The sequence below is a fragment of the Corvus cornix genome, chromosome 1 (genome assembly GCF_000738735.6).
Source record: "Corvus cornix cornix isolate S_Up_H32 chromosome 1, ASM73873v5, whole genome shotgun sequence".
Classification (NCBI taxonomy): domain Eukaryota; kingdom Metazoa; phylum Chordata; class Aves; order Passeriformes; family Corvidae; genus Corvus; species Corvus cornix.
Genome location: NC_046332.1, coordinates 1,673,058 through 1,817,236, shown reverse-complemented (window position 1 = coordinate 1,817,236; position 144,179 = coordinate 1,673,058). Strand labels below are relative to the sequence as shown.

Genomic DNA, 144,179 nt, shown 5'->3' with positions numbered 1-144,179 from the left:
GAGATAAAAAGGCAAATAAGCTTGGCTGTATAGAAGCAGGAGTGCAAAAGCAAGGGATTTAAATACAAATAAACGTCATGAAAGATTAGGGCAGTTGCAGGTTTTAGACTTCTTGTCCTTCATAAGGCTTAAAAATATAATAAAAAAAAAACAACAAGAAAAACACCACCACAAAATCTCCAACCTCTTTACTGATTAATAAGTGATCCAAATGCCCCCCAGCAGTTCAGTTGTGGAGGCTTCTGGGTTCTTAATAATCAAATAATCTTTCTAAATTGTAAACTAGACTGTAGAACATATCCAAATTTCCTTTTGGTTATAAGGGCTTTGTCAGAAAGTGTATTCTGCAGGAGGCAGAACAAAGAATTTTCATCAAATTACCTCCAAAATTTTACTTTGGACACTTATGGCTTTTTAAAGACAGGTTTTTAAAAACAACATAAATATTAAGAGCAGGAAGGCCAAAAAATGTGACCTTTGATACAAAAAAAATTTAACTCGCTTCATGTGAACTTCACAGTGTGTTCAGCCCATGACTGTTGGGGGAGTTACAGCTTGTCCTGCAGAAATTTATCTTGATCCCAACACTCCAAGTAACACAAAATGAAGTATGTCTTTAGTGAAACTGTTCTAAGGGATTCATTGCCCTCAGGATTAAAAACCAGCAGACTCTTGGGGATCTCTGAGTTTGGTTGTTTTCTGTCTATTACTTCAGTAATGTTATTTCTTATTCCTGCCTGCTCTACAGAGACTTTTCCCCCCTCATATTTTTATTTGAAGGTATTCAGTAGGAATCCTATTTAGCTTATAATTACAAACAGTAAGTACAAGCATTCAGGCCCATGCTATACAAATATTTGTTAACGAGCCTTTAATTTTGTAACATATAATGAGAAAAAGAGGGGGAAACATCAAGTAACTCATGTTGGTGTGTTTAAACTGATTTCTTTGGCCAATCTTGAAGAACACAAGGTTTCCTACAGCTCTAAAGGCCTCGTAATTTAGGTCTGGCCTGCAGTTGCAAACTAACTTACATGTAGCTCATGTTAAAGAATATTTGAATTGCTTCACATAGAGCTCAGTAGAGAAACATTCTCTGCTTTCAAAACAAATAGTGGCTGTGAGTATCCACCTGTGATTCATGGCAAAGACATCTGAGGCAAAAGAGCAACTATTTTCCAAGAGGTGAACTGCAGTTAACTGGGTTCAAGTTGGAAACGCTCGGAGGAACTCCAAATATTGCTTAGATGGTGTGCACTTAGTTAGAGGGCTTGTTAAAGATGGATTCTGCTGGACTCCAGGAAAGGGAAAAAAAATTTTTTTCCTCAGAGGCAGTGCTATTCTTTGAACATTCAGTTGGGATAATTTATTTATATTTTGGAAATGCCCAAATGCTCCTTTTCTCTTTCACTTGCAATGCTGAATTTACTGCATAGGATTGAAAATAGGGTTCATTGTAATTTGAAGTTGATGCCACAGCTAAAACTTTTTTGAGTGATGGGTAGCTATGGATGATACACCCCTATCTTATTGTAATTAACCAATTAACCAGGTTTTTGTATAGAATCACTGCTTGGAAGCGCATGCAACAGGGCTTGTCTGTCATCTTTAACAATCAACTGCTGCTTTATATAACTTGCTGCTGTACTAAATCTCTTTGGGAGTTAATTATGTTAAAACTGATTAGAATCAGAGGAGGGTGTGCAGAAAGTCTGAGGGAGGAATATCTTATTGTGTACTGTGACATGAAATAGGTGACTATAGTTAATCAGAACTACAAAGAACTTGGACAAACACATAGAAAGTGCCTCCAGAAAGGAAGATGAGAGTAAAATGCTCCCATTGTAGGAAGGCAAGAGGCAGTTTCCTAGATCTGCAAAGAAATTTTATTGAAGCAAATCTGATTCTATAGCTTTTATGTAGCAACCACTGGACAGCAATATATGCCTGGAGTCTACATTAGAAAGAATTTATATTGAAATCTTATTGTTTTCTCTTTGTCGCCACGTGGTGAAGTTTATTGTCATTACCAATTTCTTACATTTCCTATTAGATGTGTAGACCATAACTTTCTATAGAAAGGATGAACTGACTCTGATATTTGAAATTTAGCCCACAGTATCAGTTAGCTGATATTTCCTTACTAATCTTCACTTCTTTAATGAATGGTCAGAGAAGTTTTCATAATATTTAAATTTAAATAGGGATATTTAGATGGGATATTAAGTTTAGGTGGGATATTTAGGTGGGATAATCCTTCCCTGTGAGGGTGGGGAGGCCCTGGCACAGGGTGCCCAGGGAAGCTGTGGCTGGCCCTGGATCCCTGGAAGTGTCCAAGGCTGGGCTGGACGGGGCTTGGAGCAGCCTGGGCCAGTGGAAGGTGTTCCTGCCCATGGCAGGGGGTGGGACTGAATTATTTTTAAGTCACTTCAAACCCAAACCATTCCATGATTCCATTAATATTTACTCTAAAAGCTATGATGAAAACCTGAAAAACTGTTTGGAAATAAAAAATAGCATACAACAGCAATTTGAAGGTATTTTCATTTTAGTGAAACACTACTGTTAAGAAGTAAAATAAAAGGTTTATTGCCTAGTTAAATATTTCTGAAGCTTCAGTCATAGCTGGAGGTCAGCCTAAAACATTCCTGGACACAAGAACTGGTGAAGAAGACACGAGGTTTTGTTGTGAAAATAGTATAACGTAAGTTCTAGAGTAGCAGTCAGTCCCTGGAGAGCTGCAATTTGTAATTCCTAAAGAACTAAAGTGAGAAATAAAATAGAGAGATAAATTATTTAACTGCATAAACATTGTTTTACTAAGGTGTACAGTCACCTTTCCAGTAGATAGAAAAAGTAGCTATGCTCGGCATCCCATCATTTGCTAGAAGGGGGTTTGTGTCAGATTAGTTGTCCCAGATCCTAGAAAAGGGTGTCCTTTTCACAAAAGCAGCATATTGCACAAATAATGCTTTTGTGCACCTCTGCCTTCTTGCTCTAGCAGGTTTTGGTAATTTATCAGCTAATACATCAGGCGTGAAGCTGAAAAAACTTTTAAATCTTCCTGAAATAGCTGGTCTTTTACCTCCTATTTTTCTTCAGATCAGCTATCACTCTTGTGAATGGACAAATAATTGCCAGACTCATTAAAAGCTCATAAAAAGGAAAATAGTGAGTGCAGCTATTGAAAAGGGACAATCTCTTTGACTTGAGGTAGCAAAAAACTTCACAGAGAGCAGAGATTTAGGGAGATATGGTGGAAATTATTATGTAGTTCAGATGGTGAATGTGCTTATAGGTACAGTAAAATTGCTTAAATCTGCTCTTTCTTCACTGTTCAGGAAGCATTTAATATTATTTTACTTCATTTCATTCCGTGAGGAGGCAGGAACGGAAGGTATCCGGGCATTTCTGAGGCAGAGGATGTAGTTTCGGTCTGCTTGCAAGTGGCTGAGATGGTGAATAAAGGAGCACTTTGTGGCATATCATCGTTTGCTGTCACATGATCTGTTCATACAGAACTTCTTTAACTGAAGTTCTGAGGATCTCAAAAAAGAAAGGGGAGCTTGGGGGCGGGGGGAGGAAGGAAGAAAGAGTTACCAGCTCTTTATTACACCTCCAGAGCTTGATTCATGTCTACCTCTTGACAAATAGGAAAGGCTGGGAGAGGGTGGTTAATTCATGGCAAACAAGGAGCTCATTGTAGGTGTCCTGCTCCTTTTGAAAGCAGCATTAAAACCTACAAACACTGGAGACTCATCACAATGCTTGGCCCCTCCATCACAGACCATGCTTTGTTCCAAAAGTGTTATCAGCTGTGCTCCTGTGCTCTCCAGCTGATGGTCGTTAGGAAATCCTAGATAATATTCCACAGTATTTTGGGAAAGAGAGCATATACCTGTTAATGCAAACTCATAGGAAGTCTGTATAGAGCAGTTTTATCTATGAATATCTGTATCTGCTATTTTGCAATATTGTTTATAGCTTTCCTTTCTATATATGACATATAAAATTATGTGTATCATTACTGCACGTTTTACAGGCTGGATTATTATTTAAACCTGCCTTCTGTAATTCTGATTAAGTCATGGTCTTTATTTCTGCAAGTCATCAGCGTTTCCCATCTTGCAATCCAGATTTCCATTTATTGGCATTTACAGTGCTTTGCTGGCACATCTATACCATGTGTAACAGCTGAAATATAGCTGGGTTTAATCATATCAAGCCAATTCTAACAAAACTCAGTTAGAAGATGTACCTCTGATTTGTACCCTCCATCAAGACTGAAGACTTCCCTTCATGTTACAGCTGCACACAAAATTCTGAATTTCACTTTCCCGTTTTCTCTCTTTCATGTTTATGTCTTATTTGTGTTCTTTACATATCTGGAAACTCTTTTTTTTTTTTTTTTTTTTAATAGTTTCGTGTTCTGATTGGTACCCATGGGTGGATCCAATCCACAATAATTCTCAGCTACAAAACGGGACAAAGCATTTTCTATACTGGGAAGTAGTTTCTGCCATTTCCCGATGGGGCAAATCTGAAACTAATTAATATTCCCAGCACCTCATGAAGAGACCAGCAATAGTACTCCCATTAATAGTATTTCCATTTTGCTGATGGGATAGCTAAGATACAAACAAACTAATTTATTTGTAGAAAGTCACTCCAGAATCGATGGTAAATAGCAGAATAAATAACAGAATTTTTTTACCCCAAAAAGCAATGTTCAAACCACAAAGACGCTCTCTTTTTCCTCAATAATAAAGTTAAATATGTGAAGTAAAATAATGAAGTTGTTCTACAGATTAAGTTCACAGCAATAACAGATGTTCAACAGTTTTTAATTTCTCTTTTTGAGTAATGTGGTCTGTGTACTGCCTGCAGCAGGATTTAATTTGTCTCGTTGCCGTTATCAGACAACTAAGCTGCTGTCAAAACAGGCAGATCAGGAATTAATGAAAACATTTCTCTGTACAGTTCTGTGATTACAATACAGGCAGCTGTATTTTAATTTCCCAGCATTTAAGTTTCACATGCAAAGATCTCAGTCGTAAACTCAAATCAGGTAAGAATTCGGGCTAAAGCTCACCTCACATCTGAAAATCTGATCTCATTAGGAGGGAATCTACAGAGACACCCTATAAATGCTCGTGAATAATCACATTTCCCAAAACCCCTTTCACAATTGGCTTTAAGGGAAACCTTTCTTCAGTGACTCTTCCCAACAGCCAGCACAGGGATACACAGCAGATTTTGCAACCCACGCAGGAATACTTCAAAAACATGTTTAAGCCAGAAAGGATTAGAAAACTGCCTAAACTTTACTACTCTTGCAAGGATCTGTATGACCTTGACTGGGTTATCTTCTTCTTATCTCTCATGGTAGGCCTATGTCCCTCAGTCTTGAGCAGTGTTTAAATCACTGAACTGTTCTTGGGGGTAAAAAAAGGATGATAAATGTTCCTCAGGGCATTTTGTTCTCATCATGACTTTGTAGTCTGGTTTGGCTTGAACCTCATGTGTAATTTAGAACCAGTCTTAAAGCGTGGTGAATTCTGTGAGTAGCTATGGAATGTAACTTGTTTAATTTGTACCTTTCAATAAGCAGCTACAAGCAGACATTTAAGCCTCAGGTCCTTAAAACCAGCCTTTGGGAGGTGCCTCTCCCTGTATTCTCTACAGCAAGAAGCAGAAGCATTTTGGTTCTGCTGTTATAAAGAAGAGAGCTTTGGTTTATTCCTCAGAAGCATCTGATTGTAATAGAGTCAAGCTCCACAGAGATGTGCACTCAGCCATACTCAGATTAGATTTAGCTTGAAGTTTGGGGTTTGTTGGGTTTTAATTGTAGCACTGCTCCTTCTCTAGTCCAAATTAGAAGTATTGGTGCTGGATTCTGTAAAGCCTGTACTGACCTGATTGGTTTTGTGGTTCCTGGAGTTCTGTGTAAGCAATCTCCCTCTTTTCTAGCCACGTATTCCTTCCTACATGATCCCTTTGATTATTCTGTGGCAAATACTTCTACTTGCACACAGGGAGATGGAATGGGAGACTAATCTGACTGAAATAAAGTCCAATCTACCCCCTCCTTGCCTCCTGCTCAAAAAAAAATTAAATTATTTTGCTGGCACAACAGAGATGGCAGAAGTTAGAGAGATACCAACTGTATACGTGCATCCGATCACCAAAAACCTTGTCCAATAACTCCCTCAGCCTGGGTCAAGGCCCATCCCAAGCTGCCCTTATTGTGGATCAGGTGTTCAGGTATTTATTCAGTGTAAGAAATGTGCAGTGAGCTCTAGTCTTCTTCAATTTCTCACTGTTTTCTGATAGCTTGATAATTTTCAGTGCTTCAGTCACCTTTAAAGCTGTCAGGATACGAATAATGGGAAGCTACACACTGATGCAAGCAATACTTCCCAAACATATTACTTGCAAGGAAGACAACAACAAACCAAGAATTCCATATACCTTAATTAATGAGATATCCACCTAATGCAGTTAAATTAGTACACTGTATTTTGAGAGACAAAGGACTATGGATGGCAATTTTGTCTTTTATTGCAATAAAAAAAGAGACTGAAAAAAGCAGAAAGGTTATAATATATGTAAGAATCAATGATTTGTTTCACAGTGGGGTTGTTTTTTGATGTATTATAAAACACTGATTAGACATTTTGTGTGAAAGTTCTCCAGCATTGTTAAGTGTTCTCCCAGGAAGGAAATTAATTAGTAACCTGATACATTTAATTGTCCTGAAGGTAGGATTTAATATTATCTTTCAGAAACTTTCTTTTTCTTCCCCATGTACACACAAAAGAAGAATATTTTAATTGTTTATTTATACCACACCTATACTGGAAGAAACAGCATTCAAGTCTTCTCTTTTTTTTATCTTAAGACATCTTGAGTCCACGTGTTCATCGAGTCCCAGACAGCTGTTTAGAAATTTAACTGTCTGGCTGCCAACCAAAATAAATGGAATGCCCTTTGTGTAACATCCTTGTAAAATCTGTAGTCGTGCACCAAAATCGATAAATCTTGAAGAGAAATGAAGAACTGAGCTTCAGGGTTGCAAGACATCTTAAAAAACATGTCCTCTGTTTTTCACCCTTCCTCCAGCCTTAGAATTTAATATATGTGTTGGCTCCAAGTAGCTGGAATATTCTCTTTGAATCCAAAGGTCACAGCACTGCGGCTTGATAAAATACCATTCTTGATTGCTGCTTGAACAAAACAAGAAATGCTGTTTGGCATAGTCAGAGGTAGAAAACCAAAATTACAGGCCACAATAAAGCCTGCCTGTAATAATCTGCAGTCTTTAAGAAGAGAGAAAACATATGCTGTGATTGCAGTGTTCTCAGCTTGGCTGGGGCACACCAAAGAGCGTTTCCCTTCTTTTGCTTTTCAGTGCAGTCACTTTATTAATATTTCATTATAAACCTGCAGATATAAAACCTGGAAGTTGCTCTTCAGCCTCTGCAGCTCCTCCTGTGCATCTTCAGGAGGACTTTTCCCCACCCACCCACCCAGGGAGTGGATGGGATAATAAGGAGGACCAAACTGTTCAGTCCTCCTGCGATGCAAATCTGTGTGAAAATCCCCAGGAGCACCTTTAGCAAAGAAATCCAGTCAAATGGACTGCAACTATTCCAAAAGAAGAGGATAACAGGACAAGGAAACAAAGAGAACAGGAAAATGGAGGGAACTAAGGAAGACTTCACCATTTCGTGAGCAAGGTACAGCTGTTCTGAGGTAAAACTGGTTGCAAAAAGTTTCAGCCTAATCTCAAACGGTTCTCTCGGAGATCCTGAGGCACACACAGTGTGACTGACAGATATCCCATCTCTTCCTGTCAAGATAGGGAAGTTGTTACAGCAAAAAACTAATCAGTGATGGAAACGGAGAGCATTCCTTTTCCTTGTACAGCAGCTGTGGAGTGGGGGATGCTGCAGCCACTGAACTCTTCCATGCAGGAAGCTGAAGTAACCAGGAAACAATGCTTAGACATTTAAATCCCTCCCTGTCTACCACTAAATGAGGTACCCTGAGATATTTGGGTTCTGGATGCTCCATCACATCTTCTCACTAAACTGTTGTTTACTTTCACTGCAGCCCATATGAAGCATGGAATATTTCCAGAAATTAAGTAGGAATTCCTGGTGAGGCTGGGTGAGGTGCAAGGTTGTGTGCAGTTGCAGCAGCTTCTGGTGGAAAGTAGTGATTTACTCCTGTTAATTAACTCCTGGTGGTATTAAGGAAATTTTTTCTCCTCCCTGCAGTCAATAAAATAATGAGGATCTGGTTAAACAAGTCCTTTACAGCTGGAGCTTAACAGATCAAGGAGATTGCATTCCAGCACTCCAAATCCTTTCTCCATGCCCATCTGATAATCTTTAAATACTAAGCAAAAGCTCGTGCATATCTTTGAGCACCACCGAAGGGGCTCTGGGTTATGGAAGGTGATTTACCCAGAGTGTCCACACGAGCTGTGGTGGTTGTGTGAAACTTAAGCCAGGCTTTGGGATGACCAGTGCAGTCATTTCCAGTCCTCCCTGTAAAGCCAGATCTACGCATGAACAGCTTGTGCTTCCACTTCCAGGCACCTCCACTGGATTAGGACAGGCCACACCACTTTGTGATATTTTAGACGCTATAGCTTTGATTCTGACACCCGTTTCAAGATCCAACATGTAATTTGTTATGGAGTGAGAGAAGGAATTATTTTTGTGGCTGCCCCATCCCTCGAAGTGTTCCAGGCCAGGTTGGACGGGGCTTGGAGCAACCTGGGATAGTGGAAGGTGTCCCTGCCCCTGGCAGGGGGTGGAACTGGATGATTTAAGATCCCTTCCAACCCAAACCATTCTGGGATTCTATGAAATTATCCTGATGAACATCCCCTACAAGAAAATGGGTTTGTGTATCGTTTTAACTTCTGAGCCAGGGGCCTGCTACCCACCTTCAAAAGACTTCCAGAAAGTGGACAGAAATAAGTATTAGGTACTTCCTCTGCTACCTATCTCCATGCTGCAAATTCTGTGTTTTCAATGTTCTCCAAATCCAGATTAAGATCAGTAAACCCAGATTTTTTAAATTAATTCTGAACTGACGCATGAACATATTTTGTGGACAGCTTTTCTATGCAGGCAAACCCAAAAAGTTTTGAAGAGAACATTGAAATTGCTCTCCTGCCAACCTGTTCAGCCCTGTCCTCATATGCAAAGCCTGGAGCAGAGGACCCCTCCCTCCCCTCTGAGACGACAGCAGGGATGGGAAGGGATCCATCACCCCTGGAAGCTCCCAGCCATCCCAGGCTGTCCTAAAGGGAAGAGAAACATCAAGTCTGGTCCAGCAACCTGTCCTGGCCCCAGGGCAAAGGAGAATTTCCCTTTCCAGTGCTTGGCAGAGCAGAGTCCAACTTACAGGCAGGGAAAGCTTTGCTTAATAACTTTTAGACTTCCCTGGAAAAATGCCTTTTTCTAAGCTGGGGAGTGTTTTGGGGGTTTTTAAGCCATTTGTGTTTTTATAGGGCCATAAGGTACAGAGATGAACTCATCCACCTCACTGGCCCTGTGGCTTGGGACATGTTCACTGAAGTCAGCACTCGGGAAAACAATCCACAAACACCAACTGAGAAACACACTTTGCACTCTTTCCTTCTTTATGGACAATGTCAGACCATGAATAAAGAATAAATAGTTTTAATAGCATTTTTTTAATTGCAGTGGTAGAGGTAGGAAGGAAAACATCTTATTCTGCAAGAGACTGAACACAAATGTGTAAAGCACTGGCCTGCCAAAGTGTGTTTCTACTGTTGGGACGAGACAGTGGATTTTCTCCAAAATATAACTCGGTTCTGAGCAATTTATTACAGTTCCTTTCTGTGCTGTCTGATTTATAGCTCAGCTACTTATGATAAATAGGTGGTGTTAATCTTTATAAGGAGATTGCATCTGCTGATAGGACAGAACCTGACAAATTCCACCAGGCTGTTTGCATATTGGCAGGACTTGTAATTATTAACATTAATTCTCCAAGGGGCTGAATTCTTTATCACTGATGCTCTTCCTTTATGAGTCCCTCCCCTCCAAAAATTTAAGCTTTCAGCTTTCCAGCAACAAGCTCTGCCTTCATTGGGATTGCTCAAGCCGTGTCTTGGAAGCTCCTTCTTCATTTTTCCTTCAATAATTTGCTAAAAGTACTACCATGTGTAACCCTAATGTAGCAAAATATTTTAGTGTATACTTAAAATTAATCCTGCAAACCTAAGAAAGAAAAATGAGAATTTGCTAAATCAGCTCTTTCAAATGGAAGGGGGAGAAGAGAAAGTACCATATCCATAGCTGAAAAAAAAAAAAATCATTAATGTGATTTATTTGAAATGAGAAAGCAAGGATCTGGGTTAGGTCTTTTAGCTCTATTTGACCTTTTTGAAATCAGGGAAAATAACTGTTCCAATCTGATATTTTACCTCTCTGTTTCTCTGTTAAAGGATTGTAAAGGAACCAGATAAAATATAGTACACACAGTACTTTTCTTTCTTGTGGTGATTTAGTATTTTCATAATATAATTTTTTTTTTTTTGCTTTCCTATCGACTTTTTTTCCTTTAACATTGATTCATTTTAACACTTTGTTGGGAGAAATATCAGGCGTTTCTTTTCACTGGGCAGATATCAACAGTAACAACCTTTTCACTTAGGAGATTGTATTTCTTATATAACATTCACTATAATCTAAGTGAGATTTCTTCCTGCTCTGTTCCCTTGATTGCTGCATAATTTTAGCCTTCATTGAAGCAACATTTCTGATGTGTGCTTTAATTTTAGGCCCAGCCATCACTCTCACATCAGTGGTGTTTCTTGAACAAGAAACTAATGTACAAAACAAGAAAAAAAATTTTCATATGTATATCCTTGAAAGAGTGACACCTGGAAATATGGATCTCCAGCCATATCCCTGGTCTTGTTGTTTCCCTTTAGGTGTTTTTACCTGTGCTGAGACAGCTGTGTGCCAGAATGGAAACTTTGTGCTGACACACAGCAGCCCAATTGGTGCAGTTGACTTGTTAATGATGCACTTTTTTCATGAGGTAAAAAGAGAGCTCTTGTCCTTTTTAAGCTAAACTAGTATGGTATTCCCAGGTCAAAATACATGCTGAGCAACACTTCTTGTACTTTCTTACTTAAGCAGCTTTCTCTTGGTAAATGTCTTTTCCGCCACAGCTACAGGTTACTTTTTATTAGGGGAATATGACCACTGGCTCCCCAAAAGTGAAAGGCTCGTTTCCATATTGCTTTCCAGACCACTCCCTTCGCTGGGAATTAAGTGGCCTGCTTGCAACAGTAAAATAGCTCTGAGCTCATGTGAAAAAGCCATTTGAATCCTGGATGGATTTCACAAAACTTTGGTTCATTGGGTAACAACCAGATTAAACAGGCCATGACATAATAGATTCCATATTTTATAATCATCATCTGCACCTTGCCTAATTAGACAAGATATAGAAAGGCTGAAAGGCATCAATATGTTGATTTAATAATTGCATGGGAGTTGCTGCCATTTTATTGACCAGATCCTGTACTGGACAACAGAGTTGTTCCTCTAGATCAGTTGCTTTGAAATCACACATTCAAAACACTTACTGTGTTTCAATCACTGCAGGCACCTGTATCTTTGATACCATCAAGTTATGTTGTTCTTAGTAACTATTATACACTCTTAAATCACACAAAAAATTTTATGTAGAACTAATCAAAATATTTCCATTTTTTTCTAAGTATTGTTCTATTATTTTATGGCATTTCTACAACTAAATAATATGTATTCAGTTGGACCCATACAATTTTTTTTCTTCTTTTCTTCCTCCTGGTTTCTTCCTCCTTTCTTCCAGTGAAAAGAATCCAGGAGAAAATTGCAAGGATTCCTACTAAAAATGAAAGACGAGGCTTTTCTTGTCAATCAAACCTATAATATTTTCTCAGAGAAAACTTTGTGTTTTGGGTCTAACAAAAATCCAGAAGGTAGGAATGGATGCACAGCACCCTCTCAAGGATCCCTGCTGAGAGCAAGAAGGAGAGTCATAGAACATGTTGAGTTGGAAGGGCCCCACAGGGATCATCCAGTCCAGCCCCTGGCCCTGCACAGACACCCCAACAACCCCACCCTGGGCATCCCTGGCAGCGCTGTCCAAACGCTCCTGGAGCTCCGGCAGCCTCGGGGCCGTGCTCATTCCCTGGGGAGCCTGGGCAGTGCCCAGCACCCTCTGGGGGAAGAACCTTTCCCTGATACCCAACCTAAACCTGTCCTGGCACAGCTCCAGATATTCCCTCGGGTCCTGTCCCAGAGAGCAGAGATCAGAGCCTGCCCCTCCTCTTCTCCTCACAAGGATGATGAAGACTTCAATGAGGTCTCCTCAGTCTCCTCCAGGCTGAACAGGTCAATGCCCTCAGCCGCTCCTCACAAGGCTTCCCCTCCAGGCCCTGCACCACCCTCACAGCACTTCTGTGGACTCTTTCTAACACCTTTATGTCTTTCTTATATTATGGCTCCCAAAATTGCCCCCAGAACTCGAGGTGGGGCCGCCCCACATTCCCTCAGTGGATTTCCTGTTCGGCCAGAGGAGAATCCCCAGCTGAGCCACCAGCAAAGGGCTGGAACAAGGGGTCAGCACGAGGCCAAGTCACAGCACCAAAACGCTTTGGTCTCTCCCTGCCCTGGGGAGCTTGCAGACCAAAGCAAGGATTGCTGTTTCCATGCCCTGCCTCACTCTGTGGTCTGACTGATTGGGGTCCAAGGAATTTGAGGATATAAAAGCTCGTTCCAAGAAAAGGTGGGCGAGATGTCGGGTGAGAATTGGCAGGGATCTGGGTGTGCAAAGTTCCTGGTTAGGGCTAGACCACAGTTCCTACCTTCTTTACCTCCCTAGCAGGGGAATGCCAGAGTATACCAGGCACAAAAATACATTTAAAGTCTCCAAATAAAAATAGGAGTGTAAATGTTTTATTGGCATAAATGTTTTAATATGGGCAGTTGCTAAGCAGTAGCCAAGTCCTTCCCCATAGTGACAGCCTCTGAAATACGGTTGATTCATTTTTTAAATCCTGTTTATCCTAACACCCAGTGGCTTTTCTGGTTTTTAGTGTAAACTGAAGTGTTGTGCATTATCTTTTAATTGTTCTTCTAGAAAAACAACCCAAAAAACCGCATTTTTTGACAGAGTTAGTGTTCTTCTCCTGTAACTGAAACGCTGGAGAAAATTACAATTGCCTAAGTATTTTCCTCAAAGTGGCTGTGATTCTTCAGATTAGGTTACTGGCTATCCATTGTGGTGTCTTACCCCCTTTTAGGTCACTCTTCCAAACCCATCAGGCTTTGAATCACACATGTTTTGTGCTGCCATTTCATGATCCCTCACCTTGGAGAGGAAGAACTGGTACACACCAATTCCCATTAGATGTTTACACCACAGAAAACACCAGCTTTACTTGTACTGGCTGTGGCCACCTAATTTTTTTCAGGCTTATTAAAGAGTACTGGAGACCAACTGGGATTAGCCACACGCCTTTGAGGAAGTCTTGGGAGTTGGTGTTGAAGCTCTTTTTGCAGGAGAAAAAATCCCCTGCATTCCTCTGCCTTGTGGTGTATTTGATCTGTGGGCAAAACAAGGAGTCTAATTTAATTTTACAGTGTGCTGTGATATTTTTATGAAGGGTGTGATGCGTGCACTATTTGAGGTTATTTCCCTGCTCCTTGGACCATCAGCCTAACACCTTTCACAGGCATTAAATCCTCGTTTAAAATGGGGAAAGCCAAGGTTTAAAGGATAAGATCCAGATATCAAACTCCTCTCAGATGAGAACTGAGAGGAGGCTGGGCTGATCAGCTCTTTTACCAACATTACTGTGTCCCTGTCCCTCACCTTGTATTATACAAGACTTTAAAGAAAGAACAAGTTTGGGATTTTTTTTTTCCTGAGAATCTCATTTTTCAGGTAAGTTCCAACATAAAAAAGGTGAAATACTGCCCAAAGACTGCTTATATTTCTTTTTTTCTGACTGAATTCTGTTCTCCTTAGCCACCATGAACCACATTAGAGTAGGAGGAGAGTGATGAAAAGCCTTCTACAGAAAAAGCAAGTTGACAGCAGCAATCAAAATCCATTTCTCTTGGAACTCTCTACCTGGAATTTTTACCTCCTTTCCTCTTCTCTCTTCACTGGATCAGAGAGGGTGTGACTTGCCCAAGTGTCCTGGGATTTGACTTTTAGTGGTCAGTACCATCATTTCTTCCTAAAATCGCGTTCTTCTGTTTCAATCCTGGAGAAACAAAAAGAAAAGAAAAAATAGCACATTCTGTTTCACAGACTCCAAAACTTTTGACACTCTTCTTTCTTTAAAACACTTCAAGTGATAGAAAAATGGACCAAGTCCTCCAACACTTACCCCACTTGCAGGCTTGAAGAAAGAGGAATTACACATCCTTGAATAAGATAAAGCAGTTGTATGTACTCCTCACTGACTGCTTTTAAAAACTGGATGTCAAAATCAGCAGGAAAACTTAATGAGATACATATTTTTAGGAGAATTTCATTAAAACCAGCCCACCATGTAGGGAAAACGTCTGAGCACAGGCCATTTGTATCATTGTTGATGCCTTTGCACTCACAGAAAAGAGGTTTAGTACACAGACTCGTAACATCCCCAGAAATAGTTCCACCACTAAATTAGTGGGTTAGGAATTGAGCCTTCTCAGAGCAGGAATGTTTTACCAGCTCCATTTATGACACAGTATCTGCAAAGATTCTGCTTGGAAAAAAAAGCAAAACGAAAGAGACAAAAGGCTATTTGTGAACAACAGACAAAGAAAACAAATCAAAAAAGAATAAATAGAAATAGTCAGGGAATATTCGATAGTTAATCAAAACATAAATCAAAAAACTTAAGAGAAAAAAATGCTCAAAGACGTGGTAGCAGACAGATAGAAATGCTCTTCTTTAGTGCTGAATACCTTAGAATAAATATATTACTATTGAAGTTGTAACTGTGAAAATTGTTACTCTTTAGCAGGTAGAAATTATAATCTCTTCATATTCTGTTCTATATCTATATAAAAATAACTAAAGGCCTACTTAATATTAGAAAATTTCAGATTTGTTCTCTTTCTATGTATTCCTAAACATTTCAGGACAAAGTGCTAAAACGTGAAGTTGGAACAAAATCCACAGTGCTTGCTTACATTGCAAAAGGTGATTATTTCATTGTTTTCACACTCTGAAAAATGAAAATATATTATCCTGCAAATGTGCCCTATACTCCTGTTCAGAACAATTTATACACATTGGCACGGGCACACATTCTCCTATTAACACATGGGCTGGATTTACCACTTCACAAATATTTTTGTTCAGAATTTTCTTGGTCTTTCCTATTGAAATAAGATTTTACTTAATAAGGGTGGAAATTCCTTGATTTTTCCTGAAAAAAAAAAGGAGGTTTGGCAAGAGTCAGAGGAGCCCTGACTGCTGTTAGGCAGAAGGACCTAAAAGATGGAGAGGGATGGAAACAGGTCCTTTCTCATCCTCCCCTGGCCTCTCCTGCCTTCCCAGGTGCCCTTATGGAATTGGAATGAGGCTATGGAACTCGAAGGAGCAAGATAAAGATGTGATTTGATGCTTATCAAAAAGATTGCAGCTATGGTTGCTTCATGTGATTATAAGGACAAAAGGAAAAAAAAACCCCAAAACCAACAGGCCATGCACCTAACAAATGTGTATACTGATTTTTTTCCTTGGAATGATACTTCAGGACAGGTTGTTGGAGTACAAACAGCACCTTAATGCAGAGATTGCTTGAATTCACATCAAGTACCCGTTCCCTTCCTCCTAAAGATCAGGTCACATCCTTCAGGGTGACCTCCAACAGAACTGTAGTGCTGGGGGGGATTTTCATGTATTTCATGTCTTTTTCAGGCCCAACTCCAGCCATCCATTTTTGCAGTTGGAAACAAGGAAGAAGCCTCACATTTCAACAGCAACCTCTCAAAAGCCTTTCACCAAGGAGTTTGGGAACACGTAGCTATCTATAGGCCACAGCTCAGGAACTGTTTCTTCACCTTTAAAATACTCCAAATCTACCTGGGTTTTTTGTCACCTATATCTTAGATTTGAGGTGCAAAAAAGAGCTGTCATCAGAATTTCAGAGAGCTCCTTAAAGCACTCTTTGAACATCCTGGACAATATCAGCTGCTGCTTTGAACTCGCCCTCATGGGCTATATTTTCTCTTCCTTCCTCAAATCAGTGTATAAAAATATATAAAGGCCTACTTAATATCTGGAATCTCTTGTTCTGCTCCTGCTCCCCCTCCTCTTCCCACAGCTCCTGTTTGAGCAGGATATATAAAGATACCTTTGTTACCCTTTCTGGAAAAGGAACAGCTTCTTCAGTCTTCCAGTTCTTTGAGAATTTATCTGCTTTTGACTTTTATTTGGCCCTTGCAAAGGAGGCCATGGCCTTGGCAGAAGAACTAGAGAACACTGACAAAGGTATTTAAAGCTTCCTGATTCAGGCCAGTGGGTCAGAGCTCACAGGTCTCTCCTTCTCAAGAAAAAAAAAAAAAGATTAAAAATCAGGTTCTATAATTAGGAGAACACTAATGTGTGTCTAGGAAACAAATGTCGTTGAAATTACTTTGTTGCTTCTGCAGCTGATAGTGGCTGAAGTGTCTCAGCTGTGATTCCTGATAGGACCATAGGTGTGTACCTGGAGATTCCAGTTCCCTGTTAGAGCCTTTGAACCACTGCAACACCAGTGCCTCCGACACCTGTGCAGCCTCTCCTCTTATTGCTGCAGACTGGTGGCTAAAATGCCAGAGTTCAATTAATTAAGCAACTCCCCTCATGAAACACTTGAGGAAGCTCTCAAATTTCTAAACACTGATTTTCCCAATCAGCAGTAAAGCCTGACCCTTGCATACTTTCAAGACATTTACTATTATAATTGTGGCCAGCTTGAACATAAACAAAAATCATCCTGGAGGGGGCCTTTCCAGAGGCCAAAGATGGGTTATTTGAAAGGGTGAGGCCTCTGTGTGTTGTATCAGAAAGCAATCTGAGTAATTCCAGTGTTTTACTCCTACAGCTCCTACCATGCCTGCTTTTCCATTCCACTGGCAAATGGATTTCATATTTCATTTCACACGCACCCCATCTGCACAACTGTAGGTTTTGGGTTGGCCGGACGTAGATGGAGACGAGAGATCTCTATAGTCTGATCTTGGGACACGTGGGGTTTATTGTAAAAGGCGTGGGTATAGGGGCACTGCTCAGAGCTGCCAGACTCAGCTCTGAGCAGGCCCAAGAGAGCAAGAGAGTAAACGGGTGAGAGAGAGAGAGAGAGAGAGTGTAAGAGCAAGAGTGGAAGTAAGAGCAGGAGTGGAAGAAGTAGTAAGGAATGTCTGAAGTCCTGGTTACAATACAATAAATCATCTTCTGTACTGAATATTCTAATTGTCACTAACCAATCTAATACAAGATACAAATCCTAGAGCATTTACATACAGCCTATAAGAGTTCTTATATTACCATAGAGTGTTACATCTTAACTTCTAAAAACTACTCTTTGGACCCCTTCTGCTGAGCTAGTAGGGTCTGCTCTGACCCTTGGACCTGCTTGCAAGCAGAGGGTATTGTTCCATCAAGAGGGGATTACCTTCAGTCGGCCATACCATTGTTTTCCAGTTGTTCAGTAACTAAGACTTGGTATTTCAAAAGTGGCTTTCATTTCGATGTTGCCTGTAGTTTTCATATTCCCAAAATCTTTTGTCAGGCAATCATATTTATAAGGCTTTCCTGTTTCATCTTCCCCAACACACAACAATAACTTGTGTACCTTTCAGCTGCCTTTATGGAGTGAACTGGTTTAACTTTTCCTCAGGAAAAGGCATCATAAAACGAGGTGTTGGTATGCTGTGTCCAAGTGTTTTTCCTCAGAGCGAGCTAGAGCTGTTCCTGCTGGCACCAGGGGCTGATAAGAGCAGAGTTAAGAGAAGTTTGGTTTCTTCCACAGAATTTGTCGTGCTCAGCATGGAGCACTGGGAGGCTTTTTCAGCACTTTACACACAAAATAATCCAGTGGGGCTGTTCGCTCAATTATCTAATACACCAGAAAAAAATGTTCCAATCTTCTGTAAAAGTGCCACATTCTTTCTTTTCTTGATTGCTGCTATTGAATACTTAGGCTTTTCTAAATTCTGTGCTTGTCTTATAACAAATATTGACTGCAAAATTTGATATTTCTGATTAGCAGAGAAGCCTTTGCAATTAGTGGAAATACAGACTAACAAAAGCCTGGCTTTCCAAGCAAGAGATGTTCACACTGTTAGACTTTTCTCTTTCTTGTAAAAATGCTGGGTCTGGTGGTTTTGGTCTTGTTGAAATTTAGAATAGTTGAAAATAATTTGCAGATTCACGATTCAGAAGAACAAATATCTTCTGTGAACAAGGTGATGTTTTATTTTCTTTAAAACTAACATTTTTAAAAAGAGGACTCAAATTTTCTTCCATTTCCTTCATTGCTTTTTTTCTGTCCATCAGATATATTTCCATAGCATGATGTAGAATCTGAATATCAGGGATTCTTTCCAGCCCTAGATAATAAACATTTTGCGAAATATTCTGAGGATTGGCTGGTTCTCTGAGCACTTCATACCTCCAAGTGTGAAATGAGTAGTCTCCCATTACCCTTACCCAGATCTTTGATTAAAAAACCCAACCAACTGTAAATGGATTAAAGGCAGCACAGGGATATCCTTGTTTGTTAAGTCAATAAAAGCCTAAATTGAAAGGATTGTAAATCCATGAAATATTTACTGACATGTTAATGTTATCCCCGCTATTTCCAAGCACACTTGCAGCATTTTCTGTCAGGTTCATTAAATGTTTCTCATTCTATTTCTGCCACTTAGGCCAGGTGGCTGCTAAATCAATCAAAACGTGAGGCTGGGAGGGGGAAGCTCACTACAGCTCACAGGTACAGAGGGGATTGTCTTGAGAAGAGACATTGATTCATCTCTGGAATAAATAGTCAGGGACCCATTACCTTTAAGGAGCTCTCCCACTTTATTGAGACTCTTGCCCCATTGGTCTTCAAATAGGAACCTTTTTTGAGAATGATTTCTAACTCTGGTTTAAATTTGAACCTATTTTTATTGCCATTACCTAAAATCCTTCTTTTTTTTTTTTTTTTTTTTTTTAGCAGTAGTTAGTTTTGTTTTGTTGTCCTTAAAAAGAAAAGTAGTTTTCTTCTCTCCTCTATTGCATTTTATTTGAAAATGTGGTTTCCAGGGCCAGCAGCCAACTCAGCAGTTGCCTCTTAGAATAGAGATTTGACTGGAATTTATGGAAGAAATGTAGGTGTGAGGCCTGTGAGCAAGGGCTGGCTGGGACTGGGTTTATGACAGCCCCCTTTGTCCTGCCTGCCATGGAAGTCAGGCACACGAACACATGAGATTGCTGAGATGGGAGAGAAACTGGATGTATTTAAGGATGGAGAAAACCAGAAATTTTAAAAAAGGACCTTTGGATATAACTTTAAATGTGCAGACAGAGCAGCTTTATTAAGGCCTCTGAATCTTTTAATGCCTCTGTTTTGGAGCTGACTGGGCAGGAGCCCCTCTTTGTACCAGGGATTGTGGGAATTGCACCTTGCTCTGGAGACAGAAGGGCCCAGATACCCTTTTTGCGTTAGGGATGAAAAAATCTTCCCATACGGTGGAAGAAATTGGGTGATATTTTTAATTCACCTTTCTGGTACTCGTGCCTGCATTGGAGAGGCATAAAGGCTGTTCCAGCTGTACTAAACACTTGACCCTAAAATCTCTTACAATGCAGTTGCTCTTTACTTTGGTTGCACTTAAAAATGTCCTGAAGACATGGCAGCACAAGGATACGGGCACAATCCACCTCCTGTGTTTTGAAAGATGGCAAAGCTTGACAGCACTTTCAGAAAGATCTTGACAGATCTCTGAGACTGCCATGGAGTTTGATGCCTGTCTGCCTCAGAGCCAGGACCACAGCAGCTGTAGGATGAGACAGTTGACATTTCCTCCCTCTCCCTTCCCACCTTTTTGGCTTGAATAGAGCTCAAAACGGGAGAATTCGCAGACCTGGCACATCCTGGTTTCGTGACTGCACTGTGTCCTTCAAATACACACAAAGCCTGTAAAATTCACTGATACTGGAGTTCACAGGGAGGGATGACAGACTGCCCTGCCTGGTGACAAATGCACTCCTGAATGACCAAACCTGACTGCTGGTCATTCTTCCTGAGCAAATTCTTCTAAGGCTTGTCCACAGTTCTTTTTTATCTATACTTTGATATTTTTTTTATTATTTTCCAAAAGAATTGTGTATTCTCACATATTAAAGAGAGAAAACCTGCTTTAAAATTCAGCTCAACCCAGGCTATGGCTGTTCATCTTCATATATTTAATGGAGGTTAATGTGAATCCCATTAATTTGGCCTCTTCTCTGTACTCAGTGCCTTCAAGCCTTGTCAAAGCCAAGGCTCTCAGTCTTCTTCACATCAACACTGGAGCATGACTTAACTTATAAATTCATTAAGTCAGGAATACAGCTCCTGACAAGTGCTAAATGCATCTCACATCTAACAGCATTTGTCAAAAGTCTTTTCTCATTAAGCTCAATTTGGGTTTTACAAGAAGTTCCCTTGGAGATGCTGGCTGTTTTCATCTTGCAGCAGCAGTAAAGAGTATAATAGTCTCTTAATTGATCCCTGAGGAACTGCAAATGGGCAGAATTGCTACTTTGTCGACTGGGTTCTCCCAGGGACAGGCTCTTGGGTAAGTTTAAGGCTGTGTGATGAACATACTGTTTGTTTCTGAGCTTCTGTTCGATTTGGCTCTTAATGAAGAGAGCTGGGAGTTTTGCTCGGTGCTTGTACAAGGAACCCGAGAATCACAGAGGTGTTCAGGTTCAAAGGGATTAAAGATTATGCAGTTCCAACCCTCGTGCCATGGGCAGGGATACTTCTCCCTAAACCAGGTTGCTTAAAGTGCATCCAACCTGGCCTTGGACACTTCCAGGGATCCAGGGGCAGCCACAGCTTCTCTGGGCACCCTGTGCCAGGGCCTCACCACCCTCACAGGGAAGAATTCCTTCCCAATATCCCATGTAACCCTGCCGTCTGGCAGTGGGAAGCTCTTTCCCCTTGTTCTGTCACTCCAGACCCTCAACAAAGAGTCTCTCCCCATCTTTCTTGAAGGTTCTCTTCACGTACTGAAGGGCTGCAATGAGGTCACCCCAAAGCTTCTCTTCTGAGAACAGAACAGGCTGAACAATCCCAGTTGTCTCAGCCTTTCTCTCTAACCAACTTGGTGGACTCATTTTCCTCCAGAAGATCCCACAAGGACACTGCAGGATGAGGCAGAAGGAGCAGGAAGAAGAGGGAAAACAACCTGTGGCACAGGCCCTGTATTTCTACTTTCCTCCTTGAATGAAACAAGTTTTTCCCTGGCCCAGGCTCTCCTTTTTGTTTGAGCAGATACTACTTGTTATCTGCTCTACTGCCTACAGTGGATGCTCTGCAGTGCTCAAAGCATGTTTATTTAAGAATTGTTTGATAGTCCCTCTTTGGAAGCCCATTAGGAACTGTTCACACCATGTTAAAACTCGGGAGACCTTAAATTTCACGTAATGCTTCCTGAAAAGCTCTGGCACATGGCCTGCGTTTCAGGAAAGAGTTAACCAGGCAATACACATGGCAAAAGAGCGTACATAAAGCTGTCCCCACCTTTCCCTTTGCAATAACAAAACACAGACTTCTTTAAGGGGAAGCTCCAAAAAGTCATTCAAAAACAGCTCCTTCATAACTTATCAGTGCCTTACATATTATATTGTACAGGTGTCACTGCGTAATCCCCCACTCTCTCAACAACTTTTATACCAAAATGAGGATGTAAAAGGTCCATCTGGATTTCCTCTGGCTTTTCCTCCCAACATTATTCAGTCTTTGTTTCTTCCATCTTTGCTAAGCTGGTGGAGTATGCCCTAAAATGTCATTTATGGCACTTTCATATTCTACATTGAAAAAAATTAATGGAATAGAGTTTGCAATTCAAATCCTGCCACTGACAGACATTTGCTGAGGCAAAGTCAGGAGGTTCAATTTAGGAGCTGTAAACTGTTACAGGGCTATAAATTCCTATTCCATTAATGTTGTGCCACACTTACATAGGGGAAGAAAAACCCAGCCCTCAGCTTTTTGGAGTATATTTAATCAGGGGTGATCATGGTGCTTCTACAGCTGCTTCTTCTACCTATGCCACTTAAAACTCCTGGTGAAAATTCAGCTCCGTGGCCTTTTAATTGAACTGTATTTTTATTTTCACGTTAGTACCCCCTCTGAAAACTGGGAAAACTGTAATTCAATAGAGATTTATTAATAATGATTTACAGATCATTTTACTTACTGAATTATATTCTCTCTTTGAGACATCAGGATTTTTCTTTCCTAAGATACAGCAAAGCCAAGCACGAGCAGAGCAGAAAAGAGAAGAGCAGAGAGGCAACTAAAAACCACAATTCACCAGTCCAAGATAAAATTCAGCCCAATAGGCACCAGGTACTGTAGGTTTTGTATTAGCAGCAGTCTCCAAAAATCCTGCTTTTGCTGCTTGACTCCCATCCCTCTTTATTGCTCTACACAGTTAATACTGAGTTTGAAACCAGGGTGAGTTATTAAGAGCCTTGAAGGTTCTCCTTCCATTTTTCATTTCTTTCCCTCTCACCACCACCATCACCATCATCACAACCAACACCTTTTTGCATCCAAAAAAAAAAGGAGAGTGCAGGGAATAAAATGCTACAGGTGTTTCCACAATGTAGTCTTGATACATTTCTTAAATTTCATATAAGTCCTTGAACTCTAGTTTATTTTGTGTCTTGTCATGTTTAGCCCTGCTGAAGCACCTTCCAGAGCAAATTCTGAGTGTATTAATTAGAACATGTGCTCTGGTTTTCTTTCCATCACAAATTCTTGTGATTAGAAAATAGGATCAGACAATATAATCCGATTAGTTCCCTGCTCCTGCTGATTAACTGTGGTGCTTCCATGGACATCTGAGTGTCTGAGCAGGCTCCTTGCTCCTGGAGAGGACAGACTGTCACGAGAGAGATTGTTTTACCACTCACTGAAATTTAACCTGCATTAATAATGGCCTCCCATGAGAAACCATGAAAATCAGTCTGCACAGTGGGATAATGCCAAAACCAGGTTTGAGTTTCAAAGTCACCAGTGAATCAAGAAGGGTGAGAAATTATGACTGAGGAACCATTTCCTTCAAGCCTTGTTCTTGCACAGCAATGAGGCTTCCTGCAATATATCTGTAATTTTTTTTTCCCTTCATAAAATTAATCAAGAATTTTTCACAGAAGCATTTCTCATGCATTTAAAGGTTTGGGCTTTGGGGGGTTCTTTTCACTGCAACTTTTAGTGTGAAGGAAAAACAGGGAGAATATATTTTCCTCAAAACTTTTCACATCATTACATTTATTAAAATTTTGGTGTTTTTTAACTAAAGTCAAAGAATATTTTGCAGAAACAGCTGTGGTCATGGATTCAGCTCCAAACCAACAGAAAGGAAAGTGCTTTAACACATTTCCTGAGCATCTCTTGCTTTGCACACTGTTCAGAAACCCGCATTGGCTCAAATTAAGCACTGGTGTGTTATCTAAGCCTTAAATAATACATGTGTTTCTTTTCCAAAGATGGTTTGAGTTGGTCTTACGGTTCAGGATTATTGCTAAAGTAAAGTAGTTATTTTGGGCAACAGCTGCTGCTGTTGATAAGAAGTCTTTGTATGAGGGCAATGTACGTTGAGGTTGGGTGTTTTCTCTCTTTTCAATTTTAACTTCTTATCCAGCTTCTTTAATGGTAAGTCTTTGTCCACTCGGAGTCCCAGAAAAGCACATTTGTGTCCAGGCTTCTTTTCTCTGTTGAGCAGCAAGGAACAACTGGTGGGGAATTCTAATCCAGAGTGAAAGTGGCTTGGACTCCTTCCCCCTCTCCCTTATTCCTCCCAAGAAGAATTACTTTGCTTTCAAAGCATACTGATTATTCTGGAACAAAGTAATATTCCAGATATAATGTTCCCAGGGGATGGGGGTGTGCTGAAGCTACTACTGAAGGATACTGCTACAGTTACCCCAGTTAGTTTTCCTATTCAACTTTACTTGCTTTGAAAACAAATCCTTTCCACTTCAATTTTAAAGAATCAAATGATTATGAGCAGGGGAAGAGAGGGAAAATGGAAGTACTTCATTTTAACAAGAAACCTGGCAGTTTTTTGAGTTGCATCTCATAAAAGTGGGAGTTACAAGTTTGCCTCAATCATGAGCTTGAAGGGTATTTTTCTTTTCTCAAGAGCTATCAGCTCTTTGTGATAGAATAAAGCAAGAGTGAGAAAATCAGTTGAACTGCTGGGGAAGGATTTGAAGGGAGGGCTCCAAGCAGGGCCCAGGCTCTGCTCTGGGGCCCAGCAATGGCACAGGAGTAATGGGCAGGGCCTGAGCCCAGCAATTCCCCCTGCACACGAGGCAGAACTTCTGCCCTGGGCAGTGCCCAGCCCTGAAGAGATTGTCCAGAGAGGCTGTGAGGTCTTCTCCCTGGGGATATTTCAGAGCCCTCTGGACACAATCCTGTGCTCTGGGATGGCCCTGCTGGAGCAGGGAGGTGGCACCAGATGCCCCACTGTGGTCTTTCCCAACCTACACGTTCTGGGATTCTATGAGCAAGATTTTCTTACTCAACCAATTAAAGGTGTGACAGCAGAAATAAATGGGTTTAGATGACTATGAGGGGGGAAATGCCAATTATTGGTATAATTAATCTCTGCTTATTTTGAAATATATCTGGTTTTACGTGTAGAAGCCATGGGACAGGACATTAACAGCTCTGTAGGTCAAAGTCACTTTCAAATTCAGAGTGTGACTTTCAGGCATTGCCTACTGGATTATTCAAGGATTGCTCTTCCCACTTTTATGCCATGACAGCACTGTGAGGTTTGGAGATGCCAGCACCACAAGATGGTGCTGATGGCTGGCTGGCTGGCCACGTTCTTGGCTGGAACAGAGGTCAGGCAGGAGAACTTCTCCTGCAGGCAGGCATGCAAACTATGCATCCACAAGGAGAGATCAGCCAGAGGCCATTAATGCTTCTGAGACCTTGACTACACAAGCACTGAGGAGACATTGCCAGGCAGACCTTGGAAGCAGAACAATAACCCATAATTTGATGAGTCTAAAAGGTCCTGAGCATTGGCTCCAACTCAGGTAAGAAGCAGCAAGACACAAAAAAGCCTCTCAGCTCTCAGAGTCAGAAGACTGCTTAATTTCAGCCATTTGGGGGTGGGTTTTGAGCACCATGCTGTGATTCCACTGATCCCCATATATTTGCTTCTTCCTGTTCTCCCCAGCCCCCCATAAATTGGATTAAAGGCTTGTATGATTGATACATGCAAAAGGTTGAATTCATCAGGCAGAAGATTGGGGTCAGAAGGAATTTCTATTAAAAGCAAACTGGAAATGACCTGAGGAAGCCTGGAGGAGGAGCTGAGGGGGAAGTAAGAGGGGGCTGAACAAGGAAATATTTTTCTGGAGCATTTGGAATGGATCACTCTCGTATTCAAATTAAAAGCAAAGCAATCTGACATTGCAATTTGGGTGACTTTATTCCAATACAGTGTCTGAAGAAGTCCAGAATTCTTTCTTAAGACTTGCAATACAGCATGGAGATGCCATAATTTCAGGTCTGATTTTGCTGAGGGAAATAAAACGTCAGGATCTGGAAATGTGCATGGGGAAATTAAGACAGAAGGCACCTCTGTTTTATCTATTTCTACAGGAAGTAGAAAGCTCTAACCACTCCTTTTAATGGAAGGTAAAGGGAGAAATAATTTGGTTTTAATTTTAGGTCATTGCTTGCATAGGTTTGGGGGGGTTTTTTGTTTCACATCAAATATCCCTCTAAGCAGGTAAGCCTTAAATAAAGACATAGCCTTTAATTGCTTTAATTATGTCACATTTATTTGACGGGCAATGCACTGACATAACACTATGAAGTACTTGCTTGACAGGGTTCATTCCAAATCAGAATCACAAAAGATCAATAATAGTTCTGTTTAATTTTTTTTTTTTTCTATTGCCTTTTCCACAGGTATTGGGGAATTTCCACCAGGGTGCTTCCTGGACACCCCAGGGACCAGTTTGGCTGGAATTTCTGTTGTGTTTTGCACAGCACATGGTGAGTACTTCATATAGATGACCTTTTGCATCTGTAGCATGTGGAGGCAGGGGTTAGTAACAAGCTAATACTTGTTTGATATTATTACTTGTGTTATCACCATCTGGTGCACAGCTAAAAAAGTACCTAAAATTATTCTCTGTTACCACTTGGCATTTTCTGGCGGAGCAAAATGTTGGATTTGGCCAATAGAACTGCAAAGTGAGAGCTGAAACACATCTTGAGGTTCAATTAATGCTGCACCATCTGAGATGCCTTTGGTACTCTTTATGCACCTCAAATGGAAAACGAGGGGCGGGGGGGAGAGGGGGGGAAGAAAAAAAATTATAAGCAAGAATTAGATTTGGAACTCTAAAGATCTTACTGTTTTAATTTATCTGCAGAAGAAATTTAAGTAAACACAAACATAGTAAAAGTAAGAATTGAAAAAGATGCAGCACACTAAAGCCAAACAGAATCAAACATTGGCTGTTTTATCTCAAAACTGCAATAAATCGGGGGCTGATAAAACCAAAGAGCTCCATTTACAGATGAGATTAAGCAGTCAGGACAAATTTATTACTTTTGGATTAAAAGCAATCACGCAACATTTGTAATCAACAGAAGAAAAAGCAAATGTGATGCTGGTGGTCAGGGAGAAGCGGCATTAATTGCTACATGTGTTTATGCACCCTCAGCATCACCAATCACTCCTGACACACAGGTATCAGGTCACAGATGTTATTGTTTCCCAGTATTTCTACCCACACACACACAGCGTTTTGTTTTTTAAATGTTTTTAAATGAAAAAGCCCCTTCTGGCCAAGTTAGCATCGAAGAGAAAAAGCACAGTGCTTCATTTTAAAGTCTGACAAAAAGTCAGTTTGGGGACATGACTGCAGCACTTTCTGCTGTGAACTCAGAGACCTCAGCCGTGGAATGAATCCATCTGCATTCCTCAGCCCCCTCCTCAGCGCAGGGGAAGGGTGGGGCTTCGCTTGCAGCATCCCTGGCAAAAAACCTCCTGGAGCAGCTTCCTTTTGGCTCTGGGGAGAAGGCCCCAGCAGTGTCAGCCTTCAGAGAGGAGCAGCAGTGCTCACCAAAATGTGGAAGTTAATTATCAAGGATGCAAAATGGGGAGGTGATCACTGGCACAAGAAGGGGTCATGCCACACACCTTACAGACACCACGGTGTCTTGATGGAGGGAAGTTTTCAAGGAAATTCCCAGCCCCACACTTCTTTTGTAAATTAATACATCTGATTTTTTTTATGGTCCTTGTTTTGCCTCTGTTAATAGCAAGATATGCTGTGCAATAAATAGCCATCAGTGTTAGATTTAAAGATTTAAATAGTTTGTTTTGCTTATTTAGCTCAAAAGTGAATGAGCTGAAGTTTATGTCAATATTGTACTATGGTTAACATTTCTCTAGCGAGGGACCAGCAGACATAAACAAATGGGTTCTGCCCAAAATTAAGTTCAGCAGGTAACTATTAGAGAGTTCAGATTTTCCTATTGAGTTGCAACTTCTGTTATGGAAATTGAGAACATAAATGCATAACTTCTCTGGAATTCGTGAATCTGATCTAAATCTGTGTGATTTATTAAGAGCTGGAAATTGAAACTTTTCTGCTGAGTGGCCTATTTTGATTGGTGGTGTGAAATTCCTTCCCTTGGTTTAGAAACTATTTGAAAAATGTAAGGTAGGAAAAGAATAGCTCTGAGCTTGATAAGAAGCAGCCCATTGAACTGTGATTCTGTAGTGATAAAATTAGGATACACATCAGAAGCACTAAGTGAATTACCTTTTAAAACTGATGTAACGTTATGTCATGTTACTGTCCAGAGCTCTGTGACCAGATCACTAAGGCAAAATCCTTGTTTGAAATGGATCCACTGAGGAGAATCACAGATTACTTGGAGAAAACCCTCTGGTTTTCCCCAGAAACCTCCCATGTGGAATACATGGCAGCTTTTTAGTTCGACTTCATTAATAAACTGTGTAAAAACAGTAGAGCTAGGAGAGAATTTGGACAACTGTAAAGGGGATTTGAAGAAAAATTGAACTCCAGTACTTGGGTGTGAACCAGATCCTGTAACCCAAATGACAAGATTTGCTTATGGACTAAATTAATTGCTGTGAGTCTTCAGTGTGCCCAGGTGGCCAGGAAGGCCAGTGGAATTCTGGCTGGGATCAGGAATGGTGTGGCAGCAGGGCCAGGGCACTGATTGTCCCCTGTAATGGGTACTGGTGAGGTCACACCTCAAATCCCGTGTCCATTTCTGGGTCCTCACTCCAGGAGAGATGCTGAGGGGCTGGAGCATGTCCAGGGAAGGGAACAGAGCTGGGAAAGGGCTGGAGCCCCAGGAGCTGCTGAGGGAGCTGGGAAAGGGGCTCAGCCTGGAGCAAAGGAGGCTCAGGGGGGACCTTGTGGCTCTGCACAAGTCCCTGACAGGAGGGGGCAGCCGGGGGGGGTCGGGCTCTGCTCCCAGGGAACAGGGGCAGGACAAGACAGAAAAGGCCTCGAGCTGTATCAGGGGAGGTTTAGATTGGAGATTAGGATAAAATTCCTCACAGAAAGGATTGCCAAGCACAGGAAGGGGCTGTCCAGGGGAGTGGTGGAATCATCATCCCTGAAAGTGTTCTAAAAACTTGTAGATTTTGCTAAGGATGCTAAGGGACATGGGCTAGTGGTGGATTTGGCAGTGCTGGGTTAATGGTTGGACTCGATGACCTTAGGGGTGATTTCCAAACTTTATGATTCTTCCAGAGATTCTGGAGCCCAGTTTAATTCTATGTGCTGTAAGAACCGAGCACAGTGTGGGAGATGTGCTGCTCCAAGAGCACAGGCAAGGCTCAGACACCTCAGTTTGCTTGGATGGAGAAGCCCAAGCCCAGACCTGGATCCATGGATTTTAAAAGCTCCAGGGGCAGAAGGAGAATGGGTGGGAAGAACAGAAATCTACAGTTTTCAGAGGAAAGCTGAGGAGAAATGGCCTCAGTCTTTAACATTTAACCAGGTAATGATCTGAGTTGGTGAAATCCTCAACTGCTCACAGCAGTGGAGTTGGGGATCTGCACAAGAGATTTCAGGAACAGGGCCTGAGCTCTCCACCCAGCACTGTGGGGGAAACTGGGAGCAATGCTGGGAATTGAACCCAGATTTCCTGAACTTCCACTCAGCCCCTCAGCCAGATGACTGCACCTCCTCCTTCAGAGAGAAAATATTACCTGAAAATAAGTATTACCCAAAAATAAATCCAGAATTTATGTAATTTAATATGATATCAAGAATACTTTGAAAATTTATTTAATCACGATTTACTTTTATTTTAATGGACACTTTTACAGTATTTTCTACCAACACAGCACATTTTTAACCCTACAGTGATATAGTTCCTGGCCATAGTGGGGTCAGAATTAATGAGGGGCAACATGGCCTGAAATTCTCCCATTAGCAGCAACTTTCAGTCTTCTTGAAGAGTTACATTCAATCAAGCTAAAAAATACGCTGAGCAAACAAGGGAAACATTTTGGAAGATAAAATATTTCAAATACTAACAGATGAAGCACTTATTGTGAAAAAAGAAAAAGCCTTAGGAGTAATTTTTTTTTAAAATGCAGTTTGTTATACCATAATTATATTATTGCCTCAGAACAATCGATCTATTTTCTTTCTGAGAATATTTCCAAGCAGTTGTTTTTGAGCAATTTTCCTCGTATGAATAATCAGTCTTTTGAAGCATGACTCCAGTGTAAGGTCAAAGTTGTTTTTTATATTCTGCAAGCAGCTGAATTGCTTTCTGCTTATGTAATACAGATGTCAAGCTGTTTGAAATACTTGTGCACTTTGGTGACTTGTAAGAAAAAGAAGCAAGAACTTTCTACTGCACTTGATTTTGTCAATTTGAAATTTTGTTTCTCATTTAAAATGGATTTTTAAGGCTCATGCTTGTGGAAAATCTTCCCGCCTTACAAACAAAATGGAGTAATGGCTCAGTCTTTAGCAGAGATTCCTTGGCAGGGTTTAACTGTGCTCGTGGTGGGGTGACAACATTCCTCAATTTTTAGTGAGAATATTTCAGGCAAATTGGAGTCTTATCTGAAATATCTTTGAATGTGACAGGCAATTGAAAGTTTGTGTTTCGTCTTGTGAAACACCTACAGGTAATCCTGCTCTGCCAAGAATGAACTTTTGGTCCTACTGAGCCTGTGCAGGTTTTGCACCATTGAGGTAATGTCAGTTTTTATCTTATAAAAGACATAATAACAATAATTATGACAAGGTTAGGGATAACAGGGACTGTGTTTAGCATGTTTGAGCTGGGGTGGGTGGGAGAGGAGGGCCAGATATAAAGGCCATATCAGTGGATTTTGTGTGGAAGCTTTGGAGTTTGCCTGTAATAAATCAAATTTAAAGCACAGCTTCTGATGAGGGGCTTGTACAGCCCTGGTGTGCCGGCATAATGCGATTTCTGCATGATCAAAAGGCTTAATTAAACATAATTATTGCCATTGTGAGGGTTCCAGAGCCAGCCCCTGGCAAATTGCCACTTAATAGTGGTCAGGCTGCTCCCAGTCACACAGGACTGGACGATTCACTGGATCACATGGAATTACTGGCTCAGCTTCCCACCAGCCCCAGGATCTTTGCACAGTTGTCTGCTGGGCTGTGTAAATAACTCCAAATATTGCAGTAAGACAGTAAATATTCCCCAAGTAATGAAATTCTAGAAAAACAGAACTTTAAAGAAGTAATCCAGAATCTCAGATACCACTGGATAGAGCTGGGACTAGAAAAGCAGTTTGCTGGTAGAGCCATGGAGCTTTCAGCTAGACCAAAAAAAAAAAAAAAAAACACCAAACCACCTCATTTTTCATTACTAAAATACACAGTGTGTTTTGTGAACTTCATATCCACATTAACTGCACCTTCACCTGTTTCAGTGGCAATAATTTGATTTAAATAACAGTTGTAAATTATAGCTTCTCAAGAGGAATTAAGGATCAGCTTTTGCAAAAGGTTGGTAAATTTAAACCCAGTGAACTTCAGAAAAAGAAGTTGCTTTGGTGGTCTGTGTTATTCATCTTCACCTTATCTTCCTCTTGCCATGACTTTGACAGTAAACAAAGGAATTTGAACTTCTCAGTGCTGTAAGCTGTTAACATAAAAATGCATCTTTAATGGTACACAAATTATCCCCTTTAATCAGAAGAGCTTAATTTCATCACAAAGAAACTTATTTAGCAAGGTGTATACTCACAAAAAATGCCTACATTTGGTAGCTGAATTGGAATTAGGTCAGAGCATCTGAACCATCTTTATCCACTTTGGACAAATGCAAACTATTTTCATTTTCTTTACAGGACATTTCTATGTTAAGCAGATTTATTGATAAACTGCTCAATGGGATTTTGTTACTTTAATTTCATTTTCATCTATGGAGGGACACAGCAGAAGAACAGCTTAAATTAAATTGGGTAATCAGGAAAGAATTGATTAAAACTCAAGTGATACAAATTAAAAGGGGTGTATGCTCAAGAGGTGACAGAAACATCAGTTTAGATGTTGATTTGAGAATTTTTGGGTTTAAGAAGGCCATTTAGCTCTACAAAGGGAGAAGGCAGACTCTGATGTTGCCAGGAACAAGAACAGAGAGAACATAAAAATTTAGGAGGGTAACTTGAAGGATGATATTTGAGTCAAACATCTCATTAAAAGAAGAGAACTGGGAGGGGAATGGAAACACAGAGAGGAGTGTGTTTTCCTCTTCAAAGCAAACAAAAAGTTAATACAATATAAAAGGATAAAAAAAAATACATGCTGAAGAAAGGCCAAAACTTTAAAGGCAACTTATGTTCCCATATTTATGAGATTGTATCATGACTACAATTTGAGCGGAGATATTTCCCACTAAAACCCAAAACTTTAAATGATAGCTGTTCAAAATGTTTTCCAGTGCTTTACGTTTCCTGTAATGGAAAATGTTGTCCTTCATTAAAAGCCAGCTACACTGTCAGTATTTTCCAGCATTCTCTATTTTCTCTTAGGCCTATATTATAATTTAACAGCATTCTTGATCTTCATTTTCCCATCAGAAGAGCTATACCAATTTTCCCTTCTATGTTTTCATCAGTATGGAAAAGGCTCCTTTCATCTGTGTGGAGTCCAAACCCAGAAGAATTGTCAAAAACTCACAGAGCCACAAAAAGGAGAGGTAAGGAAGAGACAGGACTACTCTGTGCTCTTCTCCCTCCTCAAATCAAATGACAATAGAAACGCACACCTTTCTGCAGTCTTTCTCCAGATATCTCCAGCTGTGGATTCTGTTACTGCTCCCTAATCCTATTAAAGCATCATCCCATAAGTCCCAGCTCATACAAATTCCCCGCTGCCTTAAGTGCAAAGAGGACCCTGCTTTTAGAAAGACCCAGAGCTGCCTTTTGAGGGCCTTCTGTGGAAAATTCTACTTGCTCAGGTGTAGGCACCTGTTATAGGAGAACTGACTTAAACCAACTGGTGGAAGATTCAAACAGAAACAGGAAAAAACCACAGCAAAACCCCCCAAAATATTACATTTCTTCATCTATTTCCTAGATGACCTGGGGAATTCTTTGTGGATCCTGAGAGTTCATATGGATTCAGAAAGCAGCTGGGTAAAATCCTGGAATAAGGCTCTCACCGAAGGTCTTTAAGCACAAGAACATTCGTGGAGTGTTCGAATATTTCTCAGCTACAAATTGCGAGAGGCTGAAATCGAGTCCTGGAGGGAAGGAAGCCTCCACACCCATTATCATGGTCCTTCCTGCATTAGCACAATAAAAGAAAGAGCTTTGGAGGAAGATTTGCCGTGATCTAGGAAAACAATGGTTATGTAAGAGAACTTCACCAAATGGTGACCATTTACACGAGGGGAAAACGTCTGGATCCTGGATCGAGTAATCTGACGCTTTCCCACCTCTAGTGAGTTTTAGAGTTGGCTGATTTCACAAGGTTCAATTTCCCAACGCAGTCCCTTTAAAGTAGAAAACAACACTTTAGATAATGTCTAGAGACAACCAACAGAAAATCCTATGGGATTCCTTGTTCCTAGGCTGGTGTCTAAATGAGCCTTTCAGGGACACCAGTCCCGAGCAGAAGTGCGCCATCTGCTACGCTCTCACCAGCTTTCCTTTTCGCCCTCTGCTCTGCTCACTTGTTCTTCCTGCTGTCACATGTGCCTGAACAAGCTGTCTAAGGGGGAGCAAGGGTGCACAAAAGGGCACCAAACCATAAGGGACACAATCAGAGAGAAATGTAACACCAGCTCTGAACAGAAGGGAAAAGGAGATCCTCACACGCCAATTTTCTTTTCTTTCATTCATTCGATGTTTGGAGCAGGAATAGAATTCATCTCTGCTGCTTGGAGATCTCCTTTTCTTCTTTCCTAGATTAACCCAACTGGTTTATATTTTATTCACACAGTTATTTCCAAGGCTTAGCTAGATTAGTCACCTGTGTTTGTGTGTTTGAGTCACTGACATTTGTCCAGCTTCTGCTTAAGTTATACATAGCAAGGTGAAAAAAGAAAATGAATATTAGAAAATGTATCCCAGGAACTAAAAAGAGGCTGCAGAGTGTATTAAGTTACAAGAACCCTTCTGTGGAGTTTTTGGATTTCTATAAGTTGACTTACACAAAGTGTGCCAGTCCTTTTGTCTTCCAGAGAGTTAACGTGATTAAGCTTTTTATCTGGCATGCCTTTTCACTAGAGAATCTGCATGAAATCCCCCTAAATTCTCTTCATGTCTTTCCAAAAAATAATATGAGCTTTTTTAACACAGCCTTTTTTACTGTCTGGAATGTGTTTTCATTTTCTAAGTGCATTTCAAGGTTGAAACGAAGAAAGTTTTGGTTACAAATGCAAATCTCCAGGAATGAACTCGAGTGAGTAGACTGAAGGCTCACGTCTGGTATGTCCTTTTGAAACCTGAGGCCTTTCTAACCCATCTCATCCTAGATGTTGCTTTTGAATCCTACAACGTGAACTTCTTCCCTTTGGCAAAGTCAAACTGATAAATGATGTCACTGAAATGAAACCCTAGCACGTGTGAGCATGGAATTTCTATTACTGCCCTCTTTAGCTCAAAGGGGTTTCTTTTTCCCAGCAGAGCCAGGAATGGATCCACATGCTGTACAAGGGAAAGTTGAAACTGTATGTTCTGGATTTTCTCCTGGGAATAGGTTTGTGAATGAAATTTTGTGATTAAAGGCCAAATGGAGAATTTGGGTAAAAACTGGGTAAGCTGCCTTTTAGCAAATACAAATCTCTCCTTGCTTGAAGCAGTGCTCCTGAAGCTCACAGTCAGATACTAATTGATGGCTGGGGGTTTTCAGAGGGAGGTGAGGGGCAGATGGAGAACCACAGAAACACAGAATGGTTTGGGTTGGAAGGGACCTTCAAGATGATCCAGTCCCACCAGAGTCATGGGCAGGGACACCTTCCACTGTCCCAGGCTGCTCCAAGCCCCGTCCAGCCTGGCCTTGGACACTTCCAGGGATCCAGGGGCAGCTACAGCTGCTCTGGGCACCCTGTGCCAGGGCCTCAGCACCCTCACAGGGAACAATTCCTTCCCAACATCCCATCTATCCCTGTCCTCTGGCAGTTTGAAGACATTCCCTGACGTCCTGGCACTCCTTGCTCCTGTAAATAATACCTGGGGCAGCAGAGGGCCTGAACTTCCAACAATTCTGTGAATTGCTGGATTCAGGCTGGGATCTTGAGCTTTGCCTTCCTTCACCATCAGTTCCCATCCAGCCCTCAAGGCAGTAACTGAAACAGCATTTTGTATTTGAAGTGCCTGGACATCAAACTTTCTTGTGGTACTTGGAAACCTTGTTATCAAGGGCTGGACTGAAATTCTAAAATCTGTTGGAGGAACAAGGAAGGAAAACTCCCAGCTTGCTACTAAATACGTTCCCACTGAAGCAAAGTTGAGCACCACAACTACCGGGGGAAAAGAAAAGCTTCAACCAAGAAGAGAGCCCTGAGGTCAAACTGAAGAGAATATTCAGCCACCTTCCTAGCAGAGCATTGTCTGAACATGTCCAGTGCTTTCTAACACTTAACACACTCTATATTCCAAAAGAATACCCTAAAGCTGAAGTCTGTGCATTCAAATGTTTGCTGCACGTTTCATCTTTCAGAGTTTTGAAGATATTTGTTAAATACATTAACTGTATTTCAATAATGAATTTAGACAGAGCTAATCAGGCCATTCTGCAATAAGCTTGGCCTTTAAAGTCCTGAAGTGTGCCAGTCTAATTTTGGCAGTCAATTTTCCTCTTTAGTGCATTTTTACAATTTCTATTCAAACCAGCTCTCCAGATATACAAGTTCCCCAAATGCTGGTTCCAGTGTATATTATCAGCCTTTCCACATTTGGGCACTGGAGATCAAGTTTTGCAAAACAGGCCTACATAAAAGAAGGAGAAATAAAACTCTGGGAGTTGCAGAAAATAAACATTTATAACTTTATGTCTCAGCAGCATGTTGGGGTTAAGCAAGAAAATATTTTTGGAAACGTTCTTTCCTTGGAAACAGAAAGAAATCATCATTTCAGTAATACCTCAGGGGAGAAAGAGGAAAGTTTATTTCAAATATTGCTTTGGAAATTAGAAAACGCTATTTTCAAGCTGTTCCCTACCATTCCATAATGTCCACAGGAACCAATTTATATGCTGCACTCTAAAACTGTTCTCACTTTTTTTGGTGACCAGAAATAATTCCTGCAGCATAAAGATCCTAGAGCTCTCCACTGATGCATCTTGGGAGAAAGGATCATTTTCTTATAGGCACTGGTGGCATCCAAGATACAGATGGGTGAAAAAGGAAGTCAGGTTGGCCATGGAGACCCTTTGGGCCCAGAAGAGTGTTTTCTCATGTCCTTGTTTGTTATTTGGAGCAAATAAGGTTTATTATTTAGAGGAAAGATGATCATTATTCTGTTAGTTCAAGTACAGATTTTCTTTTTCTTTATCTTCCACCCATTCTAGATGTCAGGAATAACATGCAGATGACACAACGACCATATAAAAATCAGGTAGTTAAAAAAAATTATCCTTGTAGGTTTCTGTGATAGGTTTCAGTGGCTCTTATAATTTCTGTGATTGCTGAGTCAGAGAGGTTTTAAAAAAAAAGAAAAAGGGTTTTTTTCTTTGCTATCGTCCAAGAAAATGTGATCCAAAACAAATATCCTCAGATTCCTTCAAAGTACTGATCTCTGCCATATCTGAGTGGCTCAAATCAGAAAAGCAAACAGGTTTAAGTGATAAAATGACTGTAAATTATCAGCACTGGATGAAATATCTCTGTGTCCAAGAACAATTGTGACAAAACACACGAGTTGTTGCATGGTTAGGTAATAAGAGTAGGTTCTTATTCTGTATGGGACAGGGTTTGCTCAGGACTGCAAGTCCTCAAGGTTGGCTGATATTTCTTTGTGTTCTGAGGGGAAAGTTCTTATGTTAATCAAATGGGCTGGGAGGGAAAATCAGTTCCTTTTTTCCGTGTAATCACCACAACAAATCACCAAAACTGATCACCCACTTTTTTTATTGCTTCTTTATCAGTTTGATGACACAGTGAGATCTCTGCCATAAAGGCTCCTTGTGCTATATGAAGCCTCTGAATTTACCATGGCATTTCTCTGGTTTCTGTTGGGAACATTTTAATGGAAAGAAACAGTTCTGCTTAAAATTCTCATCTTAATCTATGTTCAGTATTCAGAAATTTGAATTATAAATGCTGGAACAAAAAGATAATGTTTAAAATGGTGTTTCAATGCTGCAAAATAAGACACAGCCAGGAAGCCACCGCACTTACTCCCAAGTGCTGCTGGCAAATGTGAAATCCAAGTCCAGCTGGAGCACTGGACAGTGCACAGAGCCAGGCATGTTTAAACATCCCTGCTGGAATCAGAGCAAGAAGAAAGGAAAGCAGCAGTCAAATACACTGATCCAGTAATTTCCATGCTTGCTTTGGCCACTGCTCTGCTGTGGTAGGTTTCTTCTTTGCCTCAGAGCTGAGACAATCTCCTACCATCTGTACAAGCACCAAGGCTGTTCAAAACAGGCAAACAGAATTGGGTCAAGAAATCTCAGGGCTAATGCAGGGTTTAGGCCCAAGTCAGCGTACCCCCATTAGCCCATTTTCAAATTGTAGCACAGCTGCCACCGACTTATTATTGCCTTGATTAGAGTTTTAATATCTAGAAACAGTTATGTACATACAGATATACCCAATGAAATACAGTATTCAAAAAGAGCCAATACAGTTGAATATCTTCAGAGCCCTAGTATTGCTCAAATATATATTTCATTAAGCAGAGAAAATTGAAGAGAATCCACTCAATTTACAGGGGAGCAAGGCTGTGAGGGCCTGAGGAAGAGGGCATGAATTAGCCTGATCAAAGAGAGATCAGGCAGGTCTTGTATTTTGTGGGTTTGAAGGCTGTACAGCTTGTGTGCCTGCACAGTTCCTGCAAGGACAGAGTTAACCCCTATCTTTACCATGCAAGAATCACCTTTTCAGCTGCACATCTTGAGTTTTTAGCCCCCCATGCATCTGACTGCCATGCAGAGCACGGGTCATCTGTTACATGATTTGGATCGCTTGCATAGGGAAAGCAGGAGTGGTGTCTGAGGCTGTTTGCAATGCTCTGGTTGATCAACTGTTCCTAATTTCCCCAAATTGTTCCTTTTTCTAGCCCCTTTTCCCTTTGTTCTGTAATTAAGCCCACATGTCCCTATTTTTAACTCCTCTAGTCCTCAGGCCCAAAGCATGTTTCTGATTGTAGATGTTGCCCTTCTTTGAACTTTTGCCTCCCTGACTCATCTGCTGAGTATCTGAGCACTGAACTGCCCTAGTGCCACCACATTCTGTGAGCCAAAATCAGAGATTTTGTGCTTTAACCACCTCAGCACCCCACCACAGCCAGCAGGAGAGGACAATGGATGTGGGAGGGCAGTGGGAGTGCAGTGATGGAGGTCACTGTGCCCAACTGTCCCTCATTTCCATGTCATTGTGTTATCACAGGACTGATGTGACATGGAGCCTTCTCAGGAAAAGCAAATTCAGCTGGTTTATGTCCTCTGGCTCTTTATGTAGTATCTAAGGGGTTTGCTGTGTGTGTTTAGCCATGAAAAGCGATTTTGAAAATAAAGGGAGCAACTTAGCAAGAAAAAAAAAAAGAAGCGCCACCTGTCAGGAATGAGGTGAGGGTAACTGAGAGGAGGTAACAGGAAAGATGAATGAATAAAGCAAAAGGGACATAAAAGGAGAAAGTGGGAAGGAGTACAAGGGGAAAGAGGAAAATACATGGCAGCAGCAGCACAGTGAGCATGGATCAACTGAGGGGATACTGAGAAGGAAAAGGAAAAAAGAGACACAGAGAGGTAAAATCAAGGGAAAATGGATTCAGAGGGAGCAAAGGAAATCACCCCAAAACTTTCCTTTGGAGTAGACAAAGCGCCTGAGAAATTTCCAGGCTGCTCCCGAGGCTGTTCCAACAGCACCTCCAGCAGGTGTGGTCCCAGCCAGGATCACAGGGAAAACGCCTCACTCTGCTGGGACATCGGAATCCATCGCAGCTGATTTAGGAACCAGCAAGCTCAGGATGGTATGGGAAGGACCTAACTGCATGACCAGGAGTAGGTAAACCTGAAAACAAAAGGGAAAGCAGAGAAGGAAAGCTCCAGCACAGTTAATTCAGCGTGAGGAGGTGTCCGGCCCCGTGCCCAGCATCGCTCCCCAGCCCCGGGGAGCAGCGAAGCTGTGTTCTTGTCTGAGAGGTCACTGGCTGGGGATGCTGTCACTCCTGTGAGGAGGCTGCGCCTGTGGGGAGCGTGGGCTTGGGCCAGACCATCCCGTCCCATTCCATTCCTGCTGCTCATCCAGCTGCTGGGATCTTCCTTGTAAACAAGCTGATTATTTGCTTTGGGTTTTTTTCTTCCCCTCTTGCTTGCTTCCAGTTCCCCATTTCTTTCAGCATAACAGGAAGGGTATCAGACACCTTTAAGATTTGCATTTTTTCCCAGTTACACGGGTGTTTTTCCTACTTATTTTTCATAGAAGGAATAAGGAAGAAAATTTTCCAATTGCTTTTTCCTATTTCTTTTCATTAGCCACTATGTCATTGCTTGTCTATAGCTGTCCATTACAGCCTCATGACTTGTCTCCAGCAGGGTATAAATAGTCTCTGTTTACCTGGTTCCTGCTTCTGCTCCTACTTCAAACATTCCCAGTAGCCTGAGGGATGTCACCTTTCATTGTGGGCATCACAGCTCTGTTGCAAAGATTAAAAATGAAAGGCCACATGAAAAAAAGTCAACTTTTGTGACTTTGGGACGACAAACAAGTGTTCACTCAAGCTGCAAGGCATTTTTTGCAGTGGTTTAAAAGGATAAAACTTTGTTTCATAGGACATCATTTCCTTCTTTTCTGATGTCGGGTTAAGATCATGTTGAACAAGAGGACAAGACCTTTGTGTCGTGGCTCTTTGAATCATGATGCAGCATTGCCATCTCATGAAACTTAACACACAACTGAGGGGGCTGGTTTGAATTAGAGGTAGCAAAGAATTGTGAGAAAAGGAAAAAAATATTTTCGAAGAGACGAGTAGTGGTATAAATCCCAGTGTATTTCAGTGGTTGTTTTGGCCCTTCCAAAATCTTGCTAGCTGGATTCAGGAAAGGTAGAATACTAGGAAAAAAAATGCCCAAATTCTTTTGTTACGGCACCCTTTCGTTGTTTCTCCTCCGAGCTCTCTGTTGCGGTGGCCCAGCCCGCTGTTGGGCGGGGGCAGCTGAATGCCAACCAGCTCAGGGCTCTCCCTGGGGTGGAATTCCCCACCCAGGACAGTGACAACGAGGGAGGGTCGATGGGCGGCACAGCGACCTAAGCCGCATCCCCCTGGGCAGTACCCGGGTTCACACTGTTCGGGAAAGTTCTCTGTTACTCGGTTGTTCATGGGCTCCTTGTTGTATCTCCTGGTTTCCCCCACTGGCTCTTGTTGAATTGTATCCTCCCCCGGCTTGTATCTCATTGGCTTCCTTCCCTCTCCCCACCGGTTTCAAACCCCCTATAAAAGTGAGGGCGAGAGCCCCTCGCTGCCATTTTCTGGTTGATGGAACTCAGACCATTGCCCCTCTCTTTTCCTTTGCTTCCGGACTAACGCGAGCCCAGACCATCGCCCCTGAGGTTTCTCCTCCCTGGAGGAGCCGGCGCCTTTCTGCTGCCGAAGCCGGTCCCGAAGGACGTCGCAGCAGCGACGCTGTGTCCCCTCTGACTGAGGACACGCCACGGCTCGTGCCAGCGAGCTGGGGACAGCGTTAGGCACCCACAGAAATTTGTTTCTACATTTAAACTCATGAAGTCCCTGTGAAGTAGGAAAAATCCTATGTAAAGGAATGCCCTTTATCCAAGCTAAAATAGTGAGGGTAATGATACATCTGGGAAATTCCATGCGAATAAAAAGACAGAAGGAGAAGGTAGTGCAGCGCTTAGTCAGATTATACAGATATTATTTCTCCCTCAAACGAAAAAGTAATTGCTAAGAAGTTTAAAACCTGCGTTTGGTTCTAATATTTAGGCATAGTTCTCACTTTGTATTTCCTGATTATAATCTTACTCCGATATGGTGAAGAAATGGGCCTGTATATGAAATGCTAAATGCAACCTGCATTAACTGATGGTGAAAGGATGAACAAATAGGGTACAAGATTTTAAGTGGAGAAAAACTAGCGGGGTACAAATGTGATTTAAAGTTCTTCCCTTCCTGTTTAAAGGAGTATTAGACTTCTTCATTCTGAGAGTGGCCAAGCACTGGCACAGGTGCCAGGGAGCTGTGAAGTCCCTCCATCCTCAGAGATTTTTAAAATTCAACTGGAAAAAACCCTGTCAAGTCTGTAACTAATGGAGTTTAGAATACAGAGCCTCCAGAGGTCCTTTCCAACCTGTTTTTTAAAATTCTGGAATATCTTACTAAACTCAGTTCTGGAGCATCCAAACTAGGTACAGGTTAAATCCCAAGCAGACCACTGGCTGTGCTTTCCTTACACTCCAGCAGTGCCCTGTAAGGGTGGGAGGGCAAGAAATGTGAGTATTTCCCTGCCAGCAGCTGGCATTGTATAAAGGATGGTGAAAGAATGGCTACTTTGGTTTCTCTAAATGAGCTGTTGGCATGTGCAGCTGCCCACTTTCCAGAACAGATGTGTTTTGTGGGCACAATTTAACATCCATCTCCTTCCACAGCTGTGTGCAATGTTCTCATGGCCATGCTCTCCCTGGAAAAACCCTTTAAATGCCAGCAGCCTGGACTACAGGGGGGCAGAGCCATTCCTCCCCCAGCTCAGGAGGGAGCTGCTGCCCTGTGACAGTGGTGCTCCTCGTCAGCCCTCCTGCTTCCATCCCAGCTCGCTGGGGCTGCCGAGCATTTGCCTCACAGATGGCCTGCACACGCATGACAAATCCGATGTGTTCTGGGCACACCGTGCGCATGCAGCAGCTGCTTGTCCTGCACTTCTGGGTGTCAGGCAGCCTGGTTTGTCCGTGCCCCAGCTGGCCTGCCTGCCATCTGGAACCCCCTGACACACAGCCAGACCCTTCTCCCTCTGATCCCCACCCTCTGCTCCCTCCCTGCTCCTCCCTTTGTGTGCCGAGGAAGCTTTGGAGGAGTGAGCTCTGCAATTCCAGAGCATGAAGAGCCCGTGATCTTGGCACACTCGAGCTCCATCCACCATTCCTGCAGGGCACAGCTGCACAAAGACTGGGCAAAGCTTGCTCTTGCACCGCTGCTGAGAACACTTGCTGGAGCAAGTGTTTGTGCTTTTTATTCAAGGGTGATGTGGCTCCACCACGAGCAGGTGGCTGTTTCCTGGGGAGGAGTGTTTTCCCAAAGATGGCAGCTTGTCTCTAGTAGATTGGTACAGGTAAAAAATCCATTTTAAAATGTTTTTTCCTCACACCAAATGATCCTCATCACATAGTCTCACGAGCGTTTTCTGATCTTTTCCCTCTACATCCCTCTGCCCTCTGCAGTTCTTGACCTCGCTCTATGATTATTTAATGTAAAATATTGATGACTGAAGAGAGGTTCATTATCAACCCAAGGTCTGTGCTGTCTTCTGTCAGCATGTACCCTGGCAGAGATCCCAGAGTCAATGTGAGTTTCGTGCAATTACATCCAGAAGCAGCTAAATGTGAACACGTGGTGCCTTCTCAGCTTTTCTGTGGAGAGGATGAGACAGAGAGAGGAGTTAAATTTCAAGTCCCAAAATTAGAGCATAAACAAAGCAGGAGTCCTCATCACTGTTCTGTTTCTGGGGTCTTCCAGCAGTGGACAGAATTCAGTGTCCTCTGAACTCATCAATGGAAAATGGCCTGTCTTGCCATCCACACTCCTGCATCTGTAATTCCATTTCTTTTGAGATCACTAACCACCACTAGAAATTTGGAATAAAACTATACCTAGCAGAAGAAGAAAGAAAAATTACTTACCAAGCTCTGACTGTTCCCTGGAAACTTTTGCACATGTAACCAGAGAGAATATGAAATGATCGTGGGGAGTTTTACAGATTTCAAAAGTGAAGAAAGCGCTTGAGTCACCACCAAGAAAAGGAAAACAACCCAAGAGGAAAAGACCACCTAGAACTGATGAGGGGCCAGACACCTGCCTTTAATTGAGTGCCTAAAGAAAACAGTATCTGGCCACTCTTGAATGTGTAATGAGTTCTGACTCGCTTTGACACACACTGTGTGAAGTGCCATGTGTGCTCTTGGTTGACGGTTAGAAGGAAATTCTTATGCTGGAGCACGGTGTGTGTCTTGCAGACCTGAAGCATGAAAATGTGAAAATTAATAAAATCCTGCTCAGCTGAACAAAAAAGGTGGAAATGTGCAGTGCAGGATACACTGGACAGGTATAGCAATCCTCTTGATTCACGGGCAGCAGCAGCAAAATTACCTTTGTCACAAAGCTGTTCATTCTGTCCTTCTCCCCCTTTCTGAGGTTAATGAGGGAGAACATTGTGATTTTGTGATCTGATATGGGCAAACAAACTCCTTGCTTACCCACTTGGAATTGAAGCAAACATGAACAGAAGAAAAGACAAACTTTGAATTTTTATTTTATTTTTTTTAACTGCCTCCCTTCATTGTTTCCTATCAGTGTATTCCTGACAGTTACTCCTGAGGACTTTATCCTGGATATATGATGGCCAAGGTTCTATCCCACTTCATGTTCCGACCTCTTTATCACTGTTAGAAATATTACTGCCCTTCCATCCTACTGAATTAGAAAAAAATATCATCTGTGGCTGCTTTCTCCATCACCCCATACATCCAGCTCTGCTCTCAAACTATTTCCAAGGCCTTGTTCCACTGGCTAAACAGTTTTTCTCTCTCTTCCCTCATCTCTCCCCATCACAGCTCTCCCTCCTCTTGAATGCATGAGCGCACGAGCACTTTCTGCCAAAATCATCTTCCGTGCTGCTCTCTCTGCCTGTCAAACCTGGCTGCTCAGGCCCTCCCTGCCTTTCCCTTCACTCCCTGATCTGTTTAAGCTCTCACTGAATGCCAGGAAGCTCTCTCCTTCCTGAAGTTCCTTCCTGTCCTGCTCCCACGGATTCTCCCCTGCCAGCCATGAGAGCTCTCCTGTTGCCATTGATCCTGTACTCCTGCACAAGGGGTGATGTTTTTATACTGCTGTACAAAAGCCACGTTCTGGTCCTCCTCTAAAGGGACTAAAAAGCAGCTTGATGGTACTACCAGTATCTGGACTTTAAATCAAATCACTTGCTACTGTTTGAAGAACACACCTCTTTTTAAGTCAGTGTCATCACACAGTTCAGACAGTGACCCTACTAATTCACATCAACACCATTCCTTTACTCATGGACCTGTCCTGTCCTCTTTGCTACGCATCTGGCATCTTGATCTTTAAAATGTTTTCTTTTTACTCTGCTGCTGTACTATTTTGCAGTTTCTGCTACAGGGAGTTTAAGATCTAGAGGAGAGATGCAACACCTGAGGGAGAAAACCAGATCTCTGGAGGGAAAATCACTCGGAGAGGAAACTTTCCATAGAATCACAGAAAGATTGGGGTTGGAAGGGACCTTAAAGATCCACTTTGCAATCCCCTGCCAAGGGACGCCTTTCACTAGACCAGGATGCTCAGAGCCCCATCCAACCTGCCCTGGAACACTTTGGGATTTATTTCCTTTCCAGTTTATTTTGTAAATCCAAAATTCCTGAAAGACTACGAGCTGTGATTTGATACAAGGATTTTAAAATCAACAGTGTTACTTTATCACAATTTATGCTCACAGGCTTTTGTTAAATTGCTTTGGACTTACTTCAAGGAGCAACAAATATCAGCTGTTCATTTTGCATTTTGCCTTTCATCAGAAGGGCCTTGGCTTGATGCCACCATGACGTTTCTGGTCTAAAACTGCTTTTAGGTGGGAATCCATCAGATCACAGCAGTATGGGATCAGGATGAGAAGGAAAAGGAGCCTTAGTTGTGTGTAATTTTAGGGCTCTAACAGTGATGACTCATGAGCATGTTGATGTTGAGGTAACACATAAAGCCCTGAACCTTCCAATTACATCTGTTTGGGAAGATCCCTAGGATTGAACAAAGCAGCGCTGGAGCTGGCGAAGTTATTCTTGGTGTATATTTAGGTGTAAATTAAAGCAGAGTTCGTTTAAGGCTAAGGCTTGAGTGCATTTTCATACAAATTGAGAAATATGAGCCCCGGGTTTTGGAGTGCTTTGTGTTTGCAAGCTGCTCTCATCAAGGTAATTAGTTTGCAAGAGATCTCCAGAGTGCTCGACAGGAGAGACACAAACGGGCCTTTCATCCTGCTCATTATACAGGAGCAATCTTTATATCGAGCACCCACTGATAAATGTTAATAGCTGTGATAAAAACCAGGATAATGAGAAGAGCCTTCCAACAAACTACAGCAGGGCATGCAAAGCAATTCACTTAAAACCTACTCCAAATCCTTTCCTTGCATTTTTACAAAGCAACATCACTGCAAGTTGGATTTTGTAGTAAAAGTACAGTGCAGGAAGCCTTGAGGAGGAGGAAAATTGGGCTTTCAAAACTTCCCAGCCATGAGCAGAGGGATCATTTTACAGTGACTGTTGTAGGAGAACAAATGCAGAGGCTCTCAGATAGACCTCTGTGTAGCAGACACTATTTTCTTCTCATCTTACAGCATTAAAAGATGATGTAAAACAAGATGTAAATGATCTTGAATTTTCCGAGCATGCTCGAAGGTAATTTTAGTTAAAGAGGAAGCGTTATTTCAAAAATAAAGGATATATTCTAAAGAGGTATGTGGAAGTTTGCTCTAAGTAACAGGGGAAATATTTTTAGGTTATCTTTAGTTTGATTCTTTGTTTGACTCTTTTTTTACAAAACGTCTGTTTCTTCTGTTGCTGCTTTAGCATCTGGAGAAGGGTCTCCAATAATTTCTTTTAAGAGTAAAATTGAACAGAAAATAGTTTGTAGGTTCTGGAGTAAGAATAGAACTATTAATGAGAGACCTTGTAGGAAAAGTCTAAAACTGCAAAGTTTTCACATTTTTGTTTCCATGAGACAGTCATGAAAAAGGAAAATACTCTAAAAAAGTAGCAAAATTTTCATACTCTAAAAAGATGGCCAAAGGGGCTTGGGGCAGGTGGGTTTCAATGATTCAAAGTCCAGTGAACTCATCTGAGACACTGCTACTGCAATGTTATGTTCCTATTTGCTAAAGATTAATTTAACTTTTGAGTATGTAATTTATTTTTTTTAACTGTAAGATACATTTTGAATCTAAATAAGCACACTAAATCCTCTTGCCTCATTTCCAGCTCCCTGGAAATTTCCAGCGGGGCAGGAGCAGAGCATTCCAGGGGCTGTGTGAGGGGACATGTCCACCCTCATCAGTGCCAGAGCAGGTCAGGATTCCCACCCAAATCAAATCCCACGGACCTGGAGAGGCAGGACGATAAAGAATTACAAAGAGTCAGGGTTATAAAGGTTGGAAAGACCTCTGACATCAAGTTCAATCAAAAATGTCACACTGCCAGGTCCACCACTAAGGTTATGTCCTTTAATGACTAATAACATGTGTTTCCCTCAAATGCACCTGCCAGAAAGTCACCAAATATTAAAAAAAAAAAAAAAAAAAAAAACCCCAAAAGATATAGTCTCATCATGAACAATAATAATTTGCAGGTGCTCAGGGATGAATTACACCATCCCACAGGATTTTGCTTCCTGAGAAGATGCCAGCTCTGTTCCTGACCACGGAGCTGGGTATTGTCTCATGGAAAGCTGGGAAGGAAGCAGGACCTTTCCCAGGAAAGTGATGCAGTCACCCTGGAGCTGTGCTGCAGATGGTTCTCCTGCCCAGGAGGGAGCTGGGGTGGGTGACCAGAGCTGCCTCACCATGGGCTCTGTTGGGCACCTGAACCTGAATTTGGGATGAAAGCAGCTGTAAAAAATGATACTTGCAGGGGAAAGAAGGAAATTGAGACAGCTAAATCATGCTTCCAGGCTTTTCCAGGTTTTCCACTTTAACCAAGCTGCCGTTCTCCCAGATTTCTGCTTTGAACATATATGCCTGAGTCAGAGCTAGAGACTGCTTTTGTTACATGTGGAAAGCCTAAAGCTTCAGCTTTTGAGAAACAGATGGATTTGGTACCTGATTGAAACAAAATATCTGTTCTGAGCATAACCAAAGGAAAATCAGGGCAAAGCCATACATCAGTGCTGAGGCTGCTCCCAGCCAGCAGAAAATCCCTGTTTTCACAATTATGTGGGAGCAGAGTTGAGCTTGTCTGCTAGAGCCAATTTGTGTAATATTTTTCTTCTCTTTATAGCTGTCTTACATCAAATGTGTGTCGAATAACTGAGGGAGGCAGTAGCAAGGTGGCAAAAATGTGAGTAAGAGAGCTTTAAAAGAACTTGCTTTAATAATTGTTTTAGATGTTAGAGCTGTACTCCTAAGGCTATGTCTATGCTGAAGTGAAAAATATATGAAGAATAAGGCCATGCAGATATGATTTAACTATTTTGATCAGAAATGTGATTCAGTGGTTGCAAGAACTACTCCTTTCCCAGCCCACCATGTTCCCCAGCCATTCATGGACAGCAGCACAATCCAAATTTAAAATAATCTTTGCAATAGAAAAGCTGACAATGCTTCACTCAAAAGCAAGGCAACCTTGATAACTTTATTTCTTCTTGAAGACAGGCAGGTTGGCAATTTGAGAAATTCCTTTTAATGGAAGTTATTTTTAAACAGTTAGCACCATTTGCAGTGCAGCTTCACACAGCATTTTCTGCTCATTATTAGTTTGGTTTATGATTAGTTTTAAATAGATGTTTTTGGTCTCTCCTTAATTTTCTCGCTGAGAGAGTTTTTTAAATAATTCTCATCTTCCCTGCAACTGAAAACACTCTCAGAGATTAGATTACCATCAAGTGCCCCTTCTTTGTCAGGGCTACCTGTCTGATAAAAAGATTTCTTGATAGAAGCCCTGGCAGCAAGGCAGGAGTTATAAAGTGGGGGGTGGGGGTTTCTGGGCCTCCTTGGCACTTTCCATAAAGCCTGTTTTTCATTTTTATTCATTGAAAAAAAAAAAATACTCTTTCAGCCTTTTTACATGCTCTTAAAAGTTTATGTTTTTCTGACTTTCCAGTTTCATAAGTACCCTCCACACTTCTGCTACAGAGGTAGTGAATACAAACTAAAAGTGGATGCTACCCACCCACAACTGCTGCAAATTGCTCTGCACCTTCTTGAAATAATCAAATCAGGATCAGAAGTGATGCTTCACTCGACCCCTTTTCACTCCAAAAGTCATTTATTTGCGTTTCACTTAAAGGCAATATAACCGGGAATAAAGTTTTAGCAAAAATCTCCAAAACAAATGCAAGCCTTCCTGAAAATCTTATTCTAACATCCAGTTCTTCTAAGTCTTGAGCTGTACAAAGTCAGGTTTAATCAGGACAGCTCCAGGGTTGCAAAGACTTGTGGGGTTTTTAGAATGTTTCATATTGTAAGTTTTGCAATTTTTCTTTTTTAAACTCATATCTCCTAGAATCATGCATGTCCTGGAACACTTAACAGTAAACAAAGAGTTTCCAAGCAGTTATAATTGTAGAAAAGCTGGAAAACACAGCAAGAATGTTTTAGAAATAACCTAAGAAATTAGAACAAGATTGTGATTTGCTTTTTATAAAGTGTAATGATTTCAAAGAAGAAGTGAAGTTGTTTTATACATTTAAAAACCTGGTGAAATTTTTTTTCACTTTTCAGAGTAGTTCTTTAGAGCTTGTGAGGTTGAAAAACTGGTCCTTATCTCCTGGGCTCTATCAGGAGTGGCATCAGCCTCTGTTTGATCAGGAACGGGAGTGCTGCCCTTCAGGTGCCAAAACACGGGTGTGTTTTGGGGATATCTGAGAAGCCCTGGGGATCCCACCTGGCCTCTCTCTGCTGATCCAAAAGGACACAAATTTCCCAAAGGACCTTTGCTGCTGCTGCCAACCCTGCAGAGATATCACAGCTACCCAAAGCATTTTCAGTGGCACAGAGGTGCAGCTACTCCTAAAGGTTTGGGGGTTTTTCAATTTTGAATGTCATTAATTGGTGTTTGAATTATACCAGTGATGTGCATGTAGTTCCAGGTGTTTTATTGTCCAGGTTTACATGGTTTTTGGAGATCCACTACTCTGGAAGAAGGAGTATGGCCTTGTTTCACTGGGACAGTGGCTGATGTTGGCCACTCTCTATCACAAGGAGGTCTACAGTGACATTATATTTTTAATTCTTTGGTAACTGCAAAGAAATCTGCAGGTGAAAAAGAAGGAATAGCAAGACAAGAACATTTGGAGCTGGAAGGGATGGTGAGAGGAAAGACTTTCAAAAGTAGAGAGGTAAAGGCAGAGAAATAATTCAAATCTCGGGCTCCTCTGGAAGGTGCAGGGCAGAGCAAAGGCTCCCTGTCAGTCATGGGATGCCTGGTGCAACACAGCTGCCTCGAGAAATGTGGGGGGGAGTTGAAGTCAGTGAAAGGAGACACAGATAATACACAGGAAAACCTACCCCTTGACAAGGATTTTAGTTATGAAAGTGCTTTATAGGGTAATAACTGCTCAGTAGCAGGCTTAAAATAAAAATAATGGGGTTTTAATAACAGTGATCATGTCATTGTTATTAAAGGGTTTAAATTGAGAGCTTAAACTCCCCAGCAGAGAAGAAATTCTTTGGCCAATTCTGGAAATACGTTTTAATGCTTTTTAAAAAACATTTTTAATGCTTTCTGGGTACTTTACATTAGTTGGGCTTTGTAAGGGAAGGGGTTGTCAGTCCCTACATGTACATGGTGAGTGACAGAGGGGTTTTATTTGGCCCAAAACTAGGCCTGGTTTCTGGGAAAAAAAGAAAAAAAAAATAGAGATGCTGGCAGACATAAGGAAAACATAGATAGTTTAAATCTGTGGAAACCATGCAAAAATGAGTTTGCAGCTGAAAGCATTTGGGGTTTTTAAGAATTTTTTGTTGTTGTTATTTTTTTAGAAGGCAAGCACATGTTCACAGGATTTGGGTGTTTTCTGTGAAAACTCACAACTTTCTGAAGGGATGGAGGTGTGGGAAACCAAAAACAAAGAGATGCACTGGTAAATCTTGAGACATTTCTCAGTGACCTGTGTAAATGTTGTCTTATACAGCTTGATGACTACCCTGGATGATTTTGTGACATTTTTGTTCCCAAAAAAGCTTAGGGAGGTAATTTCCAAGTCTGATCAAATATCAGAACTTATTCTTTGGTCTTGAATTACCTCTTGCAAGGGCAACAGAGTTGTCTGCAAGCCACCGAAGTGACTGGAAATTTGGGGGGTAAAGCTGAGCAAGATGAACACAATGTCTGCTTCCATTTAAATTTAAAGATTTATTATTTCTGTGCTTCATTACCTCTATTTAGTTTTTCTGTGCTTGTTCCTGCCCAGTGTTGCAACGCTGAGAGGTTCTCCTGTCTGCAGATGTCAGGAGTTACTTGAAATATTGGGATATTTGTGATGTTCATCTGTAAAGGGCTGGATTCCAGCACTCTCCCAGTACCTCAAGCAGTGTCATGGCTTTGCAGGTACTGCTGCTTCAGCAGATGTCAGGAAGTCATGTGCCTGGCAGGGCCCATGTGGAGAATCCCAAAAGGGGCTGAGCACTCCGTTTTATCGCCTTCCGGGAGTTTCAGGTCACCGAGGACCAGGCAAAACTGAGCCCTTTAGCAGATTTAATAACGATTTTTTTATTTTTCTTTTTGAATTATTGAGCCAAAAGAAGTAGCAACACATGTGCTGGCTCCAACATTTCCATTTCAATCCAGCTGAGCTTCTGAGGATGTTGAGAGCTCTTTTGGACCTTGGAATTAAAAAGAGTATCCGAATAAAGCTTCCTTTTATTAGAGAAGAGAAGCATTCTTTTGAAAGGCTCTCAAATATCATCCTTGGCTGCCAGTACATTTTGGGAAAGACAGGTGAGAAGTGAAACACATTCCTTCCATTATGCCTTTTGCCACAGTGTCCAGCTTTATCATCTGGGCAATTACAAGTCTTTGAAAAAAGAGCTCAAATGCCATTACACTTCTGACTTAAACAAAGAGAGGGGGATAAAAACCAAGTATTTTAAGCTGCACTTTGGTAGGACCAGAATAGTATTAAAGGAAAGCAGCAGATATTTTATCACTATTTGTGGCGTGAGTTTTTCTTAGATTATTCTTAACATGCCACAATTTCCGTACAAGAGGGTGAGAGAGGGAAGCAATTAATGGGTTGAAGGCTGTTTCAAGTGTAAATAGCTACTTTCAACTGTGTTTTGCACGTCAGAGAACCTATTTCCTCTAATTATTAAAAGCATGAGATGGGTACATGTGGAAAAACATGGCATTGGATCATGCTTCGGGAGGAGTCTGAGGGACGTGTGAAATTCCATCACAGTGCTGAAGACAGAGGGAGCCTTTAAGAGCATTAGGATCACTCCTCCTACCCTAGCCGACATTTTGGGGTGGGTTTTTTTACAGTTTGCAAGGTTTCACTGTCCCACATGGGTATTTTCACAGACCAGCACATGTTTCAGTGATGTCTTTTGTGTTTCTCATGGTGTTGCTGGTGCTCAGTGCCCCAGTAGGGATTAACAGGCTCTTCAGGAGGGAGTTCCTGTAAGGGGAGAAGACCCACGATTGTTCCATGCTGGATGAACAATGCTTACATTGCATGCCAGCTGTTCCTCAGGCTTTGCAAGGAGCTTAGGCCCATCTTAAACCTCACTTAAGCCCTACTTTGATTTTTTTTGCCTGCATCTCCAGCTAATGAAAACTGACAGTGACATCTCTGTGCAATAGCTGTGAGGAGCTGGTCACTTGATCTGAGAAATGCTAACACCTGTGTAAAGAGCTGCCTTTGTAAGGGTTTGTGGTAGAAATGTACTAACCTCAGGATGCTGAAGGTAAGAACTGGTGTTATTTCAGGGGTTTTTTTCAGCAGCCTTGTTGAAAAAATGCCCTCCTTCACTCTTACTTTTACTAGTCCTCCCTCCACTTAATTTTGCTGTTCTGCTTGTGTTACACAGACAATAAGTTCCTGTCTGCATTCTCCTTAATTACAACCTCGTAGCACCACAAATCTTGTCTCTTCCGGAGAAAGTTTCTTCTCAAATGAAGAAGGAGTCTGTGGTGTGGAGTATCTGCAGCTTTTATAGCCCTGCCCTTGAGAGCTGTCCCTGAACTGCTTGCAAAACCAAAGCCTTGTACTGGAGAACCTCCTGACAGTGAAGCCAACAGAAGAAAAGTAGGATGGGTGATTACAGTTTGCTCAGCAAAATCCAGGTACTGAGTGGCAGTAGCCCATACTTTTCATTTTCAGGACAAATATTTAGAGTTTTTAAAGCTGTGGCTGTGCCCAGCCCATGCTGTCTTTTCACAATCTCTCCTCTCCCCTGTCCAAGAGCTGCAGATGAAACCAAAGGGGATGAGAGGCTTAGGGCAGGTTGAGGCTATTGGATTGTTTTCATTTGACTAGACTGGAGTTTTATCTACGTTTACACTTACTAAAAAACCACAATTACATATATTTAGGGCTGTTTCTCAAATCAGAACTTAAAAATATAATATTCTTTCAGCCTGTAAATATCTCTGTCTTCTTTAACCAAACTTTACCAAAGTTTCTGTGAATCATTTTCAAGGAGCAGACCTTGGGTCTGTAGGATTTCTCCTGATTGTTGACAGATATTCCTGGTATAGTGTAACAATATCTGCAAGAATTTTCAAACCTCCACCTCCTTATGTCTGTCAACAAACAGCTTGTGCACCAGAGCCCCTTGGCACATGCAGACTCGTAACGAGGCAGGGAGCTTGGATGCCTGACTTTCAGTCATGCCTGCATGTACAGCTGTGTTCACTCTGCCCATAAACAACGCAGGGAAAACCTGGGAAAAAAACTGCCACAAAAGGGGGAAGAGCTGCCCTGACAGATTCCGTTTGAGAAGGAATAAGAACAAATGGCAGGTCTGTGTTTGTTGTACAGGAGTTATTCTTGCCATTGGAACAAAGAGTGACAAAAAGATAGGGGAGAGATAAGAATGACTGCTGGGTGCTTGGACAAGCTTGATGTTGACATTTTTCATGAACACGTTGTTTGAATTTCTGTCGTGGAATCACAGGATGGCTTGGGTTGGAAGGGACCTTAAAGATCCTCCAGTTCCAACCCTGTGCCATGGGCAGAGACCCCTTCCACTATCCCAGGCTGCTCAGAGCTCCATCCAACCTGGCTTTAAACACTTCCAGGGATGGGGAATCCAAGAACTCTGGGCAACCTGTGCCAAGGCCTCCCCACCCTCGCAGTAAAAGAATTTCTTCCCAATATCCAATCTAAACCCACTCTCTTTCCGTCTGAAGCCATTCCCCCTCATCCTGTCACTCCCTTTATTGTCAATTGTCTCTCTCCATCTTTCTTGTAGCTCCTTCAGGCACTGGAAGGCCACAAAGCTTCCCTTCTCCAGGCTGAACAATCCCACAGTGAAGCACACAGGTGTGTATACCTTGGATATGTAATACCTTGCTGGATGTGGCTATAAAAAGAAAACTAGCATGACATTTTCTGAAGGACATTCCCAGTTAACATTCTTTTAATTTTTTTTTTTTTTTTTTTGATAGTCATATGGTTTAGTTTTAGGAAGTCCTGTGAGGAATGGGGAGTTGGATTCTGTGATGGGTCCCTTCCAACTTGAGACATTCTATGAATTTATGATTCCATGCCAGGCTGGACACAAAGAGAGAGGTTTTTTACACCAAAGCACAGTACAGCCACAGAGCTGGCTGCTGGGCAGATAGCAGAGCAAGAAGGGGAGTGCAGGTTCCACTGAATTCCCAGCTACTTCTTGTACAGTTACCTGGAAGGAGAAAATTCTCCTGTGCGTACCTGAAGTCTCAGCTTGACACAGGCAGCCCTGAACGAGAATGCTCTTGAAGAGGCTTTGCTGAGAGGAGTTTATGTGAGCTCCCAGTCGAGCTGAAAGCTGTTCCACCTGCTCCCTGGCAGAAAGGCAATGTGCATAATTAAAAGCAGACATTTCAAAGGCTATGAATACCCAGCAGGGTTTTGAATGCTGAGAGTAGTGACGGGTTCTACCTCATCTACACACTGTTTCCACCCTTTAAGGACTCTGGAGAAATTAACCAGCGATGTTTGGTTATTATTAATCCTTTTTACAATGGAAAGAGCATCTCAAGAAACGTCTAGTGCCAAGAATCTGTTGTTTCAAGCAGCCTCAGACACTGCAAGCCCTCCCCAGTTAAAAGTTTCAGGGTTTAATTTATTCCAGAGTCTGGATCAGCACTGGTGGGAAGGTGAAAATCCTGTTTCAGTATTCACTTTAGTGGAAGTGAGACTCTGTTTTTCTTTCCAGGCTCAGAAGAGAAGCTGATTGCCACAGAATTAGCTCTTCCTAGGGAAAAGGGGTTTATTGGTATCAGAGGCAAATTTGCGCTTAAGGTTACCAATTCCAAATTACTTTTTCTTCTCAAAGCCATGTTATTAGATACTACAGATTTATGGTCGTTTCATCCCAAATGTAATCTGGGCTTGCTCATAAATTATCTGCTTAGAAGAGCTGATAACATTGCTGTGTGAGGGAGTCTAACTTTTCTAATAGAATGAGGAGAAGCAATCAAACAGAAATGAAAATACAATTGCCTGCCCACTCTTAAGATTTCTGTGCTGGGATAACCAGTCAACAGGAATTATCCTTGGTTCAGAAATAGAAAAACATTAAAAATAAAAGATATTCAAAGAAATCACATGCTGATGACATCCTTTATCCAACATCTAGTGACAGAGCTGTCTTTTTCTCCTAAAAATGTAAGAACCAACTAGTAAAAGTGTATTTTATGTTAATACAATTAATGAACACCAGACAAAGTTTTTCTTTAATTGTTTCTCCTTACAAGCCAGTCCTCAACAGCAACATGGACCAGATGATGACTTCACACCTCTACAAGGCTCAGTTTTATGCCTCTAAATTAAATTGAACAATTTTTTTTAAGGTTTCTCCTCTCAGTTTAGAAAAATTATATAAAATATGTTTTCTCCATATGAGAGAAATTAATATAGAATCTCCCATTAGGTCATTTCAGCATAAATAATATTTTACTCTCTTGACTCTTTTGTCTGCAAACAATACTATCTTTTTCTCAGAAGGTCTGATTCTGAAATGTATAGACCATGTAATAAAATATATTGATTTTAAACGGTTATTAATGGGAATATATGTATTGCCATGTGAATAAGGTTGTAGGATCAGGCCAGAACCATGCAAGTCACCACGGAAGGATGGATTATAGGATTGGAGAGGGATAACTGCATGAACCTGCAAACCCCATTGTATTCTTGATTGCATTTTGAATTTCCTTTTGTATTAAAAGTTTATAAGTTTTAGACACCCTATGAGAATTGCCAGACTGTGCTTTAATAAACAGATATCCTGCTTGAGCAACCCTTCTACACAGGCATAAACCCAATTCATTTCCTCTAGGGTCTGATTTCAGCTGGAATCTGTCAGGGCAAGGAACAAGACAACTGGGACAGGAGCAATGAAACAGCTGAGCTAGTCATGAATAAATAGGAGTATACAGGCAATAATTGTGGATTAAGTGGGTGGCATACTAGAACTGGGCTTCTCTTCTTCATCTTTTTTCTCTCCACCATCCTGTGTCACTCCCTAATAAAGCCATGTTTGTCTCCGTAGTGCCAATTTGGAAATCACACGTGTCTGAATACTGCCCAAAGAGCAGCCTAGCTTTAAAACCTGCAGTGATTCACAGAATCACAGAACACTGGAGATCATCCCCCAACTCCCCTGCTAAAGGAGGTTCACCCAGAGCAGGTTACGCAGGATCCAGGCAGCTTTGGAATATCCCCAGAGGAGCAGACTCCAATCTCTCTGGGCAGCCTGTTCCAAGTGCTCTGTTACCCTCACTGTAAGGAAGATTTTCCTCCTATTTTCCTCCTAACAAACTTGTGTTTCAGGATGTGCCTTCTGCCCCTTGCCCTGTCTCTGGGCACCACTGGATCTGTCTGATCTCTTGATTGTCTCCTCTCGAGGCTGAACAGCCCCAGCTCCCTCAGCCTTTCCTCATAAGGGAGATGCTCCAGGCCCTTCATTATCTCCACTGACCTCAGCTGGACCTGCCCCAGTAATTCCTTGTCTTTCTTGAACCAGGGAGCCAGAACTGGACACAGCAGTTCGCAGAGAAGAGGGGAGGATCGTCTCCGTCAGCCTGCTGGCCACACCCTTCCCCCTGCAGCCCAGGATCCCACTGGTACATGGTTCAATTGCTCATTTCCCACTCAGCTATTAGGGAGCTAGATTGGTTACAGAGCTCCCTGAATCATCAGGATAAATTCTCCTCTCTCCATCACCATGAATCACTCTTATCTCGCTCCAAAGGAGAGAGGCATTTTCTGTAGCTGCACAAGTGGGGAGAGCACTGATGTTTCTTTCATGGAGTACTTTAAGTGCTGGGACTTATTGTAAGAGCACTCTTTGGCTTTAGATGTGTGAATAACAGGGTTCATTTTCTGTAAATAGCAGGCAAAAATAGGTGCCTGGCTAAGAGGAGTGTTCCTGAGTTTTATGGGATCAATAAAAGTTGTTGTTGTTGTTGTACAGAGCACTTGGCTTTCTCCAGTGGACTCTCCGAACAGCTTTAATCAGGTTCGTTCCTGCACAATTGAGGGCGAGGATGCACCACGAGTTTGTTTGGCAGCTGTTCCACAGAATCCAGTCAAAATCCAGGCTTCCCACTGGAGTGAACAGGGCTTATGGATGCACTTGAGTGCTTTGCTGAAGCAGGGCCAGCCTGGGTGAAAACATCTCACCTAGGAGCCAGACTCACCTTCTTTGGAGACATTTTCAAGGTATGAGATTTTTATTTTCCTTTCAAAAGTTGCGGGGGTGGGGGGAGGGGTTTGATTGGTTTGGGTTGGATTTTGGTTTGGTTTTTTTTTCAATCAGGAATAATCTCTCCAGAATGAATATGTATGATATCCTCTTGTATATGAAAAACTGCATAAATAAGAACAGATGCTTCCAGTGCAGAGGCCTGAGAAAGGCATTTCTTTTGAAAACAGCAGTCAGAGGCTCTTCATAACTCTTCCCTTTTTGGCTGATGATATGCTTGAGCACTGAGACCTGGGCTGGGAAGCCCCAGTAACCAATTCCTTCCTCTATAAAACAGACGCCGAAGAGGAATTTGATCCAGATTTCTCCTGCACATTCCACCACACACCTTGGGTCTGAGCTCCAAACCACCGAGGGCAGCTGGCTGACTCCACTGCAGTTCAGGGGATATCCTACCTGGGGTAAGCTTGGAGAGTGTCACAGAGGCATTCCTGGCTTTGCTAAGGATGTGGGCTGCTCCCATTAATCAAGGTCTTAGAAACAGACAATCAGGACTGCATTTAAACTAAAAATGTAGAGGAAAAATAGGAAAGAAGATCAGAATAAATAGTGGGCCCATGGGCATTCAGATCCCATTACTCACATCACCAAAATAGAAAGCAGAGCCTAGAAGGAAGCAAGATTTAGTGCTGGCTTCCTTCTAAAAAAGCTGGGACTAATACCTTTTTATCCTATTTCTTTAAAGAAAAACTAAAATGAGGGAAGAGGAGAAAAGAATCCTTGCAAAAAGATGATGGTCCCTTTTGCTCATGGCCTCTCAGGCAGCCTGCACAGTGAGTGCTTCCCTCACTCCTTCCTCCTGTACCTCCACTTCCCTGGTTGCTTGTGGTTCAAAGACTGCTGCACCCTGTGAATCTTTCAACAGAGGAGATTGAATTTTTCCATCATTTGGGAACCTGGATACAACTCCACACCTCCAGCAAAACAAACAAAACCCTCACAGTGCTCATTTTGCAGTGTCAGCCTCGATAAAATACCCTTTGGAGACGTTTTACTCATCCTTTTCCCCTGAACAAAAGCAGCAGAATGAAGTTGTGGACAGGCTGCTCATACACCCATGCCATTTTAATTGGTTGGAGTTGATGGGTAGCAACATTTACTGCAGTATAAAATAAAGCCTAGCTCAAGACTGATTGTAGCAAATTACCCTCCCTTCCACCAAAAGTAAAACTTATGTTTTGATGTACGAGAAAATTCTTTTTAGTTGTAAATGACCATTTAAATTACCTCATTCAGCTGGGTAAAAACTGTTTGAGTGGAAACCCTGGCTTAGGTGAGTCAGTAAATGTTTGTACAGCTAACAGCAGTACAGGAAAAATTAGGCAAGTTTGCTTTTGTTTAGGCAAACAGAATGATAAAAATAAAATTGTGTCATGTAGGATGAATGGTTAGTGAAATCTCACTTCTTGAAGCACTGTTATTAGGTGAGGCTGTGGATCTGTCAGCACTGTCCTAATATCAAATACATGAAAGAGAACCTTTTCAGTGTCCCAGCAATAATATTAAGAGGTTCAAGATGCTTTCAGACATGTCATTTCATCTGTAAGGAAACTGTTCTTGAATGGCTTGGGCACCAAAGTGCTCTTTTGTTCCAAGATTTCAGAACAAATTGAGGTGGAGATGCAGCAGAAGATAAAATGTGATAGCTGAGATCTTCCAGGACAACGAAAAAGACTTTCCTTTTCACAGATTTTCCACAGTTGTCTCTCATTTGTAATGGTAAATCCACATTGCTGGGATTTTCCAAAGCATGCAATTTCAGGGGATTACTAAACCTATTCCTAAATTATTTGGGGGGTTTTACAAAACTCCACAGCCATTTGTCAGTGACTTTCAACGGTATTTAGGATTTCCGGGACAGCCTCAGGCACTTCTCTGGAATGCAACTGTGGGAACCTGTGGGGATGGTTCTGCTGCCATTTCCCAAGACTTGCAGGTCATTTGTAGGTGCTCCAGCTCCAGCTCCCCGCAAGTATGGATGCTTAAGGCAGTTGGATAAGGATCTGCCATGTCCAACTCATCCCGAATAAGCCCAAAAACCAAACCAAAAGAACAGAAAACCTGATTTTTATGTACATATGAGAGGCACTGAACATTTCAAGACCACTCTGCTGTGTGGCTTCAGCTTGCTGTCTGGTTTCCAGAAAACCTCTCATCAAGAGTTTCAGTCTTTTAAATTTATCTAAGTAGCAATTCGGGTACCAAATCTGTATTTATTTTTAACTGAGGGACTTTTATTGCTGTTATGCTAAAAAGCAAGAAAAAGTTCCAGCCCTTAAAAAAAACCCCAAACCAACCAACTAAACAAACAAAAAAAACCCCACGAAAGCACTAGGGTAGACATTAAGCTGAAGGCAATTTATTTATTTTGTGAAGTTAACGTTCAGCAGTTGGTGTGGGGCTTTCCAACAATCAGCAGGTTCCATCTCATTCTTGCTCCTGGAGGCAGAAAAGCTGGAAAGGGCAGGTAACAAACACACTCAACATCACAAAGATCTCCCAGCCTTTTAGCAAAGATTTTGCAAAACTATTTCCCATTTTTCAGGAGCTTTTCAGCCTTTAGTGAAGGGAGTCAGAGACAAAACAGAAAGCAAAGCAAATACAGGTTGAACATTCACTAAATACTGTTAACAATCATTAAGCACTGCTGCCTGAGTCAGTAAAATACCAGTTGTCTCAGATTAAAACACTGCCTAACAGCCTTTGGGACAGCATTCTTTAACAGAAGAGAGGTTTCATTCTTTCTACATTCATTTTTGAGTGTTTTTTTGCAAAGGTACAGGCATTATCAACCTGTTGTGAAAGACACAGTCAACCATGGGTCTGATTTTTAGAAAAAAACCAAGCAGAGAGGTTGTCCTGCACAGGGCTTTAAATCCAACAACATTTTCATAACCATTCAGCAAACCTCTCATGGAAATATTTCCCACTACCACCTTCCTCCTACTCCCATCAAAGTGTTGTGAAAAAAAGCTGGTAAATGATGACTTTAAATCCTGTTTCAGCAAAGAAAGTAGACTGCCAACAACAAGGAGCTTTACCTAAAGTATCTTTCTGAGTCTCAAAGAAAACAAATCTTATCTCCACATCAATTTACATGCTGTAATCTGGAGTGGTTTCACATTTCATTTCGTTTGAAGAAGTAGAAAAAAAGAAACATTTTTCAGGAATTTCCCTTATTTTAAAATGACCTAATTAGTCCCCAAGTTTGCATAGATTTCAAACTAAAATTCAGGTGCAGCGAGGCAGGGCCGTTCCTTGCTTTGTTTGCCCATCTGTTTCTCTGCACTTGGAGCACAGGGGAAACGTGGCAGAACTGTTTAATGCAAATGGTGCTGAGAATATGGAACAAGTTACCAGAGTCGGGAGTCAGTGCAGAGCATACATGTGTTCAAATTACCAGAGATTTGTTCCTCTGGTAGGGAGGATTGAGGGATGAAAATGCAAAACCGTGGGATTCAGCTAAACTAAACAAAGGAATCCATACTATGTTTTGGGCCAGATGCCTTTTTCCTGAAAAGATTTTGCTTCCAAAATTTTCCAGGTGCAAACTTGTTGTCTGCTGAGACCAAGAGCCAAGAACCCTTGGTACTGCTTTGGGTGTGACACGTGACTGCAGGCAGGGGGTTCTGCCTGGTTTTCTTCTGATTCAAGTTATTCTTTTATCTGCAAAGTACATGCAATAGGAAAGGAGTCCTACAGGCTTTGGCTAAGGGCTAGATTTTGGCCAGGCCTGAGAGGGTGCAAAGCAAGGCAGAGAAGGCTGGTGGAGGTTGTTAAAAACCTGCTTTGTGTTCAACAGGGTCCAAAGAGGCTCCCTGAAACCAGCTGTAGGCTCTGTAGAAAATTCTGCTGGGCCAGAGCAATGGTTATGGCATAACAGAAAGCAGAAAAACACCTCCTCCCCCGAGTGCTTTTATTCTGAGGCGAAATTCCTCTGACATCCACGGAGGCAACAAAACCCCGGATCACCTGAGGACTGAGCTTTACCTACAAGGCATCATCTCAAGGCAGATGATTGCAAGGGCTTTGATATTAGCTCAAACACAGAACTGAGCTAACATGTCTGCAGGACTTCTAAATGAGAGCTGGCTCGTGTCCAGACAGTTCCAAGCACGAGCAGAGGAGCCTCAGGTCTGTCTGAAATGTCCTCTAGATGGATTCTCAGATAGGATGCTCTGAAGTGTTGCCTCTTGTGGTTGCAGTTGCCGTGTGGGTGGCTGGGCTCTCTGAATCACACCTTGTAAAAACAGCACCTTGACAGTCCCATGAACAATACAGAGAGTTCTGGGTTCAGTATGAAAACCTTTCTTTTCGGAATTCCTCAGATCTGAGCGGTGGTTTGAAGGGAAAAAAAGAATCTGATTCAGAGCTTGAAAGGAATTCATGTCTTTCCCACAACATTTACTACTGGGAAACATTACTAACTTTTGCTCTAAGAGGCATTGACCAATAACTCTCCCAGTGTTTTCCTGGTAGCACAGCAAAGTGCAAGTAAAGAGGCCGGAGAAAAAGAGTGTTTCGCTTGCCAACATTAAAAAATAAAATAAAATCACCCCCATTACATGCACACAGAGTGCCCTCAAATCTGCAGAAAGAGCCTGAAACTCAAACTAAGGGCATTGCTAAAATCCACCAGGCCATGTGAACGCAGGGCACTCACACCACAACGTAATGAAAACCATCAGAGCTCCAACTTCATGTGGCTTTCATGGACCCACAGCATCTGCCAGCTTTGTTTTGGAATTCTGCCTCTGCCCCACACGAGTCACTGTGTCAAGAGAAGTATGTGAGGGAGTCCTCTGGGCCTGCAGAGCAGGAACAGCAGGAACATCACAGCTGAACCATTCCAGGTGCTTGTTAAAACAGGGTTAGGCAAATGAGGGAGGAGAGAGGGCCACAGGGGTTACACTGCAGACAGCAGACAGTCTGATGGGCCTTGCATGTCGTGCAGTCATTCATTTCCATATGTGCATGAAGGCTGCATTCTTGCAGCATTCCTTGACTATTTAGAATGGGGACTACTCCATATCACTGTAAAAGAACACACAGGTCAAAAAAACCACCAAAACCAAAACAAAACCAGTAACATACTGTGCCTCAGTCAGGGTTTGCTTCCAAGGACAAGTACAGCTTGTGCACAGTGATGTGCAGTGAGGCTTTTTGTCAAGGACTTGCAGATTTTCCTCAGCCACCAAATGTTTTCTCCTTGTGCTGGTTCCAGCTGGGGTAGTTAATTTTCTTCCCAGTGGCTGGTGTGGGGCTGAGTTTTGGGGTTGTGCTGAGCACAGGGTTGATAATACAGAGATGTTTTTGTTATTGCTGAGCAGGGCTCACACAGAGCCAAGGCCTTTCCTGCTTTTCGTGCTCCTGGGGAGGAGATTGGGGGTGCAGGGGGACACAGCCAGGACAGGTGACCCCAACTGACCAAAGGGATATCCCAGACCCTGTGACATCCTGCTCAGGATATAAAGTAGGGGGAAGAAGGAGGAAGAGGGGACATTTGGAGTGATGGGGTTTGTCTTCCCAAGTCACCATTACATGTGATGGGGATCCCTGCTCTCCTGGGGATGCTGAGCACCTGCCCATGGGAAAAAGTCAGTTAATTCCTTGTTTTGCTTTGCTTGTGTGTGGGTTTTCCTTTCCCCATTGAATTGTCTTAATCTCAACCCACGAGTTTTCCAGCTTTTACCCTTCCAATTCTCTCCTGATCCCGCTGATGGGGGAGTGGGAAAGCAAGACTGCTATAATGCTCTTCCCTACAAAATTGGTCTGACCTCATCTACACCAAACTGCAGACAGACTGTTCTAAGTAAGACAAAAAATCCCCTGCAATTAGAATTTACCAAAATGAGCTCTTCAGAAGATGCAAGCAGGAAAGGACAGGGGGTGTTTATGTCTCTGTGAAGTGCAGGAGGGAGGTGCTACCTAAGCCCTATAAGTAGAAACGTGTCCAAGCAGCCAAAACAGGGCTGGAGTGAGGTCATGTCTTTGTCAGTGGCACTCAGGAAGCCTGACTTCACTCTGAGGGACCCCAACAGCCACGTCCTACACAGCAGCCCTGGGGCTGGAAGGCAAACGCCGCAGCACGCAGGGGATAGGGAGGAAGTGACTGTACAACCAAGAACTGTTATTCATCCTCATTATACTGTGGTTGCTCAATGTTGTGCATGTGGATTTGCTGAGGTGTAGAAAACAGCAAACAGTGACTAGACTGGAAATTGAGAGACCTCAATGTGTGATGGTAAAGAGACAGTATCAAGCAAGACTTTCCTGCTCTATACCAAAATACACAACTCTTAGCACTACACAGTTTAATAATTTTATCAGCGGCCTGCAAATAGACAGAGAATCATGGAGTCATAAAATAACCTTGGTTGGAAGGGACCTTAAAGATCACCTGTTCCAACCCCACTGTTGTGGATAGGGACACCTTTCACTATCCCAGGTTGCTCAGAGCTTCATCCAACCTGGCCTTGGACACTTCCAGGGATGGGGCAGCCACAGCTTCTCTGAGCAACCTGTGCCAGGGCCTTCCCACCCTCACAGGGAAGAATTTCTTCCTGATATTCACTCTAAACCTACTCTCTGTCAGTTTGAAGCCATTCCCCCTTGTCCTGTCACTCCTGGCCCTTGTAAAGAGTCTCTCTCCATCTTTCTTGTAGGCTCCCTTCAGGTCCTGGAAGGCCACACTGAAGTCACTCCAAAGCTTTTCTTCTCCAGGCTGAACAATCCCACCTCTCCCAGCCTTTCCTCCCAGCAGAGCTGCTCCTGGTGTGGTCTCTGCCCAACAGAGTTATGGAAGTCAAGTTGCAGCACAGCTTTGTCCAGCAGCAATATCCACAGCTTAGAGATATTTTTGATTAGCTGAAGGAGGCCAAGACATGGACTGGAATATTGAAAAATTGTTCCTTGCATACGCACAAGGTCCTTACTGTGCTTAAGCCTCTCAAGGGAAGGGCCAGAGTGATGAGCTATTATCTATAATTTGACTGACTAGGAAAAAGAAGTAGCAGACTCTTCAGACTGGCAGGAAAATGTTTAATAAGGTGTGATGTCTGGGCACTGCAGCTAAAGGGATCCAGATTAGGAGTTAGATGCCACTTTTTAAGGTTAATAAGCATTGGAACACCTTTACAAAAGCTCTCATTTTCTTCCCTGAAAATACCAAATTTTAATGAGTCAAATGGGTCAAGCTGAGTGTTTTGGGTGTGAACACATGGCAAAAACATAGTGCCAACACTCATCTTCCTCACATAACAGCAGCTGGCACCTTGTGGGGCACCAGGTGCCTGTCCTGAATGGAGTTCCAGCATGGAAAGGGGAGGTTTTTGTTGGGAAAGGTCATGGGTGGGACATTGCTTGGTTATGTTTTCTCTTAAAACATGTCACCATATGGTTTCTGTGTTTGGAAGTGGTGAACTCCTGCTCTGAGCAGAGGAGAATGGTTCTGCTACACCGGGGATGGGTGAGTTTTTATGAAGCATGGAAAGTCGTGCTGTTCACTGGCAAGGGCTTGAGTACACACATTTGTCAGTTCATACTGGAGCATATAAACCCCAGTAAACATCAGGAAGGAAATAAGGTTGCCCGGTGTGGTTATGATCTAGACCATGACATGAACATTTCAAAATGTTCCAAGGGGAGAAAAAAAATCTGAAAATATTGCAGGCAAGGCAGCAGAGAAGCAGAAGTGTTCTGAGAGAGAGTAGGTGACTTGGATAACAGCCCTGAGGCTATGACGAAATCTCTGCAACTCAGACAACATGGGAGAGCAAAAGTTTGGGTTGGTTGGGAAGTTTCTTGCTCTGTTCCAATGACCTGAAAGGTGGGCTGGGTGTTTTGATACTGCTTTGCAAATCCATTCCAGGCCACAAGAGATGTTATAGCATGATGTAGAGTGGAAGGGTGTTTTTGTCTAGGGGACCTGCTCTGGTTTTTCTTCTACTGAAGGTCAGGATAGATGGATTTTGAAAGGACAGTTGTTCACATCAACTCAAGATCAAGCTGTTCTCTGCTCTGCCCATCTATTATATCTGTTAAACGCTGCATTTATGTATTTATTTATTTATTTATAAATTTCTTTGTATCATGGCTGCTGAAGATTTCCAAGAGCCATATCTGATGATATTCTGGGTGTCCAGCAAAGAGGGAAATAATTTCCTGTGGCCCGTTGCAGTATCAGGTAATAGAACTCCCCCATCCCTTTCGAGCACACACCCTCCCGGAACAATGGTGAAAAAGGAGTCGTGATATTTATCAATTTCCACCATTTAACTTCCTGAAATGGAAACCCTAATGACAGCCCATGCAGGCTGCATGGTCAGGAAAACCAGACAAAGTCTCCCATTGTACCGGTCTGGTTGTTACGGGAGAGGATCTGCCTGCTTTGGTGTAACAGGATGTACTGCATATTTTGTATTTTTGCCCAGTGCTCCAATCCCTGTGGGCTAAACCTTTTCAACAGCAGCAATAAAAGAAGAAAAAGACTGAGGCCCTTCTCTTATACCACTTTTATTTTCGGGGGATATTAAATACAAGGAGTTTCACTCTCGGTGGAAGTTGTCCAACTGACTCCAGGATACTGTGTAATCATTAGGAACTGGAAAAACTCAAACTGCCTGTCTGTAGTGGCTTGGATAAGACCTGCTGGGCGCCTTCCAGAAATGAATATTGCAGCTGTGATGAGACTTGTGTTTGGGCTCTTCTTTCGGGGTGAATCGCGCCCTTACGCCCAAGGCCAGCCTGAGCCTAATGCATCATTTGAGACCCGTTTCAGCCCTTAAAATAAGACTAAAATAGCATTTAAATGTCACACGGACCTCCCAGCCCTTCTGAGGGAAGTGAGTGCTCTGCAAGGTATGTGCTAAACATTAAAATGTATGTGCTGATCATTAACATGTCTGCTAATCATTAAATTGAAGCTTTCCACTGCTAAGGACAGGAAAATATATCCCAAAATCTGCATCCGTGTCTTACAGATGCAACATCTCAGCCTGCACAGTGTCTAAAACCTTTAAAAAGGAAGGTTGCATAGGGCTCAGCTGACACGGCAGCCTGTTTGTGTCCTGATGTTTCTCAAAACTAGCAGGACTGGCTAGGAAGGAAAGCAGCTAGGTGGGAGATGTGGACGTGAACAGTTGGCTCAGGATGTGCATCCATCTCTAGGTGGATTTATTTGGTCTAGCTCTATCTCTTCCTGTGCCCTGTGTGCCCATGGGATCATATTTCTGGTTTAGTTTCATCCCAAAGGAATCCTCCGTGACCCCTCCCTGGTGCAAACCAAAGCACAGTCAGGAGATAACAGGAGAATCCAAAAGCAGGTTCATGATCCTACCCTAAAAGCACCCTGGGAGCACCTACACGCCCTCTTAGACAGCAAGAGCTCTCAAAATTATCCAACTTTGGGATTAATGTTGGGAGAGCAAGCTGTAGGTTCTCCACCTTTCCCTTTCATGGCAAAAATTCCTCTTTGGAGTGAGGACAAGCCAGAAGAAGCTCTGGGCCAAGCAGTGGTGCCACCTGGGAGCATTCCCTCCTTCCTCACAGGACCTGCAAAGTCCTTCCTCCCCCAGTTTCAGGGCAACCAGGACTGAGATGGAAAAATCTGTGCACACGGCAACCAGAACTCGATCTCTGAAGTGGTGGAGCGTGTGTATTAATGCCAGGTGAGATCTGGCAAGCCAATGTTTGTTTTAAATTTCTCTTTAATCACTCTTACAGTTTCGACTTTGAAGTCTAGGGAAGTACATTTTCTGGTTTATGCCTCAGATGACGTGGAAAAAGATATTCCACCTCCAGCACTGGAATATCATTTATAGATGTGTAAATTCATAAAGCTATGCCTCTAACAATTTGCCCACGTGGAACCGTCCCAATTTGCAGCAACTGAGAACTTGACTGAAAAAGAAAAGAAAGAAAAGAAAAAGAACATTTGAGGCATTTCTTTTATTATCATTGCCCCAGAATTTCAGACCTAGCTATTTCAGAATATAGGATCTATATCCAGGCTGTGTGCAAAAGAAGGGCTGGGAGGACAGGGAGAAGCTGAACATTCAAATCTTTGGAAAAATATTTAAAGAAATAATGACAAAAAGTGGTAAGGTTTGGAGGGGTGCAAGAGAATGCAGATTTATTTGAGCTCTGTTTTTCTACTACAGATGTTCTGCTAACTAGAGCAGAGATGTTCAGAGACCACATATTGGCTGTAAAATTCTAGGGCTGAGATTAATTAAATGTCTGCTGCTCCTCATATAAACTACACTCGAGAGTTTTTCAGGCCTTCTACTCCTCTGAAGGAACAGCTGTAGAATACATCACATGCATATCTTGCACCCTTAAAATGTATTTTTATAACAAGTGTCATTTTTTTACAAGGAAATTTTAACATTTTACCCTTCCTCTGATTATCTTGCTGCTGTTCAGAAAATAAAAAAGGAGAAGGGTCTGATGCTTACTCTACTAACATGTGATACTTCCTGCAGAGCACTGCCTCCACCCGACATGTGTTTTTAAACAAAATTCATGGTAGGTTCAATGGTCACAATTATTCACTTGTGTTACGGCTTATATGAGTCCATTTCTTGCAGCAGTTGTTGGAAGGTGAGGACCCCATTCCAGTCTATTCTCCAGGTTAATGCCTGAAAATGTAAGAAATACAATTTGTCATTTACACCTCCTTTTCCTCTTAACTGGACAATCTCATTGCTTCTTTTATCAGTCAGTTCACCCCTCCCCTGGATACCTGTAAGAGGTGTACTTTTATTACGTGATATATTTTTATATGTGATTAATCTTGCAGAAATCTCTTTTCCTCCTCCATGAGCTGATACCTCAACAATCTGATTTCTAGCCAGGCCTCGGGCAGTTTCCTATTTTAATTTGATACGGTACCCACAAACGCATAATATTCTTGTGTTGTTACAGTAAAACAACGCGGTATTTTAGAAGTGCCCAACCCACTTAACTCCACACCCCTCAGGGCCGCCTCCTCAGCTCTGACAGAAAAATGAAGCTGGTGTTAAATGTAAAATTTTCAGCCTGCTTGAACTGTGATACCCTTGATCAACTGCTTGCACATGCCACTTACAAAAACACAAACCCCAAGCCAAAGGTGTCTCCTTTGCTCCCTTGAAGATGTTGTTGACCATAAAGAAGCAAGTAAAACATTTTGCCTTAGAGCCACAGTGTTCACACCAAAAACATTTGCATTCCTCACCAAATGTGATGGCTTTAAGTTCATGGTTTTGTTTAAACTGAAGAGCCTGGCCAGTTACAACAGCTATGGGTGGTGGCCAAATGCAGGGGTGGCTTGTGAGGGGCACAACCTGGCTAATGGCATCCAAGAAACTGAGGAGCACCAGCCTGTGTCTTCCTTGTGAAAATACTTCCTGATTGTTTTTCTGAGGTAGATGTTACTTGACCTTTAAATAAACCACTACAGGCCTGTAAAAACTTTGTCCTGGACTCCTTGGAAATGCCAGCTGTGTGTGGAGGGAATGCCAACTGTGGAAATGGGAGAAGGTGCAGCCCACAGCGAGCTGCCTTTGCCACAGGCAAGAGGAGAAGGATGCAGAAGTTACCTCAGTCTCCAGGAGCACTCAACTCCCAACACATCTGGTGAGACTGGCGGGAAGGATGCACCAATAATGGTGGTGTTGTCTTATTTGTCAACCACAAACCCATTTCAATATCAACAAGCAAGATAGAGTCACTCAAAACAGCTGCCAGGATGTCTCCATCTGAGTGGGTTTTCACAGCATCCAAGCCACAGAAAGAAAGACACATGGTCCAAAAAAAGAGGTAATATTGATTGTGTTCCCATCTTAGGGTGCGGGTTAAAGGCTGTTTAACTTATTCTGAATGCTGGAATATCCAGAACACTAGCCTAAAATATTAATCTGTAAGAGTACTTTGCAGAATTACTTATAATGAGGATTTTATTTAATAATGAGCTCTTTAGAAATAAATTTCTTCAGTGGTTTTAGTGCATCACTGTAGGGAAGCTTTAAAATGAGCAGCCTTGAGCACTGTAATCATAATGTTTGCATTGTTGAAACTGCTGCAAGACCAAGAAACCATGGCCTTGGATGCTTCCAGGGATGAAGCACCCACAGTTTCTCTGGGCAACCTGCTCAAGTGCCTCACCACTCTCAGAGTATAAATTTTTTCCTAATATCTAATCTAAACATACTCTCTTTCGATTTGAAGTAATTCCCCCTTGTCTTGTCATTACAGGCTCTTATAAATAATCTTGCTCCATCTTTCCTCTACGTTCCCTTCAGGGACTGGAAGGCTGCATTAGGTCACCCCAAAATCTTCTCTCTCCAGGCTGAACAATCCCAGTTTTCTCAGCCTCTCCTCATTAGCAGAGCTGCTCCATCCCTCTGATCATCATCATCATAAAATTTCCTATCAAGTTAACAGAACAGAGGCTTTTGACCCTCAGGAGGGAGAAAGCTGCCCTATGTTAAGAATTGTGTTCCTACAGGTAGATTTTTGGATAGGATCTTACCCAAGCCCGGGTCCATTCCCAGCTGTAGCTCTGTGTCGATCGTGATCTATCAAACGCTGACTTGTTGGTATTTAGAACATGTTGGGCGGGCAAATTTCTTGGGTGTGATTCGGCCTTCTTGTAATTTTACAGAACAAATGTTACTTCCCACAGTAATTGCCATCCTCCCTGTGCAATGACAGAGAAATGCCAGACAGCCCTAACACCAGAACAATGAAAGCTGAACAGAAGTATTTTAATTTCCAGGAAGGAAGAGTTAAATTCATGGTGAAAGACAGGTGTGTTGGGTGGGACATCCCTGCTAGGCCTTGACTACTGTCAGGGGGCTGTGGGCAGACACAGGACCTTGGATTTATGGTTTTCTACCCCTTCTAATGTGCCTGAAAATTGAAAAAGAGGTGATGTAAAACAGGACCTTTTTATAAAGAATTGGAAGGACACCTGGATAAAATCATTAAGATCTTTGCCAGCATCTCCACATCTCTCAAGCTACTCCTTCATGTGAGTGTTTATAATGCTCAGAGCAGTTTCTTATGTGGCTAAAACACTGTAGGATCAGGAATGCCCTGCTACCCAGGCACTTATTTGAAGGGTTTCATGGACGAACGCAGGGGGTGGAACACAACTGTAATGACAGCAGCTCGTAGCTCACAGACACTCCAGAGGATTGCGTCGTCTTTCATCGGGATTGAATTTGATCCAAAGTGTACAAAACTTGTGTTGTGCCTCAAAGCTAATTGAGGATTTGTGGCTCTCTATCTCTCAGTTGGGGAAGGTCAGCCTTGAAATTTCCAGGTCAGAACTGTTTGACAAGGATTTAGTGTCATCCACAACTTGGGACATGCTAACAGGATTTCTTGTTTAAAGGCAGTGCTGTAACTGTAAAAAGAGGCTAAGAGGGCAAAACTGTGAGGAAAGAGATGATTCATTCTAGTGATTTATCCTTGCACTTCCAGGCTCTCAGACTAAAAGATGCTCCCTCTCCTTGCACGAGGCATGACTGGCCCATCTTTCCATTATTGCACTGCTGTGCTGAGTTATTGCAGTTTTGAAATGTAAACAGGACAGATTTCCTAATCTGTGAGGTAATTTGCACAAACTAATTTGTACCTTCCTGGAAAGCCTGGATCCTTGCTCAGTGAAACAGGGCAGCCCAGCCAACTTCTTCTGACATTTGGGAAATCAAAGAAAACTCCAGAGATGAGCAGTGGGACACACCATTTAATTATCACCAGCCTTTCTAAGCATTCCTGTTTTTCCAAGGTTATATGGCCGGACAGTTGGAATTAGGCTGCAGCCTGGGAGAACATTACACTGGCCTCTTGTGCACCATATGCCTTTTCATTGACAAACTAACACTTCTTTAATGAGACTTGCTGAGGTTCTTATCCAAAATACATTCCTTATCCCAGATCTCATCTCTAGCACCTCTCCCAGGGGTATCTGGGATTTTGGACCCAGACATATTTGCAAATCCAGGGCTTGATCAGGTCCCAGTGAAGTCAATAAAAATATTGTTGGTGCTGAGCAGACATGCATTAGGCTCAAAGGAAAAGTAAAACCCATCCAAGAAAATCACAGGTTCTTTTTTCAATCAAAATATGTCTTCTCTCTCTCTCCCTTTAAATTTTTTTTCTGCTCTTTTAACTTTACGACAAGTTTAAAGTAACTGAGAAAATGTTTAAATTTTTAAATGTTGAATAGTCCTGGCCGAATGCCCAAAAAAGTTAACGTGACCTTCCTAAAATAAAACTCTTATTAATTTTGAAACTTACTGACTCCAGTCAAGAATTTTTGGTGATGATAGAACACTGAAATGCAGAAAAAGAAACCACCACGAGGTTGAGAAATGAACTTTAATTCGCAGGTATCACCATTTCCAGAAAAATGGAAAAAGAAGAATGAACACCTGCAAAACTTCGGTGCTTATTTCATAAGCACAACCTCAGGGTTATGTTAATGCAATCATTAACATGGGAATATTAATTTTTGGAGCCTTTGTGGCTTTAGTTAAGCTGTCCCTTAGAGAAGCGGTGGACTCACAAAGCAACCCCTGGAAGCTACTGGGGCAGGTCTGTGCGTCCCAGCCCCCATCCTGACCCTGCCAAGCATTACAGGTGTGCACGTCCTTCTCTTCCAGACAGAGTGGTCAGGCTGAGTTGCTGCTTGCAGGTGAGGATGAGGTTGGAGACCTGTAGCCCTGTGGAGTCCTGCAGCCAGAGAACACCTGTTCCTGGCACTGTCTTGGGACGTGGAGAGGAAACATGGGACAAACACACACTTTTGTTTCTCAGTGGGGGGTCTGGACCTCAGCAAGGGGAAATGAGTCAGAATCCTCAGGAGCCCCGTTGCTCTCACCTTCCCAGAGCCCTTCCAGCCCATGACCTCGGCAGGGAATGAGCTGTTTGCCATCTCCCCTCACTCCATTGGCAATGTTTAGGTGCAAAGGTGACTGCAGTCACCTGCCCTCTGCGGTGCCCCTGCCGGAGCCCCGAGCAGGGAGTGGCAGACGAGTGGACCGGGTTAGTGGGTCTGTGTGACAGCGGGGGGGAGATCTAAGGGTCCGAAGTCACCTCGAAGGTCAGAGCAAGCATTACCTCCTCCCCGCCCACCCTGCTGCCGGGGCTCGGGGGAATCACAGTCCGCCCAAGTGGATGACAGCTTGCCGGCCCTTAATGACAGGCTGGGTGCAGACCGGCTGCCCAGACAAAGACGGGAAGTTCGGCGCTGCCCGGGGCAGGGGCCGGGGCCGAGCGGGGACACGGCGGGACCCCCTCCCCGCTGCCCCCGCCGCTCCATCAGCCCGGCAGAGCCGCGGCCGCTCCCTCCCTGCCTCCGGAGCCAGGCACGGACCTCTCCTCCTCCTCCTCCTCCTCCCCGAGCACTGCGAGCCGCAGCCCCGGCAGGACGCGAGGTAAGCACAGCCCTGCCGGCCCGGGGACATCCCGAGCCCCGCGTGGCTCTGCGGCTCCCAGCGATTCGGGGCAAACCTCGCGTTTTTCACACACACACACGAACATCTTTCTCCTGCCGGTCCCTCTCTTCCCGTTCCCGGCTTCCTCCGGCTCTTCTCCTCTCCTGCTTCCCTCTCTCCCGCTCACTCTCGCTGGTTTTCTCCTCCTCCCGAAGCCGCCCCCCCTCCCCCTTTCCGCCTCCCCTCAAGTTTCTCCTTCTGTCTGATTAAATGAGAAGGAAGTGTGGGAGTGGTGGTTTTGAAGCTCTCCCTTTAAGAGGCAGCCTGCAGTGACGAATTGTTGAAATTGCCATTGCAGGATGGCATTCCGCTATAAATTCATTGTTCCACCTCCTCTCATCTTCACATTTCTCTCCCTTCTCCTCTTGTTCACATCGACAGACTGGGGATAACAACAACAACAACAGGAAAGATACAGGGAGGGGGCTTTTACAGAAATCCAGGACGTTTTCCGCTTCTTGGGCTTTTTTCTTTTTTTTTTTTTTTTTTTTTTTTCTTTTTAACCATCTCACCGGAGACGATCGAGGCGGTTTTGGGTGCCTGAATTTCTTCTCTCCCCTACTCCTCCTTCTCTTCAAAACAAAAGAGGGCAAAAGAAGGAAAGGAGCCCACCGGAGCCCCGACAAAGTGCCGAGTCGCAGCAGACCTGCCCCTGCTGCAGCTGCTGGTGATGATCCGGTGACTAGAGCAGAGAAGTGGAAGAGGAGTGGGAAGTGCTCAAACTTCTCTACTTGCCGGCTCCGAGCCGTCTCTCCTCCTTTTCCTCTCTCCTCACTTTGCCTCCCCGGCAGCAGCGATTTGGGATTTTTTTTTTTTTTTAAATTTTTTTTTTTTTTTTTTTGCCTCTCTCTCTCTCTCCTTCCATGTGCTCCCGGCTCTTCCCTGCAGAGAAACACAAAGTTCACACGCGAGCGGCTTTTGTTGACATTTTTTTCTCTCCCACTCACACTTGACTTGGGGAGGGAGAACTTTTTTTTCCTTCTTCTTTTTTTTGTTCTTTCTTTTTTCCCTTCCCCGCATCTCCCCTTTTCTTCCCATCCCTTAACTACGCTGCCGCGCTCCGCCGGCCGGCTCCTTCCAACGCCGTCTCCCGTTATTATCATCATTATTACTACTATAATTACTATCACCGCCACCCCGCTGCCCCGCGCCGAGGCGAGGATGCTGCCGGCGCTGCTGTGGCTGCTGCTGGCCGCCCGTGCCGGCCGCGCCGCGCCGCCGCCGCCCGCACCTGCCGAGCCCGGCGCGCCGCCCGCCCGGCCCCCCGCCCCCGGGCCGCCCCGCGGGGCCGTGCGGCGCCTCGACCCGACCTACGCGGGGGGCGGCAGGGCGGGCTACGTGCTCTACGCCGGGGGACAGCGCTTCCTGCTCGACCTGGAGCGCGACGGGCCGCGCTGCCACTACCGCGGCACGGTGGACGGCAGCCCGCGTTCGCTCGCCGTCTTCAACCTCTGCGGCGGCCTCGACGGCTTCTTCGCCGTGGGCCGCTCCCGCTACACCGTGCGCCCGGCGCGCCGCGGCCCCCGGGGAGAGGCCGGAGCGCGGATCTATGGCGAGGGCCCGGCCCGCACCCCTCACGTCTTCCGCAGGGAGAGCTTCAGCTTCGAGACGGTGCCGGCCCGCACCAGCTGCGAGACCCGAGACCCCGCCGGGCCGGCGGGCGGGGACGGGCGGCGGCGGCGGCGGCGGCGCTCCGTGTCCCGGGCCCGGCAGGTGGAGCTGCTGCTGGTGGCCGACGCCTCCATGGTGCGCAAGTACGGGAAGGGGCTGCAGCACTACCTGCTCACCCTGGCCTCCATCGCCTCCCGGCTCTACGCGCACGCCAGCCTGGAGAACCACGTGCGGCTGGCCGTGGTGAAGGTGGTGGCGCTGGGCGACAAGGAGAAGGGGCTGGAGGTCAACAGGAACGCCGCCACCACGCTCAAGAACTTCTGCAAGTGGCAGCACCAGCACAACCGCCTCGACGACGACCACGAGGAGCACTACGATGCCGCCATCCTCTTCACCCGCGAGGTAGGCATGGCCCTGGCCACAGGCATGGCCGTGACAGCGACGAGGTGTCCCTCGAGCGTGGGGTGGCCGGGCTGGTGGACCTCCAGTCGCCCTGCTCGGCTTTGCCCACGGGTTGCCTCCCCTCTCGTGGATCCAGCTCTTCCATCAGGGACCGGCACCCGTGCACAGCTGCCGGCGTGGCAGAGGGGTTGAGATGTGTGCGTCCCCTGCCCTGTGCTGTCAGCCCTGCTGTGGGTGCACCAGTGCAGTGCTGGGACCCCAGCCAGGTGGAGAGGTGGGAACTTTGGTCGTGGGACTCAGCCTAAAGTCCCTCTGCTTGAGACGTGACTTTGTCCTGTCTGTCCCAGTGGCTCCTCTCTCTCTGCGGAGGTGGTCCAGGCAGGAAGGGCTGATAGCACTTCCTAAACTAAATTAGTCCCCAAACAAACCTGCTAGTGAAAGTGGTGGAGAGCACCTTAAGAGTACAGACGTCCTGCTTGTGGAGCACATTGGGACGCTATTTCCAGCAAGAATAGCTCCACCGCGCTGGAAGCCGGCAGCACTTGTGGTTCAAGTGTAGGACGTAAATGCAGACCGCAGGTAAACAGAGCTGCACAAGCTGAGTTGGGCTGGTGGCAAGGGGCTGCAGTCCCTGTCTTGTCCCCCAGGTGGGTGCCCTGATCAGTTGTGGGTTGGATGTGGCCGGTGTTGCCCATGCAAAGGTGTGTCCTGTTGCTCCACGCTGGGTTGTTGATTAATTGCATTGCCAGAGGTCGTTAAGGGACATTGCTCTGGTAGACATGTGGCCGAGTTTATGCAATGAAGTTCTTCTGTAAGAATATCCCTGCAGCGGTTTGGGTTTGGTGTTTTCTTTTTTTCCCTTTCCCCAAGTACGAAAAAAATAACTGCATGACTTTCCGTTCATTTGAGTTCTCCGGCTTTGCTACATCGCAGGAGCCTGCCAAAAAGGATGCTTTGGATGGTTTGTGGAAGGAGTTGCTCCAGAAGGGGGAAAAAAAGCGCCTGGCTCGCTTTTCTAGCTGTAAATAGTTGAGACATTAGGTTCTGTGTCAGTCAGGCATCGCTTGTACAACAGGAGCCCCTTTTAGCAGTTTAAAGCCCATCAGTATAATGTGCAAGCTTTCATTTTTTTATCACTATAACCTGAATGAAAGCAGGCTACCTGGACTGGGTCAGAAAGCTTCTGGGTTTTGATATAAACATCTTATCTAATGGCTTATTAAGCCCGGGCCAGCATCCATCATTTCTCTCTGAAGAGTGTTTCTCCCTGCCAGTATTCCCACTTATTTCCCTGGGCTGTATGACAATTCGGACAATTAATTAACGTAACATCAATTATTAAGTTAATTTGGATTGAGATAGGATACGACTCTAAAGTGCACCTGCTTTATAGATGCTCAGCTGTATTTCTTTGCATGGACACCCTCCTGTCAGAGTGAGAGGGTGCTGTTAATCAATAATCCACTGTCAAAGACTCGTGAGCAATGCATAGAGTTACTTCTTTGGGATGTAAGTAGTACTCAAAATCAACAAAACACCGGAGTTCCTGTGATCTGCTTCCACTCTTAAGATGCAAATGTTGCTTGTACTGCTGCTCAGGGCTGCTTTATGAGAAAAAAAGCACAGGCTTGTGTTCTCTTGGTTTACATTTTAACAGCTTTAACTCTGGGATTAGCTCCTAGATGCAATTCAGGACAACTTAATCTGCTTTAATGCTTTGCTGTGTGCACACGAACATTGTTTGGCAGTGTTTGACTGAACTAAGAACCAGACTGGAGTTTCTTGCTACATGTGTTCATGATGTTCTTTGCAGGGAGTGTGTGTGAGCCCACACGATTTTTATGTGCTTACCCTTGAAATGTCAACATGAATCTATTTGCTCCCCGTGGAATGTAAACACGAAAAGGGTTAAAGGATGAAAAAGCAGTGGACATGTTTCCTGGAGAAAACAGCCCCACTTTGAACTAAAGGAGAGATTTTTTCCAGTTTAGCTTTTCAATGAGAGTGGCAGCAGTTGGCAGGAGAGCACCACTTTTACAACTCTGTTTTGGATGGATGAAGTTGGTTGCTAAGCTACACGACGCCAAGCCGTGGCTGCGTGTTTTGATGGGCTCTGAGTATCGTCATGCTGATTTTTAAACATCCAGATGTCTCTTTCTAAGTGCTGTGGGTTTCAGGCCTTGGGCAAACGTGTGAGGTACATTTTCCATCGTTGTTTACTAACTGAGGCCACCTTGAGCTTCGTGTCTCTCCGTCAATAGAATAATATTTGCAGATCGTTTGTCAGCTGAATGCCTGGCCTCGGCTGTATGGAACTGGTTTTGTGTAGATAGAATCTGCGTTGTGCATGGCTGGTGCCATACAAATCCCTAATATAATAATTATCTTTGTTCCAGAGTGACATTTGCTTGGATGTTGGTTTTTTACACCAAAAGAGGGCTTTATTTGAGTTCCTCATGAGGGAAGAATCCCGACAGAATTCAGCAGTGTTGCTTTGCCCTCTGTGGTTGTCTTTACTTCTTCAAAGATAAATTAGTAACCATTGATAGACTGAGAGTGCATTGGCAGCTCTCCTTTATTATTAAATTAGTAGTGGTTCAAATTATGTTATATAAGTTCAAATTATGGTCATCATCATCATTCATACTAGGAAGCACTTCCCATGCGAAAAAATTTAGAAGGAAATTTACTGATTCTGAGTTAAAACAGCCACTTCTTTCTGGTCATAATCTGTATTTAATTGGATAAGGGCTTTAAAGCAATTATGCTGCAGACCATAGTAAATCACTGTGAACATGAATTCAGTTTGGGGTGATACAGGCAACATGTTAAAGCTGGTTTTAGGCTTTGTGTTGCTTATCAGTGATGGCAAGGGTCCATTAGCTGCAGTGGGTCCTTATGTTTACTCTGTAGATGAAAGGAGCACTAGAGGAACATGCCTGGCCATTGTGAAAACCTGCAGTGGACACAGAAATTATCTGTCACTAAATATTGCAGGAATTTAGTTGGGTTCCACAATGATTATTTAAATCTGATAATGAGAAGTGTATTTTCCCAGTGATCCCATCTCTCATTTTGACCCACGATGAGCAGGATCAAGCACGACAGAGCTCTGACTTGACAGTCAGAAAACGTGATAATTTTCTGATATTTCTAAATTTCCTCAAGGCAGCTTGACCATAACAGCCTTGAAGAGTTCACGGGTCCCCTGCTGTTGGACAACTTTGTGGTTGAGTCCTTGACAGCAGCTGTAAATCTTAGGGCCGCGTGAATCTTAGAGCATCCTCCATGGAATATGGTGGTGCAGGGATTCAATTCTGGTGGCCACGTGAGTTCTCCACCCCATAGGGAAGTGGCTGTGTGGTGGGGAGGAGGAAGAGCTTGCAAAGCCCTCTTTCCCTGGAGATTAGATCACTTGCTCTCAGTGGCAATGGAGTCAACAGCAAATTTAGAATTCAGTGTTTCATCACTGGTTCTCAGTGGCAGTGAAGTCAACAGCAAATTTAGAGTTTAGTCTGTTTCAGCCTTTTTTATTGTGAACAGTTTGCAGAAGCTGGAAGCAGACAATCTTCAGATTTTTATGGGTGCAACAAAACACTTGCCAGATTATTTGTCACAGTAGCAAAACAGATTAGATGGGACTTGCAATCTGCAGTTGAACTCACACTGATCTTTTTTCTGAGGTCCAGCCTGCTCGGCAATTATCCTCTAGAATTCATCCAATCTGTTTCATTAATGGCCCTTAGTTAAATTTCAAGTGAACTATTGAATGCATGTGGACAAAATCCAGCTCTCTTCCTCTCCCCCCAGTTCTGAATCATCTGAAGATTAAAATAGATGTTTCTCACAGTAGATACAGACATTAGGAGCAAGAAAAAATCCTTTCCTAAGTGCTTGTTAGCATCATCTGTGATAGTTCCATCATGCCTGGCTCAAGCTAGAGTTCATGCTAGAGCCAAAGGCCACTGTCCTGCCTTTTCCTACACAGTAATTATATGGGGCTGGTATGTTTGATTTAGTTTAACTGTCCATCTGGCAGTGCTGTTGAAATTTAACAGCAAGCTTTGTATTATCTCAGCTCTGTAGATTATTATTTCATTGCATGGCGCACATGCTTTCTTTAGCTCTACTTCTTTCTTCTTCTTTTTCTTTTTTTTTTCTTCTTTTCTCTATTACTATCTTCCAACAATTATTATCCCCTAGTAGTAAAACAAGTCACTGTACCAATGATCAATAGAATAGATTTCACTGGTTGTTATTATTACTCTGAAGAAATGGTAGTGTGATGTGTCTAGCAGTTTCACAGTGTTTTCACCAACTTTGTTGCACGTCTAATACATTTAAATAATGTCCCTAGGGAAAATAAAGTGGGACATAACTGATAGAGGAGAAGTTTGATTCACTCTGATCTAGAGAGATGGTGTGGAGTTTTCCCACAAAGGAATTGTGGCTTAGGCAGGTTAAATCACACATTTTTACTTGGTCACCAGTCACCAGTTTTGTAACTGAAACTTCTCCTCCCCATGCAGATTCCAAATGCTTTATGTGCATTTTGTCCATATTTTTAAATAACCTGTGGTTTGCATAACTCTGCTGTGTTTTCTTTCAAATGCCTAAGCCTCAGGCCCGTATTTATCACATGAACCCCAAAAGCAAACGACCTCAATTTTTAAGCTAAACTACTGGAAAAAAACATGTGGGTTTTGTTTTGGTAGATATGGCAGGTATCACCCTTGTGGTTTTCCTCAGAAGGGAGCCAGGTTTTGGCCACTCTCTCAGAATGTGGCCAGGAAAGCCCAGAGCAGTAACCCAGTGAGTCTGACAGGAGTCCTTCCTCACCCTGAATCCTTTCTGTTTGTTCAACATTACTTCTTTAAACCACGTGTGCCATTCCACGTTGCTGTGACATCAATAAAAGTTCACCCACTTTGCCGAGGAGCACAAGGGAGGGTGGATGTGTGTGTTCCTAACACCACCTCACCCAGCCTCCCTGCCCAGGGCTGCGGTGGGAACGCTGCTGCTGGAAGTCGGAAAGTCGTGCTTAATTCCTTCCTCTGCTTGAGGGGTTTTGGGTCTGTATTGCCCACCTCCCAGGAGGGGTCCTTAACCAGGAGGTCGTAAGCTGTTCCAGGTGTTAAGGAAACTTTCCACCCCTCTGACCAAAGGTCTGTCACTGTGTAGTGAGTAATTCATATGGTGAGAACGAGAGGAATCATGACCTGAAGCCGCTGAGTGGAGTGCAGCACTTGGACTGAGGTGGTCTGGGTTCCTCAAGCATGGAGAGAAGGCTGTTTCTGTAATTTACCACAGGCTGTTCAGTGGGAAAGAAGGAGGATGAGCAATAGGGACCAAAAATTGGATCACTTCACTGACTGCACTTCAGGTGCAGCCTGGGCTAGAGAAACCTTGGGCACAGGGGCTGCTTCAGGAGGAGCCAGAGCTCCCTGTGTGCATGGCAGTAGCCTGGTGTAGACCATACAGTGCTCTCCTAAGAAACATTCTTCTAGCTGGCCTCATCCCTGGAAGGAATTTGTAGCTGGATCACATTCTTACTGGGAAAAGGCTTTAGCTGATGAGCTGTTGTAAAGGAACCAGAAGAGCAAGTGAACAGAACTGTAAAGGTTTTAGCTGTGCATTACAAGAAGGTGAATGTGCAGCTTGGCCTGGTACAAAGCCTAATCCTGTGGGTTCCTCTCATTCTGATCTGAGAAGCTCTGTAGGCTCAGCATCCCTCAGGGGCAAAGGTGGAGAAACATGAAACATCTGAACCCCAGTAAGCAAAGTGCCCAGCTGTTCCAGACTGTGAAACTGTGGCACTTAGAGGCCCACAGGATCCCAAACTGCAAGCCCTATGAGGGGTAGATAAAACACCTGAGGACGTGTTCTTCCACCCTTACCTTCCACCAAATTGTCCTCGTTGGTGCTCACATCCTGTTTTAGATCTGGTCAGCAGGCTCTGACCTAATACCAGGTTTCACTAAACAGTTGGTTCTTGTTCTGAAACCTACTGAACACGTTTCAGGTGAAATAAACTCCCTGCTCCAGCCAGGACGTGGTGACACTTATCTCCCTTCACAACAATGCCATGTATACATGGCAGCCAGCCAGCTGCTCCTGATGGATTTAGAATGCCAAGAAATCTTGGCCTCTAATGAGCTGTCTAATTAACTACCAGACTTGTGATGTACAGCTTAGCTTTACTAAGCCACTCCTTTGCCAAAGCTTAAGTCTTAGCATCTATTGCCTCCTGCATAGCAAATGCATTTCCTTGTCATTCTTCTGCTATGAAACTACTGTAAAGCGGATCAAGGGCCAGGCTGCTTTCCTTCTTTAGAAATATCAAAAAACATTCTTTAAAGCTTCTGCCACTGATTCAAGGCAATTGAGTATACAGAACTGAGTAACTTTCTTTTTCTAAAAGAAACAGAGTGAAATAATAATTGGAAACTGATTTTATGTATCATGAGTCGCCTCTTTCCTCGTGCTTTAGCTGGAGTATGAAAAGTTGAGGCTACCCACACAGATTTTTTAGGATTGCATCATTACACTGAAGCCTGTTTTTAACAAAAAATTAAAATATTTTCCAGGAAAATAAAACCTTTTACTGTACTCCCAGAAAGTTTACTTCATGAAAGTAGTAGACTGCTTTCCAGGACTGCCCAGGAAAGCAAAAAACAACGTAATTATTGATTTTGGTAACAAGTAATCCATAAGCCAGTGTTTGATGGGTAAGCAGGCATGATTTTCAGTAACATCGTTTGAAATAAAGCTGTTTAGAAGCTAGTACTGGTGAATTGACCCAAAAGCAAACTTTTCAGAGTATTTGTCTCAGAAATGCTGCTTGATAGGCTGCAGTTCTGTTTATAGTATATACCATGAATAGAAATATATTCCAGTTCAAATCGTGCAGAGGCAGGAGAAGGAAAGAATGAGTGAGACAATGACAACACAGAGGAGCTGAGCTTTCAGTAATCTGCCTAAATGGTTATTGACAATATCAGCCTTAGCTGCAAATGAGCATCCAAGGGCTGGAATTGGCAGGGAGAACCATGATGCTCAATCCGTGCTCTGCTCAAAGCACAGCCATGGCATGCCCTGCTCTAGCAGCAGATGGGCAACCCACAGACATCCCCCTAACAGCTTCTTACAAAGGAGCTAATGCCAGAAAATATTTCCTGTCCTTGTTCCCAGAATCCTTTACAAGCCCCTCTGCTGTTTCCCAGCTGGGATTTGGCAGCGGCTGCAGGACTCCCACACCGACTGCTGGGGGGCCACAAGGACTTGGCCACGGAGCTGCTGGGCTGCTTTGCTGCAGCACTGGCCACCACTTTCTGACCCCAGAGTGGTCACTCTTCTCCTTTCTGGGGATGGCTGGTCGCACACTGTCTGAGGACACCTGTTTTCCAGCTGTCTTTGAGGAATTGGAGGAGCTAGGTGATTTTACATAGAAGCAGTTTGCAGAATCATGTCTTTCCTGCTGTGGGATTTCCTAGGACCAGCCTCTGGTACAGCCCTAATGTCTAGGGAAGACAGTGTAATGCAGTCCTGTGCACAGCTTTTGAAATGCTGAGGTGAGACTATGGTAACATCCCTGCCCTAATGTTCCCTGCTCTACACATCCCATCAGAATTAGCTCTATGGAAGTTTATGAGAGTGCCTGCTTAGAGAAATTATATTCTTTTAGTTATATTTGTGTCATGAAATCTGGTGAATCATTGTGAGGTCTGGCTGTGCCTGCTGGTGTAAATTCCCAGCATAGCTGCTTCTTGTGTGCAAATGGGAGTAAATCCTGACTGGCATGAGGCATCTGGGTGCTGATACCATTGTGCCTACACTGGGAGCAGCACTGATGTCAGAATCTACGTGATAATGACACCCAAATACAAGAGCAGATGAGTGATATAGAATCTGCCTGCAGAGGCAAAGCCTGAATTAATGCAGTTTATACTATTACTGGCACTGTCAACCTGTCCTGCCCTTCTCCAGTAAGTTGCTTTCTGTCTGATTTATGTGCTTTTTGGTACTTGTGTAAGAATTTCAGTTCAGCTGCTTGTGTGGATTCAGGTCAGATTGCTCTGTCACAGAATCACAGGATCAGTTAGATTGGAAATGACCTCTGAAATCATTGAGTCCAACCTGTGGCTGAACACCTTGTAAACCAGACCATGGCACTGAGTCCACATACAGTCATTCCTTGGACACCTCCAGGGATGGGGACACCAAACCTCCCTGGGCAGCCCTTTCCAATATCTAATCACCCTTTTTATGAAGAAATTCTTCTTCATGTCCAGCCTACACATCCAGTTTAAGACTGTGTCTCCTTGTCCCATTGATAGTTCCTTGGGAGCAGAGCCTGGCCCCACCCAGCTGCACCCTCCTGTCAGGGAGTTGTGGAGGGTGAGAAGGACCAAGTTCAGTGTAAAGGGTTAATCGGATATGAACCCAAACAAAAGTAGTAGGAGTTTAAGGATGGTGACTTCTTTGTTGAATATGCCCCAGATATGTGACATAAGAATAACCTGACCTCACTTGAGGCCTCTCCCAACGCTGGTTGAGAGCTGCTGAAAATGATGCAAAGTTTATTTGCCTAAACAGAACTGGAAAAATTGTGCATTTCTTTTAAAATACTTCGAAATATGCATCCCATACTTCCCATAACCCATGCAGAGCAAGAGGCAAAGTCTGGGGGCCTGGGGGCTTAGAGAGAAAATTGTCTGCATATTATCTGCAGTGGTACAGAATGGAAGTTTGCCTTAAACCATGGATTACACCTGTGAAAATTTGGAAATTCAATACTTTGCAACTACATTCCCTCTCTTCTTGCCAGGCTGTTTTGGTCATTGGTAGTGAGGCATTTAAAGCTTGGTGTTAAGTAGCAACAAGAGTGAATTTACCAAGAGTTCCCAGATACCTGGAAGCCAGAACTGAGCCTGAAATTTCTCCTCCATATATGTAATATTGCTTTGTATTTCAGCTTGAAAAATTTCTTTCTTTGGAAAAAAAACCCAACACCTTTTTTCTTTTTTTGTGTGTGTGTTTGTAAAGAGACGCTCTGTCACAGTATCTGTGAACTCTGTGTGGTTTTCTTTGACTTCAGTGGGATTTGAATCCTCTGCATTTCCAAGTTTGCCTAACCTGTCAAAATCAGTGAACACTGCTGCTCTGAAGCCTCCTGCAAGGTGTCTCTTATTCAGATGGATTAATTATGAAAGGCTTCATTAAAGAAAGTCCTTATAGAAAGAGATCAGAAGGGAAGAAGAGAATCTTAAAAATGAAGGGAAAAAAGTGCTCTTTCATCATTTTGATAATACCATTTGTCATGCCTTGAAAATGACAGTTTCATTCAACCACAATGAAACGTTGAAGTGTTCCAAATAGCATGGCCCCTACTTTTCCTTCTCATCCAAAAGATGTAGACATATGCACATTCACACTAATATTCTTCCCTCTGCTCCAACAGAAGCACAGAAAAGTTACTGCTGGTGATAAAACCACAATGTCTGACCAAAGCTGAAAGGAAAAACCTAATGCTACCTGCACGGTTTTTGGAGACACCCCATATCTACATGTGGGAGAAGTGGTTGAGTTGTTGGGATTTTGCACTCTCTCGTATCACTGACTCTCAGCAATCTCTGAGAATTGCTTAAATGCTTGGTATATTATTGGGTAACACACTGTTAATTGTACTGCTTTACAGATGCAAAAGGAGGTTTCACGCGTAACAATGTCATTTCTTTTAAGTGCAGGTATAAGATTTGCTTCAGAAAAGCAAGGTGATCTCTGGCTCAAGGACTGATCAGAAAGCTGAAGCTTTCTGTCAGTGTAAATAAAAAGAATTTTCTGGTTTTATTGTCCATGAGGAAATGCTTTCATAGAATGTTTGAGGTACCTACCTCAATGCAAGTGTGAGCACCACAGAAATACAAATGTAACTAACAGCAATTAGCTTCAGAATGTATCCAAATTCTGTTAAAGTCCATAAAAATACTCCCACTGACCTTACCATAGACTGGCTTGCTGTGCTTTTAACATCTTTAGCTGGAACCTTACGTTGATATTTTCATCCAGGTCCTGCTGTTGCCGAAGGCGACTTTAACCGGTTGTTACCGCTGAGTGCCAAAACTTAATTTAATGATTTTTTGAATTTTTTTTTCTCCCTTCTGGGGCAGGATTTGTGTGGGCATCATTCCTGTGATACCCTGGGAATGGCAGACGTTGGGACCATCTGCTCCCCCGAGCGCAGCTGCGCGGTGATTGAAGACGACGGCCTCCACGCAGCCTTTACGGTGGCTCACGAAATTGGTATGCAGTGCCTTTTCTGTTCCCCCGCCAAGCCAAACACTCGCAACAGCTGCATTAGGAACCAAAATACCCCGCAATTAATTCCAGATTTCCCCCGGCCCAGAGCCCCGCCTGGGGATTAGGGCTGTGTACATATGCACTTCAGGGTTAACTAATAAGGGATCAGAAGGCAGGGGAAGGCGCACAGTAGGTGTTTCCTCCCTGACAGTGGCCTTTCTAAGCAGCAGTTGAAGTGAAAATTCAAAGGCTGCTGCTACTGCCCAAAGATGTCAATGCATGGCCCTCCTGAGAAAGCTTTTGGCCCATCTGTTGTAATTTGCATGCGTTTATTTATTGGAAAATAAGTCACATTTTTCAACTTGTTGCATGTGCTACCGTTAGGAAGATTTTTTCCCTTGTATTACCTGCAGAGAAAAGCTGTTGTGGCAACAAAACCAACATAATTCTAATATCTTCGTAAGTGTATGGAAATTCCACCTTTATGAATCCTACAATAAGTTAAATAGTATTTAGGTGTAAAGATTTGGTCAAAAAACCTGTTCAGCTTTGTTTCAGTTTCCACCTCAGTGGACAGCAATTAAATCAGGAGCCTTGCATGTACCCTTCAGAAGGGTTTAAGATAGAATTAGTGACAGAAGAAAGTTTGTGGTCTTGTATATTACATCTGTCATTATATATCCCTTCAGAGTGACTGCTGCCATCTTGATCATGTTTAATTTACTGGTATTTTGTGAGCTGTGTTCACTGGAAATGCATTTGCTATAAGGGCTATTCACTTTGGGGAGTGAACAGCAATTTAAAAGTGGAGAATGTTCTTTTTTTCTTTTTTCTTTTTTTTTGTAATATTCTTGGAAGGAAATAACAAGGAAAGGAGAACTTCCACAGAGAGCCAGCTGCTGAATTGCCTTGTACCTCGTGCCAAACCAAAGTAAAGTTTGCTTTGGGAGTATCATTGCAGTGGTTCCATTTTCAAGGAGCTTGCAGGTAGAGGCTGAGATCTGAGTGCCTTATACATATAGCTCAGGAAACAGAGGTCACCAAGGATGGAAAATGACCTGACTGTTCAGTGACAAGTGATCCTAACCCTGCTCCTCTTATAGCTCTGCAAAGGAGTTACATCAGTAGTGGCTGGAGAGGGGATCGGGCATTGCATGAAAACATGAAATACTGTGTCAAGATGAGCCCCCAAAGCAGAAGTTCTATTTTAGTAAGCAATTTTGTCAAAACAAAATAAAAACTCCTCTGGAGTCACTAATTCAGTGCATTTGGAGATAGCTACAGCAGTGCAGAAAGACAGGTTCACATGGGATGTGGATGCTGTGAATGAGCCGTCACAAACCTGGGATGTGTTAGATGGCAAACTTAGCCTGTCATTCAGAGCCAGCGTGCTGGGGACACTGCTTGTGTCCCCTTGCACCCAGAAGTGATGCCTCTGCTGAGGGTCAGTGGGCAGGGTTGGGTGAGGAGCTGCCTCGTGGTGCCAGTGTTGATGGATCTGGTGTGTGAAGAGGAAAGCAATGTCTTTCCTGCCATTTTATCAGCAATAAATACATTTTTAGGTAGATTAAAAATGAAAGAACACAGATCAGTAAAGACAGGATGAGCAGCTAATGTTCACATTGTTACCTTGAATTCCACACAGAGAAAATACAAGCAAAAGTGAATTATTTTTAGTGATCTAGAAGCACATTTTGGAGAAAGGCCATTTTCATACCTAGGAATTTACAGGAATCTCTAAAAACTGTAATTTTCAATGTAAAAAAGGTATGAATTGAAATGAATAAATAAGAACCCTAATGGACATAAAACCTCTACTTTGAGGCTGTTTAAAATAACATCCTTTTTTTTCCTCCTCACCAGAAGTTTTTAAGAAAGGAGGGGTGTCAGGTCGCAGAATGATCTTTGTGTGTGTGGCCTGAAGTAGGAGAAGCTGAGAAGAAAAAACAGCTAAAATTGCTTGAGTACTTAAATCAAAGGTCAAAAAAGGATGAAAAATAAAAGTGTGGCATGGATATCCTTTAGTTAAGCACTTTGGGGAAAACCTTGCTTTATTTTATTTGGAGACCAGGTTTCTTCCTACAATCCAGAAATCTTCAAGTTCCCCCTATCCTGTGGGCAGGGTGTAGCTTTAATTTTACAGTGGCTCAGTTCCTCAGTCAGAGGGGATGCTCTGAGCCTGAGATGTTCTTTTCTGGCAGTAGGAAGGTCAAGGTGAGCCACTGAGTGAAGGAGAGTCACTCTCGGCTGTTTTTGTGCGTGGGGAGCAGATGCAGCACCATTAACATGGACTTGATTCTCAGAGTGTCCTCGCTGTGGCTTCCAGGGGGATGCGATTGCTCTTGTTTCCCCTGTGAAGGATCCAAGAGCATTTTCCAGGCTCAAATTCTTTCTCTGGAAGGCAACCAAAGTAAATTGAACTGCAGCTAAACCTGACAGGAGGATGGATGCCCAGCCCAGGGGCTCAGGTTGGATTGGTGCACAGGAAGCCAAAAAGCAGCTTGCTGCAGAATAAACCTGCTGCTTCAGTTGCCAGGGTTTGTGCCACATCACGCGTGAGATGTTTGTTTTATTTCTTTCAGATAAAATAGATGGATTTTGACCAGTGGTTTTTGAGGGGGAGAGAATGGATGGGCAGCAACAGGCAAAACCTCCACAGGCCTGTAAAGGAGAGCACAGGAAGGAATAGATGCAGCCAAATTCTTGGTACAACTGATTAGCTGGCAATAAGAGGTAGAGATCTTTATATAAAGTTTGATAAGGTAGGACCTGAATCTTGTCATACTTGCATGTAGGAAAATCAGTAATAGCTTGTCTGCAAAAAAAGAAAAAAAAGAGGATAATGCAACATAAAAGCATCAGGAAGAAACCTTGTAACTTAAAATCTGATAATCTTGTTTCTCCTGAGAATACAGGGGGGCAGTGCTAATACCATAAATGTTATTTTGAAATCATAGCCTGCCAAGACATCCAGCCACCAACAGTAAATTCATATCTGGTTATTTTCTAGCAGGGGACATGCTGCTGTCAGCTGGGACAACAGCAGCTTCATTTTCACAAAAATAACCCCCTGGATTCTTGCCTGCAATCATCAGTTCATCACCATGTTGTGGCATATGGATGCTTTTTTTTACTCCTAGCAGCTCCTTCAGCTACACCTCCACAGCTCTGCAGAGCTGTCTGAGCTTAGGCACAGTGTGTAGCATTCTCCAAGCCTTTGTTATCAGCAGCTTGTTGTCTGTAAAAATGATGTTTCCTTGCTTCACGCACTTCCCTGCCTCTTGGGGACATGTGGAGGAGAGCATTGAAGAACCTGAGATTGCTCATAATCTCAAGTTCTTTAATGTTTTTCATAGGGCAGCACTGTATTGCTTCTCCATATATCCCTTATTAAAATAACCATCAGGAAACAAAAACAGTGAGATTTTCACTCTGATACTCTGGACTTTTGGGTTGAAGATTTGTTGCTTTGACAGTGCTGAGTTATAAAGTGAAGATAAGCATGATCCAGCATCAGCAACAGGCACAGTCAATCTGTTGGAATTACATTTAACGTATTTTGTGATGGGTTATATCCATGTTTGGCAGCTTGGTGCTGTGTTTTGAGGTACAGTCATGGTCAGAAGGTTTCTGCTGGAGTCCCACATGCTTCAGCAGACAGCCCACCACCCTAAACAGTTTGCTATCTACAAAAGCAAAATGAGGAGAGTTCAAGGGGATATAGATGAAGCTACTGCTTGTTTTATCAATAGGAAGTTTCCCCAAATCACAAAAGGATCCCAGGGAAAGCCAAGAATTAAACTTGAGTTTTGACCTAGAGTCTCTTGAGTTTTGATCTAGTCCTTAAATACAAAAGCATCCTTCCTGCAGCCTTCAAGCAGGCAAAGCTCCAGTTCAGCTCCGTGGGAGTTACATGGGTCTAACAGCTTAAATCAGATCTATCTTTGTTCTTTCCATCAATCTTGAGAAACTTACTTTTAAAAAAAGAGCCAATACAGCCTTTTTTCTCAGTGATAATGTTCATTTGACCTTTTGCAATGTTCCTACTCCTCTGTTACACAAACACTCTGGCAGGCAGTTACTCCTTCTGTCCTCCTGAGTAATATGGTTTACTGATGTTCTTTCCAAGTATTTTATTTTTAGGCTATAGCTTTAGCATTGCTACGTGGAACTCATTAAACCTTTGTTCATTAGTTTCCTTTTATCTTTCACATGTGACTTTTGGGGAGGGAAGACCAAAGGGTGGGATAAAAGCAGCCTTCAAATATGTTTAAAAAATCACTGCAAAAATTTGCATAATAAATCATTCCCCCTGTCCACCTGGGACAGCACAAGGGGTAATGGCCTGCAATTGCAGCAGGGAAGATTTGCTTTAAGCATTAGCCAAAATCATCTAAGCAGGACAGTTGAGGGCAGGACTGAAGTGCTTGGGGAGGCTCTGTTTCTGGAGGCTCACAGGAGCCAGCTGGCTGAAGCAGCTGTGGCTCAGGGGATGCTGATCCTACCCCAGGGCAGAGGGATGCACAGGATGCCTTTTCAAGGTCCCTGCTCAGCATCATTTTCTGTGGTTATGAGGAGTTATCACAACATCCTCCACAGCTGGGCTGTGTAATGCCTGAAACCAAGGGACTGCACAGAAACTAAAGCTAGAAAATCATGGAATGGTTTGGATTGGAAGGGGCCTTAAAAATGATCCAGTCCCACCCCTGCCATGGGCAGTGACACCTTCCACTGTCCCAGGTTGCTCCAAGCTGGCCTTGGACACTTCCAGGGATGGGGCCAGCCACAGCTTCCCTGTGCCAGGGCCTCACCATCCTCACAGCCAAGAATTTTCTTCATATATTAAGTAAGGAGTATGATACCAAATCTTTTCCAGCATGGCATCTTTCTGTGGCCTCTGTCACCACTGAGGACAAAAGTGTCATGAGCTACATCAGCAAAATGTATTTGAGAGCATAATTTTCTGTAAAAAAAGGCATTTTAGAAGTGAGGTATCACTCCTGGCATCTCTGTTCACCTGGTTCACTGAAATAACATCAGAATACCATGAACTATGAGTGGATTGGAGCTATTTATTCAGAGCCTGAGCTGTGTTGGAGCTGTAGGCCACTGAGGAAGGAATACCATGTCTAACTCACAGCAGACTCTGATTCTGACCCTTCTTCAGTGACAAATGAAACTGAGAACAACGTGTGTGATACTTAAAGGAGTCTTTCTTTTGATGTCCATAGAAGAGTCAAAAGATACTCCCACTCCTTGTTTTACCACATGTGCTCATTTTGTGTACACTCAAAAGTAACTAAATACAGCAATCTCTTCTTCCCCATGTTCTGCTGAACATGCAGCCCTTTGATTTCAAGGTTGTCAAGATAAAGCAGATAAAGGCAAGCTTTAGACCTGACAGCTACAAATCTCCTGTAGCCTTTCATTTCAAGGGGGATACATTGCCAAGGGCACAGAGTCTCACAGCCACATGAAAAAAACAGTGGAGGTTGTCTGAGTCTCATATTATGTTTCCTTCATGACAGATGATGTTTAGACGAATATCCAGGTAATCATAATTAGGCAGATTTGCTTTCTTAAAACAACAAAAAACCGAGAGAGTACACTCATCCAAGTCTTCTCTGCTGACATGCATCAGGAAAATTACTTGATTCCTCCTCTTTGAACCTTTTTTCAAAGTTCTGTTTTAACTTCTGCTTGCAAAAGCTCTCAAATTAAGCCTTCATGAACGTACCCCTTTTGATGAAGAGATGGGCAGACAAAGCTAAGCCTTCACAAGAGCTGAAGGTGGGGCAGAAAATTAAGCTGATGCCTCAAAAAGCAAACATCAGCTGTCTAAAAGGTTGCTGGTTAAAATTTAGAATAAAAATTCTTGGCTTGCCCAGAAATACTTTTATTAACTTGTAATATAAAATATATCATCGTTCCACCTGCAGCAGACGTGGTGCTTAAAGCAAACTGTAAAACTCTGTGTTTTGCCTAATATTTCACAGCAGTCCTTATCAAAAAATATGTTAAGGACATGGTTTAGTGGTGGCTTTGGCAGTGTCAGGTTTATGGTTGTACCCAATGGTCTTTTCCAACCTAAGTGATCTCTGATTTTATGATCCTAAAAGAAGCTCAGTGTTCAGCCTGTGCCTCCAGCCTTCCAGACTGCAGGGTAGAGTAGGGATTGCTTTCCTCCTTGGCAGGTAGACAATACCGATACAATAAGGTAACTTTTGTGGGGAAGGTGCTTCTGGTACAGAGTAGGAAGGCAGAATTGCCCAATAACAGGCAGCAGGCAATACAATTTTTACATTCCTGCAGTGTGTACTCCCACAGAGTTCATTCATTTACCATGAACTGCTGTGAATTACATTCTTTCCAAGTTCCTCTGAGTTGAACAGGTGTGAAATAGGTGTCACCCTCTCCCACTTCTTCATTAAAATGAACATTTCTCTTCTACATGCCCCATTAATTAGTGCAGCAGATGTAGTGGGGACCTCCAAGGCCACATCTTTTTAATGATTATTTAAGTCTGTGTGGACACAGCAGTCTGTGATTGCCTGGCCCACACTGGCTGGGCAGAATCTTGCCTGGGAATTGCCTGTCTGACAGGGGTGATGTGTCTGTGATCTCCCACAAGTCTGTTACAATGAGCCAGCTCAGCACAGGTTTGTTTTGTGTAAAGTCTGCAGCACTGGTGGGTGAATGTCTGATTGGGGCTTTTTTTTTTATGTCTGCTCCTGAGAAGAAGCTGCACTCCAGACTATTGTTTTGTTGAGTCTGAAGAACTCTTTTAAGCCAGAAATATTAAAAACTGCTTCTGGGCTGGAGATTGAAAAGAGAGAGTGATTTTTTTTAATCCTTTTTCTTTCGTAAGTGACTGATAGCAGTCAAAGAAAAGAAAACTGGAAGGAAAGCTCAATAATATAAAAACGAGGAATGGCCAGTTTTATATTCTATGCAATCTTTTTGTAAGCTTGTGTAATTCAAATCACTTCTGTTTTATAAAAACACTAGCTTTATTAATTGTTATTGCTTAGGTCCATCATGACTTCAGGAGGATTCCTGAGTGATACCAGCATGAATTTCTTAAGAAGGAGTCACATACTCACAGGAGTTAGAAAAAGAGCCCATGCCAGAAGAAATGGTTTTATTTTGACAGAGTTCCCTCATGCAATCTTTGTTTAGTGAGGGGAGGGCAGGAGGCTAATGCAGAAGGTCTGGGCTGGTGATTAGCCTGAGGAATGTTGAGCCAGGAGCTTCCTGAGCCCTGATCCCTTGAGAGCCACCGACTCACGGGGTAACCTGGGGCAAACCTCTTGACCTTCTTTTGCAGCCCAGTTGTCCCAACTGGAAATGAGGTGAAAGACATGACCTCACTGGCAAACACATGCTTCATCCGAGCTGAGCTTCTCTGAGAAAACAAATTACAGTGCCTGCAGCATTTTTCAGCCTGCTGTGTCACCTTGCATGTGTCCTGTGGTCAGATGGAGTGCAAGAGCTGCTCTTTGACGTGCTGTTCAAGTTCTTGGCCATAAGCAGGGATTGGTGGCTTTTTTCCAGGAGACCCACCTTGGTTTGTGCTTTAGCAAAAGCTGGGGTTGGCTTGCTCTATGTTGTGGATATTTTCTGTTTTCTTGTTTCTTATGCTTGAAATACCAGTGAAAAATGAATGAGAGTAATTTTGCCTGCTGTTCACTCAGAGAAACTCTGCAGATAGTCTAGAACTGTGTATTAAGGAAAACCAGAAACTTCAAGAAATGTTTGGACAACACTCTCAGGCACAGGGTGGGATTCATGGGGCTGTCCTGTGCAGGGCCAGGAGCTGGACTTGAATGATCCTTGTGAGTCCTTTCCAGCTCAGGACATCCTGTGGTTCTGGTTTGCTTCCCAGTGCTCCTGGGAATATGAGAGTTGCTTCACCACACATCCAGCCCAGCTCTGTTGCACTCCTGGTTTCCCTGTAGGGCTCTCGTGTCCTGTTCCTCAGAGAGGATGAAAGTTTTAACTTAATTGCTCTGGAGTATTCCCACCTTGTATAGGGAGATACACCCCATTCCTGCAAGGTACAGAGATCATTTTTGAACACATGGAAGATATTGTTTCCTGTTGGGCTGTAGCAGGTGTTGGCCTTCAGCAGGGAAAGCTGTGAGGGGAGGATGTTACTCCATGTAGGTCGTTGGTCTCTTTGGAGTTTGAGATGAATTTACAAGCAGGCCACCTCCTCCTTGGCTACAAGAGGGCAAACCCTGCCTCCTCTCCATCTGTTTCCTTCACCATTTCATGCATTCCTACAGCATAACTTAACTAAACACCATCCTGCTGGTAAAATTATATTATGTCATTTTCACTCGGTGGGAACTGTCAGCACCAGTAAGATGCTTCATTAAGTAGAAAACAGCAGATGATCTACGAACCCATTCTCAATCAGTCATCATTTCACACAGCTGCTGGGAGCCTTTTCTTTTTCTTCAACAGCCTGGTTTGACATTCAGAGTCATACAAAATGGGGTGGGACTAAAATTGGCATTGTTTTTAAAAGCCTTCTTCGTAAGATTTGTATTCCTCGAGTCTTTACTTCTGTCCAGAGCTTTCTCCAGAGCTCTGCTTCCATACAGGGTCACTTGAAGGATCAGCCTTTCCACTTTGGAAGGGAAGCACCCCACCAGAAAATGCCAGAAACCACCCTAATATCATGTAATAACACCAGCACGGTCATGCACGTGAGGCGTGGTGGGGAGAGACTTCTTGAAATAGGAAGGGAAGTGTCCCATCCTTAATTTTTGGGTGCAAAAGGATGAAGGGCACAGGTGTTGAAGGACTTTGCTGCTCTCACTTCTGTGCTAAAAAGAACAAAACTTAGCCAGGCAGTACTTAGAGATTACAGAGCCGTGTGATATTTTGAATTTTGATTTTTTTAATGAAATGCAAAGCCAGGTTTCAGCATCATTGGGAGTTTGTCATATGCTTTAATCACTTCTAAGTCTGGTCAGAGTGCCTTAAAAGGCAAAGTTAGGACAGGGAGAAATTTAGGTTGTGGTAAGAATTAGGAATTTTAGCTCCATAAAATCCTTTGAGAGTTGCATTCATGGTGTTTGTAAGCATGCATAAAAAGTTAACTGGCAAATCAGTATGGAGAGCTAAAATCCATATATTTAATGCTATTATCCTCACTAACATCACTGGTGGCTAATTTAGAAGCTCAAATACTGACAATCAGAATTACGTATTTTGGAAATTATATGCTACTTACTGCATCCTTGTCATGATGGCTTTTTAAAATTATTTCTGAAAATTTTAAACATAACAAGGGAGATTCACAAATCCTTTGGGAAGCTTCTCCTCCAAAAGGTTGAAGTCTGCCAAGTAAGTGACTTAGTTCTCGTCATGCACTGGAACAATTGCCTGATTTAATATGACAAAGTAGACGCTGCTAATGAGGTGTGTCCTCAGCTCACCCCATTTATCACTGTAAAGCATAGAAGTTGTGCTGCTCTCTCATTAAAGGTGAATTCAGTAGCCTGACACTTTCCAGGAGATGACCCTGTTTCAGGTTCCTCTGCTTTTGCCAAAGTATTTGGGATGAAATGTTCTGTGCTGAACAATGGCCTGAGAAGCATTTCATTTTATTTATTTACTCTCAACTTCTCCACAGAGGCTGGCCAGCCTTTTTCTGAGGAGGGAGACTAAATTGCAACAGTGTTATGAAGAAATCCTCAGTCTCTCTGCTCCAAGTGAAGAGCTTGAAATTTGCCTGCAAGCTTCCTCATATCCAAAGCATATTTTATTATTTGGCTCCTTGAGGAGAAAAAAGAAAGATGTCATAGGTAGGAGAGAAACTCAAGAGCTGCCCAAGTTGCAGAAGCATTAACAGGCCTGTGAATATGTGCACTGTGTTAAGTGTTTAATTGTGCACTTACATGGGATGTCCTTCACGTAAAATGGGCCGTTCTGAAGGGTGAAGGACAGTTACGCAAGAAGGGATTTGTGCAGAGAGCAAAAGTGCATCTTACATGGGTGAAGTGCTGCAGAGTGGTACCAGAGGCTGTGGCAAACTGGGATTCTGCCCTAAAAGACTGGAAGCTTCATGCCACAGAGTTCTGGGTAGTTCTGAATGGTGCTATAAAATGCTGAGCACTCCGAAAAATTACATCCTCGAGTTTCTGGTGTGTACCCAACTATCATTCATATCCCACTCTGAACCAGTGCTGAGTGCCATGGGATGTTACTCAGCCAAACTCTTTGGATCAATGCTCCAGCTTTTTTCATTCACCCAGAGCTGTTCAGTACCAAGGCAGTGACTCAGAAATGAAAATCCTTTTCCACTGAGAGACCCTCATTGCCTTATTTCACAAACATTCTGCAGTGAGGTAATTTCTACAACTGTGAGCAGTCTTGGATCAGTAAATACAATGTAAATACAATGTATTAAATCCTCAGCCCACTTCCAGAGAATTTGCTTTGTAGGTTATAAGTGATGCACTGATTATTTGGTTACTCTGTCAGAGGAATCCAGCCGTTTGAAATAATAATCTTAGCAGTGAATTGTTTTACTCAATACCAGCATTTGTCTGAAATGAAACAAAGCTGTTGTCATCTCTTCAGAGCAAGTCTTTATGTAGTTCTGTGTCAGATTGAAGCTTGACATGTACCTCCTGACAGTCAGCCATGTCTTGAGTGCAGCAGAACAGCATTATCTGGCCTTACGTAGAAAGTATTGCCAAAGAAAAATGGTTTTACCTGCCTGAAAAAAAGAAAAAGGCCAAATCTTGCAGAATGTGTTCCTTTCAGGGCATCAGGCTTTTTTTCTGTAGTGGCCTTGATGGGTGATCTTGTCCCTGTTGTTATAGCGCTCTTAGTTTAGCCCTGCATATTTTACTAATCAACTTCTGGCTTAGGTTGGACTTTTTTTTTTTTTTTGAGTGTTAAGTTCAGGCTTGAGCTCTCTGCAGCTTTATTCCCATTCATTCTTTTACCATTTGTTTAGCTGCGTCATAAATGCTTTTATTTTTATCTCTTAAAAAAGACGCAGCACCTTTCTAGACAGTTGCAGAACGTCTTCACAAAGTTTTTCTTGCCGAAGATGATTTGGAAAAACAGTAAGAAGCCAATTGTTGATAAATATAAATGAGTACAGTTCCCTTCCCCCACATGACTGTAAGCTCCAGCTGGTCAACTCTGGATAGTCATATAATGTTATTTATTTGCTTCATTTCCACAGGGCACTTGCTTGGGCTTTCCCATGATGACTCCAAGTTCTGTGAGGAGAACTTTGGCTCCATGGAAGACAAGCGCCTGATGTCCTCCATTCTGACCAGCATTGATGCTTCAAAACCCTGGTCCAAGTGCACTTCAGCAACTATCACAGAATTCTTTGATGATGGCCATGGTATGTGTTATCACTCCTTGTGTCAGCTACATGGTACTTTTTACAGTGAATCGATATTTTTTTAATAAGAACATTTTATGGCAGCTTATTTGCTTAATATGACATTTACCCCTTGGGGAATAAGTACAAAAATTCCGTTTTCCGAAAGTAGAAATAAAAAAGCATAATCTTCACTCTTTAATGAATTTTAAAGTCTTCCCTGTGCTCCCAAAGCAACTGCAGTTATTAAGCAAACCACTCAAATTCCAAAATGCTGAGATAAAAATGACATAATTGAGTGAATGGATCAAGTTGTTGTGGTAACCAAAATGCTTATGGATAAAAAGTATGGTGTGTCTGCTGAATGTCAAGGTTTGCTTTCAAATATTTTGTCGGCTGATTTCAGTGCTCTCTGAAACATTTTTCTCTGAATGACTTAATTTCTTCTCTCAATTTTATTAGATCCATTAATCTATACTATCCTGTTTTATGGTCCATATTGCTCTGGCATTGATTTAATATTACCAAATTAGTTTCCACAAATGAACAGAACTTTCCCTTTTGAGTTCCTCTCCCACCATCCATGAATGACCTCTCAGAGAGTGTAAGGAACTCTGAACTGTTTTCTCCTCAGTTCATGAGTAGTTATCACTCAGGTGTGTAGTCTTCAGGAGTTATCGGTATGATTAAATTATTAATAGAAAATTTGAACCTCTCATCAGAGAGGTCCATAGTCCTCTGGGAGTTAATTTTATTACTGATGCTATTGGTGTGATTTCAAATACAAAATGTTTAGGGAGTCTCTTTTCTTGATGGATCACCCCTTCAGAGACCTTTTTTAAGTAACACTCTTCTTTTCTGTAGAAATTTACAATTTTCCTGCTATTTGTTTTAAATCACACATCTGTCCTAACAGAACACAAACGCCATCCATGAGGTAGAAATGGAAGTCCATGATTTGACTTCAAATGATTTGGAGACTTGATTTGACAGTCAATGGCCTCAGCAGCACTGGGTGCATGGGTGATGCTGAATGACACCATAAACTCATTTTTCTCAGTAGGGAAACACCTGACAGCTGAGTGCACTGCAGACACCAGCATTACATGAAGTCAGCTGAAGAATCCCAACAGAAATGTCTCGTCCAAGGTCAGCCAGGGGGCTGGGGAGGATCAAGGTGCTGATTCTCTGTCTCCTGGGGCCTGCTCTGAGAACAATAAACAGCTCTGTCATGATATCACCATTTGTTTTACACTCATGAGATGACCCCAGACAACAGTTTGACATTTAGGAAGAAAAGGCTCGGTTCGTGTCCAGAGGAGAGTGACATTTATATCCATCTGCTTTTAGCAAAGCCTTTCCAAAGGTACTAATTGCCTTTATTGTCATGCCAACCACCAGGCTGTGGGATGGTTGCTTGGGACCGACTGTGTTCAGTCCCAGTGCTCTGTGCAACCTGGAACAAGGACTGTTTGTATTTTAATTAATTTATATCCTGCTTATCTGCTTCCTGCACAGATCTTGTTCCGCCTTTTTTTTTCTTCCCCCCCAAGATACATTACACATAGCATTGAGAGAGATAATGAGATGGCTTAATTAGCACTGTCATCAGCCAACAATGTTGCTCTATTCCAGGGCACAAAGATGTTCTTTGGTGCCCAGGACAAAAAAAATGGGAATAGCAGTACGTACATGCTCTGGATGTTGAAATGGAACGCAGTGAATGGAAGCCCTGCCTGCCCTCCCAGCCAGGGGCCCGCTCTGTCCTTTCTGACCATGACAAGCAGGAGGTTGGACCAGCTGGTGGTAAAAACACCTCACTTCATTGCAGCCTGTCCAAACACAGACACTGCTACAGTCTACCCATATAAATACGGGGGTTTTTTCCCATGGGAAATCCTTAGGGGCCTTCCCTGTCTTCAGTTCTGAATTTATCGTGTGAGATCAGCGGGAGCACCTGGCTTTGTAGAAATTAGACACCTTTCCTCAGTAAAGGAGAGGTTTGGATCTCCTTCCCCTGTGTTCTGGAGGGGCAAGAATGCTGTATTTGCTGTGCAAGCTTGTGAAACCTGTTTGTTATTCACATATGAATGGGTTTTAACTGAAATGATTGACAGATGAGTATATGCAAGGATGAGACTTTTCTTCCTTTTTTCTCTAAATTTTTATTTCCAGCCAAAATGAAGTGTTAATATGATGTTTTAGAATACTGAATATCAGCCCTACTTGGGAGTTTGATAAACTTCAGTGTAGGTACAAGAGCAGTATATAAACTAAACATTGACATTCTACAGCCTTCCCATCACTGCCCTCACATTTCAGTGGCTTCCTCCATCCTCACAAGGAATATGAAGGAGGATTTCCACTGTTACGTACTTTTTACAAAGTGTATTTTTGCCAGAACTTCTGCAAATTATGTCCAGAAACTCCAGGAAAAAGATAGGTGCTTCCTCACTCCTCGTCATGTCTCTCATATTTTATACTACAGCAACTCAGGGTACCTTTAATTATCTTTATCTCATGACATCTAGCATTGGCACACCTTGTCTGCATTAAAAATTCAGCATAATCCAGATTAAATATAAGGCTAGGGTAAATCAGGGTCAGCAAATGGAACAGGTTTATTAACAAGACAGAGAGTTTTTGGTTGCAAGTCATCATGCAGAAAGAATTTTTGGCTAATTTGGCTAATTGGCATTAGTCTTTAGAAGGACAGAAGAACAGTTGCAGTAAGTGTGTGTTTTGGAAGGAGCACTCAAGCTATTGAGAAATGGGGTATTTGGTTTGCTTAAATCCCTGCCATAGCTTGAAATTCTATTCCATTTTGTGTAAATAGTGAGGGTTTTATAGATAGGCTTTTTTCAGCCATGATGCAAGTGAAGAACGCTGGTGTGGATTCCAAAGTAGGTAAATTGTGGTGAGTTATTTTGGCCGAGGATGAGTGAAGCTTGCCCAGACCACATATCCCCTTCATGAAGTGTGAAAGAGGTTACACTGAATAATAGTTCTGCATGTCAACAAGTGAGGTTTTCAATAGTAAAACAAACAGTTATCAGAAGATAGCTAGAACATAAATGGGAATTCTCATTTTTAGAGCATTCCAGACAAATCTTGAGCACTGCAGACCTTAAAACACATACAAATCTTTACATTCATGCAATTTTTTCTTCCTGTTATTTATGGTTTTCTGTATTAAATGGATAGCCCTTTTCAAACTTGTGGACAAGCAGCCAAGTATCATTCCTTAGAAGTAAAGTCCAATCCAGCTTTAATGCCAACATTAGTTTTGATACGCAGCTTTTATTTTTCCTTTGGCCTGGGAGAATTCTTTATTTTTTGTTCTGTTTTGTTTGGGTTTTTTGGCCTCATTGGCTACAAGTCTGTGGTTTTTGATATTTTTGGCATTCCTTTAGAAGCTGTACCATTTCTGACATCCTGATTTAAAACTCAAATGAGAACTCTGCTTACTTTGAGTCTTGCTTACGTGAGTCTTGCTCAGTCCTTAAATCACAAACCAATAAATAGCTCAGAATGAGTTCTGAGTCTTGCACAGAGGATTGAAATGCCAAAAGGACCTGGGTAAAACTCATTTACACCTCAGGGTGGGAATAGGCAGCTCAACAGCGGGGTGAGAACACGGTGGCAGCAGTCTGACGTCATGCAAGATCTGGTGTCACCTCACAGCCTTCATGTCACCATCCTTCGAAGGAAGTTCTCTGTCACCCGAACGACTTTGCAGCACTGCGGAGAAAACTGGGAAATAGCAGTAAATAACTGAGTAAACAACAGCTTGGCCTTCTCTTCTAGGGAACTGCCTGCTGGACCAGCCCAGGAAGCACATCGTGGGCCCCGAGGAGCTGCCGGGGCAGACGTACGACGCCATCCGGCAGTGCAAGCTGGCGTTCGGCGCCGAGTACACCGTGTGCCCCGGCATGGACGTGTGCTCCCGCCTCTGGTGCGCCGTGGTGCGCCAGGGACAGATGGTGTGCCTCACCAAGAAGCTGCCCGCCGTCGAGGGCACCCCCTGCGGCAAGGGAAGGATCTGCCTCCAGGGGAAATGCGTGGACAAAACCAAGAAGAAATACTACTCAGTAAGTTAGCGGCCGTGACCCCAGGGGGAGTTCTGAAAGGTGATCCCTCAGAGGTGCTGATTTTTGTGGGAGTGAAATGGGCTGTGTGGAAGCCAGATTGAAAGCTGCCTTGTTTTTTTAGCACGTAATTGGGGTGTTGTTGGTGAGGGTGTAGGAAAAATGCTGCTGAGGTTCAGGAAATGTATTTTCTTCTTTAAGGAGAGCCTTCATTCCTGGAAAACTGGGAACATCCATTCAGAGGAGGTGATTTGCCCATTCAGTAAATCAGTTATCAGGGCTTCTTGGCCACGGAATGCAAGACAAATTACATCTCTAAATTAATTTACAGCCCTCATCTGAAAGGCCCCAGGGCCCTAATTCTAATGAAGAAAAAGGCAGATTAAATTAATCCAGAATATAATCTTTGGAGCAGAGAAGTTTATGCTTCCAGTGACAGAGAACCTATGTCTACTTTATACCTCTGCAGAGTCCCCAGGCTCATGAGAGCTGTCAGCTGCACAGTTCAGATACTTCTAAATTCACTGGGTAGACTGTAGCCCCTTCTGTTTCACCCACAGAAGATCCACAGACTTGTAGAGCTTTGTGAAAATATTTGCAAACTATGGGAGCCTTTCAAATCAAGCCACAGCCTTTATAACACCCTTTTAAAATGGATTTCTATACCCTTTTTCATGGATTTATATACTTCTACATGATATTGCAATACTGTAGCCAATGCAGCAGAGTTGACAATTCCACCTCTTGCCAGTAATTCCAGGCAATGCCTACACATCACAATAGCTGGATTTAATTCATCTCAGATTAGCACTACGGATATGTTCTGGGAGCTGAACCCCTTGGAGCCAGTTTAAGGGGCCTTTTTGGTAGGAATAGCAAAAAATAAGAGAACAGCACATGAAAATGTGAGTGTGTTCTGTGAAGAGGCTGAAGGCGGCTGTGCAGAGCAAGGCCCAGTATTGCCTTTGCACCCACAGTGCAAATGAGATGTCATCAGTGTGCAAATAAAAGATAGAAATTAACTCTGCTGGGAGAAGGAAGGTTCCTAAGACCTGTTATCCCTGATAAAATGGCCAAGGAATTGCCTTCAGTTGAGGAAAGCATTAGCAGTGACTTTGAGATGTAAGAACTCCATTCGCACTCGGGTGACGCACTCACCTCCCACTGTTCGTGTGTTTTTCAGGCTTCAAGCCATGGCAACTGGGGGTCCTGGGGACCCTGGGGACAGTGCTCCCGTACCTGTGGGGGGGGAGTTCAGTTTGCCTATCGTCACTGCAACAACCCAGCCCCCAGGAACAACGGGAGGTACTGCACGGGCAAGAGGGCCATCTACCGCTCCTGCAACGTCACGCCCTGCCCCGCCAACGGTGAGTGCCCTCCTGTTCCAGCCCTCCCTTCGCAGACACCGAATACTGATTGTCTGCCTGAAACCACACAGCAAAGGCCCACTGTAGCCTCCCCAAAATGTATTTATCAAGGCAAGACATTCAGCATTAGTACAATATCCTAATTCTTCACCCACACCTCGCCCTGGACGTGGTAGAGAAAGGACGCTTGAGTGAAAAAAAGTCAGTCCTCTAAAATGAAACATAATGCAAACTTTAGACCTTTAATGCTTATTATGCCATGGGGAGATTTCCAAGCTAAAACAGTAGAGGGATTGGAAGGCCAGTTCTAAGTAAAGAAGTGGCGTGACATGACTTAAAAATGATGTAGGAAAGAAATCGGAATAATAGATGGACATAATGATATTTGCAGCGTGGTCTGAAATAGCCACTGATGATGTGAATAATTCCACAGCTAAATCCTTCCGACAAGAGCAGTGTGAAGCAAGGAATGGCTATCAGTCTGATGCAAAGGGTGTCAAGACTTTTGTGGAATGGGTCCCCAAGTATGCTGGAGTACTGCCTGGAGACGTCTGCAAGCTCACCTGCCGAGCCAAAGGAACCGGCTATTACGTGGTATTTTCTCAGAAGGTAATGGCAGCTCCAGTCAGGGTTTCATGCTCCTCTTTAGAAGTGTCCCATATTTTAGAAATCTTTCTCTACCACCAGGGAAAAGAAGTTAATCATATGATTCAAAGATTTAACTGTGTGATTAGATTTAATGGTTCAATCCAGTAGTTGTACATTAGGGCCAGAACTGGCTTCTAAGATGAGAGAAGTTTTTCCACATCTCAGTATGTGAATTCATGAAGAATATGGGCCTCTCTGCGCTAGTTTGTTTTCAAGAGTGGATAGAGGAGTTTCTGCCTGGAATTTTCTGTCATTCTGGGGTTTTCTGGAGGAGAAAGAGTATTAGGAGAAAAGAATAAGTCAAACCCTGAACTATGTTTAAGGAGTCCAGAGTAACTCTTACAGAAGCAATTAATATGGCATAATTAGCCAAGTAGTAGAGATGTGACTTGTGGTCACTTCTATCAGATGCAATCCAAACTGAAAGTTATCTGTCCTTGCTTTTGTCCTTTTGCTAAATTTCATCTGATTTGTGCCAAGAACATGGGAGAAGATCAGTCTTGTCTGTCAGGGGAGGTGACCTGCTCTGAGTTGGTGACTTAAATAAGGAACTGGGTTTTGCCAGGTGGATCCAAAAAGGCAAATTTCTGTGGCAGTTTGAACCAAGTTTTATTTGCTTGCTCAGGTCACTGATGGCACGGAGTGTCGACCCTACAGCAACTCAGTTTGTGTCCGAGGGAAGTGCATCCGAACGGGCTGTGACGGGATCATCGGATCCAAGCTCCAGTATGACAAGTGTGGGGTGTGTGGAGGAGACAACTCCAGCTGCACTAAAGTCATGGGAACCTTCACCAAAAAGAGGTACTGATCTCAGTAGTAAATGCATCTTGTTGTGCAAATAGTAACTCTGCCACGTGCTGCTTGCTTTCTGTCTCGGAACGCAGTTTGCTTTCACGTGGGGGAAAAAACCACATTGCCTGTAGATTATTGCAGTTTCCAGATGTGTGCAGCTGGCTCTTAGCATTACCCTGAAATTGGCAAAGCATCAACTGGCAAAACACTGCACCCAGCTCATTTCTGACACAAAGCGCCAGTGATGCAGGTGAGCATCAACAGGAATAAGGCACAGCAACTCGTGCCACTTGCAGATCTTGCTGTGCCAGATGGACTGTGGCTCCTAGAGGACAGAGAAAAAGGGACAGGAGTGAATCAGAGTTGTTTGGATCAGAATTACCTGCATCTCTGAAATTTTGCCTTTCCCACTTGTTGCTGCATTAGCAATGTTTTTTCATCTCATCTCTTTTGAGTGACACTGAGGACACCCCACCTGATTTTGTGACACACATTCCTTGTATAAGTGGTGGAGAGAAGCAGGCAGCAGTAAACAGCTTCCTTAATAGCTGAGAGAGGTTATACCCTAAAATTACCTTTTCCCACTGCTGAGTATGTGTGGAGATCAAGTAAACAGATGAGATACCAGAAATAACTTAGGCGTAAGCATGACTATATCCCTTCATATGCCTTCATCTCCCTTCATGTCCATTGGCATAATATCAATCTCCAGATGGATATTTTAAAGTCAAAATATTTAGAGCAGTTATCCATGAGCCATTTTTCTGTCAGAGTTCACCTTTTCACTGTAATAAAACTTAATACTAGTAAAATAAAAGGAACTGCTGCCATGGTTTTCTCTCACCCCATTGTGGGGGCAGTACTAATAGAACAACCTCAAGTCCTTTCTGTCTGAACTAATTTTTTTCCTCCTCAATTCTTAAGATTCATAGAAAAATGGGGATTTTTCATCATCGTTTATACAGATGCCAAAGTCTCAAAGGACTGATCTATGCATAGAAACTTTTAGTTCACGATTTCTACTCAGAGTCAGTGACTGCATTAAACATCTTTTATATATAAACTTGATTTTGTTTTATACCTTCCAAATTCTTACATGGCATATTGAAAGCTACCGGAAGTTGAAATCTGATTCCTGAAATGATCTTTTATTTCTGTACATTTCAACAGACTGATTAATAGCAGTCAAAAAGGACTTGGAGAGTGAATTTATTCTAAAAATAAACATAACTAATCTCCATCCTGGTAAACCAATGACTGCTCACCTAACGACGCCAAAACACCTCTGCCAAAAAGAATGGCTTTCCATCCAAATTAGTAATTATATAAACCAAACCTTTTCCAATTTGTAAATACTGGAATGTCTGGGATGTCTAAATGAAGATGACAGTGGGAGATACATTTCATGTGATCCAGTAATAATCAAGCTCCAGGAAAAGTGTTAGAGGGGCCCATGAGTTTCAGGGAGGCCAGATTTGTATAATAGATACATTTGGAAACGGAGAGATTTATTATAATGATCCCTGTGAAGTTACCATCTTTCTCCTCAAATCATGCCTTTAAGTGTCATGAGACTGGCTAGAGGGTAAAATTGTGTTCTAATATGATTTTGATTGGATTTTGGACTGCTGATTTATTTTTACTGGAAAAGTTGTTTGAGGCGATTCTTCTCTGCGAGTAATTGACATTAAAATAAACCCCTGGTTAAAATAGTGAAATCTTAATTGTCTGTAAACTGTTGTTACAGTTTTGTATGAAAGGGCAGTGCTGGTAGGAAAATTTTCTTTCCTCCACTGAAAAATGGCAGCTCCCTTGTTGCTGTCCATTATAAACCAAATTTTAGCAATCTGTACATTAAGCGTAGAGGAAACTTAAATTTACAGGGCAAAACCAGTATTTCCCATTGCAGACAATTGCCGTAACAACATTTGTTTGTACTTCTTTTTTCTTTTAAAGCAGGCAAAACAGAATCTTCTGGGAAATTTGCTTCCTAAGATTTTTGTTTAAAAAGCTATAAAGCCAAGTTATCAGAAGTTGGGAAAGAGGAGAATTAATGCTGCAGATGCTTCTCTGTGCACATGGAGCATTACAGCTCTTCGTGCAGACAACTTGAATTCTCCAGGACTGCTTGTAGGTTTTGAACAAATGATTTTGTAACTTTAATGACATGTTTGCACTGAGTTATTCTGGCAACTGTTGTGTAAAAATATTTGTGCAGTGCTGTAGAGCAGTCCCCAGGCTGGGTTCGCACCATATTCCTCCAGCTTTATGGAGGTGCTAAATCAATGGAGTCTTAAGTCATTGTCCCATAACTGCTGGAAATAGCAGGGGAGCAGCACAAATCTTTCATCTGTAATATGTGCAGTCTCTACTTGTGCAGCCAAAAGTTCTCAAAATTAGCAGTCTGTTCTTTAAACAATCCCAAAGGAGATGCCATCACTTTCATGTATTTTTAATTTTTCTCATTAAACCTTTCAGATACGAGGTACTTGAAGGATGGCTTTGTCACAGGTTTAGGAATGAAAACACATCTCCAAAGTCCAGCTGGTAGCTTACAGCTGTGTAAAAGCCTTTAGATTTTCTTCTATATATCAGTAAAGTTAAAATAACATACTTGAGATAGTGATAAATTCCAGCACACTTGCAGGTTTTGAATGCTTGTCACTTTTGGTAAAAGAGTTTAATCTCCTTTTCTAAATCCCAGTTAAGATACTTCATAAGTAGTAGTGAACTCAGTGATGGTACAAATGAAGCCATTGGGTGCCCCTCTTATTAGACACTTGACGATTAATCTGCGGCTTTATGAATTTCAAAGTAAACAAATTTTTTCTCGGTGATCAAGATTATTTTTAAATGTTCCCAAGGTACCTCTACCCAGCTGTTCCTCTGCTCGTGCTTTCCTTAATCATCATTATAGCAAAGACAGCAAGAAACAGCTGTAACCAATGCATATCTCATTATCTTTTCCTTGGCAGGCAGCGCACGCATCGTATTTCATATCTCCCACCCTTTGCTGAAATCTATAAGCTATCTGTTATTTTTCATTCCTCTGGTATCTGACCCACGTCAGACTGTCCCTAAAGCTAAAGATGAAGCAATCTGCAAGAAGTGCAGTAGGAATTTCTTGGAGAACACGAAGAACAACACAGTAGGCCAAGAGCGGAACCTGGTTAAATTAATCTTAGGGAAAATCCAGGTGGCCTGAGCTGAAATGAAGCAAGATGTTGTTGTCCGTAGGTCGGACTTAAAGGTCCCTTCCAGCCTAGTTGATTCAGTGATTCTGTGTCATGCCAGTGAGACTCTTCCTTCTTTCCCTTCCTTCAGCAAGGGCTACACGGACGTGGTGAAGATCCCGGAAGGGGCGACGCACATCAAAGTGCGGCAGTTCAAGAGCAAGGACCAGAGCAGGTTCACGGCCTACCTGGCCCTGAAGAAGAAGAGCGGGGAGTACCTGGTCAATGGGAAGTACATGATCTCCACCTCGGAAACCATCATCGACATCAACGGCACCGTCATGAACTACAGCGGCTGGAGCCACAAGGATGATTTCCTGCACGCCATGGGCCACTCGGCCACCAAGGAGATCCTGATCGTGCAGATCCTGGCCACCGACCCCACGCAGCCCGTGGACGTGCGCTACAGCTTCTTCGTGCCAAAGAAACAGGGGCAGCTGGCAAACTCTGTCCCCAGCAGCAGTGGCGGCAGCAAAGTGACTGCGCCGGCCGCGCAGCCCCGCTGGGTGACGGGGCCCTGGCTCTCCTGCTCGCGAACGTGCGACACGGGCTGGCACACCAGGACTGTCCAGTGCAAGGATGGGCACGGGAAACTGGCCAAGGGATGCCTGCTCTCCCAGAGACCCTCAGCATTCAAACAGTGCTTGCTGAAAAAGTGCTAACCTGTGGTGGTGACCTTCTTTCTAAGAGGTTTGAGTAAGCCATTGTTGACATACTGGTGTCAGGTCTGCCCAGACAGAGAGAAGCAAAGGCTTCAATGTACTTGCGTTCAGTCTCTAATTATGGGCAGAATCTGCCTATTTGGACCAAATGAAGATGTGCACTGCTTTAAATAATAGTAGGGTGGTCTTAATATGTCAAAGAAAGTAAGCATTAAAGTTGTTATAAGCCCTCTGTGTCTGCAAAAATGTAAAATAAAATAATGCAAAAGAAGAAAAACTAGTGAATGGAGGATCCTGGGATATTTGAAGGTTACAGAATCATCTCCCCTTTTTCACCTACCTCTACTACAGTATGTCCTTAGGAAACGTCACACATCCCCATGATCCCACAGTAGCTTATTTTATACTGTTTTGTAAATATCTTTCATTTGGTATATCACTTGATATCACTTCCTTCTATTAAAGAAATCAAAAGACAAACTACATAAGCAAAATGATTGACCAAAGTATATCTGCAGCCCTTGTGGACTTGGTCCATCCTTCAGAAAGGGCCACAGATGTTTTACTGGAAAATGAAGAGCTTGCTGCTGGTTTTAAAAAGTGATACCTTTTGGTTTTGACAAAAGGAAATAGGTTTTTGTGGTAGGAATTTCCTGACAGCATATCAATTATCTCTGACAAATCCTATGTTTCCACACAGAAATTCTCAGGAGGAGCCTTGCAGCAGCTTGCAGAGCAGGGAACCCCACATTGCTCCAACAGCAGGAGCATCAGCAGCTCCTCCTCATGTGTGTGTCAGGCATGCACCAAAGGAGGAGTTGGCTGCCAGGAGGAGTTTGTGTACACTGTGCTTGTAAACCTCCCCCGTTCCAGCTGTGTCCCAGCCTGGGGTCCTTGTTGTCACTGAACAATAGCTGCTCGAGCTGCTCCTCTCCATGAAACAAAGGCATACTGTATTTTGTAGAAAACTAGTTAGAGAACCAAAAATTACAGGTGAGGTATTCAAGTGTCTTCTGACTCAGATGTTCTGAGGCTGTGTTCAGCTGCTTTCTCTGTTATTTTCTCTATGGCTTCCACCTTGAACTTAACAATGTGTAATGTACCTACATCTTTTCAAGAGGCTATAAAGGTCAAAAAAACACAGCAAACAGTTAATATTTTATCACTGTTTTGTCCATCATGTCTAACTCTGGTATTCATCTTACCAGCAAAAGTTTATAACTATTTGTCTTTTTTTTTTTCTTTTTTTTTTTTTTTGTGTGTTTTGTGTGTGTTTTGGGGTTTTTTTAAAGCTATAGAAGGCATTCACGTTTTGTATATCTACCACATTGGGGAGGAAGAGGGGTCACTAGGAAGTCAAACCACATCAGGATGTGGAGGACTTGTCCAATATCAATAAAACTGTTTCCACAGCACAGGCAGTAGCTGGTAACAGTTTTCCTTGGCAGCAGTTCCTGAATCCCGTTATTGTCTTGTGGAAGTTCTGTGACTGAGGATGGGCATTTCACCTTGTGCAGGTGGAGGCCCAGGAGCAACCCTGTTAAAATCACTCTCTTCAATATCAGCAGGCTTTGAATTAGGCCCTAAGATAACAGGTACCAAAAGAAATGGTAAAAAACCACTGATCAAAGCAGAACCCCATTTTTTACTCCTTTGTTGATCCACACAGGAGAGTAGGAGACTGCAGGAGGATTTTCAGACAAGCCTCAGCTGTAAGTCAGTGGTACTTGAGCACTGAAACACCTCAGGCTCTTCTGAAAATCCCAGGCATGAAATCAGCAGGGAAAACTTGTTGGAGTGTGGAGCAAGAAGGGCAGGTCTGACTCCAGGCTGACACAAACATGTTTTTGCAACTGTTGCATGTTTGTGTGAACTCTCAAAAATCATGTGATGATTTCAAAACAGCATAGAGTTGCTACATCTACAACTGTGAAATCTGGAGAAGGATCTGTTTTTTACCCTGTTTTAAATAAACAGTACCAAGGGCAGGGCCTCCTCCTCTGTTAAATGGATTGCCAACAAATGTTATTAATCAGCTTTCAAAAATGGTGTGGCCTTCTGTTCAGGAGTAGTCCGTGTGCAAAACTGTGGATCTTGAGGAATACTCCCCATCTAATCTTGATCCCAACCTAAGAACTGAGATCAAAGCTCAGAATATTTGCATGGTGCTGGAAAGTAAACATTTATGCCTCCTCTGCCTATTAAAATAAGATCACTTTGAAATGCCTTATTTTTCCTTTCAAGTAATCTAATTTTGATGCTTATATATGTATTACACATGTCCTAGAACCTCTCCAAAAATCCATAACAAATAGAAACCATCATGAGAGGAAAAATCAGGAGATTTAATGTGTCTCAGCATAGACTTAACATTTGTCTCAGCATACAGCTGCTGCATTAAGTGGTATTTGTGTTCTGTCATAATAGAGACAGAATGTGCAAGTATTTGTGTGTGCATCATGGTAATAATTTATTATATATTCAGCAGGCTGAGTAAAGCTTCTGGATGCTATCTAGGCGTGCCATATGCGGGTATAAATTCAAAGCTTCCTTAGATTAGGAGTATCTTTTAAAAAGGAAAGAGTTTACTTAGAAATAAATACAAGAACAAACCACTGCAGTGACTTTTGTCACCAGTGTAGCAATGAAGCGAATTCACACAAGCAAAGATGTGAGGGGGCAAAGGGGACAGACCAAGGCAGGACCCTAAAAGTGTAAGATAAAGGGTAAGTTAACACTTGCTGTTTCAGGTGTTCCTAAATCACACTCCAGTTCCAAATCTTGCCTGTGCCAGTTGTAGCTGTCCCATGCACCTAATGAATGAAGAATTGGTGCAAGGTCTGTTCTCAGCTGAATTCTGTGTCACTCACACTGTGACATCATTGTTTACATTTCTACCCAGTGTTGTACAGCTGGATTCAGGAAATGCACCGAGGGATGGAAACCTGGAGTTCTGCTTTTGGCACGGCCAGGAACAATCTCAGTGTTAAATTCACACTGACTTTGGGACACACTTCCATCCAGTGCCCTTAGGTGAGTTTGGACCCCTGAGCATCAGTGGGTTTAACAGCATCTGCTTTTCAAGTAGGATATTCTCGTTAGGAAAAAGCCTGGCATCTTTGGTTTGACTTTGTACAAGAAATTAAGTTTAGCTGCCCTCCTGTGGAAACAGTTTTATCACAAGGGGAAGAGGGAATAATCTTGTGGATTAATAACAACTGTTAAAAAAAAAAAAAAAAAAAGCAACACAGCACTGAAAAAAATAAAATAATTTATTGTTTTTACAACTGGTATGTGAACGGATGTAATGAATTTATTTATTCTTATTTAACAAAATACCAATTGTGCAAATTCTATATTTAAAATGTTTTGCTATCGTCTCTGGCTCTCTTTCTGGCTCTCTTTTAATTTATGCTTCGGATTTGTGTTGGAAGTACACCTTGTGAGTTTACATAATATATGGCACTGGTCATTTTTTGTATGATTTTATTTAGAGGACTTTGCATGGAACAGGAGTATATGTGTACACACATGTATAGATGTATATTCTTTTTCTGCTGCCATCTTTTCCTTAGAGAAGTTGTAGATTTTTAATTCCATGACGCCTCGTGCTCCAAGCTCCTTGTTAACATTTCAAAAAGCTCTCAACAAGTAAGTCCCAAAGGTCTGTGGACCAAAACAAGCCCCGTAATGGCTCCTAAAGAAGTCAGAAGACAGACTTGTGTCTCAAAGGCACATGCAATTCATGCTAGAGGCCTCAGTGATTGACCCCCGAGGCTGACCCTACCCCCTTGCTTTAGTTGTAGCAGATTTTCAGTAGCTGGGAGTCCTCTCAATGGGAATGAAGTTACTCTGAGTTGCCAGGACTCTTCTCTCATGCAGCTTCTTACATTTAAGTGACAACACTAAAGAGAAAGCTCCTGGGTCTCTCTTTATAAAATAGCTTGAACAACATATGATTTGGTTTATGAGGACTGAACCATTAAAAAGCTGGTTTTTCCATGTTTTTGCTGTTTATATGCATATATAAATATGTATATATGGCTATAAAAAGTCAAAAGCCCAACTTGGAAGCCTTTGCAATGTTTTACTTCATTGTATTTCAGCTCTTTGTACCACATCAGGCAAAGTTAGATGAAAAAAGCCAGCAAAGCATGTTTCCATGAGAATAATACCTGTTTGTTTCCACTTTTCATCCAGTTCAACTCCTGCAGACCTCAAGGGAACTAGAATTGGGTGCAGTGTGAGGGGAGAAATGCGACGTGGCCAAACCTTCGGCTTTCCCGCAGTCAGTTCATTTACCTGTAGCCCCTGCTCTGCAAGGGCGGTGCTACAGACTGCACATGAACAATTCCAAACTGCTGGAAGTCACCTCGCTCCCCAGTGCCCACATTCACCTGAGTTAAATTCCAGCTCAGCCTCTCTTCTGCCACCCAGGCGCTGTCCAAGGCCAGAGTCAGCCACGAGGCTTGAGAGGAATTAGGGATGGCTAGTGGGGGATGCTTCCTCACTCAAGGCCCAATCCAAAACCCCAGGGAATACAAGCCTGGGCTTTGATGATCTTAAGGGCAGGCTTTGAACAGGGTTTAATGGATCATTAATTGTGGACTTTCAGCAGTATGTTCAGGTGAACGTTTCTCCTCATGCCATGCTGTTGTCACTGAGGAAGATGGAGCCTATGGCAAGAGGCAAAATTAGATTCTCTGGGCATAGACTGCAGTTGTCAGGACAAAAAATTGTTGCTTGGTTTGGAGGGGTTTGTTCCTTTTATTCATGAAGTGATTCATTTTTATAGAGCTGCCAGAGTGCATTCATACTTGCCATGTGCAGCATTTTCAAGGGGTTTTTTCCTATGGGTGCCCTGATACTAACTGGTATAGTAAAGCTAGTTCAATTCTTGTTTCAAGTAACATTGCAAATGCAGATATTTCTGGTTTATCACACCCACCAGCAATGATTCTTAATGTAAGAGAGATTATTAGATCCTCAGCTGCCACCCCAAAAGGTGCTTTGGGGCTTAGAAGGTTTAACCACAAGCACAAATTTTCAGTGATAAAATTTGAAAAGCCCCAAACACAGGTGAGTGGTGTAAGAGCTTCTCCCCACACCACACCAAACATCCCAACACCATCCCACTGCTGTGCACTCTGTGAGTCACAGGACAAAACTCACAGCATCTTTTGCCCTGGAAGTTGTCAGTGGAGGCTCAGAGTCAGTGTAAGGACAGTAAAATCCTCTCCACAAACATCAGCCTGGCATAGCCCGTGTTCAGACACCCGTGGCTAAGTGCAGGTGCGTATTTCATGTGTGTGCTTGGGTATGTGAGTACTTGGGTCTCCATTCCTCCCACTCACAGGGAAAAAAAAGTTACACTGGGTTTAGTTATGCCTATGTAAATTTAGAGTTACTTCGTGGCATCACTTGGCTTTGCAGGAGGAGCTTCAGACTTACACCACTGTAAGTGACAGCATAGTTCTTTATTTATAGTAACTGGTTTACACAATTTATCATGTGAACTGTGAAATCTGCAAATAGTTTATCTTATGAAACATTGTGACAGGCATACAGGCATTGTTCAAATCCCATCAGATACAGGAAATAATGTGCTGAATTAAGTAAGTTGGAGATAGGGTATAATTCTGCAGAGCAATAAATGTAACTTCTATTATTGCCAGGTCATCTGCTTAGCATCAGATAAGAGCAAACGAATGAGGTATTGCAGAGAAGACAAGGGGAAAGCACAAAGTTAGCGGTTGCTTAGTTTACTTTGTGTGCCTCTTTATGCACTGTTGGTGTCGGCATATTGTGGGAAGTCACTTTGTCACCTGGCTGAAATACCAGAACCTTTTGAGAAACCAAGATGCGTCACAAAAATTTATTTTTCATCCTAGTGTGTGTCTAATCAGAGGGAGTATTTTTAGAGCACTACTGTGTCAGCCAGTTTACATCATAAAAACATGTTAAGCAAAATATAAATTCATTTGAACTGAACTGTGCAAGGTCTACACTGTACTATGACACATGGAAGGCCAATAATTTGTTTTGTAAACTATTACATATGTATAATTTACCAGTTGTAATCCTAAAACACTTGACTCTGTGATTTCAGTAAAAGTAATAAATACAAACTGTATCATAGGTCCAAAATATTTGTTTATATGGTATATTTGGGGGCCTCTGTTTGCTGTTTGTGCCCCGCTGCAGGCAGATGAGCATAAAGAGCTTGAGCATAAATTTAAGGCGTAAATACTCTTTCTGTATGTGACCACTGCCTTTTAGTTGTGGTGGGGTGGAGTTCTAAAGTGTTTTGGGGAGTCACAAAACAGCAGGAAAGTGCAGAAGGTGGTGTTTGTTATAAGATTCATAATTATCCATCTAAACCAATCTCAGATCAGTAAAGACCTGCCAGAAGTGCTGATGTTGGAGCACTCTGTGTGCTGAGGTGGTGGCACAGGAAGGGGAGAGGTTTTTTTGGGGAGACAGAGCTGCAGACAAACTCCAGTTGAAGTGAGGCTCTTTGAAGGCACTATTAAAAATATCCTTTTCTAATAGAATCTTACAATTCATTTTCATGCTGATTTCTCGCTTATCCTTTCACATTCCACAACACTAAGTTGGAGTTTTTCTTGTTCCTGAAAACAATGTTTTGCAGAAAGATTTTCTTCCTAAAAGGAAAAGCAAACCTATCCTGTCTAAATCTTTCCTCATGTGTGTGTCTAATCCATTGATTGCTGGCGTCTTTATGAATTTAGGATTTTGTCTTTTATTAACTTGGAGGTTTTGCTTTCTTGTGTTTTACAAATCATGAATGAAATCAGTTCTTATTTACAGAAACAGTCTACATGTGCCTAGGAACAGCTTTTTTTCCTAGGCTGTTAAACAATGGCAGTGCAGCTTTACAGAGCTGTCAGTACCTATAGAGGGGCCCAAGCTCTTCCCAAAAAAGTGTTATCACCTGGTGGATACATGAGTGCCTCCTCCACAGCTTTGCATAACAAACTGCAATGTCCCTGTGATCATGGCAGGTCCTGTCTTCCCAAAATTCCATTTTTCTTCCCCACTTTAGAGTTTGCAGTAGCTCCGAGAAAGCCATTACTGGCAAGGGAAATCCATTGGTGTACAAATCAAACGGAGGCAGACACAGCATTACAGACTTTCCCAAATGTCCAGTGCTGCCATAATCCCATTAACTGTGTGGGACTGTTCTGTATCAGGAAGATGAACTCATTCTCTCTTAATGCATTTTCCATCTCATCATACTGTGACATTTCACCTCTTCAGAAACTATCCGTAATTACATGTGAGGAGGGACATGTCTATTCCCAAGATTCTCAACTTGTACACCCAAGTCTCATTTCTAGGTGGGGATGCAAGATGGATTTGATCCAATTTCAGTCTTCTAGCCAAACCAAATTTTTTTTTTTTTAAGAAAAAAAAAACCCATAAGTTTTGTACACCTCCAAGCACATCCAGTAATCAAACTAGAAAATGTACAAGTCTTTCCACATTGCTTATGCTGTTACCTCATTCTCCAGCACTCTGTGAAGTTTAAAGCAATAAATTCATCATGCTTAGACCACTCACCATTCTAAGCTGACCCAAGGACAGGATTGAAGAGTAATTGCGTGGGAAAATAATTTAACAAAAGCCAAGGAAAAAATATTTTCCACGCTTGGAGGGCCAGGGCGGCAATCTCTTTGCTTTCTCTTGATTATTCTGGGGAAAAAACCCACATCTAAGTGAAAACTCACAGACATTTTCTTAAGCAGCTGCTCAAGAAGGCTTTGTTGTAGCAATCTAAGGCTGAGCTTATTAAAACAACCATTTTGGCCATTGCCACCGTAGCCTGACTGCTCCAAGTGTTGCTAAAGAAATACAGCGAGACAAGGAAGTTGGATGAGATTCTGGAACACGTAGGTGTGGGAGAAAGAAGGGTGTAAGGCCCTTACTCCTTTTAAGCTTTAAGCTGCTGGGTAGCAGGTGCTGTGCCCTCTCCCAATGGGATGCGTCCCATGCCCATGGAACATTTTGCTTACGATCCAAGGCCAAATGCCCTGGTGAGGTTTGCAGATGTGAATTCTGCCCTAGTAACCCCCCATAAGAGCCATACACACGTGTTAGTGCACACAGATTACATTTTGGGGACAAAAAAAGTGCAAATTGCACCTGACTGGCAATGCAGCGGAGAAGCCCATTGGAAAGCAGCCCCGCAAAGCCACGTTGGTATCGGAGAGGAATGTCACAATGAGCACCAGGACGGTCCTGCCGTGCCCCAGAGCACCGGGGAACTCACATCTTGAAAGAGTTGAGAGCTGGCAGCAGGCCACCCATGCAAGGGCTGAGATGGCAGCTGCCCAACAAACAGGCTTAGTTACCTAGTAAAGGTGGTCTGTAACTAAAGGGGAGCAAAAATTACACTGGAAACTTTCCGAGAGCACTTTAAAGTGGTCGATTTGAGGCAGGGCCCTGCCCACTGGAAGCGGGCCTTTGCCGAAGGCCTCGCTGCGCTGGGCCGGGTTTTGTCCAGAACAAACAGTGCTGGGCGCATTCTGTGTGGGCTGGGAGGAATGTTTTCTCACTGATATTTATGTGGCATGCTAAGATCTGACAGCCATCCAGAGGGGGGTTTGGGGCCAATATTTCATTTTAAATACACGCTGCACACAGAGGAAGAAAAGCAACATGTGATGGCATTGCTTGTGAGGGCTGACCTGAGCAGCAGAGCCGAGACAGGCTCTGTATGGCAAACCAGAGATAGAGGTTGTTTCGACAGGAATTTGAGCTATGAAAGGATTTAAGGGGAAATTACCAACCAGTCTGGCATTCAGATGCCAAAATACACAGGCAGACTTGGCTGCACAGGCACGCTGTAATGCTCCTCAGCTTGGTTTCAAAGGGAGAAGGGAAGTGGCAGGACCTGGCTGTGGAAACCTCAGCCTCTCCACGCATGCAGGAAATAAAAAATCTCCATCACAACACCACCCCTTTGTCGGGATCAAATCAAATGCCGAAGAATTCTATATGGAGAACTTTTCCTTCAGAGGACAGAAGAAAGAACCGAAGGATGCTTTGCTTCCCTCTCCATCAGAGCATTTAGTATTTTGGGATGAGTTTGTTGTGCATTTTTTGCTATTTTTACCCCAAAATAGGCCAGGCAGAGATGAAGCCAGAACCTAAGGCAAGTTGTAATATTGCTGTGGAACAGCTTTGCCTCCAGAAGGTCTCTGCCTGCCTCAGCCTGCTCAAGGCTTCCCCAGTATGGCTCCAGTTTCGGGCTCTGCTTCCCCAGAGCCCACATCTTCTACCCCAGAGCCATTTCCTTTGGCTGCATTCATAATGCGTATTTAAATCATCACCTGGTTTGCTTTCAGAGCTGGTCAGGTTTCTAGAAATATGGAAAAGAGGATGTCTAATACCAGTTAGATCAAGAAGAAAAACACATCAGAAAAAAACATTAGGAGATGTAGTTTCTTCTCATTTACAACTACAAAAGAGAAAAAGAAGGGGAAAACTCCAAGAAGGAACATTATCTATGAACTGTATCTCTTCTCTCTTGAATCTGGATGTGAGCCATAACCAGGCAGCATCCAAAAGCTCTGGAAAACTCAGGGAGTTAATTTAGATCTCACAGAACTCAATATCTTGGGGTAAGCTTTAATAAAGCAAAACAGCTAAAATAAGAGAATGGAGAGGTGATAGAGGAAAAAATGCCTTAATTTTCAATTAGATACAGCAAGGAGGGAGAATTAACTAAGAAGGGAGCCCAGATGGTGTAGGATAATTTCATACAAGGTTAAACTTAACAGATAAATATAAGGAACAAAAATTTTTATTCCAATAGGATAAATATGGATTTCCATTAGAAGCATTAGCTGAAGAATTCATAGCCCATTTTTTTAAGAGAATGTGGATATTGTTACTAAAAAACTAAAGGCTGCAGCCCAGATGGGTTTATCATTTTAGGCCTTTTTAAAGCCCAGTTGATTTATTTAATTACATATTCCAGGAGGCTCCTACTACTGCGTGGAAGCAATGGTAGCCACTATGTGCATTACAACTCACAAAGGGGTGGGAGTGAGTCAGTCTCTCCTAAGGTACCTCTGAATGTAACACTTTTCAGAGCAAAGGGTTAGCAGGGAAAAGAGAATTTCTTTGGACACCTGCTCTTCCCAGGAAGCTGCACCTCAGAGACACAGGATTTAGGCATTAGCTTGGTTAACGAGATTAGCCCCAAGGGCCCTTGGTCAATGTACAAAGCCTGGGACCAGGGGGAGGGCCCCAGCTGAAGGTGCATTATGACCAGAGGTTGCAGAGGCTCTTTGAGGGACAACGTAGGTGCTGACCCCAGAAATTTGTGAGGAGGAAGGGATAAATCCTGCCTGGGAGCCAGTACTTGAGCCGGTGTGCGAGGCCAATTCACCTGACTTGGTCCTGTGAGTACATAATTTGGGACACAGCTCAAAGCACTGTGGGGAAGTAGCTGGAGGACCACCAAAACTACATTGGTGTCTATATGGCAACAGACAGAGGTTATTTTAGCAGTGTGAAATGTTTTTGGATTCCAACAGCATGCAAATAGTGCCAGAGTAATTTGCCAGGGACAATAATGTGTGGTGTAATGCTGAGGATGAAAAGCCTTCAGCTGGGTTTGACCCAGTATAAACCATCCCTGGGTTCTACTCCAGTTGTTTGCAGTGTTTATCAACTATATCTGGGCTTTTTATCTGGGTAGTATCTGTCACTTGAATAGAGATAAATATTAAATTATGTCTACAACTAGATTTACACTTAAAATGTAACTTCCATTTCTAACTCATTCCAGCGAATTTGTAAATCCCATCCTTAAAGCTTTTGAAAAACATACTCTTTTTTTATTCTGCTATTTAACACCGGAGTGTGGTTCCAGCCAAAACCTGAAATCCCACGCAAGGCAGATTATGTTCAGCTCTCTGGCTGGCTGTGTATTTTCCTCTTCTATGTACCTTACAAGCCAAAGCCTGAATTTAGCCCTAAAAGCATATCCTGAGCATACACTCAGGAGACCACATTCAGGATCCTGCCACCCATCATATTGAACTGATGGATTCTACCAGGATCGGTAACAAAACCATCATTTCAAAAATGGTTCTTTACTTAAAGCCTTTTTTTTTTTAATGGTATAGTAGTTATGGCAACTGCTTCCTGCCACCTCTGCTGCCAAAAGCCACAATCCATCCATGAAAAAGAGCTCCTCCATCCAAATGCATTTTTCAGTGGACAGTAGCATTCCCTGGCTGGAGCACACTCTTCCTTTCTCTTCTGCCAAACAAAATGTGTAACGAATGTGAGCTAAGAGTGAGGAATTAAGTGAACTCCTTACAAATGACTTTGTATTTTTACACATACATGCAAGAGACAAGAAATAAGAACACCTCTCAGGGAGAGTTGAGGGGGAGAAAAAGGTAGTGAACCCCCAGGGCTGTTCAGTGAAAGAAAATGTTTTCCTTTCTTAGAACACATGTTTGGAATTCAAACTCTTAAAAGTCTTGGCATAATACTAATTAAAAAATTGGTGAGTTATTTCCCCTTTTCCCTTAGTTTTACTCTACCTTCGAGGTCAGCGGCAGGATTTCTCAAGTCTGGGCTATTTCCTGCACGTTGATCAAAGTTTGCTGAATGAATTGGAAAATAAAATGTTCCTATTCTTTGCTAGTCCCATAACTCTGTTTCTATGGGCAGTTCTTCCTGGTCGTGACACAAAATAAGTCTTAAATTCCTTGTTTGACAACATGCTTTTAGAAAAGCTTTACAATTGCTTTTATGGTCTGTATTAATAACTATTATTTTCCCTCCCAAGGTGTAATTCCAGTGCAGAGCTATGTGGATCTTGCTTGTCTTTCCCTTGCTTTGTCGGCTGTGACCTTTCACCACTCAGAAAATAATTAGTACATTTTCCAGCAGATAGCTGGATGTTTTCATGCCCTCTTATTATGGGAAAACATTGTAACAGAGCATTGGAGCAAACAGCTCAATGTGCTGTTCTTTCAAGCCCCTGTGTGGCAAATGAACTTAAATTTACAAGAATGTCAAAAATGAAGGGAATCAAGAACGAACAGATGCTTATAAAGCAGGAATTCTCTAATATGGACTGAATTTGGAAGTTTTATCAAAATGCACCACAACCATCATGATTCAACTCCCTTGGAGATTTTTAGCTGCCTCTGAGAAGATAAGGCACGAGTTCCAGGTCTAATTAGGCATGGCATGCATTGGGGTCATTAATAATTTCCACCACAGTAGCTTCAGCCTATGAGATATTTTGCAAACAAATGGCAGAAGCACAGTGTGGGCACCCAAACACACATAAAAGCTGGAAATCATGGGAAATAGAAGGGAAGGTAACAGCAGAGACAAGGATCCAATCCTTTGAGGTCAGTATTTTCATGGTTTTACTTCCAGGTTCAGCAACACATTGCAGTAACAGGAGAAGCAAAAGAAATGAGAAGGCGAAGCTCATGCATATGATGCCATGAAGTAAATTGAAGTTTGCATGTCCAAGGATTGACTGATTAATTCATTGGTTGGACTTTCTCCCAGGTAAGTTATGCTGGCTTGATCCTGGCCTAGCCTAGCTAAAAGATAGTGCTGCCATTCAAAGCCTAATCCTAATCGAATATCCCCAAGTTCCCCTTAACTGTGAAGTTGAGCTGCAAGATTTCAGAATTTGTCTAGGCTTGCACAGGTCAAATGAAGTGGTGACAAATAGGTACCAGCAGATACCCTTCCCCCTGTTTCCCTGCTGAAGCAACTGGAAGACATAAAAGTCATAATTATCCTGGTTTAAGTCACACAGTGAGCAGAACCACAGCCAGGAATGTACCGTGGGCTTCTAGGCTCCAAAATAGTGATATAAAACAACTGTTCCTCTGTTACCAGGATTTTTTACAGCTGCTTTCAGCATCAGGTTTACGTTTGCAGCTATGTTTTCATTCCAGCCACCTCTTGCAGCTGCATCCACAGAACCAGCTCCACACTGCAGACAGGAGCACTGGCCCTGCCTACAGCACCTTTAATTAGTCAACCCAGGCACCTTTGCTAATTGACAGAGAATCCCAGAATCGCTGAGCTTGGAAAAGACCTCCAAGATCACTGAGTCCAAGCTGTGCCCGATGCCACTTTGTCCTCAGCCCAGAGCACTGAGTGCCACCTCCAGGCCTTCCTTGGACACCTCCAGGGATGGGGACTCCAAACCTTCCTGGGCAGCCCCTGCCAAGGCCTGAGCGCCCTTTCCATGGAGAAATTCCTGCTGATCTCCACCCTGAGCCTCCCCTGGCCCAGCCTGAGGCCGTTCCCTCTCCTCCTGTCCCTGTTCCCTGGGAGCAGAGCCTGACCCCCCCCCGGCTGCCCCCTCCTGTCAGGGAGTTGTGCAGAGCCACAAGGTCCCCCCTGAGCCTCCTTTGCTCCAGGCTGAGCCCCTTTCCCAGCTCCCTCAGCTGCTCCTGGGGCTCCAGCCCCTTCCCAGCTCCGTTCCCTTCCCTGGACACACTCCAGAACCTCAACGTCCTCATGGTGAGGGGCCCAGAACTGTCCAGTTTGGTTTCTTCTGCAACTGATTGAGGCTGCACTCAATCCCCTTATCCAGATCGCCTGTAAAGGTACTAAACAGGACTGAAGAGATCAAACAGGACTGACAGGCAGGCACCTAAGAGGTACAATGCTTGTGGCTTTTGCCACTGGCCTTAGGATCAGGTGAACCGTGCCCCACAGGCTCTTGCTTGTCCTCAGTGGTCTAGGTCCTTATAGATGGAAAATGCTTCTCCCTTTGACCAGACAAATCCATCCCTGGGCTCAGACTGCTCTACAGGCTGCATTATGGAACAATGGCTGACTTCTCTGGGAGCAGATCTATGAAGACAAACACTGCTGTCATAATTTATTCCAGTGCCACATTGTCTGCCAAGGCTGCATTACACTGCTCCTCTTATTTATTTATTTTTTAAAGCCTAAATATATAAAGCTGTTGCAACTGTTTAATGGACTTTCAAGAATGTAAAAAAAATATTTTGACACTGGGGAAGGGATTTCTCCCAGGACTTTTGGATGTGCTTCTGAACAGTGTTTATAGATACCTTTTGGATTCAGCAGGGAGAGAACGGGCACTTCACTTGTGCTCTTCTTTTCAGCCTACAGGGGATGTCCATGGTGGGTGAGCTGGATTGCACATTCCAAATATGTATTCCTTTCCAGGGACAAAGGGACTCGGGGTTCAGATGCAGACAGGCACAATGCAGATGTCTGAGGCTGAGTGAGATGAATCTCATTCCAGGTCTCAAAGGGCTCAAAGTGCTTGGGAGCAGTATCCTGTTTCCAAAGAGTTTTCAAGTAAGAACTCAGTTCCAAATGACCATAATTCTTTCCAAAAAATTGACTGGATGAAGGCAGGTTTGTTCTGCAGCATTTTTTTTCACTGAGCTACCATTGTGAGAATTAGTAATGTTCCAATTCAGCCTCTTTCCCTCCCTATCATCCCTCCCCTTGATGTCCTCCAGCTCTTACTTCATTGCAAAGTTATCTTCAAGCTCAAAGTAAGAAACTGTACCTCCTCTCTGCTATAGAAAATATCTGCAGTGCATTCAAATCCCCTCAGAATGTGAAGGTTGCAATGATTGTCAGAAAAATGCTTTGCTCACCTACCCCTGCCCAAGATATACTCCTGTGGAGTGACCTAATATTTATGCTGCAACTTATTTTCAGTTGTTTTGGTTTTGGGTTTTTTTTAATTAAAATGTGAAGTTGTTTAAAATCAAATTAGGAAGGCCTTGGAGAGATGGTAAATATTTGCTTCACTTGGCCTTGATACACAACATCAAAACTGTAACTACAGAGCTTTTAGAGTCTATTGAATTATATATTAGCAGTGGTTATTAGAACTCAGTATCCCTATTGCACATCCAATATTGGCAAGCCTTTAGCTTCAAGGAGCTGGGACTGTGAGATCCAAAATGTAACCATGAAATACACAGAGGCTTTGACTGTTCTGCATTGTGCAGAATCTCTCGGTGGGGAACTCTTGTTGCTGTGCTACCAGCACAAAGGGAGCCCAGCTCCTCACCCAGTTGCTGTGTGTGTATTTCCACTATCTCTCTTTTTTTGGCCTTCTTTACTCCGTGGTGAATAAGTGTAATTGAGCCAGCTGCTGCTTTCATGTCTGTGCAGTTTTTCTGCAGGTGGCACTCAATCCTCTTGAATGTGCTCCAGCTCATTCCCTGAAGAGAACCCCAACATCCAAGTTTCTTATTTTGATTATAACCAGATAGTTAGGCAGTAAGAAAGGCAGAAGTGAGTGAATTGCTCAACTCATGGAGGGGACAAGCTTTGGAGCAACTGGTGCAAGCTTTTCTGTCTAGTTCCTGGGAAGTTTCTTTTTATCCTCCTACTTTAGCTGTAGTTTTACAGGCAACCACATTCAAAAGAGGAGCCTCATAAAAAGGGGAGTCAAATATTTGTGGAAGGTGTTGGATCTCTCAACTTCTTTTGCTGCCCAAATGATTTCTGCTCCAAGCAAAGGTGGTGCTCAGTGTTCTTTCATTCATAACGTTTATTATTAACATGTATTTGATTAGAATCATGAAACTGAAGTAATTGTAGAAAATTACTCCCACAGGATGTGAGGATTCCTCCTCTAGCATTTTCTCGGAACACTCTCATCTTTATGGTTTGGTGTAAATTAGAGGCCACTTCTGAGCTTTTAGAGGTTATAAATATGAAAGGATTTTCTTTTTCCTCCTTCAACTATTACATCATAAAATGAAAAGTGACTAGCAAAAACATGTCTTGTTCTTCCTATTGCAGAAAATAAGCTAATTTAAAAATCAAAACAATCAGCCCTACCTATTAAAAAAGGTAGTGACCATCAGCCCCTTGCTAACCCTCATCATTCCACAGAGCTCCGTGGGCTTTGGTGAGATGGCTCCACATTGCACCCACATAAATAAAAATACTTTGGGCCCAATAACCACAGATTTATAAAGGTCAATGTACAGCTTCTAAAGAAACAAATATTTTAAGTGCAGTGCCTAACTCCTGGGTAATCTTAAGCCCCTTTCACAGCTCACCAAATGTCACATTGTCATGTTTACAAGAGCATGAATGCTTTCATGTGGGCCATGGGAAGTCGTATTTGCAGTGCAAAGTTTACCTGCTTATATAAAAGTCTCCTCAATTTTCCTGTTGGGTCTAACATAGAATTATCTAAAATGATTCCTACTTTTGCCCACAAAATTACAGAATTAAGCTAGTGAGCTATTTCTGAGTATTATTTCGTGTGTGTGGGTGCATGTGAGCAGGACTAAAAGTTGTTTAGTGCCATCTTTTGGGTGGTCCTAATACTACAGAACAGCTTAATCAAAGCAACTATAGACTTGCCACCATTTCTGTGCCTGGGAAGCCACGTGTCACTTGTTTCTAGAGAGCGCGGGGATGACAAAAAACTCAATGGGAGCAGGAATGGCTGGGAGCGTTTCCATGCTGCATAAAGAACCGCCCGCTCCAGCCCCTTCTTAGCACACAAATCCCCAAATCCCCAGCAGCAAAATATTTTCCTCTTTAGAAGCACTGCTTTTTTCCAGCTCTGGCCAATGTTTGTGCTACTTTATAAGATAATTATCTATGTGTTCAGTCACACCCTATAGCACCAAATTTCTTCCTCCTGACTCTTAATGTACGATCAACAATATGCTCATTACTTTAATTGTTTATATTTGGTCTTAATTCAATATTCCTTGCTAGCTCTAAAAGTAGATCTATGTCAAAACCAGACAAAACCCAAGCATCCGGAAATCCAAAGTAACGCCTGCTCTGACAACACAGAATTAAAAGTGTACATAAAATACTGCTCCTATGCTACCTGGTACATGAAAATTACAAAATCTAGCCATAAACCAATGCTTCTAATAGGATTTTAAATAGGATTAGATTACAATGTCCCTTTGAAAAGGTTGGTGGTCAACTAATTTCACCTTAGTGAGAAGAAATTGAGTGTACTGGAGTAGGTAATGCTTTTTCTTTTGCCTTAATGGGGTGAGAGGCCTTTCTGCCCCAACTCCTGGACAAATGAGACACTTCCCGTAGCAAAGCCTAATTCCACCTGGTAGGGAGAGCAGAGGTCTTGGAGGTAGCTGGGCTTTGAGTACCCCTTAGGAGTACAAAGACCAGGTCAGCATTTTTCCTGTGTTCCCTGACCCAGAGGCAGCACACACAGAGCCAAAGGAATTACTCACGTGTGGAGCAGCATTTATTTACACCACTTGGCCCTGGAGTCTAGAACACCAGCTGATCCTTTTTGTGCTATCTCTGAGGGTTGAAATGACATACAGAGCAAAATTTTGGACAAGGCAGCCTCTCCAGCAAAATGCTGATGTCTGTAATTAAACTTATCTCTGTGTGGTAATGTTCCCCAGGCACTGATTCCTGCTCCAAGTGCTTGTTGGAGGCTTTCTAGAAGTGTCAGAAGGCTTGCATTCCCCTACTCTTGGATAATCAAAACTGCTTGCAAATTTGTTCGGATGTTGAAACAAGCCCAGGCAGGGCGTTTGTGCACGGATGGTTTGCAGTGTTTTAGGGACAGGGGTCTGGAAGCTGCTTCCTTCACCAGCGCGTCCTTTCCATTGCTGGGGTGCGAGGTAGATACACGTAATGCAGTCCTGAAATTCATCAAATTCAATTTTACAGCCCTCTGTCTCCATCCCTCCTGCTGGAAAGCACATCTACACACGTGCCCTCCCCGAAGCAAAAATCACGAGTTAATGTTGTCACTGCTTGCAGTTTGTGAGTGCCTGACGTCATAGCTGGAGTGTTCATAGCGTTTCAATTCGTTTCCGACACCATGTTTGAGTTTGGATCCTTTTGAGGAGGTAAAAAGAGAATATTTTTCTTGGAGAGCTTTGAAATCCAAATTGCAAAGCTGGCAGGGCCCTCTCAGTTAAATTTGGGTTCACTTTTCTGCCTTATTAGCAATTTCTTGCACAACCTGTTTTAGCTGGTGTATTTACCATATAAAGCAAAGCCAGCTCAGCTGGCATCACTAGGATTACATAAATGTATGTTTTTATAAAGTGGAAAATTTTTACCTGTTTGCTAAAATACCTGATGGTGCCTTGGTTTTAAAAAGTGTGTTCTATGTGACAGCTGTGCATATTTGCACTGGAGCGGGGATTTTTATACCACACGCAGTTCATAAATGGTATTGAGCAAAAGCTTCTGAGATTTTTAAATAATCAAGAAAGGAAAAGTGGGTGAGGGAAGCTTGGAAATTGTGCTGTTCTACTCTGGGAGCTTGGAGGTCTCAGGGAAGGGGCTTCCCTAGACGGCTTTGAAGACACATAACATATAATCAGAATGGTTACTGGAATAATTGAAATAATTGGAATGTCAGCCTCAGAAGCCCAAGAAGTCTCCTCCAATCCACATCCCTCGTTAAATCCCACACTTAACGGGGACTAGCCCAACTCTGCCCTGCTCTTGCCAGTGCATCCCTGAGGATCAGCCCATCAGCAGGCACATGATCTCAACCAGCACCTCCACAGAGCCCAGACCAGCCCGGATCAGCCACAGAGAGGACTTTGCATCCTCTTGCCCACTTGCATTTCCCAAGGGACGTGCAGATGTCCCTCTGCCCAGCATGCAACAGAGGCAGGCAGAGCCAGCTGCAACCCAAAGAATTTGGGGTTGCCTCAGCTGTGTTCCCCATGGATCCAAACCAGGCACAAGAGCCAGGCCTCTTTCCCAACAGGAGAGGGCAATGCCAGAGGGAAAGGGGATATGATGTCCACCTTCCAGTCATGTCCATCTTATGGTCAGAAAGGATGGCTGAGCTTGTGCAGGCAATTAAATTAATTATTATGCTAAAAAATATTCCATGTGAAACAATGATGCATCTTTCTCCCTGCAATATTTTAACAGCATATCGAAATATATTTGGAATTAAAACTTCTAATCCTCCAATTAAACAGAAGGTGGGAAACAACTAGGAGAGAATGAGTCAAAATACTGACATTAACTGCTAGATATAATAATACTGGCAAAAGCTTTCCCCATGCCTATTTCACCTCTTCCCTCTTTTCTTAGGTCCCCAACAGCAAGGGCTTTGCATAAGGGTTTGCGTATCAAAGCAAGAGGAGAAATTGAGTCATGCTAAATGAAAGTTACACGTTTTGTCAACCAACTTTTTGATGTTTGGTCTTAAGCAGCAACAATGTTTCTTTCAGAAGACCTAAGAGCAGCAAGAGTGAAAATAGAAATTCTGTTTGCGTGGGTTTACTACTGTCTGTTGATTTCCTGCTGTGTCTGCGGGACAAGCTGACATGGGCGATGGATGGGTGTTTTGTTTGAAAGCTTCATTTCTTGTGGAAGACACTGCACATGCTTCCTCTGGATATCATTTGTAAACAGAGCATTTCGGCCAAGTTTTTATGAAGCTTTGGATCCTGTGAGGGGTTAGCACGATGCTGAGTTAAGCCTGACTATAAATATTCCCAGGAGCGGGGCCTACGTGTCTGCTGAGTCCCCTTTGTTCCTATTTTGTGCCCCAGCTCCGTGTCCCATTGCCGCGGGGGGGCTGCTCCTGGGGGGAAGGTATTGACAGTGGGAATTGCAGTTGTGCAAGAGAGGTTTTGTGCCAGAGGGGCTCCCTGAGCTCAGCCAGGGAGACACAACCAGGCCTCTGCAGGCAACTGGGACAGCCAGAGAGGTCAAACCTTCCAAAAACGGGAGGCAGCAGCAAAGGGAGGCTCTGGCTGCCACTGCTCAGCTCCTCTGCCCGCAACACCCGCCTGGGCAGCCAGAGGCTTCCTCACCTCACACACCTCCTTGGGGACGTGTCAGCGAGGGACAGCCAGGAAGGGGCAGCGTCGACTCAAACCTGATGGAACAGCTTGATCTATTTTGTCAGTTCCTGGTGGTAGGTTCTGGCATGGCTTGGGAAAATCATACGGCGTGAAAGAGGAGCTCTCGCGGGCTTAGGACAGCCCTCCATTCCCCATCCTCCTGCACCACGTGGGAGCGAGGCAGAGGAGGCAGGAACTAAGGGGGGAAAAACTAATGCAAGCAGGGGTTAGATCTTGTCTTTTCTTCTCACCATCCCACTCTAATTGGCAATAAATTAAATTAACTTGCCCCAAGATAACTCCGCTTTGCTTATGGCAGTAACTGGTAATTGATCTCCCCGCCTTTATGTCAATTCATGAGCTTTTCTATCTTGTTTTCATCCTCCTGTTCTGGAGGAGGAATGAGGGATCAGCTGACATCCAGCCAAGGTCAGCCCACCACAATATCCTGCAGTTCTTTGCCTAAGATCAGTGTTACAACCTTTTATTTCACTCTTTTCGTTGATAAAATGGAAATACTAGGCATCCTGCTATGTCAGGCAAAATATGTGGTGATGTCTTGCCTCCAGCTCAGCTGACCTTGTGATTAAAAGAGCATATCAGTGTTGACATATAGAAATTATGTGGCTTTAGGGAGACCTAAATCCAGGATTTAGGGAGAGCTTTTTGGACTTTGTTCCATCCCAAGACACCTAAACAAGTCTTACTGACTTACATGCCCTTGTACCTGATGGCAAGCAAAGATTTCCCATGTACTTCATCCCCAACATTAAAAGAGAAGCAAAAAGCAATCTGAAATTGGAGCCTAACGTTAGGAAACAAGGGGGATTGGAAGCATGAGGAAAAAAAAGAGGTAGCAACCAATGTTCTGATCAAAATGTGGATAAAACTGCCAAAAAGCAAGAACGGATCAGCAACATCATGAGCCCCATCCTGAAAATTGTGGCAGAGCTACAGGTTCTGCAAATGTCTAAGAATTGCATTGATGTAACAAAGGTATTTTGTCTTATTGCTAAGAAATCGCTTAATCTCTTTGTACCTCAGGATTTTACCAGTTAAAGAAGGGTAACACTCACTAGGGGATTTTAGGAGATGCTCCTTAATGGCAGTGAGTTGCTCATTTGAGCCACATCCCTACAAACCAAGAGGAAAGCCCATCCAAGCTTTTAGCAAAGCATGGATTAGATGAGTCTAAACACGTGTATAAATTGTTTGGAGAGTGGAGAGTGGTTAATCACTTTCCTTAAAGGTTTGTGCCCTTCGTTAAATACACTCATGGCCAACTTTTGATTACCCAGCATAACAAGGAGGAAGGCTGGGGGAAGAGGGGATGAGCCAGGGTGAGGCAACTGCCCAGTTTGATATTTAACTCCACTGAAAATGCTTGCTGCTAATATTCAAACTTCTTGGCAGGTGTATCAGCATTATATGGGCTCTGGTCAGAAAGAATGACCAGCACATTCAGGCAGGACAGCATGGAAATCTTACTGGACAGTGGCTTTGGAAGGAGTGTGGCATCACTCACAGAAGTCTCCAAGGTAAGAAATTAATACATGCAGTGATGAGTTTTCATTAGGAGGAATTCCACAGAAACTGTATCATGTCTTGCAGTGCTTGTGCAACCCCCTGTCCACAGCACAGGAGAAAGTGTGGGATCTGTTGAAATCCCAGTGTGATAAAAATATCAAAATGTCAGTGGAGCTCAGGGCACTATGAATGTGCTCCTTGCCATTTGCCAAGGGACTTTGGAGCCTTCGTCAAAGCTGTATTTAACTTGTGAAAGACTTTTAAAGCAGACATGCCATAATGCAGTGTTCTGTTTTGCCTGACTGCTTTTATTTGATCCCTGGCAGTTGTTTTGACCATGAAAATTCGTATTTAAGTCAGCTGTTCACAAGAAATTTAGATGGTGGCACAAATTCTTCAGCAGGAATACTTCTACTACCAGGAAGTGAGACACAGAGTCAGACCTCAACTCTTTTAAACCACTTACCATGGATTTATGTGGGATATGGCCAGGTCTGAATTCACATTCTCACGCAAACCACCTCCTTTTTAAATAGCAAAGTATTTGACTCACGAAGCCAGGAGTGTCAGCCCAAGTTCCTGCTGAATCCCATTTTGATAAGAGCTTATAATGGAAAGTAGAAAGAATAGGGAGCAGCTCATTTTGAGTGCAGAGAGGCCTCTGTGGGCTATTTAGCAATAAAATTTGGAGGCTGCCCAAATTTCTGCATCTATTTTTTTTAAGGCAACTTTGATAACCAGCAATGTACAAGCAGAAATTACAAAGAAACACATCACCATGTTAAATCCCATGATTCTCCTCCAAAATAAAAATGTGTACTTCTCATTAAGGTGACGATGCACATTGTTTTGCGTTTTAATATTTCTGCTGATTATCAAAACAGGCAAAATTAGAGGTTTTCTCTCTTAGCCCTGTTATCCTACTAACAAAACCCAACGGTTAATGGCCTCAAAATGAACAATAAATGGAAAAATATAAATTAATCACACGTAACACAAAGACATCATAGAGAAACAATCTCCAGAAATAATCTTGGAAGTGTTTCTCAGAGGACTTTTTCAACAGCATCAAGTCTTTTATCCCCTATTCAATGGGCCTAATGTGCCATCTGCTGTTTTAATTCTTAAATTATAACAGTTTCTGAAACAAGCAATCATTCTGCAGCATTTAAACAAATAAGGTTGGGGTAGTTGTTTGTGTTGCATTTTTAGATTTTGGAAGCAGCCGTTTATGCAAACAGTGGTGAAGAAATTAAAGCTTCAGTATTGTTAATCCTGCTCAGAGACCGACAGCACTTGGGTCTGAGCCGTAAAAACTATTCTTGCAGAGCAAAATACGATGATCTGACCCCAAAACGATGATGTGGTGGCGCTATCTGGTGGCTTACTTGGAGTTACAGCATCTTGCATCCCTGACTGGATTTGGTTTTTTCTCCAAGCACTAGAAGTTTCTTTCAAAAGACAAATTTTATGCCTTTTCTGGGTCTTTCTCTAAGTGAAATCCTGAGAAAGGTCAGTGCGTTTCTAAGTCTTAATTCACATAAACTGTGATTGGAGCTGGCACAGATTTGGTACAATGCAGCTTAAAAATATGTGTACAGAGGCTTCAGTGTCCTGAATAATCCAGCTAAACTCACTGGGGTTGGTCAGAGGAAGCACGTCAAGCACTTACAAGATGATCCAGGTGGTGATCCAGGTGTGACAGCCAGCAAACCTGTTGCAGAAGTTGCTTCCCAACACGATTTGTGTTCAGGTAGTGCAACAGAACAGTTGAGTTCTTTGCTGAAACACTTCCCTGGATATTACATAAAGGCCAGGAAAACTTCTGTGCTAATCAGGGAACTGTAAAGCTCGCTGCAAAAATGTAAGCCTTTGCACCAGGAAAGCTGGAGATCAACCACGAAACTCCCAGAACAAATTTTTATAGGCGAGTGCCACCTGGTGGGATATGGGGAAGACTTTTCAGCCTGAAAAAGCTGTTTTAAGGTGGTCAGGATCTTTTCAAATCGGAGAATTAACATCAAAAACCAGCAGCAAAACCAAAGGCGCAGCTGGCAGCTGCATGGACACACCTTTGGTGGCCTTGTTCTGGTCCTTGCTGATCCGAGTGACACTGACTATGCTGACAAACAAGGAGGTTTTCATATTTTTAATTCAGCTATTAGCAAGAGTTTCTATCTTGAACCAATGCTAGTTCAAAAAAAAATTACGAAGATGCTTTCCTTTCCACTCCACGTTTCTATTTCGAGGCTTTTAAACTGGTAATTCCCTGTATTAGGTATCACGTGCAACACCAATTAATTAACAGCATGAATGAATAGTACCTTTGTTGTGTTCTATCCTAGGAAAAGCCCAGCAGAGCTGGGCACAGACAGATCTCAAAGATAAGGGTAGAGACTGACACACATTTCCAACTCAAGTGAAAAATTATTCATAACTGAATGGACTTTGCTGCTGCTGAAGTATTAAAGGGCAGCAGTCGCAGCCTCTGGAAGTCAATCCAGCATTTCCTGCTGTGTCCCAAAGAAAATCCCACATTTGAGGCCTAGTTCTGATTTTGCTCATCACTTTGTGGGACAAGAGCACTTTTGTTGAGCAAGTAGCTGGGAAACTGGGTTCATCTTCCCATATGTTGGTTTTTTTTTTTTTTTTGCACAACTTCAAACAATGAGCAATTCTAAACTTGCAAGATTTACAGAACGCCATGGGAAATGGATGTATTGTCAGAACTTAGCAGGCAGTCAGACTGTGCTATTGACACACACATGTGGTTCCAAGTTTGTCTGACATGGTTTAAATTAGGAAGAAAAGCCTTAGGGTTATTAGATTTAGTGCCATAAATGGGACGCTCCATCCCAAGAAAACAGTGGATACATAAAACTTTAGAAACGTTTGCCCTATCCCAAGGTTTTGTGCCTTCTGTTTTCAGCCTCTGAGTTTCACACCTGTATTGAATGATGTGTTGACAGACACACAAGCGTCTTTGCTTAACTGGGAAGCCCAGGAGTTGTCACTAACAGGTACACACATTCTGGTTTTATTCACGCCACTTCTTTGCCCTCCTCCTCCAAAAAGGCCTTCAGAAGCAGAAAGCTGGGGCTGCACACATAGGAATTAAGGGGATTAGCAGCACCACCATGCTTGGGTTATGGCTTCAAAGCAAAACATTGGCTGCACCTACGTAAACGCCCCTGTTTAAGTGATTGGAAAGGAACCATTTCTCAGAAGTACAGGTGCATGACCGACTGCAGCTATTAGGGCCGAGAAAGGGCAGGAATTGCTTGGAAAGGGGGAAGGGGGGAAAGGGGGGGGGGATTAAAATTAAAAAAAAAAAAAAAGAAGAAGAAGAAAAATAGAAGGAAAAGCCACGAAGGCGTGCAGGGGTGTGTCCCTTCCCCCCTCTCCCCCCCCCCCCCCGCCCCAGGAGCTCCAGACCGTCCACCTGCCGCTCCCCGAGCCCCGCGGGGCAGGGAACGGACCCGCAGCGCATCCCGGCGCTCCCACGAGCGGTCCCCGCGGGGCGCAGCGCTCGGAGCCGGGCACAAAGCACCCCCGGGGCAGGGAAGGGGCGCAGCCCAGCCCGCTGCGGCAGCGGGGGCCGACCCCGGGCCGTGTCGGAGCCGTCCCGCCCCGTCGGGGGCGGCGGGAGGGCGGCGCGGCGGGGGCCGCCCGCGGGCGCGTTACGCACGCAGTGATCTCAGCGGCGCGGGCGCGGCGGCAGCGCCGGGCTGGGGGCGGCACGGCTGGACCCCATAAAGGGCGGCGGCGAGCCCCGCTCCCGCATTCACCCGCACGGCGGAGGCGGACGGGCCCGCGGCGCTCCGCTCCGCAAAGCACGGGAGGCTCCTCGGCGCCCTGGAAGTGCAGGCGGGACCGTCCCGGGGCTGCCGGAGACTCGCCGGAGCGTCCTCCCCGCCCGCCGCTGCTGCTGCCGGGGAAGGCTGAGGAGGAGGCGGGCAGGAGAAGCGGCAGCCAGAGCAGGACAGAAGACAGAGGGACGGAGCGAGGGGCAGCGCTGCCCCCGCAGAGCCGCGCTCCCCGGCATCGCCGCCGCGCCCCGGCCATGGGGAAGCCGACGCCGCCTCTCCAGTGACCGCGGGACGCGGCTCCCGCGCGGTCCTCTGCCGGCAGAAAGACTCAGATACCCCCCAAAACCTGAAAGCAAAAACCCACATCTCCATATCCATTTCCATATAAAGTGAAATAAAGAGAGGAGAAGGGCTGCGCCGAGCGATGAGGAGCGGGGGGCGGCTGCCGGCGCTGGCGCCGGTGCTGGCGGCGCTGCTGGGGCTGTGCAGCGCCGAGCGCAGGGCGCTGGTGCTGCCGCGGCGCCTGGGCGCGCCCGGCGCCCGCGAGCGCTTCCGCCTGGAGGCCTTCGGGGAGCGCCTGACGCTGGAGCTGGAGCCCGACAGCAGCTTCCTGGCCCCGGACTTCACCCTGCAGTACCTGGGCGGGCCGCCGCCGCCGCCCGAGGACGACCTCTCCCGCTGCTTCTACTCCGGCACCGTGAACCGGGACCCCGGCTCGGCGGCCGCGCTCAGCCTGTGCGCGGGGCTGCGCGGCGCCTTCTCGCTGCGGGGCCGCCAGTACCTCATCCAGCCGGCGCCCGGCACCGCGCACCGCCACGGGCCGCACCTCCTGCGCCTCCGCGGCGTCCCGCGGGCCGCCCCTGCCGCCCGCTGCGCCGTGGCCGAGGCGGGGGCCGAGGCGGAGGGGCCGGAGCCCGCCGAGCCCGCAGGTACCGTGGGGATGCCGCGCCGGCCTCCGCAGGGACGGGGAGGAGAGGGGCGTCTGGCGGGGATGCCTGGCCGCTGCTTGCCCCGCAGCCCACCCCGAGGTGCCCGCCTCGAGGTGCCCGCCTGGTTGCGGGATCGCCGGGCTTCGGGGGCGGGAGCACAAACCTTGGGTGCACATCTTGAGTGGGTCTGGGCTTTTTTAAACCGTGGTCTCTTGCTGTGCTCACCTGCGCGTTCCCTTCCCTTATTTTTAACGCAGAAACGAGAAGCAGGAGGAAGAAGAGGTTCGTGTCCAGCCCCCGCTACGTGGAGACCCTGCTGGTGGCAGACCAGTCCATGGCCGAGTTCCACGGCAGCGGGCTGAAGCACTACCTGCTGACCCTGCTCTCCGTGGCCGCCAAGCTGTACAAGCACCCCAGCATCCGCAACTCCATCAGCCTCGTGGTGGTGAAGATCATGGTCATTTACGAGGAGCGCAAGGGCCCGGATATCTCCTCCAACGCCGCCCTGACTCTGAGGAACTTCTGCAGCTGGCAGAAGCAGCACAACCCGCCCAGCGACCGGCACGCCGAGCACTACGACACGGCCATCCTCTTCACCAGGCAGGTGAGGGACACCGAGGTCACATCCAGCCCCACTGCTCCCTGCCCCCTCTGCCAGGAGACCTCCAAAAAAAAGTGTCCAGAGGCAGTCGTGTGTCACCACGGCTGCAGTGAAGCAGGCTAAAAGCAGCTGAGCTGCTTTTTATTTTGTTGGGTTTTTTTTTTTGCTGTTTGCACCATGTCGGGTGAAACTCACAGTTTGTGCACTGTCTTTCTGAACTCACAGTTTGTGCACTGTGTTCCTGCCCCATATATTTTTAGCAGATTTCAGATGGAAATTATGCATTTTATTTCTACGTGTAACCCTCGCCTATGTTCCAGAGACAGATTTTTGCCATCATACCCATTGAAGTGCTGAATATTTATGCTCTTTCCATAAGTAAAGGCAAACTGCCAGGGCTGGATGGCTCTTGCCAAGGTTAAGTCTCTGATCTGATTAATAATGAAACTGCCTTTTTTTACAGGACCTGTGCGGTGCCAAGACATGTGATACTCTTGGGATGGCTGATGTGGGAACAGTTTGTGATCTAAACCGCAGTTGCTCTATCATAGAAGACGATGGTTTGCAGGCTGCCTTCACAACAGCCCACGAATTAGGTACTTGAAAGCTATTCCCTGGGATTAATTGAAGCCAGCTTGATGCCGTAAAGCCCAGCCTGCACCTCCCCGGAGCAGTCGGGAGGAGGCAAAGCCCTGCCTTGGAGCAGGGTTGGACTCTGGAAAGCAAATCCGGCCTGCACAGCATTGTCTGCAAGAGCTGTGTGTGTGCCTGCAGGAAAAAAAAGGGGAGAGAAGATCCAGTGCCATCTGCTTGAAATCTGGGAGCGTTCAGATTCGGGTTATTAATTAGAGACCGGGCTATGAGCAGCTCTAGAGCAATATTTAAAATACTGTTGGTAATGCGTAGGACAGACTTCCTAAAGTCACAGACTTTCCCTTTCTCCCTTTCTCGAAGGCCACGTGTTTAACATGCCTCATGACGATGCAAAGCAGTGTGCTGGCATCAATGGAATGAGCCGGGATTTCCACATGATGGCATCCATGCTCTCCAACCTGGACCGCAGCCAGCCCTGGTCTCCATGCAGTGCCTACATGATTACAACATTTTTGGATAACGGTCATGGTAAGGTTATTAAGCTTTCCATTCATGTGGCGTTTGAGCTCTTGTGCTTTACTGCTTTGCTTTTTTTTCAACGAGAGTGCTTCAGCACAGACTTAACCTTTGGCGTGCTGTCAGTGAGTTTAGAAGAGCCTTACTTTTACAAAAATGCTGGCAGAAGTGGGCTCAAAGGCTTCTGTTAGAAAGCAAATGCAGATCCCTTTTAAAACTGAACCCACAGCATCATCTGACTTGGTTTTTTTTCCTTTTTTTTCCGACTTTTTCAGGGGAGTGTTTGTTGGACAAGCCCCACAGGCCCATCCAGCTCCCTTCTGACTTGCCCGGCACGCTGTACGATGCCAACAGGCAGTGCCAGTTCACGTTTGGAGATGAGTCCAAGCACTGCCCCGACGCAGCCAGTACGTGCACGACGCTGTGGTGCACCGGCACCTCCGGAGGGCTGCTCGTGTGCCAAACCAAACACTTCCCCTGGGCAGACGGCACCAGCTGCGGGGAAGGGAAGTGGTGCATGAATGGCAAGTGTGTGAATAAGACTGAGAAGAAGCATTATGATGTAAGTAGTGAAAAAGAAATCGGCGCAGCTTGGGTTGCGGAGCCGCTGGGAGAATGCTGCAATGGAAGGGATCTGTTAGAAGGGGTTGATTCAATGCTAATAAACAAACTTAGGGCAGGCTTTTTAACGAGTTTGGGTGAAAAGGAGCATGATGATGGTTTTTATGGTGTGGCTTTGTATGGATTTTCCTGTCTTAACTTGTGTCCTGCTTTTGTTGTCATTCCAGACTCCAGTGCATGGGAGCTGGGGGTCCTGGGGGGCGTGGGGCGAGTGCTCCCGCAGCTGTGGCGGGGGGAGTGCAGTATTCCTTCAGGGAGTGTGACAACCCCATCCCGAGGAACGGGGGCAAATACTGCGAAGGGAAGCGGGTGCAGTACAGGTCCTGTAACATCGAGGACTGCCCAGACAACAACGGTAATTTTTCCCCATTTTTGACACCCGGGATTGGTGTGTTGTGGAGGAAGAGCACGGACAGAGATGGTCTCATGCCCACCTGTCTTTTCTCTGCCTGCAGGCAAAACGTTCAGGGAGGAACAGTGTGAAAAGCACAACGAGTTTTCCAAGTCTCCCTTTGGAAGTGGACCTGCAGTGGAGTGGACACCCAAGTTTGCCGGTGTGTCTCCAAAGGACAGATGCAAGCTGGTTTGCCGAGCCAAAGGAACGGGATACTTCTTTGTTCTACAGCCAAAGGTATTTTGAAACTGCACCCCTTCCCTCTGATCATGAGGAGGATTTTTATTTTCTCTCTTTATTTGAAGAGTCATGCAGTGTAGAAATCTGAAGTTATGTCTGTCTCATATTTAAACTGGATTATTCCTCCAAGTACAGCTGGATCATTGCAGGCATGTTTTAAGTGTTCTGGCACAATTCTTCCACCTCCTCTACTCCCACTCCACCCTGGTTTCCTTCCCTCTCCTTCTACCAATCTGATTGCATTGGGATAGGTTTGGAAAACTCTGAGGGATCTTTGCCAGAACATTGGTGCTTTCTCATACTGGTTACTAATATGCTGACAGCTTAAAATAAACACGAGGAAAAATGTTCATCTTGCATAGCTACTTGAATTTGCTGTCATCAGATGGTGAGAGCCAGGAACTACCAGGGCGATGACACAGAGGGTTTTTGTGGAACAGCACTCCTAGAAATAAAGGATGTGCTGAACAGCATTAAAAGCAACCCTGGCAGTGTGCTTTGAGGACATGGCTGCCTTCTGGTGACACTAGAAAGCAATGGGGCTTTTTTATATGAAATCAGTAAAACAGTTTTGTAGGTTTTTTTGGGAGGGGTGTATTAATGAAGACTGAGATCATTTTCTCCTCTCACCATGGCATCATTTTTGCAAGTGAGATGAAGTAGCACCACATACCTCCAGCTACCTGTGGGCTACTCTGGTTTTTAATTCCAAAAGCCCTGAAAATGACCAGTGCTGCAAGTTTTCCACCTGTCCATATTTTGTGTTAGGCAGTTTCAGAGCACTGTGCATGTTGTAACCAGACTCCTTGTGTCCCCAAGGTGGTGGATGGCACCCCGTGCAGCCCCGACTCCACGTCGGTGTGCGTGCAGGGGCAGTGTGTGAAGGCCGGCTGTGACCGCACCATCGGCTCCAACAAGAAGTTCGACAAGTGCGGCATCTGCGGGGGCAACGGCTCCACCTGCAAGAAAGTGTCTGGCACCCTCGTTAGAGCCAAGTGAGTGTAGGGCTGCTGCTTCACCATCTCCTTGTGGGTGCTTTGTGGGTGGAAGCTCTGGCTTTCCAGTGGATGTTGCCTGAGTTTGTCATTAGAACTGAGCGTTTATTTATCTGTCTGATTTGGGATAACTTGCAGGGAGATCCCAGCACAAAAGAAAGCCCCTCTGCCAATGTGGGATTCATCCACTAATGAGTTAAATGCCTTGACTTCAGACAAAGTTTAGTCTTGTGCTCGGAGGCTTTTTCCCTTCCCAGGGAAGAGCAGAAGATTCAGTGTTTGTCTTTTCTCCCGGGCAGACCTGGCTACCACGACGTGGTCACCATCCCGGCGGGGGCCACCAACATCGAGGTGAAGCAGCGGAACCACCGGGGCGCAAGGCACGACGGCAGCTTCCTGGCCATCAAAGCCGCCGACGGCACCTACATCCTCAACGGTGACTACACCCTGTCCACGCTGGAGCAGGACATCACCTACAAGGGCAGCGTGCTGCGCTACAGCGGCTCCTCGGCCGCCCTGGAGCGCATCCGCAGCTTCAGCCCCCTGAAGGAGCCCCTGACCATCCAGGTGCTGACGGTGGGGGACCTGCCGCAGCCCAAGATCAAGTTCACCTATTTCGTGAAGAAGCCGGCGCAGCCCGGCACGGACAAGGCGCCCGGCAGGAAGAAGGAATCCTTCAACGCCATCAGGGAGATCATCTCCTCGGAGTGGGTGATCGAGGAGTGGGGCGAGTGCTCCAAGTCGTGCGGCTCGGGCTGGCAGCGGCGGGCGGTGGAGTGCCGGGACCCGCGGGGCCGGCCGGCCGCCGACTGCGCCCGCGAGCTGAAGCCCAGCAACCTGCGGCCCTGCGCCGACGTGCCCTGCCCGCAGTGGCAGCTGGGGGACTGGTCCCCCTGCTCCAAGACGTGTGGGAAGGGCTTCAAGAAGAGGTTGTTGAAATGTGTCTCTTCGGACGGCAGCGTGCTGCCCCAGGAAAGCTGTGAGCCCTCCAAGAAACCCAAGCACCTGATAGACTTCTGCAACGCCACGGACTGCAGCTAGATAGGACGACTTGGGAAAGCGAGAAAGTTTTTTTTTATTATTTTATTTTTTCCTTCAGACCAGTGCACTGAAAAACACAAAAGAGGGCTAGAGGCAGCGCGCGTGTTTTGCGTAAAAAATTCATGGTGAGGATCCATTGAGGTGGGACAGTGCAAACAGCTTGAGTTGGCTTTGCATCCCAAAAATCCCCTGCCAACTGAAAATTGGATGGGATAGCAGACCCATGTCACTCATTTGTCTTCAGCAGATAAGGCCCAAAGGCATCACAATTGCCTTTTTTTCAGCCTGTTACAAATTAAGCCAAACGTGAGCAGTGAGACACATTCAGGCAAACATTTTGGGGTTCCGTTATTTCTCCCTTCTTTTGGATTTATCTTGTGGTACTGATCAAATCCCCACGTGTAGGAAGGGGAGAGAAAAAGCTTAAAATAATTGGTCAGGGCTTACCTACCTCACAAAGGGCAAAAAAAAAAAGATTGGAAAAGGAGCTTTAACTATGTCATTCATGGCTGCTATTGTTTCAGAGAATAGTTTTATATAAAAATAAAGCCATATTCTCTACCTGTCAAGAGTAAGAAATACCAAGAACAAATATCAACTCCACAAATCACTAGAGTTTCATGTTTCTTTTAAAGTACCTTTATGTCACCCCAATGTGCCTGTCCATTTCTCTCAGCCACTCCAGTGCCGTTGTGGTGACATGTGTAATCCAGAGGCTTGGAAAAGCAGAAATCCGAGTCTGAGTAGTTGCTCTTTGTGCCTTCTGCCTACCTTCTGCTGGCTTTTCTGATTCCGGCTTGGTGCTGCCTTCCTGCCTAACAGATTCATGGAGTGTGTGAGCATTCCAGTCGTGCTTTCACACTCAGACCTTTGGCCTTACCCTAGCCAATGGATATTACGTGAGTTAAAAAGGAAAAAAGAAAGAATCCCATTACAAATGGGAACGTCCTCTTTGGCCTCTGCTGGGTTTGTAGAGCTCAGTCACTGATCAGGTGGGAAGGCAAAGCTGAGGGATAGCAGGTCCATCCACAGCAAAACGCCAGCATTCACATCATTGAAGATTGTGCCAGTCCATAGACCATAAGAGAATATGGCTTTCCATATGTATATAGTAAAATATATTACTATAGATTTTATATACTTCATAAGTATTTCATATTTCTTTCCCTTCTGGGAAGGGTTATAATTTGTAATAAATGCATATAATGAGCGTATTTATTTTTATACTTCTTGTCTAATGTGATCTTCTAAGTTATCGCTTTTTTAAAAGGACATATAACAAGGATAGAGTATTTATACAGTATAATATGTTACTAGAGGTAATAAATGAACCCTATAAATTTTGGAAATGGAGTGTCTTTATTTCACTGGACTAAAACCAGTCCATGGAGCAGAAACAGCTTGGAATCTGAGGAAAATATTAAGCAAAAGGCAACTCATTACCTGTGTTAGTGAAGAGGTTTGGAGAACTCTCCCCATAATATCCCACACCACCTTAAAAGAAGTCATTCTGTATTTTATTACTTTACCACTAACTCATCTCTTTCAGAAAATGGAGTGCAACTCAACTGATGCCACTGGTTGTAGTAACAGCTTGCAGAGGGAGCAGTGCTGTCAGTCGTGTTTAGAACCAATAAAATACATACAAAAGCAGCAGTTTTGCCTTACTCTGGTGGGAAGGGAGCAGTGAAAATCCAGAGCCGTTCATGAGCAGTCAGAGGTTTCCCTTTTCCTCTCTGATTTTCTCCTGATGCTACTTTTCCAAGAAGCACTGTGTGAAGGAGCTGTTCGAGTGCTGTTGGTAGCATGTTTCATTATGTTAAAATGGATACTAAGCATCAAAAACTGATTTTTGTTCCCTCATACCTGGTCTCATCACCACTGCAGTCAAGGGAAAATCTTCTGTTGGGCTCTGTCGGATTTTTGCTATGGAATTTGAGACATCAGTCATTTCTGGATCCTTTTGGCTTTGTGTCATGCAAAAATCTATTACAACTTCCTTTGCCAATGTTTGGACTCTGTCTCTGCAGAAATAGTTCCCGTTTTATTCCGTGGATAAAGTCCTGGCCCCTCTGAATCACAGAGTTGTCATCATGTCACACTTCGCTAGGCATTGCTTTGATGTGCAGGAATGCTGGGGAATATTTTATTGCTAACATTGTTCAGGAGGCAGCCAGTCCCTTTTTGGTTTTATAAACAGTTAAGAGTATTTATAAATACAAGAAATAACTATTTTTATATATGTATATGTACATATATATTTTATTCACCACGTAGGCTAGAAAATAACTGGGAGTTTGAAGAGAAGAACTATGCTGGAGCCTGCCAGGTTGATGAGATGTGAAATTATGGTATCTGCTGGGTGAGCACGGCAAATGGTCTAACTAGGAAATGTGGAGTAGCTCTTTTCCTCTGGTGCTGCTCAAATAATAATATGACTTACTGCTTGAAATTGTCCTAACAGTAAATGGGAAAAAACCTCAAAACTTATCCAAATCAACATCTCCAAACCCTGGAGATGTTTCTGTAACAAGTGAGACTTTTGCTTTTATCATTTTCACATCACAAGTGGGTCAGCAGAAGCAAAGTGATGATTTATTGAATTTTGTAGGCCAAATAGAGGTATTTTGGACAAAATATCTTAACCCACTAGGGAAATTAGGGAATGGAGAAGTAAATACTCCTGGAGAAATTCAGAAAGGCATCTTCAGAGGAATAACCCAGGCTGCTCAGCAGACAGTCCCAGAGTTCTGGCTGGGCTCTGTTTATCGGCTCCCTGTGAAATTGTTCGTCCAGCTCTGCTCCCACAGCCCGGTGTTATCCCAGCTCATCCACCTGGAAGGCTGCTCAGCCCCTGGAGTGGCAGACCTGCCTGCCAAGCACCATTTGGAGCAGAGATCAGTCCTGTGGGATGTGGCCACGGCTGCTGAACCCTCGAGGCACAGGGGGTGTAATTAGGTGAAGTTTCATCCCTAGCAAAGGTCACCCAAATATAGCAAAGGGATCTCCTGGCAGGCAGATCCCTTGGACATGTCCAGGCTACAACAGAAGTGTAAGAGAGCATTCAGCAGCAGCCTCATTTAGCTTAAATATTTGCATTTTGCCCTGTTCTGCACAAGCAGAGCTCTCTGTTACAACATGTGGAGGCAGAAGAACAGCCCAGGAGATTGCACCCGCTGGCTGTCCCTTCCACGGTGATCTATCCCATGCTTTCCTAGCAAAACAGCTCCAAACACTTACTCATGCCCAATGTTCCCCCTCGGAACGCAGAACAGGACAGAAGGGAAGCCAAAACACAGTTAACAGGTTCACAGGTGGTGCTGTGCACGGGGTGTTTTAGCACCTCTTTGTGCTCCCGATGCCTGGGGCAGAGGGACTGTAGGAAGCAGCGTTGCAGGTGAGTTTAAAGCCCACAACAGTGCAAGAGAGGCTTGTGCAAAACGGATTTAATGTTGGGCAAGAGAAGTGCAGTTTCCTACAGTCCCTCTGCCTGGACTCTGTGCTTGACAACCTCACTGGGATAAAGGATCCTCCTTGGTGCTATTGCAGCCCAGGACCAGCAGCTGGTGAGATTCCAGACCCCTGGACAACATCTGAATTTAAACACCCAGAGGCTAAGTTGCTGAATCTGTCATCTTTAATACATTGTATTTTTGTGTCATAATGCTGCAAATCTGAGTTTCTCCCATCTTATGATCCTTCACTCATATTCCAGTTGGAAATTAGTATTTTCTCCAATATTAGCTGCCCTCAGTTATAAGATATTTTCCTACAAACACACAAAAAGGAGCTGCATGTTCCAAGAGGGAAGTCATATGGTAAAGATTATAATCAGGCAAACTGAGAGCAGTGGCCATTTTAATTGTGCACCAAATATGTATTTTTTTCAGTATAACTAAGACAATATGGTTGTCCCAAACAATTTGTCTGCTGCCACTTCGTATGATTTTTCATGTACAAAACTGGAGATGATGGAAGAAAACAACTGAAATTCAGATATTCTGATTTAAAATTTCTCTGTCAAGCAGCACAAGTTAACAGAATATTTTCTAATTTGTCTTTCGAACGGAATACCTATACCCATCCTGGCTCAGGACAGCCCTGGTTAAACCTGAGACCAAAGAAAAATTTGCCTTCTTGTGTTTAATCTGAGTCTTAATTACCTGTTGAATTAACCCCAGAGGTGAAGCTTTGGTGAGAGGTTTTTCACAGAGATGAAACTGTGAGGAAAAGGGAAGAAAGAGGGAGAGGGCAAAAAGGGAGGTAAGAGGACTTTTGTGGAATTGTTAATTGTGGAAACTTGAAACTTATGTTGGAGATTAGATTTCAGAATCAGGCCTGGGCAGATTTAGAAGTGAATTAAATGCAGTGCAAAGTCCATCTCCTTTTTTTCTCCTGGTGAACCAATACACACATTTGGGGAGACACTAAAATAATGAACACTGGTGTTTTCCATTTCTCATTGTCCTTCTGCTGGAACAAATGCAAAGCACAACATGGAAGCATAGAGGGGGTCAGCTGCCTTTGATGACTAAAAAAAAAATTTTAAAAAGTCCTCTGCACATGTTTCCTCTTCACTCTTTTAATTTATAATTTTATTTATTTGCACTTTTAAAGGCATAATAGCTGATGTCAGAAAGGAGAGCCAACAGGAACAGCTGCCTGGCAGACAAGAGAGTCAGTCAGAGGCATTAAAGAATATAAATGTCAAAATCCTGCATAAAATAATTTTGAATCTGATCTAAGCTAGCAAAAGCCAGGCAATTCAGGGCTAATGCTGCCATTTGCATGGGGACAAAAATCTGTATAATCCTGTTCCCAAAGCTCAGGCTGAAGTGATGGATATTGCCCACATGAGGACACTGGCTTTAGGGAGGCTAAGCCATTTACTTACAAATTTATTCCAGGGTTTAAATCAGATTCCTGTTGGTCTGACTTGAAAAATCAGTAGGCTGATATTATTTAAGTCTGTGCCACAGATGTTCTCATCACTTGCATGACTGCAAGGAATGAATGAGAGAGTGGGGTGTAGCCCAGAGGAGGAGACAGGTGCTGACTCCATCCTGCTGGAGACACCCCCAGTCCTGGAAGGACAGGAGCAGGGTTTGCAGCTGGGCTCTCCTGCTGCGAGATGAGCTCTGGAGAGCCTCTGGATGAAGGTTCATGGCTGACATGGACAGAATGTTTGACAGGTGTGTAACAGGCTCTGGGTTGCTCAGGGCAGTTTGGCAATTTCACTTTCAAATATTGAGGGGGCGTGTCAAGGCTTGAAGGAGGAGATGGAGATACTGGCAACATCGGGTGGTTTAAAGCAAAGTGGTGACATCACTTTGGGGCTTTGCAAAGCAGCCTCTCTAGCCAGGTTCCCCTTCCCAGCTCCAGGAATTTCCATGGGGAAGCAGGGCTGTCCCTGAGCCACAGAACAATCAAAACCCCCTCCAGCGTGGGGCCTGCAGTGAACCTGCTCTGAGCTCCGAGCTACTGCAGGGCTTGTGTGTTTGGCATCCCTGGTTATTTGTTAAAAAAAAAAACCAAACAGAAAATGAAGCCAAGATTTGGATGCTACGTTCCCATGAGATCCTAGGAAAGAGCTTCCCACTGGAAAGGGTTGTTCTGATGACTGTGGAGCGACAAAGTTGCTAGTGTGGATGATTAGGGGTTAATTTCCAAGAACAGGGAGCAGCTCCCGGTCATGCATCCCAAACAAAAGCTTTGTAAAGGACCTTGCTAAATCAGGAGGGGACAAAATTTAGTTTAGACTTAGCAGAGATTTGTTTTAGTACCCTGGCCTGAAGAGGAACACTGTGTCAGAGAGCAGAAAATGCAACTTCATAAAGTAACTAAACTTATTGCCCAGGTGTTTCCATCTGTCTCTTCTGAGGGAGAATAATTTTTTTTTTTAATGTCAGTGATGATGGAGGGTTCTTTAGGAGAACCAAGTTGAGGAATGAGGTTTGACCTGGTGTTATCCAGACAGTCCCAGCTCTGCTCCCCTGAAGACCTGGCCTGTTGTGGGGCTGTGTGGTGGAAAACACAAAGATGGTGGATTTTTTTCAGCGCCAGGAAAAATGGATCCTACAATTCGCATTCAATTTCAGCTGAATGCCAGGAAAGTGCTTCAAAGAATGGAAAGAATTTGTTACTCAAGACCTGAGCTACTAAAAGATAAGTTTTTGGCACATATGTTTTTGAGACTCCAGAGGAGAGCCTTTAGCTTTGGGGCAAGCTGCTTTTTGACACAATTCACA

General features: G+C 43.5%; 2 protein-coding genes and 1 long non-coding RNA gene across 5 annotated transcripts; all 3 read left to right on the top strand.

The window, feature by feature from the left end:
• The first annotated feature begins 73,502 nt into the window (after positions 1 to 73,502).
• ADAMTS5 (ADAM metallopeptidase with thrombospondin type 1 motif 5) lies at positions 73,503 to 112,949 on the top strand. The gene is made up of 8 exons (XM_039564804.1): positions 73,503 to 74,354; positions 84,524 to 84,656; positions 95,866 to 96,033; positions 99,820 to 100,103; positions 101,284 to 101,467; positions 101,901 to 102,076; positions 102,741 to 102,916; positions 106,232 to 112,949. Exons 1-8 carry the CDS (start codon positions 73,503 to 73,505, stop codon positions 106,800 to 106,802), a joined length of 2,544 nt encoding a protein of 847 aa, XP_039420738.1. The 3' UTR covers positions 106,803 to 112,949.
• A 5,924-nt stretch (positions 112,950 to 118,873) lies between these two features.
• Positions 118,874 to 131,467, top strand: LOC120410448. Of its 3 annotated transcripts, XR_005602581.1 has the most exons (4): positions 118,874 to 119,378; positions 124,512 to 124,693; positions 125,907 to 128,202; positions 129,520 to 131,467. It is a non-coding gene; the product is annotated as an uncharacterized LOC120410448 (long non-coding RNA). The 3 variants fall into 3 exon arrangements; XR_005602583.1 differs by lacking the exon at positions 124,512 to 124,693 and having other exon boundaries at positions 118,875 to 119,212; XR_005602582.1 differs by lacking the exon at positions 124,512 to 124,693 and having other exon boundaries at positions 118,875 to 119,378.
• A 458-nt stretch (positions 131,468 to 131,925) lies between these two features.
• ADAMTS1 (ADAM metallopeptidase with thrombospondin type 1 motif 1) lies at positions 131,926 to 139,584 on the top strand. The gene is given in 10 exon segments (XM_039556616.1): positions 131,926 to 132,929; positions 133,187 to 133,533; positions 133,994 to 134,126; positions 134,485 to 134,652; positions 134,916 to 135,202; positions 135,429 to 135,491; positions 135,493 to 135,616; positions 135,717 to 135,892; positions 136,715 to 136,890; positions 137,190 to 139,584. Coding segments are annotated over 10 exon segments (2,721 nt in total). The 5' UTR covers positions 131,926 to 132,424; the 3' UTR covers positions 137,932 to 139,584.
• The last annotated feature ends 4,595 nt before the right edge of the window (positions 139,585 to 144,179 follow it).

What these genes read in the sequence shown, in the direction of transcription:
- ADAMTS5 (XM_039564804.1), top strand. Translation starts at nt 73,503, where the DNA reads ATGCTGCCGGCGCTGCTGTGGCTGCTGCTGGCCGCCCGTGCCGGCCGC. An exon ending in CCATCCTCTTCACCCGCGAG is followed by an intron (nt 74,355 to 84,523) that starts GTAGGCATGGCC and finishes CTTCTGGGGCAG; the next exon opens with GATTTGTGTGGGCATCATTC. An exon ending in GGAACCTTCACCAAAAAGAG is followed by an intron (nt 102,917 to 106,231) that starts GTACTGATCTCA and finishes CCCTTCCTTCAG; the next exon opens with CAAGGGCTACACGGACGTGG.